Below are 144,179 nucleotides of genomic sequence, written 5' to 3'. Positions count from 1 at the left end.
AATTTTTTGTCCAATTCCGTTGATTACGCAGCTTCCGGTTGCTGTAAGAAAACGAAATTTATTGCATCGCAGAAATATGATTTCATCTATTGGGCGAGAAGCACTTGGTTGATTTGATCTTGGGTGAAACCCGACCGAAGTCTTCTCAGCAAGTCCATTCACCCTAATGAATATTAAAAGAGAAGTTACGAAAAATGTTTACATATGTACGCAGCAGCGGAGAATTTGCTGTATAATGCGTGCTGTTAAAATGGCGCAGATTAAGAGATTGTCGCTAATTAAATTTGTCTGCTCAATTAATTAGTTGCTTAATATTCGTATAATTTTTACCATACTTGTTGGGGTGCTGAGTTGATTATTTCGTAGGGTATACGGATTCAAGAATAAGAACAACCTATGTACACTGACTATATGTATACAGAACCGAGCAAATGTCCTCGCAGCACGTTCACGAGCGTGGCCTTCATTAATTAGGTTAATTACAGCCTACGGGGTGTCACGAGTAACACAAGCGCTAAACACAACTCGAGCTTCGTCTTGAAGCCCCCTTGACTATGCTAGTGGCGCTGATGAAACTGGAAGAGAGATGAACGTGACGAGTCCTCCGACTGCATCTTTTTCTCGATCTCCAATTAATTCTAAACGCCTCGATGTTACGTCGCAGCGTTGATGGTTCAGGAAACGACCATCCCACGATTCTACTTTGGATATTTTATGTTTCACGTATAGAAATGGTAATCGATGGTGTGAGAAATTATATACGTGAACAACGGATTTTTGAAACATCATTCAGACGATGAATCTTACGAATCTTACATAATTCTGTATTTTGATAGCTCAATAATGTGACGAAGTAGTTGATTTTACAGCGACAGTTTTAGTCCTACGAATCAGAAATTTCATGCCATGGCCCTTCTTCTTTCTGTCAGTTTACAAGATGTCAGATTCTCCGAAATTCGCAGCTTGCACTTTATATCATGGATCTGAAATAATAATGTATCCGTTCACACTTGAGTCTATGAAAAAATGTTTCATCGAATCTTTAATTAAAACCAATGAAAATCATCATTTCAGGCAGGATACATAAAGTTTCAGTAGAATCCTTGACGTTTTAGTTTTTATGAAATCTTTTCACCATGGAGCTCATTGTAAGATCAATCCCAGTGTACCATTAATTCAAATATCAGAAACAAACTATCAGGCGAGACCACCGATCCGATTTCTAGTCAACCGATATTTGGTTCAAACGATACCGCCATCGAAATTACTAAAATAAGATTCACTGCCATGGATACAATTTTCACAAAAAATTTGCTAGACAATTCCGTCTAAGAACCTGCAGAGATAGATAAATTTATCTTTCCAATCGTTTCATTCTGATCAGATAATCAATCGATTCTCCGCTAACATTAGATCCATTGCTATTAAAAATGTGTAAAATTGAAAATTCTAAAAACAATTTCTGAAATTCACGCTAATCTTGAATCAAATAAACAGCAACCCAAAAGATAAAATCGTGGGTTAATTTATCTCGATATTATTGATTGAATTGTAAATTATGCATGACCGGCGACTAAATCATTACATCCCGCAATGACTGACTCCGATAACGCTCGTTTAGATAGGGTCTTGTAGCAGCCTGGCGAGCGAATAGCCAATCATGCAAAGACAAAACATAGTACCAGACCGCCATTGATTATTGCCCTATCGCTTTATTATTTGCATTAGGCATTACCGCGCCTCTATATCACTCCAAGTTTATCGCCCATAATTATCTCCGATGATGCATGGAACGGAGCAAGGAATCTTATCTGTAATCGCCATAACTCGAAACGGCTTGTATACCTATATAATAGTAATCTTGAGAATAATTTCAGTCCTTGATCATCCGTTATGTGCGCTTATATTACGTACTGGCAAGCCGAGTGGACCCGAGAACATTTCCATTGAAATTTCATTGATTTATTGAAGTACGCTGTCGCCGATTATTGTTCGATGCTATAAAGGTCTAATATATGTATGTATATAGAATACATGCTTCGGGGCGAGAGAAAAATTGATGTCAATTTAATCACGTTATTGTGTCACCTGCTGCGCGTCTCGATGTGTGAGATTTATTTCCCTGGTGGCAAGCCCGTAACAGTGTTATCCTGCATGATGCGCGCATTGTGGAAAAAACGGAGGTAGAGAAATGAATTGGTATTGACTTATTAAACATTTCGAAAAGAATCGCTCGAGAATAACGTATTGAACACATCACAGTCAGGAAGGAACAACTTGATGTAATATTCATGTAACGATTATACCTACCTAAACGGAAAAGGTATTATTGGAGCAGAACGAAATGAAATGGAATTCGTACAACGATACTGGATGAGATGGTTAGTGTTGATTAAGTTTTGACCCAGATAAGGACGAATGGTCTGATGGTAAAGTTCGAAATTTTCATTCAGAGAGTGAATATGAGTGATTAAAATACGAATGGAATGTGATATATATCTGGTAGTTGATCGAAGCTGACATACAACGAAAGAGCAGATACGGAAAAGTTCAATTTCGAAGTAAACTAGAGTGCCTCTGACTTGGGAATAAACTTCTTAAATTTGGCACCTGAGACCACAAACGACTTTTCCAACTTGTTTCTTTGATGGTTTGGAAAGTAAATATGACTGAGAGGATTTCTGACGATGTTATCGTTGATCTGAGGTAAAGTAAGAAGTTAATTTTCTACCGATACTGTCTCCATACACCACGCAATAGTGATCGAAATTCGACACAATAGACTTCTTTGCAATCGGATGAATAACATCGCCTGAGACGAATTGAATCCGAGAATCAGATACTGACATCAAGGACCTCTCAAAAATTTCTGACAAAGCTCCTGATAGGTTCCATAATAATAAAAGTTGTCCAGTGTAACGGATTGTGTTTAACTATTTTGTTTACGGGAAAACCAAGTCGTCACGATAATTTAACGTTCGTTTTAAAGAAAAAGTTCCTAAACTAGATTTACCTGAAATGAACGTTGAATTTTACTCTTTTCGTTAAGCTCGTATAGAGGAGATATGAGCTTTTTTATTAAGAGGGTGCCACTCACGTTTCAAGGTAAGATGAGCTCAAGCTTTGATGATGTTTCCGTCTGTGGGCAGCTCTGCGTGCTTGACGGTGAATAGATGCAAACTGAACTACTTGAGAAAGTCTTTTCTGATAGAATGTTGTTAATATAATGAACGATAATTCAGGGCTTTTCAATTAATTTCACTCGTATTTGAAATTAAACACAAAGATAAGAGTTACATTCAAAATTAATGAATTAGACAGCGGTAACAAAAGTTAATTCAGAATATATGGTCACAAATAAAAGCCAAACGTAGTTATTTTAAAATGCATTAATTAACAAAAGACAGAAATTATCTCATTCGTGCACTTTGAGATTCTAATTGATATATGCCTCACTAAGAGGTCAAGATTTATAACTTCTCTTGTAAGAAGATTTCAAATAAGTATTGAAAGTGTTTCGTAGAGATGATTAACTGTCACACAAGTAGATTATCTAGAACTGCTCTGGTAGATGGAACTTTCGAAGTGATTCACAGTCAGTCGAATGATCTTTTTGAAGTGACTGATTCTAGTTGAGCAAAACGTTCTTTTTGGAGTTACTTTTGTGATTTAAAAAATCTGATGAACTTCCTGATTGACTCTTCCCAATTTCAAGGTAGTTGAACCAACGAGGAAATTGCATAAGTGTAAAAGAAATATTTCGGGCCTTCTCATGCACCTTTTTTATTCTATGCCCCGTGGGCCTAAGGGTAGTGGTGTAGTAACGCCTACCCAAGATTACAAAGAATTATGCGTATAAAACTTTGGTGTAAATATATAAGAACGGGTTCCAACGATACACAAAACGACACTTTTGAACTTTCTAGACGTATAAAATGTAACAATAAATGACACATCAATCCGTTTATCTAGTATTTAAGAGCAACATGAATTCGGGATGTGACATTAGACAGAGGGTGCAGAGGAAAATGCTTCCTGAGTTTCCCAAGAAAAGGTACAACAGAATGTAGAGAGTTGTGACGAGGTTTGAAAAAAGAGAGAAAGAGCGAGAAAAAAGGAAGGGGGGCGGGGGGAAACGGGGCCAGGAGTTTTACAAAATACACAAAAGAAAGGTTTACGAGGGCTAAGGGTGCAGCAAAGTTTTCCTGGCATTCTTCCTACGAAACGTGCCGGGCGTTTATTTTCGGATTTAGCCAAATTTGTAATAAAAGGCAACGGCAGTTTGCACTGGCGGGCGAGGGTAACTTTGACCAACTTCTCCACAACACATTTATAAGCTTTTAGTACTGGCATCCATTCAAAATGATATTTCCCCCTCAAAATTGTGTGACAGGCCACTCTTGGTGTTCCAGCTTACTTATTTAGTTAGAAAAACTTTGTCCTGATATTTATCAACTTTTCTTTTCTTGCACATAAAAGATCGCGCAACCGAGTTTCAGGCTGCTACGTACAAGACTTAAATACTGCTTAATCCACCGCAGGGTGGCCAACACGACTCACACGAGATTTCTAGATCGTGGTAACTTTTTGAGTGAAGCTCGAAGACCTCGCGGATCTGCTTCACGCAAAGCATCGGCTTCTCATCACGCATGAAATTGATCGTAACCCTGTATGTGGCTGTGTGAGTGCTAATCAATGACATCAAAGCTTTGAACCGAGGTTGAGTTCTATTCGACCACAATCAGCCGTAGGGATGGAATGATTTTAGGATGCCTATATTTGAGTGGAACAAGGATTGTTGGTATTCAAACTCCTGAGGTTATATGCTTGAGCTTACACCGGGGTTCAGTTTTTTTATTCAAATCATTTTTGGGCCGAATTGAAAGGCAATGTAATATTAATTGGTCATCAATTTTCAGTGCGCTCACCCTATATACTGTGTTCAAAAATTCATCGTATACCTACCGGGGTAGTTACGTGTCGATATCAGCGTCATGAAAAGGTGAGATAATTGGATGCCTTTGATAAATTTGCGGGGAAATTCGTGCTTTTTGTTCTTTTTCCCGTCTTCATTAGCGAATATCAACTCATACTCGTATTCAAAGCATATTATTATATGGCGTATATCAATTTGAGTCACCTTATGATTTGAAAGAATTCTTGATTGCGAGACCGTACAAGCTGGTATGGATCACCAGGAATAATATGCTCAATGCACAAATTGTCGAATATTTTTCGAAATTTAGGTATTCCAGCTTCGATATCGCGAGCATTTTTATCGGGCAGTTAGGAAACGATAAGGGAAAGATAAGATCGCAAGAGTATCGAAGTTTAGCGATACAAGCCTAAGTTGAAAGCTAAGTGAGACAAATGCAATAGCGCCATTATCTCTACTCTCGCCAAAATTTCTAAAACTTCAAACGTCAGGGCTGCTGATCCATGACAGGAATGATTTCATATCCTGGTATAACACCGCAGTTACTCTATTATCTCGAGACGCAGAGTGCAAAAGTTTTCGAAAATTTCTTAGTCCAGTGATTATTTTTTCGCAGAACTGTGAACACGTGGAGTGTCATGGATGGTGAAACGTAAAACCGTTAGATTGACAGAACGAGTATATATCGTGAATACGAATTATTATCTTAAACAAATATCGATTTTTTTCAAAGAACTCAAAATTCTAAGAGTTTCAAAAAATTTGTGCTGGTCTCCTTAAAAGCTCAGATAATCTACAGCTCGACAGCAACATGGGCGTAATCTTCACACTCGAAATACTCGAAAGCTCACAAACGTGCCGAGGCTCCGAGCTGAACCTAGAGATACGAGAAAGACGACTTTCCGCTCTGAAAGATGAGAGCTGAAACTTATCTTCCCAGTGCTTCTCGGCAACAAAGTAGAATAGACTCCTAATGAGAGGATGGGCGCGATCGTGCGAGATCCTTGAATCCGAGCAGTGCCTCATTCCTGCTAAAATGTATCCGTATGTAATAAAACTCCGGCGAGCAAAAGTCTTTGAGTTTGTATTGGCAGGAATGAAGGAGACCTGGATGATGAAATCGATCGCAGTTCCTCTGTTCCGAACAAAATTCGCCATGCCCTTTAACGAACCGTTATACATCTTCCAGTCGAAGCAACACCTTTCCAGTACCTCGTTAATGATCATTATGGTTGTTGATGGTGATATCGTTCACGACTCGCAATCTTCACTCAGCTAGCGGAAGTGTTTAGCATTTCGGTTTTCACGTAAGAGAAACCGATGACGTCAGCAGCCACCCCCTTTGAGCTGGCCACTCACACACTCGCTTCGATCTTAACAGCTTCCTTATGAAGCCCCGATGACTTCTCTATTTCTGAGAAAATTCATTAATCACTGGAATGCCGGCACATTATGCGAAACAGTTGGAGCTAATTGCCAAGCTCATCGATTAGCTTGAGCTTCTAATGGGACAGCTATGGCAAATGGAATGGGAATGGAAATGGAACGATCACTGCACGGTGTACCAGAATATACATATAGATATTATGAAGCATAAAGCAAAGCAACAGAAAATAGTCATCAAGATACTGCAATCTGCATTGTCGCGCGTCGTTTGTGTTAATTATTAGCAGACGATTCGCGGATCCCCATTGCGATCGAAGCAAGTGCCCTGGCGCTAACAAATTGCCGCGATAATCTGGAACGGTGTGAATTTATGACCGAGGGTTTTACTCGCAAGTTTAACTACAGGCCACAAGAATAGCCTGTATTTGCGAGAATCAGGTTGGTTTCATTCCGTTATTTCGTTTTTCACATGCGTATCAAGGTGAAATTTATACCCGTGCAACTTGATTACATCCATCTTGCCTATCTCCGAGACTCCAACAGCCAACAAGTCACCCAATCACCGTGGCGGATCCCTTTTGACAAGTTCTCGCGATGTCATACCTCATCTGCACTGAAACACGGTTTCAGCACCAAGCTTAGAAACGTTTCTATTTCTCCGCCTCGAGCGCAAGTTGATACTGCAAGCTTGATACGAAGCTCTCGATTCACAGTTAGCGTTTTCTCTTTCACCAGTTACAAATTTCAAAGCATTCGCGAGTCTCAGTTGATCTACTTTTGAACTAAATAGTACTTTTGATTCCTGTAACTGATAAATCCATTTTCAACGTGCAGAAGAAGGTCATTTTTTGATAGGGGTTCACATCAAGTCATCAATGGTTAAAGTTCCGAACGCATACAAGTTGTGTCTGTATAGGGCATTCCAAGTGAAATCGTAGAGTCATTTGCCTCATATCGTCAAATCCTTGCAAAACTTGTTTTTCGCATTGATTTCACTTCAAAAGAAGCCTTAGTCTTGTTAAGAATTTTGTCACTACCCTTTCAGGTGGCGCGACGATCGTTCCCATTTTCTAATTATGATAGATATTACTTATAGATAGATTTGTGTAAAAGATTGCAGAATTTAAAAAATGTTGTTTTTTTAGCTATCTCTTTTTTTACACGAAAACGATCGTCGCGCCACCTGAAGGAGCAGCGAGAAAATACTTTAAAAGAACCAGGCTTCTTTTGAAGTGAAATCCATGCGAAAAAAAATTTGTGCAAGGATCTGACGAAATGAGGGAAATGACTCCTCGACTTCATTTGGAATGCCCTATATAAAATATACATTAAGGTGTGTCAGTAAAATTTAATTTGCGATTTTTCTACGTGGCATCTTCTACAAAGATTGTTTGGGTTAAATGAAATATTCCGGAATAAATGAATATTGTATATTAAATGGAAAATCGTCTTTGTTTGATGTTTTACTTTTTAAAGTTTTGTTTTTTCTCGAATTCATGAAGAAAAGTGATAGAAACAAATTTTTTATTGCTTTCATCAATTACAATATAAATTTACGTAGTAAATAAGACCCGTGCTTGTAACATTAAGTCTCCAGTTGATGCTTGAGAAGTGTATCTAAAGATTTTTTCATTCATTTCATTCAATATCACAAAATAGTTATAATTTAATAGGGTCGTTTGATTTTGGAAAATAAGATTCCCGTTCGAACATTTCTTCTAAACTAACAAAGTTTTTAGGGAGTGTCATGGCGGAGAATCAAAAAATTATTTTTTTCTGAAATACCCTAATATATGTATAATATAGCGTGTGCAAATTTATTGATATTATCTATTATACGGTTCGAGACTTTAACCATTCGTGACTGATGTGAACCCATATCAGTGAGCTTTCATTACCCAGAAAAGTTTGAAGGAAGTAAAAAGTACCGCGTACGAAGTAAAGCGTTCAAATAAAAAAGCCCACGACGACACCCAGGCTGAAGTGGGTGGAGCAGAGAAAGAAGACGTTTAAAAAGCAATTCCAACGGCGTCGCTTTTCTAACTACACCAGCAGACAATTGTTTTTAACGGCAGCCGCACCTCTGGTGCCCATTTATACTTCATTCCTTTCACCGGCAAAAAGAAGTCTCAGAAAAGTATCCGCCTGCGATTTCCCACATTTCGTTTTTTGCCTGGCCAATTAACCGTATATTGGAAACCGTTCATCAAGCTTCAGGAAAAGGATTACGGTGACAATCTAATAATTTTTAAGTTAAATAAAGGCAAACCAAAGAAATTGAACTATATCCAAATTATATAGCATATCTATTTTGAGACGTCATGGGACAAAAGGAAAAAACTTAAATTCTCGAAAATGATTCCGGAATAGCTTGGCTCATTGATATTGAGACGCATATCGTCATAATTCGTTTATCTACTCTCGATATATTGTTGAATAATAAATAGTGCACCGAAAAACCCGTGTGAAACTGGTCTTTGATGATTTTATGAACCCAGTATCGTATAGATCTAGTAGAAACTGAACTTTCATTTTGTGAATGATAACATAATAAGTTAAAAGTTAAAAGTTAAAAGCACCGGTATTTGCAGATTCATCAACCTTCTGAAGTGTAGACTAGAGATGAAAGCTGGGATTTGTAAAATCACCGATTGCTACCAGCACAGCGACGTGGTACCCACTGTGTACACACTGTTGAGTATATAGAACTTTCTCGAACGCCCCAAGCTATCCGCCACTCTCTGTGTGTTCTCCCTACTATCCTTCGGGCTGTCACCTCGCCTAGGAAGGTCCATTAAAAGCAGGTCGAACCAGTAAGGAGCACCGTTTGCACACGGTGGTGAAGCCGGGTCGACAGTACGCAAGCACTTCCATGCAGATATTCGAGGTAATATAGAGGCAAGCGTGGTCACAGTTATTGGGGTGTGTAGCAAGACCATGCGTGAAGGGAAGGGAATAATTGAGGCGTGGGAGGATAGCATGGAGAAGAGTAGGGTGAAATTTTAATCATTGCAATCAGGAAGACCTCGGAGATCGTAAACATATTCCCAGGTGTGGCAAGGGTCGAATTGACCGGGTAGACTAACGCGGGAATGACAGTCGCATCGTATCTTCGTGTTTTCACTCTAAATAGGAAGTAATCTCACGACGGTACGGTCTAATAGATCGCTTTGCCAAGATAAGTCAGCTCTGCGGGCTTTGTCGGTTGAGTATAGTTCGTCGGTTGGTGATTAAGGGTGGGGGGCGGGGGCTTCAGCGTGAAAAAAAAGTACTTTTTTTGTGAATTTTTTTTTAAAGTAGGTATGGATTGAGCAAATTTATTGAAACCTTTTGTACATCATTAAGCATACTTTGAACAATTTTCTGTAATTTTTTGATGCAGAAATATTGCAAAACAAGCCGGTGACAGAGCTTTTTTTCATTACTTTTTTAGCTCAATAAACTTTAAACGCGTTCTTCTCAAAACTACTTTTTCAAAGTCCATGTTCACTGCCATTTACAAACTACTTGACCGATTCATTCCAAAGTTGGTACACATTTTCTACACATAAAATACCTCCCTCCAACGTTTAATTAAAAATTTTTTTTTTACATCAAGGCGGTTTCTCACCCACAAAATGGCGGAATTTTTCGTGGAAAATAGCAGTTTACACTTTAGATGGCCAGCAAAATTTTTTAAGTGAAACAAAAAATAATCGTAGAACGTTGAGGGGAGGATTTGATAACACTTTGACTAAATTTTAATGGTTTTTGATTTCAAATAATTTCCGACCGAGATATAGTGAACACCGCGAATGGTTTTTTTTCTAAGACGTTCTGCGGCAAGCTCTGTCACCGGCTTGTTTTGCAATATTTCTGCATGAAAAAATTACAGAGTATTGTTAAAAGTACGCTCAATAATGTACAAAAGGTTTTAATAAATTTGCTCAATCCATACTTTCAAAAAAAATTACAAAAAAAGTGTTTTTTTTTACGCTGAAACCCTTACCCCCCCCCCCCCCCCCCCCCTTAACGTCGAGTATAAGAAACCCAAGAACAATGTTTGCGTAGCATGAATCGCGATGTAGCAAGGCGTCGTTTTTATAATCAGAAATGCAATTATCTTTTCAGACTTAGCAAAACCCCTCGTTTGGTAATCTGGCGATACACGCTTACGCGTTTCACAATTAAAATACCTTGATGAACCTTTTTCTTCACTCTTTTCTTTTGTTCTTGTACTGCGTAGACGAAAAAGAAAGATTAATCGACTGTTCATGCGAGGGGTAGAAAGGTCGAAGTGCAGATTATCTCGGGAAGAGAATCAATTTCTTTTTAATGGGAACTGTCGGATCGTAGCCTTGGCCGAGGGGCTGAGGATGTTAGTGGTGCCAGCTCTACGGACTGTTTCGGACCGTCAGAAACGATTGGCATGCAAAAGCCTATCGGGGAGGGTTCAATCTGTAAATACAAATCACTGTTAAGCCGCGAATCTTTCGTCTTTCTACGAAACAAGCTTGCGAGGGAAACGTTCAATAAGATTAACCCGTGTTTAGGGGGGAGTAAACAAATGATGAGAAAAGGTCAAAGACAAGGATTTTTTAATACTATTATCTATGCATGTCTCCAGCGCAGGACCCTCGGAGACTGCGGAAAGAACCCAAGAAAAGTGAATTCATCTCTCGATGTGGATGCAGTCAGTCAACTGTCGATGGCTGCTATATATACTCTGCACGTTTGCACCAAGAGCTGCGGAGAAACCACAAAAGCACGACGCTCGAGGTATTCGTTAAAACTATGCAGATCCTGCAGTGTATACTATAGACACTGCATACCGATGCCTGTGGAATCTATTCACTCCGTTCAAACTATAGTCAATCAAGTCAATTATGCAACTCTGAGAGAGAGAGAGAGAGATAATAATAATAATAGTCTTTATTTATTACAATTATGTTTGTAAACTTGGAGAGTCAGGAATGAAGAGTAAGTAGGTTAGCAGCTGCAAATAGAAACAGCCGCATTCACACGAGGGACAAGGGAAACTGCCGAAAACCATGTCAGGATGTAGTCTCACCGGATTCCAAATCACCGACCAGCAACCCAGCACCTGAACCACGTGATCCGTTTTACATTTACAGGGACTTGAATTCAAGTTCTTTCACTCCGTAGAATCGAGTGCTAGCACCTCTGCCACTACGGTCTGTTAGAGAGAGAAAGAGAGAGGGAGAGAGATCAATCGAGGGTGTTTCGAAAACTTATTAATTGGTTTGCGGTGACAGCTCATATACGCCAGACGCGGAAATCCGTTCTCCTCTCTCACTTTTCTTTAATCTGTATCGTCACGGTGCAAGCTGGTCATATAAAGGTCCAAACTGGCTTGGGTCGTATTCTGGGTACCCCGCAGACGATATACTTGAGCTCCCTTTGCGCGGTAATCCCGAACCATTATACGCCTAACGATAAGGTGGACAAGTTTCAGATTGTAGAGAGAACGACGGGAAGCGGTCCTTAGGATGGCCCGATACGGAGAATGATAGCACAACGGAGTAAGGTAGACGAAAGAGCAGATTTTCAGCGGAGGAGTAGAACGCGTGTTTCGGGTAGACGCTATTGGGACAGAGTTCCTAAGACTCGTTGTTCCTCGATGGAATATAAGCTTAGCCAATGCTTTTCTCAGCGTATTGCGATGGACGTTGATAAGCAATTCTTATGTTCCGCGTTACTTGGCATGAGTGTTTCTATGGAACAACTTGATAAGTCTATTTCTTTGAGTTCAGTCGGTGAACACGTACCTACTTGAGCCGAGGAAAGGATCCTCTACTCCAATTTTCCATTGCCATTAAGAAGTTTCGTGATCGAAGTTTTAGTTTACTCTCTCACATAACCAGACACACACAGACACAGAGATGTACGTGTATGGGGTACGTTGAACAAACACCCGAACTAATATGCATGGAGTTTCAGCTCGTCGAATTCATGAAAAACAACTTTCTTTTATCCCAGTTCAAGTCATCCCTGCTACTTCAGAGTGTTTTATCATACCTTGAAAATAATTACATTGCACCCGACCAGCTCACCATTAGAGAATTGAGTCAGCGAACTGAATCGCTTGGTCGGTCCCATCCCTTTTCATTCCGTTCTGTCCGCCTGCTGGCAATTCATTTACAATCCACGAAAGGCTGACTGGGGTATCCATCGGTATACATGTATTAGTGTATGTATAACCCTCTGCACTTCGTGGTAGTGACTCTCCAGTGAATACAAACGAAAAGCTGAGTATGCTGAAACAGTTTCAATAGCAGATCATATCTTTCAACTGTGGCTTCAACTCGCCGTAACCTTTTCCTGAAAGTTCTGCTTTCAGCTTGAGGAACTCCGGAATTCTTGAAACCAGCTACTTGCCTTGAATGACTGCAGTCAGGGGTGATTTTAATCGCCACATTAACCGACCGCCCAACTCGATTCATCCGCGTGATTAACTGAACTGTTTTTTTTTTTCTTTCTTTTGATTGCTTGATTCACACCGACCCCAGTTTTACCGGAAGTCAGATTTAAACTTTGGCACAAATGATTCTTGTGTTTCTTTGTTGAAACCTCACAGAAAATTAACTCTCGGCATATGAAACAGTGCAAAAATAATTGCGGAAATTATCATCATCCACGTTTACTAATCATTCTAATTATCGCAAGTCGATGCAGAAGCTTATAGCGAAGGACCGAGACGTGAGATATTTTATTTCTATGAAACATAAACACAAGGTTTTATCCAATCAACTTGGAATAAAGTGGAAGTCCCCAAAAAGCCCGAGGGACCTCTGGATAAGAGTTATCAACTCGAGAATGGAAAACACTCGTGACTCAAGGGAGAAGCTTCCGCTGTACCGCCATCAAAGATAAGCGTCTAGAATCTAGTCCACAGCTCCGATGAACACTTCGTCGTATTGGGAAACGATATTTGGTTTCCCGCGGTTTATGTCCGTAGACATTTCTCCGTATCTCTCTGGATTTTGGCCAAATAGTGAATGTTGGAAAAGTTAGTTGAAGGTTTCTGGCATACGGATAAATTCACTAAAGTAATCTTTTTAGAAGACGACGTTTCGGTGAACGTTGGATGTCCCAAGTTTCACTTTGCTAGAAAGCTTCAGCATTGAAATATGTTTGAAATTGATTTTACAAGGTAATTAGCTTAGGATTCGTTTTCATTAGATTATTAATCAAGTATGGCCTGCTGTAAAGATCACTATGGATTAGTTGACGAAAAGCTTGGTTAATTGTACAGTTTGTACAGAACGACTCACGTCAAGTATCGAGAACGGAAAGCCAATCAACGGGAAGATACTAGACTTCGATGTGTCTACTGATGCAATTGCTCTGAACATTGATTGAAAAACAAGACGAATTGTAATAATGGTGATCAATATCATACAGAGCCAATATTTTTAAGGAGAAAAAGTGTTCAACAAATTACCATTTCGAGATCATTGCGCTCATGGAGAAGTATATTTACAAATTTCATCAAGTCTTCCTTAAGGTAAAGCGGTAAAGCACTCACAATAACGAACGATCCATCGCACAAGCTACATCAGCTTTTACCGAAAATCGAACATGTCACAACACTTATACCAACTCATATCAAATATTGGGGGAAGAGATACGGGGTCAACGACACATCGCTTCAGCTATTGATAAAATACTTGAATTATGTTTATGCGTTAGATCGAAAATCAGGGTAAGATGTCCGTTGTTTCAAAGACGAAGACAATTTTCACGATAAAAAATAATAAATAATCAAAAGAGCGCGTGAATGCTTTAGTTCTATTAACCATTCTGTGACTCAAAATACGTACTACCAAGCGTGTTAATCAATAAAATCAACTTTTGGCAATTGTTTTTCCGAGACTCGACGCTTTCACACATTCCAGATATGTTTCTCGAACCAATTTCACTCCTCTTCATTCATGGCTGCACTTCGTTAATGACGTGCAGTGCAAGAATCAGCTTCCATCCCACATTCTGCTTTCGGAATATTAAGCGACGACGGTAGGTATTCAACGCACGGGTATCACCGGAAGTTATTACGTAGCGCGTATAAATGCAGCACCCTCTCATCATCCCCCGTGCGCACCCGAATACGTGAATCTACATATGTTTGGAACTAGCAATAAGGACTCTGTATCCTCTTACGAGATATCGTGGTTAACGTTATCGTAACTGAAGCATAAATGTCTTTTCCAAAGATATCTTATCACCAAATACAAATACTTGGGTGAATATCAAATGAAATTTATACGCCGAAAACTTTCAACCTCAGCGTTTAAGGGTAGCCAAGTCATTTGAAATCTATGCGGAAAATATGGAGTTACTGAGTTGTTACTCAGCGTAAGATTAAGACGTACTTTTTCATGCATCATTCTGTCAAGAATTGTCAGCACGCTAGGGATCCATTGTCGGCAAAGTTTGAATCGTCAAACGAATGGCACGTTAAAAGAAATGAATAAGTAACATGTGGAAATATACTCATATTTCCATTTTGCTATCCTCGCTACAATTTTTTGCGAGGTAAATATATTCGCCAGGCTTCTCCTTTCTGGCATGGGAATCCTCTCTGAAAGAAACTGACATATAATATAAAACTTGGTGTCTCAAAATTACCAAGTTGAAGACAAGTTTTTCTTCAGTGTAGTAACAACGAGAAGATTCATCCTAACGTGCCTCCCTTCTCTGAGCTCTTCCGATACTTATTTCCAATCTGTCCTTCGACGATGCAAATATCTGCGCTCAATTTTTTACCACAATGTCTGGCGTGCCAGTTCAGTTTTTGCAAGATTTATAGTTCCTGCGTTCCGCAGATTGGGTTGTCGTCGACAGTTATACTGGCCAACGGTTCTTCTGCAGTCGATTCCTCGTCGACGCTTCGTTACATTTTCATTCAAAATTGAAAACGTACTAGATCAACTGGCACTTCATCAGACTTCAAATCATTCTTCTTACAGTCGATTTTCACCTTTGAAGTTGCGAAGGTCGATATTGTTTTCGAAGTACGACGGGCAGACGATAACAACGTAGATTGCAACTGCATACATTTTTTTTCTACGTTGCTGAAGTAGATTATCAACGATTGTTTAGTTCATTGCATATTCGTGATGAAAGAGAAAGAAAGCGCTGACTAGTTTCGTTACTGTTCTACTGCCGTGAAAGTAGCTTAAACCTTAGTCTATTGCCAGAAGCATTCCTCGACTTCCAAGGAAAAGAGGAACAAATTTTATCCCTAAGAAGGTCGTTCAATTCGAGTCAAAACTTGTCAAGCACAGTTGTTCAATTTGCGAATGACGATGGCGTCAACTGCCGATCATTGGACTTAATGAAAAAGTCGAATGCTTCAATTGCCCGATGGTTTCGCTCAGTTTGAAACTCGAGGGTTGAATAAAATCGATATGCCGCACCCGAGTTCGCTTGACTCGGCTGGATAGCTGGCTGGCTTTAGCTCCCTCACTGACTTGTCCAGATTTCTCCTACTTCCGGACAGTGTAGATATGTACCTACATACATACCATACCGCCACTAGATCCAGAATACTGTATATACGTGTATATATATATATATAAATCTAGAAAGAGAGAGATGGTGGAGGATTACGGAAGCCGTGTTTTCCTTTTTTCCTTTTTTGCGAGAGTAACGTGACGGGAATAAATGATGGACATCCCTTTCGAATCCATTCTGTATGGTCAGCGCAGAGTGAAATACAATATTTCGCTTCACTTTACATATAGCTATACACTTGTACATACGTATACATCGACTCTAGGCAGGTCTACTGCACTGCTCAAAGCTAATGCATATCATTCGCTCCATCTGGTTCTTTCAGAATTCTCTCTCTTCTTATTCAGCTGTGCAATGGTAAAGTTGGTCATTTCACCTGGAACACATCTGGGCAAGACTTAGCTGAAACTAGAATCCTTAGTTCATCTTCAACCACGTTTTCTGGTGACGAATCTCTTTATTGACTATGTGAAAGACGGCGAATCGTTGAAGCAGATGCCTACGTGCTGAATGTTCAAATTTACAGTGTCAAACTTTCGCTACCAAAACAATTACTTGGTGATAACTATGTAATCAATATTACCACTGTCCTTTCAATGGCTGCTAAGCCAACTATTCATACTTCTATGGGTTATCCTAATGGGTTTACCTATTTAGGGTACAATTTTCGACGGTCACAGGTGTAGCCGATGCTAACCACGTGATCATTGGTGAGTACCAATTTGATTCGCAATAGGAATGGTGCCATGCGCAGATTTCCAAAGTCACTAATTATCATTGGCAAACAAAGAATGAATATGGATAATCAATCAGTTGGTGAAACTATTACCATTGACGAGGATTCGTGTATACTTTTACGCATTTCACGTTCACTACTTAGCTTTTTTTTCGTGTTGCGTACACGCGTATCAGAAACCGTAATTTGTATAAAAACTGCCCGAGCTTTGTAGCACACTAATCCTCACGTACGGAAAACGATGTCACGCACTTCGGGATCGTATGAAGCACCAGAATTCAGTAGCGATTTCTTGTCTTTCTGCCAGTCGCAGGGGTCTTCGCTTGTCAGGTGGTTCGACGAACGACCCAACGTAACCACGGCCCATGAAGACCGCAAACACACGAGTATTTCAAAGGCACTCACTTGTTTGCCCGCGGGGCCACACATGAAACTAATTGTAAGTTCAGACCTTCGTTCTCCCAATAAAGTTCCTTTGGCATCCCGTTTCCCCGACAGAACATTAGTACGTCTGGGTTATCCGCATTGTAAGGATGCTGCCCAAATCGGAAACGCTAATAAATTTAATTCGATTGGAAGTTACTTGCAGTATTTCCTACTACCAACCCCATTTCACTTCACCGTCAGCTAATAAAATACTCCCCGAATAAACCGAGCGCCGAAATGATGGAGCTCAGGTACAATGCCACTGTAAAGCATGTTTTCAGCTCGTTTCGGATAAGGTTCGTGGTTCGTACACATAATTTGATGAACACCTGTATTTGATGCATTCAGCTGAAAGGTCAGCCGGAAGTGACCTAGACGTACACGTATGAGTGGCAAAAAAAAACCTTTTCTAGAAAGTGCTGCTGTCACATGAGGATAACGTCCTTATGTGACCAGGTGCTGGTAGTGTTCCTTTCAAGCGGATGGATTGGTAGGTTTGAATCACATTTTGCATCGTTAGATCACAGTGCTTGAAAAGTTTGAGTATGAAATGTCAACTACGGCTGATTTAGCATTTTTTAAAAGCCAAGACAAAAATTGAGTCGACAAGAAATGCAAGATCTCATGTTATCTCAGCGAAACATGACTTTAGGATAATATCTGAAACTCCTTGCTATTATACTTACGCAAATACATACATAAAGGACATTCTCATTTTGAACAATAAATTAGAGGCAGTTACGTGGGTGAAACTGGCGTAGCGTGGGTAGAGGATGAGGCTTAGGAAGTTGCAATGATGACAGAGATAAGTCGATCGATCGGCGAGAGGCTAGGACCAAGCTTGGAAGAGGTTATAGCTGTATTGATAAGTATAGCCAAGCACTCCCTCCAGAAGGAGGATTGGTCTTTTTCTTTCCTTTTCCCATACTTTTCCTTGTATCGCTTCCTTCGCTGTTTTATTCTGAAATTTATCTCCGCTCCAAAATTCTTCTGATAATTCTCCGGCTTATTCTTCCGCCTTAATATACGGAATAGGATATCTTCACTTCTTTGAACGGCACAGCGGGGTATTAAAAAATAAATATTAAAGCAAAAATTAAAAAGTCTAATCATCGTTCCCAGGATCAGATTACGCAGCTCCTCGCGCTCTCTGAGTCTCTTCGCTGGGCTCGTTAATTGGCGAAACGTTAAACGTGGCCTCTCAACGGAACTTTTAGATTTATTAGTGGTACAAACCGAGCTCGCGATATTCTGCCTGAGTAAGAAATCGCAACAAACTTTCGAGGCTGAATGCAGTTTAATTCTTCAAGTATGCATTCATTCATCCTATTTCAGATAAGAAACTTGTCAATTTTTTGGTAACCGTTCGCGAATAAAACCTGTATAACAAGTACCAAATGTTGATGTTACAAGATGGTGCGTTCCAAACAAATTTTGATGTCCAATGCAACGAATTGCTAGCAAAGCGTTGTTAGCATTTTCAATAAATTGCATCGAACCAATGTTATTTCACGATCAATTTGTTTTTTCCATGTCAAATTTATCGAGCCTCATATTTCTATTGCATGATTTTCAATGACTCACGTTACCCGAAGGTTCGTACGAAAAACGGGAATGATTATCAAAAAGTCTGAACCTTAATTCATAACGTTCCTACTTTTCCTCGTCCTAATCTATAAAATCAATTTCTTAGTAGAAAATGTAGTACAGAATTCGTTCATCTATTTTTCACTTTTTTTGAGAAGGCGAAAACCTTCTTCACAGGGATTCTAGTTTCACCAAACTTTGACTTTAATAGGCACAACGACGCGTCTACAAGTACACGACATAATTCTTTCGACCAGTCAACAGTCTGACTGACTCTAAAACATAAAAAAAAAACAAAAAAAAAAACATGAATCCAACAAGGAACACGAAGTCAGTCGCCAGTGCAAGTGGGTTGTAGGGACGATGCGTTTGAAAAGCAGGGCGGGTGGTGATTGCTGACGGACTAGAGCCAGGGTGAACGCGAGGATAGAGCCAAGGCTAGATACGTAAATGGGTGCTTGTCTATTCGAGGATTTAAAACGGTTGAGTAAGCGTTAAAGTCTACTAGGGCTCCATGCCTAAGCATAGCCGTCGGGGTTCTCCTTAGACTGAAGCTCTAAGTAGATACTTAACCGGTTGACTATCTAAGGTAAAATGGAGTCCATATCTTATTCAAGCTATTTCTGGCCCCATTGACGGGAGCTGGGTGGTGTCTGCGCTGCATTGCCAAGCGGGGAAAATTCAATTGCTGCACCCTCGCTATAAATTATATCAGCGAAGCTAAGTCAGGCTGTCTCCACAGAATACTAAGAGAGAGTATGTCTTCAATTTTCTTCCACACTGCTGCTGGATATCACGCTTTCCTTGGCTAACCGGTGAACAGGCTAATTCCGGTTTTAACTTCAGCACTGATTTCGTTATGTGCCTGGCAAAGTGGCAAAAGCCTTGATAATTGAGTATCGCCGTTCCCAGCTGGAAGTCTTCGGAGGCACCTCCCTTACCTAAGCAACTTCAAAGATTCTATTCTCTAGCCTCTGAGCCAAAGAAGCTACTTCAGCCTTCCGAACCAACAGCCGCCCCTCATTCTCGCTGGGCTATTTCACCCTGGCATCTCAGCATCCCTTTAACTCAACACAGATAAGGTTCATCCCTTCGTATCCTGTATATACCTTTCCGAAAATCGTCTATCAATAAGTATAGATAAGATGATGGGCATAAACTTTGGGGAAGCAATTTTCCTCATTGATGATGGCACTGTAGCCCATTCAATGTATAAAAAAAAATCTGTTATTCTATTGGATCGCCGGAGAGTACAATATTAGACATAACCTCATAGTTTGATCAAGTTGCGTTATAACCATCTGAAAACATTACTAGAAGTGAATCCCAGTGGCCATAAAGCTATTTAAGAAATATACGTACATCATTTTATAGTCGAATACAGTATTGTTTGATCAAGTACGAAGGATGATCGACAAATTTAATCTTCTCATGTAGACTTCAACTCAATGCCTGGACCCTTATTGAGGTCGACTTCAAACAGTTCACTGGTCGCCACGATCTCTGCTCTTCGAAGCATTTGACAGCGTCATTTTATGGACAGATTCACTTTGAGCTATAATTTGAACGTTGTACCTGTGGCTTACCGACCTATTGAAGCTTTGTTGGAAATTTCACTGTTCATTCACTCTCGATGAATTTTGACGATATAGTATTCGGCGTATAATCTCGAAAATTAGACAAACAATATCCTTATATTTTTTTAAACTCATTGAGTGACTCGAGAACTACGTGTATACATACATTATGCGTGTGGTAGACACTGATGAATATGGAGATAGATAATTACGTCACTAGAAGATATTTTTCTCTTCCAAAGCTTTCATAACTCTGCACTAACTATTCGCTTTGATGTGAATACAGAAATTTAACAGTCGAGTTAGTAGGCTTCTCGCAGTACTACACGACTTAGAAATTTAACCGTGTGTGCATCTATATATAGGTATACTAGCTACATAATCTCTTGTGCTCGACAAATGTTTGCGCAGTGTGGCGCTTCGAACGTTATGATAAGAATATTCTCCTCATACATGATTACTATATGACGTTCAAGTTCACGTAGGTATTCAATTTGAGATGTCACTCTGAATTCTTCGTGACAGATAAATATTTGGCTTTCATTGCTATCAAAAATCGTATCATATAACAGCAATGGAAATATTTCAATTCGAATCAATACTTTACCAGATTGTGTCGAGCTACCACAAGTACTCTGGCGAACCGTCATTGTGAGAAACTTTGTAGACACCACAACGGCTTTCCAATACAAACTTTGAATTCTTACTCGTCCTGTCCTAAAATTGACTCGGGGATATCTTTCGTTACATTGCACTGTGCGCTTTCGCCATATTGCATAATAAAAAAATGTAGAGGAACGTGAAGCACGACGGAACTCTAAGCTATTAATTATTTTTTGTGACTTTTGAGCACCGGGTATAAGTTGTTTTCTATCTATCTCGAACAAATTCATCATTATATTGCCATAATTTGGAAAAAATCAAAATTTCCTGGGCACGACGGACTCCCTTCAAAAAATGATTAAAAAAATATTTAAAAAAATATGTGACAATGGACAACCGAATGCTTGTGTCCACAACTGACGATAAGACGTCGAGCTCTTGAACTTCCGTAATGCGTGGTTTCACCACTATCAGCATTATTTTAATGTAGTGGTCGTCAGACACCTCAGCTAATGGGTTGGTTCACAAGACTAAGTATTCGACTATTTAAACTTCATTACAGTGTGTTATAAAATCTCTTGGCAACTTTCGTTCAATTTTCAGTGTGTCATATACGGTACAAGCGTGCTTCGAGAATTAAATCGATTTTGTTAAAACCTTAATCCCGTAGAATAATCCTCATGAGATCACGTCGCCTTTGTACTTTCCAAAGAAGCATCAAGTCGAGATATCGCAGCGTCAGATTGTCTCCGTTTTCTTTTACAGCAGGTGGCTGCTGTAAAAGATTCTTGATAAGATAAAAGCGAGAACATGCCAGGCGAAACGGACGATGTAGTACAATAAGTGGATTACGTAAGGTTTCCTTCCAGAGTTTCCACTACAGTTTTCTATTTTCTCACTCAACGTAATTTTCTCGACACAACGTAACGTTGCTAATCAAGTGTCCACGATTTTGTTTACCCATCGATAAGCTTCTGTCCCGTCTTCTGGATCAGATCGACATCAACCGTAGAGATTACGGTTCTCATGCACGTTGCGACGTAATCGAAAGCATTGTTTTCACTCTCAGCAATTACTGATGATATTGCAACGCGTCATCTCATCCCCGGAAACCATTCTATTTTCGGTGATCTTCCAAAGGGAATTACGTTACGAAACGTGACGAAGGGGTGAGGGGGATGAGGGGGGGAATTAACGATAAAACTTGGAGATAACAGCTCCTCGGGGCTGTGTAACGTCGATAGGCCTTCGCGGCTGCGTCGAACGAGTCTTCTTTATATTCAAGGTATTCAAACACTTCGAACTCCCGGCGTCGATTGACCAGCGCATTTACTTCACTCAATACGATTCCATCCCCAAACGTACCGCCGTAACTTATCAAATCAAAGCTTCAGGCGTGAGGATTCCGATCACTCGTAATCGAGGCCATAACTTCTCGTCCGCGATCGTTTACATACCTGAACCAAATCCAAATACCTCGATACAAGGGGATCCGAGAAATCCCAGCCATTACTTCACCGAGTAGGATTACATTCTAGAGGCGGTAAAAATCCGTCAGGAGTTATTATGTCCACTGTTATTTTGTCGCGTCATGATTTTCCTGAAAATTTCCTTCACCCGGGAAATCCTTAAGGAATTCCCAAGTTGATTCAGACCAGTCGAACAGACGTAATAACTGTGGCATACATTTCTCTTCACTCTATTCGTTTGATGAACACTTATCTTGCTTGACGCAACTTTTGAATATAAAAATTCTTTTATCTTGCTTCAAGACTTATTGCATAACGCCCCGTTGAAGCAGACGACAAATTTGCTGTTTCAAGAGAGTTATGCTCGTGGAGCTGAAACTGAAGTGAGGCCAATGGTCTTGAGGGAAAGCTTCCGATTCCGAAAAATAACTTTAGATATTTGCTGAGAAGTCCCTTTGGACTCCCCCGCGGTGTTCTTCCCTTTCTCGATCCTTGCCACTTCGTATTGGCGCTATATATCGTCCTGCCGACTATGTCAGCAGACACCTTGGCCGAGATGCAGATGTAATAAAAGAAACGAGGGTCTCGAATAACTCACAACAGACATCGGCAAGGAATCGATTCGATTCGGTCCTCCTCTACACACTATTTCCTCCGGACAGATTTTAACCTCTATCGCTTTTCAGGCAGTACACGTATCTGCACATTGACAAACCCAAGCTATTCGTCTACTCCATATTTTCTCTGCGGTTACCAAAACTCAAAAGATATACTATTTCTACTACAGTTAGTCGTTTTATTCAATATTCCATGTCGTGTTCGTATTATTTGTGAAAAAATTGAAGGCATCTCATATATCGATGTTATAAATCACCTGCGACTAGCGAACAAAAAAACCTGCTCATGTATTTCTCGCAAAAGATCAACTTCCGGTGAACTGCTACATCTGAAAGAAGCATCTCTAGTATAGATGATTTCATTGGAAAACCGTCAGACTAGACGGTTTGATTTTTGCATTGTGTCAGATATCAGCCGCTATACTTCGATGGAACTATCCTCGGCTCTCTTCCATGCTTTCAAACGAGGTACTCAAAATTCCTTTGTAAAAATTCACGGCCTGCGATCAAATAAAATGTGCCTTCCAGTCTGCCACCTCCTTCAATCGTCGTGTACCTAGCAGTACATTTCAACGTTACTGTTCGCAGGATAGTTACTTGGCCACACAACCGCCATCAGTGCCGTTACACAAGAGAGACGATTCAAGCGTCGTCTTACTTGTTTGTGAACAAGTTCGCATTGTAATTCAGCAAACAACCAGCAGCCAAGGGATGAGTACCCCATTATGCCAAAAGTGTATTGCACTTTGCCACATGGTTGTATCTCATTATCAGGAAAACCCGTCAGATGTGTGCTTTCTCAATGCAACGGGTCGTTATGCAATGAATTGCCTACGAAGCGGGATAATCATTGGAAAGATTACGACGTAGATGTAACTGAATCCCAACTTTCATAACAAGAGAAGACTCTTCGTAATTCGATAAGAAAACGCGAGCAAGGCCAGGGCAGCTGGTGATTGAAATGATTCCTTCTCAGTCCCTAGAGGTTACCGCACAATAATAATCGCGTGAAATAGCCTGTATCGGATCCGTGGAAAATGATCTATCCTCGGAATGGTATTGAATTCTTTGATTGAATAACAAAGAGAATATCATGACACCTGGCGCTTGGCTAACGGAACAAAATTATTTCTTCAAAAGAGAGGAATGTACATCGATGTTCTACACTGGCTGTGTCCATTGGATAATTTTAAACTTTTCAAAACTCGTTCGGAAAACGGCAATTGTCTAACGCAAATTACATTCATTTGCATCCATTCAATTTAAAAAAAAAAACAAAGATTGCTAGATTAGAAGATCATTTATCAATCTTTGGAAAATACTTAGACGTAATGAGTTTCTGTCTCATTGAAGGTTGTGCTCCCAGGACGAGTCGTCCAATATGTAGTTGCTTCGACAAGGCTCGAAGTTTCAATGTAGAAACATGGATTCTCAATAACCTTTTAATATTATGCAGAAATGTTGTAATATTCGCAATGAGTAATTGAAATTCTTGCATTTTTCTTCTTTCATGGTTTCGTTCATATCAATATTTCGTACCTTGCTTAACCCTCTTAAGCATACATTTTCCTCGCATGAGATTCACTTGAAATTTTGCATATATAGGTTTTTGGGGTCACTAATTACGAATCTGAACTAAAAACTCGAAAATTCAAAATGGCAGATCGAATATAACGGACAATAAAAAATAACGATATGAAAATTTTTTAAGAATTGATAAATGTAGTGAATTGCTTGCTCAACCAGCGACTAAATTTAAACCACACAATGAGATGCTCGTGATAATTACGTTCTGACCATTAACCCTGATTCTCCAAATTTTCTCTGGTATTGAAATTCATGTCGAATTAACATTCATGTTTTCCCCCATCTTCAATCAATAAATTCCATGTTGCAGGTAGCATCGCGAAAGAAATTAAGTGAAAAAAGAAACACTGTAACGGAATCAGAACCTGTCTTCGAAACTGAGGAGGCCACGCTATCTATCACTTTGGTGAGTAAAAGTCTCGCTTCAGCATCGTCATGATCCTTTTATGATAATGCACTAGGACATCATTCATATTTGTACCAGTTTCACAATTTACAATTAATTAAACCATGTTTCCAGATTTAAATGTATTATTCAATCGATTCAACGACCTTGTGTGAACTTTTGTTCATCAAATCAAATAATCGGCTGGTCTTTCCCATGCAGACTGCATGAACTGACCAAACCATCAACCCTTTTCCACCTCCTGAGGAATTGCTTTCATAAACACCGGCCGCCACAAACAATAAAAATATTATATAGTTATTTGGTAAAAACTCCGTTGTACCTTTATTCGTCGGTAAATCCACACTAAAAGGTTTGGCTTCCTTCCGGAGTCACACATACTTTCTTTTTTTTTTCAACTTCTTAGATAACTTATAAGAACAGGATGTAACAAATAAGACTCGAAATTTTGTTCAAATATCCTTCATTAGAATGATATTCAATTGTTGGAAAAGTGGACAATTGCTGAAAACTGTTATTTTCATGACACGATTAATTGCGCTCTTCGCCTCAAAAAACCGTTTGTAGAAGTTGACGAAAATCACAAATTTGATGTTGAATTATCGAAATCGAATCATCAAATTCGATAAATCGAATTATCAAATTGCACAAAGCAAAACTTCTCTCTGGATATTTCATCAACAGGTTATAAACCATATTATATGACTTTTTTTCTCACTTTTTCAACAAAGTTTTGATCGATCTTTGAAATGTGGAATATCTAATGACGGTGAACGATGTGCTTAAAAGAAAGAAACGCATTCCTGAAATATATCCTCAAGTTTGTGAAGTAATCGACCCAACCCAAACCCATAAATCATTTCATCTGGGTCCTTGAAAAAAAAATTTCTTTCCAACAATCGCAAGAGTATTCTGATAGTAGATTGCAATTGTTGCGCAGACGTCGAAAAGGCATCTACATTTTATCTTGCCATACTCAGGCAATGAAGTGAAAGTTATTGTTAGAACATTGCTATACTCCGATGATAAAATATCTCCGAGTTTCTCGAAGTCTCGTGTCGTGTCATTGGAAAACTAATCTCTGGAGCTCTTTTTCACTGCTTCCATACTTCTGATCGTCTTCATGAAGCAAATCGCTTTTCACTTCACAGAAACTGACTTTCCCTACTAATATGTCCACATTTTGGAGATATTAAATCTGTACAGGAATGATAGACGTTTCATCGTGTGACGAAATTTCTCGCCATTTAATGATAAATAACAAATAAAATTGACAGCTTGCAATTTCTCTTAAAATTTAACCACAGATTCCTTGGATTGATATAAATTGCAATAATTCCATTCGTTTTCATAGATTGGTTATTAAAATATGACACTGTCGATTGACCAGAACTATTGCATGTAGAATGAATAAATTAGTAAAATTGTAAGAATAAAATGTCGTGAGATACTATGACTAAGTTTCTAGCCATTCAGACAATAAAATAACAAATAAAATCAACAGTTTTGAACTTATCTTAAGATTCGATCACACAGGTTCCTTGCATAAATATAACTCTTAATAATTCCATTCGTTTTCGTAGATATAGTTTATGTTTCATGATCCATCGCCGATTGACCATCCACTGTGGTTATTAAAATATGACACTGCCAATTGACTAAAACGATTACATGTAGAATGAATAAATTAGTAAAATTGTAAAAATAAAATTCCGACATCATACTACTTCGAGGAATACATGTTTCACATCGGGCGTCTTCTCGTAGAGTGTCTTGAATCTCACAATCGAATGACAAGTCAGTCTCTTCTCATTAACCATCCTCGGGTAGTAGATGAGAACTGGATTACCGGAAAATTAGCGTTCAGGTCCGAACAAAGGAAACACGGAGAGAAAATCGCGAGGTATTAGCGCTAGAAGGGACAGTAAGAAACGCCCGGCTTTTCTCCCGGTTCCGCGGTCAAGGGCGGACATTTCATTAGACTTTACCACCCGAGCTCTCGTCCCTTGTGCCAAAGTTGGGGTGTGAAAGCGGGTTTAGGACAGATCGCAAAAGGGTGCCTATATTAAGACGTTAATCTGCTGGACCCCGACCTGGTGGAGATGCATTACGTGGTGGGTTAGAGAGGTAGAAAACCACAATTTAAATATTTACACAGGGTTCGATCAAACTTTGTCACATGCATACATCAAGTTCCATTGTGTGTAATTGTATCACGTTGATGAGGCCTTGAAATAACACCTTTACGCATTTCCACACGTACTGCGACGATTCAACAATATCCGAAAGCAGAGCTGAACAACTCGCTAATAAAACTGACAACAATGCCACATCTCTTCAGATGATCGACCGAGCAGGTGTTGCAGCTTGACGAGCTGGTTCAAATGGTCCATAACAAGTTGAGTGTAAGCAGAGCAGCGGCTTCCTGCATTCGAGTGTTACCTAGCTGCAGCTGCGAAGTGCATTATTCCAAGACTGTGTTTCACCGTCAGAAATTAGATGTGTATCAAAGTACCGCAAGGAAAAGGTGGAGCGAAGTTGAGCCTGGGGAGATGTAGCCAAAAGAACTTACTTGTAACAGCCAATTTATCTGCGTCATCAAGTTTTAGAAACTTTTCTACCTCCGCCACGTTTCCTTTTCCGTTGCACCTAAATAATCGCGCATTCTCCTTGAATAATGACGGAATAAAACTATTCTTCACCAGTCGTTTGTTTCGGGTTTTATTCGGGAAGAACGCCATAATTCAGGGCCTTTTCTACTGTCTGCTATTCGTTCATCCTCATAACGTTCATAGGATTCGATCAACGGAACGTTTCTTCGTCCAGTCACAGTCGTACCGAAAGCGAAGAGATCGACGTCATTATACTATGTTTGGAAGCAAATCTGTGAAGATTACTTCAAATACAAGTTAAAGTACTAAGCAAAGAAAAAAATTATCGTCGAGGTAAATTCCACTTTCATTAATTCTGCCATTGTCACGCGAATTTTACAGTGGAATCAAAAGAAAATTGTTTTTTTTTTTTCTTTGTTCACTTCATTGTTCACAAAATTCAATACTGCACATTTCATTCTTATCTTTTGGCGTTCGGTGTTGCATATGATCAACCGCTCTTACGGTAATCAGCCATTTAAAAATCCATCCCTAGTTCCAACAAAGGTTTGTGCAAACTGATAGTGTCAAGGGCTTCAATCCTACAGAAATTTAGACATAGTTCGAACGAAATTACAAGTTTGTAAAGAAAGAGGAAAGTTTGACGTGTACCTATTAGGATAGTTCTCATTTTTTGTTCGGCATAATTTTCATCGTGACGTTCCCCAAACCTGTACTAAATCGTTCGAAAGTAATGTCCTTTAATTTTTAATCTCTTACGTCAATCAGAACACTTCTGCGATTTTTCAAATTCCCCCGATCACGGATGATTCTCAGATAAAAAAATAAATTCACGACGAGATCATTTTTTTTCAGCTTCACATTCAAACCCATGCTAAGTAAATACAGAAATATATGGGAGGTAAATTGAAGTTCAGGTTCAAGTGATGAGGGAAATACGTGAATATCAATCCACCTTCACTCAGGTAGAACAAGCAATATTTTTGTGATCCGTATCTGTGTAAGTTTACTTAACACAAAAAATCTGGAGATGGGCTGACCATGTTCTTGTCGAAATATTGTACCAAATCAGAACCAGATATATCCTGCTGAAATATCTTAGATTCTTATCTATCGGATCTTCTCATTCAAGAATTTACCATAGCATCGTATTTTGCAAAAAGAATGCATCAAAAACGATGACATAGAAATTCTTAGTGGCAGATTGTTTATAATATTTAAGAAAACAATGATTATCCCATAATAAGGGATATTTTGTTCCATTGAATCAACCCTGAGTAGAGCAAGCTCTATTCAATCTGAGTGGTATGCGGGTTTGCATTGATGTACGATATCAATATTTCAGACACATTATTTTTCAACGTTTTGAGACGCGATTCAGATCATCTCGACTGAAATTTTCCCGAACCCAGATTATGGACGACCCAACATGACGAATGTACCTATAGTAAAATAAATAAGGCTGAACCTCACAGGTGTGACAAGGAACAAAAGTTGGCGATTGCGATGAGTGTGAACTTTGCCCCTGAGCGAAGTGAGTGCGATAATCTCACGATTTTTGGCCTGCGTCATACACGATAGTTTTTATAAAAAGTAGATAAAAAGTGATAGAGCACTGCATGCCAGTTGTGCGGAATAAAAAAACGTCACTTGTCATGCGCATGTTGAAAAACTTGGCTTGCAGGCAAAGAACCAGAACAAAAAAGGAGATTTATAATCAAATCTTTTACAGAATTAATCTTCTTCGTAGAAAATGTTCGGGGGTCTCCCCTGAATGTATATTCAAGTTGACCCATCTTGGGAAGCACATTCTATCAAATATTTTGTGAACCTTGCATCGTACGACAAGAACAGTAGAACTGATAGTTCAAGTAGATAAACTTCTCTAAAAATTTTATTGGAAGATATTTTTTCTGTGTAGTGCATAGGATTTTATTTGCAGCGTGCCAAATTTCATTGTTTTTATAAAAAATTCCATTGAAAATTTGTTTATCAAATTTATTGGAAATTTTATATTCTACACATTTTGTCATCGACATTTTTACTGTTGCATCAACCGTTAACTATATGCTTGTAAATAATCATTTTGGGAAAAGTTTGCCGCGCTATATATATAAAAATCTATGCATTATACAGAAAAATGTTTGCAACAGAAGTTGCAGAAAATTTTATTATATACGAAAATGATTCCTACAGTTTTTGTCCTACGATGAACGCTTCATTAGATATTTGGTAAAACGTTTTCCAAGATGGCATCTGAAACTCAACCCCCGCGTTGCGCCAACTGAAATTTAGATTCAGATGAGACCCCTAACTATTTTCTAACAAGAAAATCAATTCTGTAGAAGAATGCAGAAGAAAAGTACCTGCCCATTGGATTATTATTGTTTTGCTTCAATCGTTACAAATAAACTTGCATTATGACATCGATTTGAAACATAACAAAGAGGGTGGACAGGACTAAAATAGTATATTCATACCAATTATATTTAGGACATCAACAATATTTCCAGCTCCATGGTAGTAGATAGTTTTGTCAGCAACCATCATGCTTGATAACACTGGAGAGTTCTGTTATAAAAATCCATCGAGCACTTGCAGACGTGAGATAATTCTCTGTTGTAGGGTGCCACCTATAACAAGCTTCTTATGATCTTCATTCATTTCAACGACTAGTCCAACGTCAAATCGCCATCCATTGAACGGCCAACCCAGATAAGTTCTCTGCCGCTCTTCTCTCGCATATATATTCTTTCCATGATGGAACGGTCATTCCGTAATTCGTTTGTCCAGCATTACCTGTGCCACAAGATACTGATGAGAAAATCGCATTTAGGAAGCACATTAGGAAACTGCACGTTCAAGAACAAGAGAGTTCTGAAACGTCATCGAACTAGAGCAGTTCTTCAAAACCCTCTAATCGAAGCAGTTCAATACCATTGTTAGAACAGAGTGGTTCACAAAATCTCTTAGAAACGAGTCAAGAAAAATAACTTTTTTTTCTGAATTTATGGAACAAAATCAGGTGAAATCGAAGTACATAAAAGTTTTAACAAACCACCACAAGTCCTAGATTCAATTCCTAACTTTATCTGTCCCAGTTAAAATGATCGTTCGCTCGACTAATCAATCTAGACTCTTTTACCGGAAGCATTCTCACAAAATGTAGAAATACACGGTATGCGCTGTCTTTGATCGAAGGATTGGTTCGGGTGAATCGCTTGTTAAATGAAACCTAGTCTGTAGAGAAAAGAAAGATATAGTGATTTTCAAAGGTGAGTAGACAATGTATCAATAATTTATGGAAGGTAGGCACAGCGTTCCTGTATGGTGAACAAGTGAGTCGTTTTAAGAAATTGCATGAACTAGGTGCAGTTAAGATGAAAGTGCACGAACTAGGTGCCTTGAGAATGCTGGGTGAACTAGGCGCAGTCAAAAACAAGGAGGGGACTCAACCTCAACCAGTTATCGAACCCTAGGGTCTTACTAAAGTCTCTTGGATTGCTTACCTCATGCGAACTCGGCGCTGGTCGTACGAGAAGTGTCGCTCGCTCCATGGTAGCGCTTTGATAAGAAGCGATTTGGCATATCACCGACCGTTCAGCAGTCCCTCGGTGACGTCAAAGTTCTAGGCATAGCGAATGCCTGAGTCTTTTATCACTCGTAAGTGATCATTCATTCATTGCATGCGAGAGTGAGTTCGATAGTCTTGTACTTATAATGACACTTTAATAGCTGAAAAATGCAAGATTATAACTGCTAGGTTTCTCAACACGCTGCGATGCCGGGATCGCCCTTTCTTCTAGGTTAGGTTGCCTCGCCAAGGAGGATCTCCGGGTGCCAAAAGCCCAACTTGTTACAGGTCCCCAACGATTTTAGCACGCCCTGTAGACGACTTCGGACGACACGCTGCTGGTGCGGTGTCACAGTAACCAGGACCCCCAAGAGACATCACTGTGGTGTCTACACAATTACAGGCACACAGTGATAACTATCACAGAACAATGACGATACCTGGCTACACAGCCGAATACCAGAATCGGCAAATTAGAATAGAATCAGAAAATTATCTAACATTGAAGTTGCATACACAACCGTCCTCTGTGAAATCTTTTTTCCATCTGTCCTGAGTCGAGTGTTTTCTGAGGTCCTGACCGTGGGCCACCCTCCCCAACACCCAGTGCAGTGGATAACCATATGTCCTCTTGAGGACATGCAAGGAGGCAACCCAGGCCTCCCTCGAAGGTCCCAACTCAGGTCGCCCTCTCTAAATTATTGCTCGTAGACCAGCACAGGGCGAGTATATCCTTCAGGACTGGGTTCTGTTATTTCGAAGCTATTTCACAATTGTCCTTAGATGCTAAGACAAGAGAGTATTTTACCCGACCCGTCGTGGTTAGTTGCAGGCCCCTGCGACCTGGTTCGCCTCTACCAATCAAACCATGTGGGTTCCCACGTTACCATCCCAAGCTCATAAAAATGCATTTATGAGAGTCAAAAATGAGGGAAAAAATATGTGAAATGAAATAAATAAACGCAATAAGCTAGTTAAGTGGCATGAGACACCCTTGCGCTGTACTTTAAATCATGGGAACGCTGTAGGCGTGAACAGATTGTTTAAAGAGAACTTTGGAGCTTGCGTCTTGGATCTTGAATCAACAGTCCTCGTACAACTCCACCGCCTGGTTCTTTGCGCAGGTAATTAACCAGTTCTATCAGTCCACTTACGTAATCTCTTTTGCTTGCAAGAAGTACTCGATTTCCGTTACCCATAACTCCCTCCCCCTACCTTCCCATGCCCCTTCGAAGCAGCCTGCAGACTATCTACCCAAGTAAATTGATTGTCGTTGATTTTTACAATGGTAGTCAGTGGATACAGATATTGTTTTCTCCGTTGAAGGAGTGATAGTCCTTTGGATGTAGATTTCTGAAGAATGACATCAAAGTTTTCACTCACATCAATTCGAAGAGTATCAATATACCCATTGAATGGATCTCTGGCAAGTATAAAACCTGTGTCTTTCATGGCTACTTGGACTAGAAATGCTAGAAAAACATCTGATGTGTTGGACAATTTTTTTAGTGCAGAGATCGCAACACCTTCAAGAATTGCATCAATGGAAATTCTATCGAGTGGAGCGAAGATATTTTTGTTGGCTCGTTATAATAAGGGCAAGTTATTTGAAACCCTTTGGATCGAAGAAGATATGAAAATTTCAGATCACAAATTGTTTTATGATCAGATCAGAATGATTCTCAAGTATTAGGAGATTTGTATTTTTTTTTTTACATTTAACGTCGATCTACGACCAACCAACATTGAAAGTAAAAAAAAAAAATTTAACGATCACCCTAATGTATACATAGTAAACCAATTAGTTAACTGTTGATCGAATAATTTTTCTGATCATTATACAATTACATACATCAATTTGAATAATAATCAGTTTTCATTTTTTGGACTTTTTCTTTTTATAAATAATTTGAGTATAATGCAAAATATACTGAAAATCGACATAGTTAATTATGATATCTCAATTCACTACAATTACAGGTTGTTAAGTAGAAATAGACTCTTGACCTCATTATGATGGATAGGATTGATATCTTGGGTATGAAAATCGCGATTGAACGTAACGATTTTGTTAAAGTTTCGGCTCTGATGGCAGCCCTCCTCCAAACGAAAATTGTTGATTAATCTGTCCCGATAAAGACACATATGAGTATACAGAATTTACTAAAACTGCAAACAAAAAAGAAAAAAAACATTCATCGATAGCATGTATGGCTTAACTTAATTTTACCTCGATTAGAAAATCGCACGTGAGTAAGGTATTAAATTTATCGAAATAATAAAAATATACATTCTATGGAAGACAATGAACGCCACTTTAAAGAACAAGAGTTGTTTTAAGCTTCCAACTGCTCATTTTGCAAGAGAATTGAGTCCATCCAAGGTTCAGGTGAAAATTTCTTTGAGTGAGACAACGTGGTCTTAAAAGGCAACCAGAGGCAAGTGAGAACACGGAATTCACACCAGGTGGAAAGCGCGAATATACCATAGAGTGAGAATTGATGTTACAATTACATTCCACGTGTCTTCAGTGATAAGCATTTAAACTATTGTAGAGGTTATCCCACAGGATATGACAAAGGAATTTGACCTATATGTATAGCAAACCTGACTAGAAGTGAATCGAAGAGTTGCCTGACAAGATTTTAAATTTTGTAACGCTGTAATGTAATTTATGTAAAATGAGCAAAAATAATTAAATCTACATATATTCATCAGTATTGCAGCATCTGTCATTTCAAATTCTATTTCACGTTTCTAATCAAGCTCACGTTCATGGCATTGAAATACGTATAACGCGAGAAATTTCTTATGGACGATAAGCAACCAATTACAAAACTCATAGTAATTCCGTAAACACATAATGAGTCGTAAAAAGTGATACCCGTATCGATGCCGTTATAGATTGTTTCGTAGAAAGAAAATCTCGACATGTAAAGTTGTAGCAACACTAGATCGTAAATAAGTACCTAATAAAGATTATAAAATTTAAGTGTTTTTATCCCAACCAAAAATCATACCCGCTCAACCAAGTAGATACTTATATTTGTTTTTGTAGTTTTTCAAAATCACTAATCTCAAATGGCGGAGGTGAGGGATGCGAATGTCAAATGTTTACCGCCCCTTGGAAAAATCGTAGATTCGGGGCTGTCACAAGTATTTGGTCTAACAAAAGTATTTTGTTGAATTAGGTAAGAATTGTGTTCGTCACAATTGACTTTTTGGCTGACATTTAGTCTAGTCAAACGAATATCAACTTGAAATTTTGAAAAATGTCATGAAAAAACTGTCAAGCGAAACATTGAAATTTCGAGAATTATCATATCTATCATTCTTCTCATTATAATCACAATGGCGAGATAAACAGAATGTCCAATATTTTTTTCGGCGTTGTCTCGATCTCGACATTTGTGGAGGAGAATCGTCGACGTAAAACGATTAGCCCGGCTTTGACTTTTGGCTTATCGACAACAGCCACCGTCTCGCCGACTTTCTGCTAGCTCTTACAATCAGATAAATTGTATGTCTGTCGACATAATGTCGGTCCCAATTAACCAAATGGTGCAGAAATATGATCGCACGAACAATAACGGATTTTCGTCGGAATAGAAACACTTAATTTATTATAAAATCGGGGTTAGGTACAAGTTGTAGGGTGCTAGTGCTGAAGACTTTTACAATTTAATTACAGAGATCAGAGAGAATTCAAATCAAAGAGATACGATTTAAATATATGCAACTTAATCTAAAAAAAAAAAAAAAAACGTTCTATTTATACCATTATGCCTAAAGAAAACCGATTTACGTTTACAATTCCACTTTAAACACCTTTGAACTAATAATTCATGTACTGTATGAGCAAATGATTTCTTCAATAAATAAGAGAAGCACACATTTTTTATAACCCTGATATAATATATAACATTTATAATATATCGCGGGCCAAATACCAAATGGGTGTATAATTTTTTTTTTTGCAAATCGCTTTGTAAACATATTCCAAGCCTAAAAATGAAACAAAATTGATTACTTTTCCAAAAAAAGACAATTGTACAATAAAAAAAAGTTAAACAAAATATTCTTTCCATGCTCCAAAGCGAAACTTGAATTTTTTTCATACGCCGTTTTTGCTTCAGAAAAATTTTCCTAGTGCCAAAAAGGCGTATGTCTTGAGATACGCCCTTTTGCCGTTAGTATATAAAAAAAAAAAACTTCACAGATCTGTACGTTTTGAGTGATTCTAAGTTCAGTGGTAAGAAAAATAAAATTTCTATACGCGCCCTTTTGGCATTTTCATGTGATAATTAACCTGTACATTACAATCTAAATTCACCTCTTTCCATTCTTCTTAATCCACATCTTTTCACTGAATTCTCCATATCTTTGACAATAAATCAATTATATTCATAAACATTCAACTCCTCACACAATAGTTACAAAGAATATTTTTTTAAATTATAAAAAATAGATCCTGACGATGATTATTGAAAATGAATCATAAAGGAGTTAAATCAAAATATTGTTGTGAAGAAATCATTACAACAAAATTTTTTCACAAAAAACATCACTGACGCGTTATTAGTTTTGTTCAGGAAACCAATCTACTTTGAACTATATAAATTGTTTGAAAGACGTTGTACGGATCCTCTACTGGCGTTGATATCAACTTAATATCAAGTCTGAAATCCTGAAATATTTCGATTTTGATCAATTCATAACACATTTGCTTAAAGAAGAGAAAAAAAAAAAAAAAAAAAAAAACATGCGAAAGTAAAAATTTGCAACGAATAAAAAAATCGCAAAAATTGACTCGTTCAATTCCCGGGGCAGAGACTGCGATCTCACGGATTGGCTCAATTTCCTTTGCTGTCTGGAAAGTTTCGTAGGCTCCGTGTAAACTTGGACCATATTCCACCTGAATTCCCTGCCGCGCTATACTTACTTAAGAGTCTTTGAGAGGCTTCGCATATAAACTGTTTACCAATTACCCGGGAAGCGAGCAAACGTTTAAGTATGCAGTACCTGCTGTGTCTTGGCTGAACGATACAGAAGTATTTTTCATTGAAATCAGCATAACGTTATTGCACCGAGGCCATAAACGCAACTGTTATTTTTACTGCCGTTGAAACCAATGCGCCTGGCGAAGTGGCAATTCGTTACGAAATGAGGCTTACACAATTTCCCGCTGCAGCGAAAGAGATTAAAGTCAAACACTTCGGGGTAATGAACCGATTAAACAAACCTGTACACCATCGTAACGTCTCTACGATTGAAACGGAAATTATCGAAGAAACGCTCGCCGGAGATGCTTTAGAGCGAAAATAAAAGCGATCAACTTCCACTCGCGACGCTGGAATAAACTCGACCAGATGTGTAACGAGCTCTTTAAGCTCGTATAACTCGCGTACCACCGAGTGGAAAACGCGTCTCCATTCAGACCGCGCTTTCGGACCAACCCGGTCGTTCCTGGCAGTAATTTAACGGCAGGAACACACGTTGCATACTTGATTACACCTAATTAGCACCCGTTAGTTAACATTGGGAAGCCCGATGCGCCGGCGCTGGGATCCACCAGCATCCGATCAAGAATTCTAGCTTCTTTTCCAGAAGGGATGCGCTTCGTGGTTTCAGTGATCGCGGTTTAAGGTATAGAGAAGGAATTCGAGCTTGGGTGTGGCGCAAAATCCCGTTGGGTAATTAAATTCTTTACCCGTGTCGATCCGCGATTGCTTCGAAATAATTGAGACCCACGGAGTTGTACACATACAGAGAAACGAAAGGGGTTGCGAAAAGAGTCGGTGAGTCCTGAAGAGGGTTTCGAGTTGCGAAGGTGGCTGAATAGGCATACGTTGACGGAGAAAAGTGAAAATATTCTATCAGCGTTTACTTACGTTACTCTTCGACTTTGAAGATTAAACAAATTGTCTGATTTGTGGTATTGTGAACTTTGTTGGCGAGGAAATGTTCGCGCTGACGAAATAGCGTTTTCATTTACTCTGAGAAGTTAAAGATTTACTGGTTTGATTGGCATCGTCGAGAAATCGTTAAGAATAAGACAAATTAAAAATGATGGTTACAACTTTACAGAACCAATGAATCGATGAAAATATATCGAAATGGAAAAACTACTCTATCGGTGGGCAGAGTAGACTATATATTAAATAGTAGGTGGGTATATATAGGGTGAGCTTCGAAAGTAACAGTGAGACAGTGATATGTGAGACCAGCAGGTGGAAGAAGCCATCCGAGTTGATGAAGAGATACTCTGCGATCGAAAAAGTGCCTACACGATCGGTCTTGATCACATTATACAGGGTGGTCCATATAACTCTGTCACCCTAAATAACTTAGTGTCATACGGAAAAGTTGTTGCATTTGAAAGGGGAAAATGAGTTTTGGAAGTGAATGTCATCTGAAAATCATATCTTATGAAGTTTCGGTAGTCGTGATGGTTTTTTTGAATGGGACTACCTATTTTCTTGCTCACCACAAGGAAGGTGACATCGAAAAGCGTCCAACCATGTGCAACAACGTAACCTTCGACTAAAAAATTCGTGATTGAATAATGAAGGTGGGAATTCAAGGAGAATGAATTATATCGACACATTCAATACTTGTTTCACGTGATTCATTTTATCGAGTGCTCAAAATCTTGTCTGTCTACCTGAGAAGACACTTGTCAATACGCATAGGATATGAGGTACTCTATCCACGGATATGAAGGAACGTATCATCAATGCGAGGAAATAATAAACAGAGCTAGGGAATCCATCGTTATGCGTATTGACAAGTGCATTCAGGTTGATGGACAACATTTTCCATATTTCATACGACACGATCAATAATAAGTATGATAATCAAGTTATTCGACGTGGCAGAGTTAAATGGACCACCCTGTATATTCATCGTAGAGTCGTACGAAAATTCTTCATTTTCTAATTTATTAATATTTTATTTTTTGTTTACCAAAATTAAACATCAATATCAAATACAATTAAATTCGATCTACTGTTCGTCACGCCCTGTAGCAATATTTATCATATATCCACATAGATTGTCGCAACCTGTGGCCATTGTTCATCAACGAACTACGTCAACAATAACAGGTCGTAGGTCGATTGTTACCATTTATTTTTATTTCGAAAATTCTATTGAACTTAGCTCGACCCATTTATTCGATTGAGAGTCCTTTTGAAAAAATAGAATTTGAATTTCATAGAGCCAAAAGTAATTAATAAAATTAACGGTACCATGCCAATTGGCGCATTTTAGACAAATCCTTGTGATGTAATGATTTTTGCCAGCTCATGGAAATCTTTATTGAAAAGCTGATAATAATCCTAACATACACATATATACACAACATAGCCTGTGAAGTTTTGCAACATTCTTTTCATAAATAATTTATCCAATTTGTCACATGTGCTTATCTGTCATCATCGTGAAATGAATAATTCATCAATTGACAAATACATCGTTACGATAGATATCACCAGTGAACATGGTTTACGTTTTATGTTTCATGGGAATTTTAAACTGTATCTCTCTATCCAAAAAAAAGATATCATATTCAAAAGTCAATATTTAGACATTGTAACAATTAAGACGCAACTAGAATCGCAGGGATAATTAAGACGCATGAAGTTAGCGTTTTTGATACATTGTATTTCGTCGTCCAGGACCAGCGCTTCGTAGTATTTGAAGCCATTATAGTAACACCTTAAATAAGGACATCCCTTATATTTACTCTATTCAATCGGGTGACAAGGTTAGTGTGGGAAAACCCAGAAAGTAAATCTCTTACTTCCTAAACAATAAACAAATGAGAATGCACAAAAACGTGAAGCGCGCAGGGGTGGAACCCCTAGTATAAAAAATATTGGAACAGTGTACAGTATAAAAAGATATTGAATTTCGAAATTAAAAAGTAACCCTGTTATGTCACGTGATTTGCGTACAGAATTTTGGGGCGTGGAACCAAATTACCGACCATCATACACAATTTTTTGGTGCTTGAAAATGCATGAATTGAAAAATCGATTTTTTACGATTCCTGAACAGTTACGCAAAATTTCGTGACGAAACCAATTGGAAATTTTTCACCATCAACAGATGACATTAAGCTCAATGTTTTTACGGTTAGGGCTAACATCCATTTTTTCTTCCTTCCTTTTTATTTTCTAAGGTCGAACCTAAAGCGTAATTTTTACCCCTTGAAAGGCTGAATTGACGTGTAAACCAAACATCTACCTAAAATCTTTTTATTTACCACAACATATTGCAGAGTGAAAAAATTCGGTCCGATACACCTCAGGTGTCCATTTTCTTTGCAAGTTTGTTAGCCAAGTATTGTATCAAAGAAGAAAATAAAAAGCGAGATTGAGACACAATCATATATTCATGCAAACGAGTGCAATTTCCGCACTCGCGCGGTCTAAACCATCAATAATGACTGATTAGACGAACGTGCGAGCTTGGCAAGCATTGTAAGCCATAAGTCAACCGCTAATTCAACTTGAGCGTGGATCAGAGGCTGAATTACTTCATCTTGCAGAACGCGCGCGCGCTCCTTTGAAAACTTAAGCGGCATAACTCAAACTCAAGGTAAAGTATATCAGCTGGTGATATTCCGGTGATAAATTAAATCAGTGAAGATAATCCGGATGGCGTTTCTAGTATGCCGAGCTCTGATGTGGGCACACCGTCACACCGTCATGCATGTATATTTATATACACCCACGAAGTCCTGGGAATCTCACGAGCTCGGGGAATACTTCGAGGGGTTGAATCCTTACGGAACTACGTAGGTAATACGGACCCTAAGCCAGATACAAGAGAATGGGGAAAAGGGGTTGCGGTGGATGTCGAGGGGCCGTCGTTTGATCCAACCTAAGAGAATCATCTCGCGACTTTTTTCTCTGGGCTGGCTCAGGGGGTTTGAATTATGGAAAAAAGACTTCCCGAAAGTGAAGTCACGTGGGATGAGCGCGCCCGATACTGTGGCGAAATTTTAATTTCACCCGCATGCGATATTGGAAGTGAAGGAACTCGCCTAAGTTTTTGCATTTTCTTGAAAAGTTTTCTCGACCGGGTAAAATAAAGAGAAAATAATCTGTACACTTTTCTACACGCCAAATAAGCTGCTTGGAATTATTTATTAATACTTTTTTTTTTTTTTCTTCTTCTTCTTCTTCTAGTTACCTTCGGGCTCAGAGTTTACCGTTTGTGAGTTGAATAATTAATATACCTTTGAAAAGTCTGTTGGCGCACAGGTTGGCACGGATTGTTCGACCCCAGCGCATACGTACGATTTTTAAATTTCCTTAATGATTTTCATCCCCAAACCATCGCCGTAAACTAATTCAATTATTAAACGTACTAATCACTGTCAGCTTGATTAAACATTTTCCCAACACAATCAAATCCCTGTAAAGGAAACAATTTAATTATTCACAGATTAACAATCTTCCAGAAGATTTTTGAAAGCAATAATCCAATCGAATCAGGATTTGACACGGAAAAAATTTTAGGTAGAGATTTTCCTTCGTAAATCATCGGGGGGGGGGGGGGGGGGAGTCGCTGGCAGCCTGCATTTCTGTTTTCGGGATTCGCGCCCCATTACTTCAGCCGCCATCTTGAATTTAGGGTCTTAATCGAAAAATATCGACCCTAGGGGAAAATTGATAAGGACCAAAATTGTGGGAAATTTAATTCCAAATAACTTTGGTTATTATTATTTTCTACAATCTTGGTCCTCGTCAATTTTTCTCTAGAATCGATATTTATCGATTGAAATCTCGTATTCAAGATGGCGGCTGAAGCATTGGGGTGCCAATCCCGAAAACCGAAATGTAGACTTTTCCGTGTCAGCCCCTTTTTTGGTCCAATTCGACTGGGCTAAAGGTTATTTGATATTATATAATTTCAACGGAATATCTTTTTTTAAGGACTCTGGCTCACATGATCATTATAGAAAGTATATAAAATTCTTTGAAAGCATATTATATTGACTGACCTGAATTATTCACCTCCAAGTGCTTCCATTGCACTTCTTACAATCTTACGACATATCTCTTAATGTTCTAGCATCAAATATTGTAGAATTGTTCATGCTTTCTTCTAAATCGATTCAATATTTAGTCAATTTCTTTCCACTTTTAGTGTTTTTCGATTCCTGACGCTAGCCAATTGAACTATTGTTGAAATATCCGAAAAGAAAATGCCGAAAAGAATTTAGTTTTTTGTTCCGAAGGTAATTATTAGGCATTAGTAGAAATGAAAATTGAAACTCACGACGAGGTTTCGACAAACCGTGAGATATTTATTTGCGAAACGGTTATCTCGAGCAAACCTGTAATATTGATTCCTGTTTGATCTCCATGTTGCGCGTTGGCATTGGCTGCAGGGATCAGAGTAACCGGAAGTCGGAAAGATCTCGCGTTTCTTACTTAGTTAGGAAATAGGGAAGGAAAAATATTGTCGAGGCGCAGTTTCGAGCTGTAGAAAAAGAACAAGAAGACCTTCGCTTCGCGTTGAGCAAGAGCAGCGAGAGTAAGTAGGTATAAGTACGAGGTCTTCGCGCTCATTCGTCTCACCAGCTTCTTTCTTTGCCGTGTGTGTGTGTGGATGGCGGGTCTTCGCAAGGTACGGTGAATGAACAAACAAGAAAGGCTGCACGCGGAAGCGGAAACAAGGAAACTCGGCTGCAAGAAGCGGGAAACGCGAGCTCATCCTTTAATACTGCAACTTTAAATTAGATTGGAAATAGGAAAGGGAACGGAAGTTAGAAGAAAACGGACACACCGAAGATGGAGAAACGGAAATACTAGAAGATAACCGTACATTGCATCACATAGTCATTCATCATGGCGCTGACGTGTTTTTAGACGAGTTCTTTTTACCTCTGCGGAGATCTGCAAGAAATTTAATGAACAAGCTGCGCTGGCTGCGCATGACGCCAAAAAAAGAAGAATTTTACTTAGATGAGTATAGAAATATGCTTTGGACATTCTAGATGACAGCTCTCTACTTTGTAGATCTGGCATCGATGACTCTACGTAAGTATTAAAGAATTACGTTTCATTTTGGATTTTTCAGTGTGCAAAACATTGAAGTGTTTTTCTGAAACTTGTCATTTTTCGAATCGGTGAACACTGTAACTCGAAATCTGATGTACCGATTCTTTTGAAATTCTGTACACTATTTCTACGCATAAATCATCAGGTAATATCGTCTGTTTTTTTTTTTTTTTTTTTTTTTCTTTTTCTTTTTATTACAGTTTATTTTACAACAATAAATTTGTAGGTATTTAAATTCTTTATCAAAACATTAAACGATGTTAATGACGTAAAAATTTGGCTGATCATGTAACAATTTCAAAGTCGAAAACGTGAGTAAAGAAAGTTTTTTAACTTTCGAAATATATGCAATATTTATTTCTCTCGATTCAAGATCTATCGATTAAAAAAAAAAAAATCAGTTGATTCAACTGATTTTTGTTAATAGAAAAAAAGTCTTTTGTTAAATTAAGTAAGTATATCGTATTCGCCGCATTTAATTTAATCAAACGAATATTATTTAACTGAAATAATCCTTTCCCTCCGTGTGGACGATGTAACGATGCAATAATAGTATCCGTGTCGAAGTTTCTCACCACGTGAAGCACTTGCGAAGTACGAACTGCTAGTTGAAACTGTTTCACATGCTCGCATATACATGTACATACATACATTGTACATACATAATAAGTACTCGACTAGAGCTACGGGGTGGTATGTTTTCAATTTAATTACACGGTACCGTGGAGGAAAATGAAAGGGTGAGGGGCGAGGAAAGCGCGGGGGGGGGGGGGGTGAAAAAGAAAAGACGCTCCTTCGTTACGCGACAAAAAAAAAGAGAAAATAATAAAGGCGGCATGAGAGAGTAGCAACAAACCGACGTCAGCATCTGCATTCTAAAAACTTAGGAAACAAGCTTAACAATGCGGAGCTGCAAGCGGAGAAGTTTTATTTAAATTATGTTTATTTTCTCGCTAGTCTGCGTTATAGAACATCTGCAGGACTTCTGAATTCCCAAGTAGAGCGATAAAGAGTATCGCGCGATGCTTGAAAAGAACGTGGAATTTTCATTCCGGATGTCGAGGTATCTACGTCTACGATCTGAGAAATTGATTATCATAATTTCGTGAAAGGTGTTTATTAGACGATGAAACAATATTACCCTCGTATTCTGGAACGTTCCTCAGGGATTCGGGTAACCCAACTTCCCGTCTTTTACGGCCGAGAGAGTCTGGCTTCGGATGCACTAAGCGGCGTGACTATGAAAACGTTTTACTTTGTAAATCATAAACTGTAAATTGCGAATCACGTTGAGTCGAGGTGTTTGACTATGCATGGTGACAAGGCGAAGTTCACCTTTTGGTTGAAGCGTTTCCCCCCCTCTTGGAAACTTGGTTTACACATTTAAAATTAAAATTCAATTAAAATGTTGCCGAGAGGCGACGCTCGCTATCGTTTGAATTTTTTAAACGAATACTTTTTGTTTAAAAGAACTTTCTTGTACCGAGGAGTCTTTACGCTTGATTCTCTGATGATATTTACTTTAGAAATACAAGTTTGCCGAATGAATCTGTTACAAAGTTTTATCCTCCTTCTTATACCTCAACGCCCGGATAGCCATGGAATTCAGGACGACAATCAGGACAACAAAGTTTCAGACTCCCTGAAGAAGGTGACGGTTTTCATCCAGAAACCGGATATATGCGTAGGCGATTTTCGAGGCTTTTAGATCGGTTGATTGAGCCGATACTTGATGTTATCAAAATGAAAAAAAAAACGCCAAGATTTTAAAAAGCTCGCGAAAACTCTTGAAAAGCGTACCCCAGAAAGCAGTTAGATAGAAATAGGTTTTCGGAATGAAAGACCATTCGTAATATAATACGAGCATCTGCTACCACTTTATTATCTCGCGAAATATCATCGTGAAATATGCTCTCTACTTTCCCAGTAAAGTTAAAATAAATGAAATATCAAACGTCTGTGGTACGTTTCTGCACAATTTTCTGCACGAAAGGTGCTGTATAATTAATTTTTGACCATAGCAGACGAGAAATGCACATGGAACTTTCTTTTACAAATCGAGCACCTTTCCGATCGATACATTTTTGATCTGGCTGAATTTTTTTTTTTTCACGGGTTCTGTATCCGAAAAAAGGAAATACGTGTTTGAGGATTTATTTTTTTTTTTCTTAAACGTATTTTGGAAAACAAAGGAAATCGAAAATTTGAAAATCTGATGATTTTCGGCACGTAGACTTATTGTCAAAAATGCATACCTCCGGTTTTCATTTTGAAGCTGAAAGAATGAACTTTAACAAAAAAATCTATTTTTTTCCTGTAAAAAATCCTGTAAAAAAACCTGTGTCGATCAATTTTTGTCTAAATCTGTCCGGTTTGTAAAAGAAAGTTCCATTATATGTAGAATAATGAACAGTGAAAGTTGGGCAGCAACACCAGCTGAATAAACAAAAAAAAAAGCTATTTTGCAGCCATATTAAGACAATTGAAAAATCAAGTATAATTTTTCGCACACATGTATATGCAATAATAAGTGAAAGTGAATTAAACCGAGTTTAAAACGAGAAGACTAACCAATTTCTAGGTAAATTCGTGGCGGTTTCCGAGCATAATTATGAATTTTTTTTGTATTTGGGGTATCGCCATTTCGTAACCCAAAATCGATAAATACTAAAAAATTTTACAAGTCTGAGAAAAAAATGTGTTTTTTTAACCGACGTTTTTTGCGATGACAAATAAAAATAGGTATTGAAATGCAAGGAATGTGGAAATTCGGGTTTCGGAAGCGGAAGATTTCGAAAACCTGAATTGAAAGATTCACTTTAGACCAAATTGCAGGTGAAATTTCTCGCGAACTTGGGTATAGTGAAAACACGGTGAAAAAAGGAGGCAGAAGAAGCTTCCGGGATATCCAAGGCTGGAGACCCTGCAATAAAAGAGGAATTTTCGTGACGCATATACCCAATGGCGACCGGTGGAAATAGATAATGGGGGAGATAACGTGGCGGGTCACGATTCAGGAGATTTCGTCTTATGATATTAGAAGTAACGGATCCAGCCGTACCATCCTTATTACCAACTAGGTATTCCCTGTCTCCTATATTACTGGAAGCGCAGGACGACCCGTCTTACCAGCTCGACCAGGAATGGAGTGAGGCTGGTTCCGCTGAATTTGGACCTTATTCCTTCCTTCCTCGCCATAACTTTGCCCGGTCATATTTCCCGGCTGGTGGAACCGTCTTCCCCAAAGCTGGTTGAGAAGAAGAAGAAGAAGAAGAAGAAGAAAAGGAGTTAAACAGTCGAAAGGAAAAGAGCACGCTGGATTTTTATAACAATTTTACAGACAGCATATTCGATATGAATCGCGGGAGAAATTCAATTACTTGCACAAGCTGCGAGGCTGAGATTTACGCAAACCGATTTTTCCGGTTAAATAATCGTCCCGCGTAACTTGATCCCCTAATTCCGAAACCGCAAGCTGCCGATCTGAACCGCAAAGCTCGATAGAGTGAACCGTTCAAATGCCAGACGTACCGAGCCCCAAAGATTAATGATGCATTATCCCCATAACTGATAGATCGCAGAGCGAAAGCGTTCAACGACGAAAGGACGACAGATTTTGTTGACAAATCAGGAAACATAAATTATCAAATGATCGATATTGACGTCGCGTCAACGATTTCGTGGACGAATGAGTTCGTACGAAGTTTCTTGAAAAAACAACAAGAAACGAACAAACAAAAAAAAAGATTCAGACATATTCAAATTCAGGCAGTGAATTTACGACTCTCATTACGATAACTCATCACATTTTTGTGACTATAGTTAATTCGATATTATTTAGTGGTTGATTTTTTTATTGTTTCTTTTTATGACAACACTTGTATGAATTTATTCTGTAAAATTAAATTGTTGAATCAGTTTTGCAGCCCAGTATCAATGATCATCCAACAATGTCCTTCACTGTTTGCAAGAATCCTTGAAGCGTGTAATATGATAAGTGGTTAAAGCGTTAATTCAATTATACAGTAAAAAAAATGGACCCAAATTGAAATAATTTACTTTGCAACAGACAAAAAGTTTGAATCATTAAATCACCTGCCAATAATAAAATCAGTTCTGTAGATGCTTTTTCGTGCAGTGTTCACGACTCGATATCCTGCGAAAGTAATTATGCACATACTATCATTCAGTGATATGATCAGAACTCGATAGTTGTAAGTTTTTACTTCGTCTATTAAATCTCGTTAAAATCTCAGTACGAAGGCTTTTCCATTTTTATATTACAGACTTATTTTTTTATTTTACGTCCGTGATTTTTCCTCTTAAAAAAAGATTCCCACTGGTTTTCAAGAGGCGAAATGCTTCGTTGGATAAGGAGAACACAGTACCGACACGATGCAGGTGCTTAGAGAAACCTGTTCACGACGTACCGCAACGTGTTGATGGTTTCAGTTGCGAAAGTGTAGCAGGAATAATGCAGAATGCGGAGGTATGAGAGGCTGAAAGCCTGGCGAACATCACAACCCCGTGCAGAAGGGGAAACTTCGGGTGGACACCCGCTAACCGTGATCGCTAGTTCAAGTCCAAAACTTCGTTGGGAAGTTTGCCTGTCAATTCGCTAAAGTTACCCAGCCGTGTCAATGGAAGCTGAAATTGTATCTATGATGTTGCGAGTTGTGAGTGAAGGTGGCTTGTGATGTTTCCACGAAATTGTCGCCGTCCCATCGCTTTCCATCAGAGAATGAAAGAACATAAATATCTCGAGAGATTAGGATTTGTTTCATTCTTTGTCAGAATCAATTGATTGAAAGCACTTTCATTGACAGTAACGTCCGCCATTTCATTCGGTGAGATGTTTCGCGATCCCTTTAGTATATCAGAAACGATATTGAAAAGATTCGTATGTTTGGAATGAAAAATTAAATTTCAAATTCAAACAATCGTCACTTTGTTGAAGAGAAAGTTTAGATCGTGGCAAAGGGTAAACAATCTAAAAACGTTCTCTCCAATTTTTAAATTCGTGTGTTTCGGATAAAAAATTAAATTTTTACGGCATGGGCATTGAAAAGTCCACTTTTGGGGGCAGTTTTCGTTTCGTAAAGTGACGCTTTATACGGCAGCGAACAAAGTTGCGGAATAAAGTCTTTATTCCGCGGTTTTGATGCGCAGTTTGAAGTGCGCATCCCAAACTGCCGAATAAAGTAGCTTCGTCGAACAGATCGCGACATAACCTCACTCTTCGTTTTGCTTTTCAATGCCCATACCGTAAAAAATATTGTATGTCGCATGCCCGTAAACCGTTTTTTGGCTCGGATAATTTCAGTACTCGCTTCCGGCTTGCTTTCGGCTCGCCTTCAGCTCGTCCTGAAATCTTTATCCTTGCCAAAAAAACATGCGGTTTACAAGCATGCCACATAAATAGCTATTCAATTTCAAACCATCGTCACTTTGTTGAACAGAAAGTTTAGATCGTGGCAAAGGGTAAACGACCCAAAAATGTTCTCTCCAATTTTCAATAAAATCGATTTCGTTAATTTTTGAGATTTCCTGGATACCGCAAAACGTGTCGTCGTACAAAATAGTCAACTTTAGTGTAAATAAAATTATTTTCTATCGATTGTTTCCGATCAAAAAAGTACGTTAACACAGCTTGATCTACAAATTTCGCAATAACACAAATTCCAATCGAATCAAACGTTCAATATAATCGATGTTTAAATTCTCAAAATCCACCCCTTTTCAGCCAACTACTCGCATATTATACCCCTTCAATAACGGCATCCCGTAAATTGCTGGAAGCTTATTAGTTCGAGCAAACCAGTTTCGCCCGGCGAGAAACCTCGCCTATTCTAAGCGACGACCTCAGTAGTGTGGAAAGGCCCTGATTTTGCGACTCGGTTATAAAGCCTGGAAGCCCGAGTTAGCTGATTGTGAGACCTCGTCGAGTGAGTATAATCGCGAGACGCCTCAAGACCATTGGAGAAAAACATCTTACTCAGCCTGTGAGTGGGGAAAGTTATTATTCTGAATTATCTGAGCATTCATTTTCTTTGCAGAGAGGGAACGAATTACCCTCAGAATTTTTTTTCTCGGCCTTATTATCCGCGTTATTATCATCATTGTGATTGTCCATTTCAAGTATCCTACGTCACGTTCAATTTTTAGTTGCTAGGTTGTTTACCGTTATACATTTCAACGCCATCGGTCAACCATACGTATGACTTTGAATTCATTTGACACTTTTACTGAAGGATTCGTTATCAAATCACAGAATATTTTTTAGAAGATGATAATCGAACAGAGTAATGTGTAAACAATTATTCAAATTGATTCGATGAACAACAAATATGGCAGCGAAAAAATTTTTACTGGCTCCCACTTGCACAAACCGAGGTTGATAAAGAAGGGTTGATAGAATATTAATCTTTCACAGTTTTCTAAAACAGGAGTTGATCATCATAGAATAAATATCATTTTCAATACTTTAACTCACAAGTAAAGTACCAAACGTGAACCTTACCGATTTGCTTCATTCCATATGTTGCATAGTACATAAAAACATTGGATATGTATTTTTTTACTCTGCTAATTCGGCAGGTTAAGGAACGGAACCACCACTACACTTAACCCCCTCCACCCTGCGAAAAATAAAGGGTAGAAACACTGCGTAACTTATCGTTTCTTCATTGTAAATAATATTCAAATAATTTGATGAAACATTTTACGTCATTTCCAAAAAATCATATGATGTTGATTTTTTGAGGTGAACTTTAGGGGTATTTTTCTAATGTGTTATAACAAATGAGGAAGAAAAGAAGAATGAATTTTTTTGGCTTTACTTTCTTTGACAGTAATGCAGATATTCGTCTTCACTGCCAGACTGCATAGCCACATCATCATTCAGTACAACATGTCCGCCCAAAAAGCATTTCTGGTGTAAAAACATTTTTGGAGTGAGGACCCTTGTAGAAAAATACCTTGAGGAATAAATCAAATTTTATGATTATCGTGTCATGTATGTATCATGCCTTGAAAGAGGCCTGCCAAGTACCAAGTGGAAGCAAAGGGTCAAGTTTCAATCGTCCTGTTATTTTGAATTACCAGAATAACAGTGTACTTGGTGGTAGTTTGTGATTTTAATCGTTTTTGATAAACGATTAAAATGTTTAATGTACTTTGCGAAAAGTTTTTGCACCAGAGGTCCTTTTTCGGGGGGATATCATTACGTTTTGTACAAAATTTATTTGTTACTCTTTCTTTGGTCTTGACTTCGAAATGCAGAGAATTGTCTTGGACCAAAATCATGGTTATTTTAAGACTGTTTCATCGCAGCATCCCGTTGTTTCGAAGGAGGTGTAAATTGTCAAACCAAGTTTACCCGATTACATAAGCACAAACTCAGGCTTCGCAAGACTACTAACTCTGCGTTTAACCTCATCGAGAGCTCCGTTGTTCATCAAACCTAATTAAATTAATCTAATAATCATGATTTCCTTGTATACTTTTACGTAGTCCTGATTTTACGACTATGAAACACATGAACATCACTTTCTTTCATTAAATTATACGAATTAAATCAGTGTCCAAAAAATGACATTTTAGCACTGTGATCAGTTATATTCTTTCGATTGTGTCAAAACAATTCTCTTCTTGAAATTTATTTTGTGCTGAGATTCATATTGCTGATTGCGCGTGTTCGAAGCTTTATATGTCTTGTGTCCCGAAGGATCAATTATAATTGGCAAAATATACTTTGTTAGTTCGACTTCATCCACCTGACTATGTTCGATACACCGAGCACTCAGTGCTGCATAAATCGCTTCATTTACTTGAAGTTTCGATCGATCGAGTTCATTTCCAGAGTTTCCAGCTACTCAAGTTTCCGTAATTATTCATACATTTATTATGGAATCTGGACATCAACACTGAATTGAGTTTTTTATTAAAGTTCATCGATCGAAATACCAGATGAATATCCTACATTGTTAGAGAATTATTTATCTGTACACAAAAGTAGGTACACAAAAAAGAACGGTGATTCCAGTTTGACTGTTATCTATTGTGCAACATACAGGTTATTCGTGATGTGAATCAAAAATAGATTATTTCAAATGTTTTTTGTAGATGTATATAAAGTTTATAGTAAAAATGGCGCATCCGAGTATTGTGCAACGTGACGGAAACAATCGTGCACATTGCGTAACACTTGATCACTGTTGTTTAATTTTTGTACTTCGCACTGGTATTCAAGTTATCCAGTGTTTGAAAGAATAAGCATATTCTCCAGTACACGAATCCCGTAACACTATATTGCTACAACTGAGGAGGCACTTAAGAAACTCACTCATCTTTTTCTTCTCCAGTCCAGCATGAGAGAGAAATTTTTTTGAAAAAAGAAGCCGAAATGCAGCCAATCAGTTTCGAAAACCCAGCACCAGAGTTAGAAGTATTAGAATTGGTATAAATCCGCTCTCCGTGCATCGATCGTATTGATACAGAGCTTAATTGAAAGCTCTAAAAATCTATAAACGTATGCAACTCGAAAAATGTTGAATTTCATCGTGAGAGGGGAAAAATATGTGACAAAACACAATAAGCCAAAGGCTCCTGTTCGCGGTAAGAGATTGTACGTCGGTTCTGCACGCGTTCACGTTTTTTTAAATGAAAATGACCTTGATATTACCCTCGGAGATACTGTCCAAAAAAAAAAGAAAAAAAAAAACAATACAGATAAATAAATCATAGATTATGTTTCTGATTTTCAAGGGAAAATGTTTGGCCAGTTAGCAAACAAAATGGGCAGAAGTTCTTTCATAAAGCGGAGTGTTTACGCAACGCGTCGACATTAAACAGGATATTTCGATTTACACTCGGAGCTTTAACTCCTGGCCTGGACCTTAATCGGGATTTATGTAGCAGGGTTGGCTGGACACTCGTAACGGCGGGAGGGAGGGAGAGAAGAGAGAGAGAGAGAGAGAGAGAGAGAGAGAGAGAGAGAGAGAGAGAGAGAGAGTTGGCGATGAGGGTGGGGGTCGGGGTCGGGGCTCAACAAATTCGCGTCGCGGAGTCTGATGTCGGCATTACGTTCCCCCGAAACTCTGTGAGAATTGGTGCTGTGTTTGCCTCAAACGGCCTGCTGCAGAGACAGTCACTGCCATTCTGATTCGCAATCTAGTCGCGGCGCCACGTCACGCCCACATCGCGTCCCGGGTATCGTTCAAATAATAGCTGAAACTCCAAGAGCAAGATTATACAACCCCCTGAGATTCGAAAACGTTTTTCACGAGCCATTTCGAACTTTATCACGCACCATAAAAAGGCGCTATCAAATAACGGCCTGTCCATCGATGTATGGAAATCAATTTACAACAGGCGTCAGAAATATATATATATATATATATATATATATATATATAGAAACTATCGGCCGATGTAAGGATTCGAATTTTCACTGCTGAAGATTAATCCTTACGCTGTATACTGGGGTAAGGATGACCCCACGACGTCGTGGAACATGACAAGCATTCAAATATGTATGGTCATTGACTTGCGAAGGATATCGTAGTTGTGTCACCTTTTTTCATTCCATTTCATGTTTGATTTAATATTTGTTTATTCATCGAATAAAGTCTGTTATTTGAGTACGATCGGTATATCATCGAAGATTTTTTAGTCACGCAGTCGACTAGAATCAAGTTTATTGTTTGAACAAACGATGTCATCGTGGGAAATACTACGAAAACGTGGCAGTTGAGAAGCTGGAATTATCAACGAATTCAGATCTGCTTGCATCAAGAGGATTGCACCACCTGTTTCACCTAAAATTCGGATCGTTGAAGGCTGTTGCCGAAGCTTACACATTGAAAGGAGTATTTTTCTCATCTAAGTATCGACAACTAATTGTAAAATATTATTTAATTTAGAATCTTTGTTAATATCACAGTTATCAAGACTTTGAAGAAAAAAGAAGAGAAACAAGTCAATACTAAAATTATAGTCTTAAAAACTGGCGGATTTTAATTTGTTGGTGTGAACGTTGTATTCATTTAAAAAAATACCTTTTTCTACATCGCGCAGTATCCACATTTTTTTTTCTTGAATATATGTGTGTCTCTCAGACAATTTTCAGCTCAAAATATTGAAAATTCAGTGATCTCATTTTTCGAGTATAGCATGGTCAAGTTTCTGGTATTCTATTGTTTTATCAATTTTTATTCCATATTCAAAATTTCATTTTGCTAAAGATAAACAATTTGCCTTAAAACATATCAGTTAAAAAGCAGCCGAGAATTTTTTCGAGTTATTTGAATCTATATCTTCGTTTCTGCGCAATGATTTTTGATGTGGGGTCTCCAGCGACCCCGGGATACAGTATCAGCCAAGAAAGCTCCTCTCTGCTGCGCAAGGGACTCCTGTTTTCCATATTGCAATCAAAAGTCTTAAAAAAAGCGATTCACTGACATCGCCGTGTCGCCCAGAAAAACCTTCGTTCTGTCTTCTCGTCTTCTCTACACTGTTAAAATTTAAATATTTAATAATTCTATTCATGCATTTACAAGACACGAAACCTTAGGACCTCGTAATTCCTGCAGGCGATGTTTGATCCAAAAAATTCTTCGTCAGTCTCTGGATGAGTCGTTTTTTACCGATTTCAATGGACCATTCCATAATTCAGGCTAACCATTATGTCGAATCTCGAACGGAAACAAATAATTCTCTGAATCAGAAAATTTTCGTGCTAGTGTAGAGAGCAAGAATTTTCACTTAATTAGCAAAGATTCTTTGCAAACACAGTCGAGTGACTGGCTTTTCGCATAAGCAAACTTGGAAAACTCCAGTCGTTCCAACAAATTGTCTTGCTATTTCTGCATTTGCGTAAAAAAATTTTCGGCATAAAATTTGCGTTTAGTATTGAAACGATTACTAATTCCATTCGAGAAATGTCGAAAATTTTAAACAGAGTTCGACCAAATTTCTCAACCACTTGAATGCTTCACTTTTTCCAACCGTGACCAAGTTCGCTAAAATGTTAAATCCGAACTTTGAATATTTGAAATTTTGATCCACTTTCATGCCGTGAAACTCGTTGTTACGAACTACTGCAAGCCCCTGCACAGTGAATAATTGGCAACAGTTGCCAAATTCCTTTTCCCGACGCAGCAATGCGCCACAAACCGGAGTCGAGCTAACATCAGCATTTTCAACTCTATTCATATCAATGATGCTTTGCAGGATGAATTCGCGAATAATCGTTACAGCTAATTTGCAAATCATTTCAATCCTCTGCACCTGAATGCAGTAAATTTGGTAGCAAGAAAACACACCAGCAGAGAAACACGTTACACGTTTATACGTTGTTTCGAGTCACGTGGTTCTCAAAACACAATAAGGGTCAGATATGACTGGGCTTAATTTGCAATAACTTCATATCTTACCAACAGGTGAACTGTTTCGCATTTCTCTCTCCTCTCCTATTGGAGAAAACAAAAGAAGTGCGTAATATAATACTTACCACTTTCCATCGACCAAGAGCAAAGCAGGGTGAAACCCTCGGTGCCACATTCTCCTTTATTTCTTGGTTTGTTGTTTCTCTTAATTTACTTTTATCTCTTTTTTTCGTTTCCTGCTTTCATTGCTTTGTTTCTTCTCATCTCGCACTATTCCCGCCCTCTTGTTAACCGGCTCCACTGACCCAGCGGGGTTAAGAGAAAAGCTCAGACCGCAGGATTCAATTATTGACCCCCGGATCGCAGGCCCACGATGGTCTTAAATTGATTACAAGAGTTCACTTCCCTTGTCAGGAGTAATTATCGTTACACAACTCGGACAGCTTCATGGCAGTGAGTCTATATACCTATCTATATACCTATATACAATGCATCTTATCATCCGTTATCACTTGGACTTTTCCAATTATGATAATAAGAATAAGGATAATATAATATTCAACCTTTGTCAGGACTTTCATTGGAAAGTCATGTTATATATGTATATGCTATCTGAAATTACACTGCGGTTATCGGGTGCTTCCGGTCAATGGTTTCCTAGTCCGGACCTCTGCAATGTCGATTAAGCGCTGTTGTGAATTGAAATTTCTTGCCACCACACAAAAGTCTCTCGCTTCTTACTCCCTGCTTTTTGCCAGATTTCACCCTGAAGGTGTAACCAAGTTCCTGAACCCTCATGCAGACTGCCCTGCTGCAAGATCTTGCTGAGTTGTTGCTGCTTTCGCTGTCTCCAATCAAGTGCTCAATTCAATTATACCGTATTTATACCGACCTAAAGCGAATTGAACTTTCCCAGTGAATTTCCATTTCTTGATCCTGCGTTTTTGTGGGGGAAATTAAGGTTTTGAATTCCGAACAAGTATAGTCACTCGCTTCCTAATTCTTAATTACACAGCGATTAAGATATTGTAATAACGCCTTTGTAAATGGTCCGAAAAACAAGATTACCGATTAAAATTTGAAAACGTTGAGTCTGAATAACGGAAGGAAAATTTGTAATCATCGGCCTATTAATTAAGGGAGATCGAGTAGTTAGACAAGGCAATGGAAGAGAGATCAAATGATAATTCAATTCTCAATTTAATCAATCGGTAATTACACAACAGTGGTAGGGAGTCTTTGAGCTTGAAACCATTACTGGCTACGTCTTTTGTTTCGGCTTAGAATGTGCGTGATATTGCTCTTGTAGATTTGAAACTAACTGAAATATGAGCTTTGATGTACCTCAGGAATTTGTGCCGGTAATTCGAATTTATCCTGCCGCGGTTATAACTGTTATTAGCATATCTTGCTATAACATTCATCTCATACCTGCTGGACTCTCGACCGTGAGTTAATCTCTTGGAAATTGCATATTTCTATGAACCACCGCAAAGTAAATATTTAGTTCCGCAATTTGAGTTGATTATTATCGGTTTCGGAGAAAATCCGAAAAACCCGAATTTTCGTAAAGCGTATTTTGAGAATTGAGTATGAACGATTTTGTCGAAGAGGAAAATATAACCGTTGGAAAAACCATTCTTCTCCGGCCCATTTGGCAGGAGTCGGCTGAAAGCCTATTATCTTTTTATTTATTATGTTTTACGTAACTTTTAGGGGAAGTGGTCGAAGGGCGGGGAAAAATCGAAGGGTGATGTATGCTTTGGCAAATACATCCTATATCTGTATTATACATCGATGGACAGCCAATAATTATCAGAATTTGTACCGAAAGTTCGAATTCAGGGTAACGAAGCGTGTCATGCTGTCGGGATCGATTTTCAGAAACTAAAATAGCTTCTTTGTTCGTCAATCGCACTTCATTGATATTGTAAAATTACAAAAAGTCAGATAAATATTCGAAATTGTTGCTTAAACTGATATACTGCAGGAAAAATAAATTGCAATAAGTCACGTGTCGATGTGTAAATTCCGGCATGCGAAAATGTGTGAAATATAAACTCTTGTAATTGGAAACTGTTTCACCGAGCGCATATTTCCAATCTCCTCTAATACACACTCCCTCGGGTCTTATTCTCGATATTTCACTTTCACGTCAGCTTATTATAACTAGGAAATAAATATTGATGATGCAGGTGCGGTAAAGAGATATACCTGAGACGATGCAATTTAATTTAAAACTTCGTTATTTCCTGTGAGCTTATTCCGTATCGCATTATTGCACAGATTGATTTTCAAATTAGAATTTTTGTCATTCCGTTAACGTGGAAACAAATGGTCCAAGGTATGTTAGATGCCCGAAATTCTTATCTTTCTGACCATGGAAACCGTTTTAGCACGTCTCTCGGAATTGATTTCACGAATCATTGAAACAAAAACAATTTTTATGAAATAACGTATTTTTTCAAAGTACCTAAATATCAAAGTGAAAACGTATTTCTTTTATAGATCAACTTTTTTCTCATGCAAGGCGTAATAGGTAGAGATCTGAAACCTGCAGATTTTTTGCATCTAGATATGTACAATGTACATATATAGCTATAACTACAAGAAATCAAAATCGCAAAAGGATCGTAATTTTAGTCTGTATTTTTAACTGTAATTTCTTCCTATATACCGATAATCCAATTTCAATTCTTCAAAAGCTTAGCATAATAAATCAATCGTGCGAGGATATCGCCGATAATGAAGGGCGCGTGTTCACCGATTGCGCCTTCATACCATCTTATCAGTAACTGATATTACGCCTTTCTCAGCGCTAGGGCGATACTATTTACGATGATCTAGACATCGGAAGTTCTTTCGCGAAGCTCCGCACTAAATGGCCAATAACTTTGATCCTTGCAGTTTTGGCGAAAGGTTAGAAAGCCGAAGAATAGATAGGCTACACGCGCTACGCGCATGCGCGGAGGCGGGAAATTTGAAATGTGCGCAGGTAGAATGCGCACTGGGTATATTTAGGGAAAAATTTATGAAAAAATTTTGATGATCTAGAACCCGTCCATACAACTATAAACCACGAAACGAAACTATATGGATAAAAGTTGACGGGGAAATAAAATTATTGCAAATGATTCGCATAGTGATAATCAAACGATGATCAAGGTGCCGAAAAACGGCAACCATGCTCACAGATATTAAACTCTGACGATTCTTCTCTAACACTAAAGTACCGGCCGTTAGTCTCGACCCCGCTGCTACGAAATACAGCGCATTATATGTATAGCCATTATCCTGCCATAGCATTGTTCTTGATTTCAGTTACGGGCCGGTATCAAAATACATCCCTCAAACACAATCTGAAGAGCTTTTTGAAAGAAAAATTCTTCACATCTATCAGAGCGTAGCTGGTGTTGTTTTTTTATATTTATTTATTTTTTTTTTCCTGGAGGCGAGATTTGTCGGCGTTATGATGATGAAAAAAGGAAAAATAGAAGGAAAGTCGAAAAATGAGAATGAAATTCAATGCCTTATTCGCAAATTTTTTTTGTTCCTCTTGTACAACGTATAATTCGTTCTAGATTCTACGTTGGATTACTTTACCTAAAACACAATCGTAAAACTCGGGGTTTTCTTCCATGCCTCTGCGATAGTAGAAAAAAATAACGAGAATGAAGACTCACACCCGTACATATTCTGCCGTAGGGAAGTCGAATCGCGACGTCGTAGCGAGCTTTCAAGCGAACACTTCACCGTTTGCATCTCGACTGATTTTTTGAGATGGAAATATTACAGTCTTGTATATATTCATTGATCGCCGTACTGTGTATTGAGCCAAGCACATGGCGTAGCAGACGATAAATGAAGCCCCTTTATGTTCTTTTATTGTGTGTTCTGCTTTTTGAAAAAAAAAATTATGCATAATATTCTTACTTACTGCAATATTGAGTTTTATGTGAAGGATGACATGATTGCATTTGCGTAAATGAAATTTGAAACAAAAAGCAAATCATAAAATGTCAAGTGAAACTATTGTGATTGCTTTCAAAACATCTTTTATAGACATAATTTTTTCTACATGCATGGAGTGTTTCTTATCTTGATAATGCTGTGCTGAAAATCACACATTTTTGGAATCAACTTGAAATTTGTATAGTGCGTGTCATTGCAACGGTCAATATGTCAAACGGTCAATTCTATATAGAATTTTGCGAATTTCTCTACAATCATTCGTAGTATCGACAGATTTTTGATTTAAAAAGTGGAAAATTTTTGTTGCTTCATTGAATTATATAATACTTTGAAATACGGCTCAGTTATACATACATATACTGAAGAACTCAATGTGTTGAATTATTCTAAGAGTTCAAAAGATATTTTATCACAATGAACAAGTAATAATTCATTATTGTAACCACGGAAACAAAATTTCCAAACACAAAAAAAGATCAACTGTGTTCTTTAAATAGTGACAAAAGATATTTTGGTTGAATCCTGTGAGAAATTGAATTAAAAAAATTAGGGTGACCTGAGGCTCGACGGACCTCAAAAAAAATTTGAACAAAAAATGCTTTGTTTTTTTTTAATATTGAGATATTATTGCAGGTTCGTTAAATATGTGTTGAATTGAAGTATGCAATATTCTGTTAGGGCACAAATTTGTTTTTTTAAAGGTTCTTTAAAAAGATATTTTAGATATAGGCCATTTGCTCCGGAGTATAAATTTTTCTTGACATTCATATTGATAGGCAATCAAAGATTTATTGAATACAGATAAAGTAAAAGGATGAAGAATGATTTAGAAAAAAAAAATTAATTTTTGGAGGATGTCCATCGTGTCCGAATTTTTTTTCAAATTATAGCAAAATAATGATCAATTTGTTTGAGACAGTTCAAAACAACTTGTACCCGGTGCTCAAAAGCCATAAAAATACTTAGTGGCTTAAGGGATTCGTCCTGCCCGATGTTTCTCTACATCCTTTCCACGAAGGCATTATTATTCGAGTAAATTACACGTGAATATTGATTTCCATTTACGGCATGAATGAAAAAATATTTGTTTCAACGATAAAAATATTTATCCAGAGATTTGGTGAGTTTTTTTCATCACTATAATCAAATGCGTCTTTCATATTCTACAAATCATAATTTCAGATGCGTCGCAAACAAATCCGGATGAATCACATTTAACCAGAAACATATAACCGTTAATATTTTTCAGAGTCACATCTTTTTAGAAATGGTAGTACAGCGTAACTTTGGTTGCCTATCTGCTGGCGCTGAGTGGCGAAATTCACAAAAACTCTTGGTTCAAGATGCTTCCGATCTAACTGTGATCCCCAGACAAGCCGTAACCGCGTGTTATGACCGTAAAGTCGGCGGTTTCGACTCCATCAGCATCGAAACGAGGGCGCGAGGCTTCGGGTGGTCAACTTTAGAATCGAAATTGGAAATTCGGATCTCTTGTCACATTCGTGGGTCCAGTTGGAGCGACGGTTGACACCACCACCAGGTGTGGACCTGAGCCTTGAGGGACACTTTAGCGATTCTACTTGACGCGTTTGACGGTCCGCAGAAGCGTGTTGCGTAGGATGAATGAGGGTAAGGCGCTTTCATGACCTCCGTTATGCTGGTTCGGGACTTTCACGTCAATATCGAAGGACACGTTCGCTTGCACTCTCGCCTTTTCCTTGCGGTAAAGGGGAAGAAAAATTGACTAGTACAAAAATGTCACGTTTCACTCTTGTTCCGTTCCAGCCAACTCGATATGTGGGCATGAAAATTGCTTTGAAAAGAAGATTTATGGAAATTGCCACCGCTGGGCTCCTGAAATCGTCGACATTTTTATCTACCGCTCGTTTTCGTCTTACCATGCATCGCAAAAATCCCGTGTCACGATGTTCGGTTACGCTAATCTCCGAAACCGCTCAACCGATTTTAATGAAATCTTGTAAATGTGTACTCCTTGGTCCAACTTGAGAGACAGAACAGTTTTTATCCCGATTAGTGACCCTCAATATTTTTTATTGTAAATTTAAGGAGCTTTCATAGGACAAAGGGTTGTAATTCATTTATAAGTTGCATAAGTTTTCACTAGATGGCGGTGTGAGTTAATCTATTGAGTTCCATAAGTTTTTAATAGATGGCGGTGTAAGTCAATCTATTGACATCTGTATTAAGCATCTAGCACCTCCCTTAAACATCCCTTGTTATCTAGGTGGTGTAAGTATTGAATAGATGGAGCTGTGTTTCAATTTCAAACGTTTCCATGATGCTACAATTTATTCCGCGTCACACGTGTGCCACAGATATACGAGATAAACGACGTGTGTGTTTACTTTTTTGTGTATCATTATTTCGAGCTGAGCCACAGCATCGCGCAGCAGGGATTGCTAGTGGATATATAAATTCGGTTTGATCAATTATTCAATCGTAATGATTCGGCTTAGCGTGCCACCGTTGACTAATTCAACGCGAAACGCATGAAAAAATTAATCAAAAAATTTCAAGAACATAGTAAAGAAAAACTTTACGAATACTACGTGCTTTTTTGACGCGATTCAAACTCTGCAAGGACGTATGAGTTAAACGCTCGTGCCAATCGATTAAATTGCTTTTGAAAAATTTTCCAACTACGTACCGAACGAATACCTACTTGTAAATCTGGCGTGGTAGGTGCGACGTCTAATGGTATTGGAATATAGGTTTTTTGCACCTGCGAAAAACTTTACTTCAACGGCTAACAAGTTTTGAATGTTTTAATAAAAATGCATGACGTTGATCCGATCAATCGCAGGTGAAATGAGTTTAACTTAAAATTCAAGCGAAAAAAAAAATCCTCAACTTTTTCCAGTCCACGTACATATACCTAATTCCGGGTAAATTCACCCCGAATGTGTCGGAATTTTGTCGCCCTCGATAGATCACAGTCCAATATCGTATTCAGCAAGAAACCGCTCGGCGTACTTCTACATGAAAAAACTCGGAAATAATTCATCTTCATGCAGTAGTGAAACGTGACTGCGTCAGTAACTTCATCTTCGTCCACATCCTCGCAACTGGCCACCACGATCTGTATTATTAATTATTGTCACTGGTTGGGAGTGATCTCAGCCGACGTTTTCTTGGAGTTAAAAATAGAGTCATCCTCCAGAGAGCCAAGTCCTGGTGTTCTGGCCCGTCTTAATAAAATATCAGGACTACACTTTGGCCGTAAAAATATACACGTACTCTTCAGGAAGCTTTTTCTACTCTCCAAGATTTTTCTTCCATTTCGGTTGACTGACGTGTTGCATCGAGCTAAACGACGCGATCAAGGTTCGAATACTGGCATCACACCTCAATTAATCAACGGATTCAATGCTTCTTTCAAGTGTCAATCCAGACTTTGTTCCGGGGTAGCAGTCTGACAATGACTGGTTCGTCATGTCTGTTGGGAAAGACCGGTTTGGAAACTGAAACTTCTGTGGACCTGCGGAGAGTTTTGCAAAGATCAACAAATGAGGAAACATCACTGGAGTCTCGAAGAATCTCATCACCGGTGAATTGAGAAGGAATCAGAATCTGGAAAGTTTGAAAAACAGACAAAAAACCGTTGATAAGATTTCTAGAAATGTTATTTCCGCCAGCGATAGAAACAAGATTGAAACAACATTTCTACTATTCATTTGAAATGAATTTGAACAATTTAACATGACACAAGCTATAAGATATATACTATTTAGGAAAGGTTTTAGCTAAGATCCTGAATCCTGGACTTTCTTATACGATTCGAATGTCGTTGGGGCTCCAGAGATGATCGGAAAATTTTTTACAAACAATTATCTCGAAAGTACCTAGATACTAATAGATTCGTGTCAGTACAGCACATCAGATATATGTTCAACAATAATTACATCTATGTCCTATGACTACAATATAACGTAAGAATATTTTCACACTTTTCGATTACTTTGCGATAACTTTGTTATCGACAAGCGAAACGAGCCCAACAACATTAGAATTGGACAAAAAACACCCGAGTTCAAAACACTTTGAACGTACACTGAGAAAGGTTCGATTATGATGAAACTGTTAAGCACTCATGATTCGAGACGTCTTACGATTACTGAAATTACAAGGTGCAGCAAGGAACGCGATGAAATGAACGTGCCAAGTCCAGGTAAAGAAATTGCCGAGGATTCGGAATCGGAGAAGCGTCGTTGAAAACACTCGCAGCGCAATAAAGGATCGGATCTAGATGATCACTGAGCTGTATACGCGGGTCTAATGAGTGCTTGAAGAATAATCGTTAGTTATCTCGGTTCAAATCTCAAACGAGTAGACAATTATCCGCAGTATACGAGGGGACTCGACGGATGATTGATTCGACGGTCGATCGATTCGCAGTTTCGAATTATACGCGAGGAACGGGCAAACCTCGAGAGATCATGATTTTCACGTTATTCAGAGAAAAAATTGTGGCGGTAGAAACTCGGCTCGGATTTTCGAGTGACCTCAATTAACAGTCGGACTTTGAATACGCACGGAACGAAGCTCGCCGACAATTGAAAAAATTGAAAGTACAACCTGACCATAGAGAATATAATATCGAAATTACAATGTAATGACGTAATACTATTTGCTAAGAAGCTTTGCATATAAACGCACTAAATTCCTACAACCCGGCTGAGGAAACTTTGAGGAAACTTCCGCTCTCCGAAGCGTGCTTTCCTAGTTCACCGGTCCGTCTAATAGTCTTACTCACACATCTATAGCCAGTAGAGCCATCCTCTAGCTCTACGGCCAGACTTTGTAGGTTTTGCACAATACTGGCTATATACGAAAGCTCTGTTTCCTCTCTTGATCTGAAATAGCGTTGAATTACTTCAAGGAACAACGCCGATTAGAAACAATTGTTTACTGCTGTTGTGCAACGCTGCTGTTTCCTAGAGTTATTTTCTTTATCGGCGTGAAAGTTCGTGATCAACACCTGCTGCAGTGAGAAAATGCCATGACATTTATTCTCACGGTAATCAGTATTTCTCAGGAGGAAAGGTCATGCGATAATGCGAACCAGATTTCAGGAAAAAAAATTTTGGCACATTCACGGGCCAAAATAAATTTACTTGTGTTTAGGCGTTTTATTGCTTGGACATTTGCTAGCGAGGAAAAAATGTTCAAAAAACAAACTTTCCGACACTTCATATTTTGTAAATATTCTACATCAAAGGTAACCTAGTTATTTAACGAAACGACTCTGCAAGTTGCAAAAATTGATCTATAGGCTGAAAAATTTTCATTTCATAGCGACGTAACGTGAAATAAAAATTGAATATTATTGTTATTTAGTAGTTGAAATGCTTCTCCGAAAAATGAAACGTTTCCAAATGGATTTGAAAATAAGTTTGGAAAATTCATTTTTTCTTATTTGCAAATGCCCATTTGGTAAAGCACAAAGAATTTTTTTGTTCAAGTCGGCGGATCTCCTTGTCGGCAGGACTCGCGTTGTCGCTCCAGTTCTCTTGAAATGATCACCTTTAATATCGACTGAGTTCCCTTCTAGTCGATAATACTATTAACCTTTATCTAACAATTAATCAGAGTTGTAATTAAAATTGTCAACTCAGCTCGCGACAGCTCGGGCGCAAACTTTTGGTCCCGCATAAAGGCTGCGGTGCGTGAAACGCGTTCAACGATTGTGCGATAATCATCGTTGGACGAAATCGCAGATTAACGGCCTGACGCATTTATAGAGACTCTGATTAATCGCTATTCACCGGAAAATTTTCCCTACCCATCACACACGCCATGTAACTTTGCTGCTTTGCTGATGTTGGCAATTTGTTATTGAACTACGCTGTACATTTTGCTGTCAAAGTATGTGTCATTGGTTACGCGTACCTATAATGTACGCCACGCGGTGACAATCGAGTTCAGCAAAATCACTCAGCTGTCAACAACCGAGTGTAACGAAAACTCAACTTTCGACAGCCATGTCCAATATATTAAACATAATTTTCCGGGGACACAGGTTAGTAGAAAATTTTCAAATCATCTCATCAAGCGTGACGAACGTTTTGTGTCTCATTTTCAGGCGTTTTCCTGTTTTCACACTACAGATTTTAAGTATTATTCGCAGGAGAAGAGTATTAATATACAAATTGAATTTTGAATTAGAAATTCAGATTCGTGATTAACGATTTAAACAACCTCAAACACCAGATATATTATATTAAAAAAAAAGGATTTTTTTTTAATTTCAATCACCATAATGGATGTACCTTTTTAAGTTTTGGAAATCTGATCTTGGATTTGTTATCAGTAATCTAAAAAAAAAAACCGCCTACTAATTTCTACCACAATCCGAATAGTTTTAGGTTTTTTTCCACCATATTGTATTCGCCATTTTTGATTCCGCAAATCTGACTTCAGATTTCAACTTTTCATCAGAATACCCCAAATTTAAATTTTATAAATCTGATTGCAGATTCTCGATCAGCGAGTCATAAAACGTACTATTCCAATTTTCATTCAAATCCATTCACCCATTCTCAAGATATCATAAATATTATTTTCATTTTTTGGGATTTCGTCATTCAAATGATTCAAAAAGTTTTAAACCCATTGCGGTCGTATTAAATTGAACATGAGTGTCGTTTGGTCGCTGCGAGTAGACACAAACGACCGGAAAGGGTTAACCCATCAAAACCAAAATATAATGAGTTCTAAATTTCAATAAGACACGTCCATCGAGACCCAATTCATTGAAACCGGCTGCTCGTTTTCGCAATATCGTCGTACCAAGAAATTGATTACACACATCAATACATTCATACACGAAATCGTCCAACCGAAAACGGTGATTCCTTGTATCTCGAAGCGTCAAGATCTAGTGATAACCGAACTTTTCATTATCGGGGTGATCAAACTAACTTCCTTTTCACCTAAAAACATAGAAACGCGAAGTTAAAAAGCTCAGCTGGTTCAAACTTTTTCTACGTGAATTACACTCAAGGATCAGGGTTGAAAAACCTTTCTCTCTCGGACGTTCATGAACCGTTCCAGAATGGTTGTAACTGTAGTTATAGTTGCTTGTTAATTGTTGTTGCGGATGGCGAGGGGCCGCGACGAAGCACATATCCAACGGGGAGTATCACCCTCGGGCTGATAACCTCGGCCAAGGTAACAGAGCCCAGGTATTTTACCCCGAATGAAACTCCTGAGTGACATTCCAGAACGCGAACAAGATCCCAGAGGTATACCTCGCGGTTGTGCGCAGAGTGGAAGGCATTAGCAAATGAAGATGGGCGTGGCAGGGTGGAGGAAATAGAAGGGGGGAGGAGGTCGTATACATACAGCGCCTCATCAACGCGTAATTACATCGCAGCTTTTATTTATATCCCAAATCTTGTCGTTCCAGAAATCCTGCTTAAAACATTGTTCTGCGCCATTACCGCAGGTGAAGAGCATAGGTGTTACCCTACATCGTGTGTTTCAGCATTGTTGCAGGGTTTAAATCATGTTGTTTGGGAATAATTCGTCAGTTTATTATGTCTGGATGGTAGTAAGCGTCAAACTTGACCCGACAAATTGGATGCTATATCGAATTAAGATACTTTGCATATACCTACGCTCGTGTTTGGGAATACCATTAGATCAACCACCGAACGCATTTGTGGCCTTGTGATAAGACTGCAATGCTTACAACTGGGAATAGATGAATTATTTTTTGGATAAGTGCAATTTAGTGCGTTTAGGGCTTAAGCATTTGTAAATTGATAATATCGCTGTTGGAAAAGTAATAGATTCGTGAGAAATTGACGGTAAGTTTCTAATTTCGAATCCTCTATAATCAAGTTACTGCTTTTGGTTAAGGGTAAGTTCGCCGTTTGTGATTTTGTAATTCACTAATATTTTTATTTCTTATCTACCAAAGACGTTTTATTTTTCTTCAACATCATTGGTGCTAGTAATATTATTGTACATTTTTTAAATGGCTTCTTATTTTTCCTATCTCCTGATTCAGCTACTATCGATCCATCGATCTTTCGCATATGTACGAAGGATACTGTTCACTCATGATTTTCCCAAGCACTAACCCAGACCTGATACCCAAATTTTGGTACATACTACTGAGATTGGGTTCTTCCTTGTCGTTTATAATTCAAATGTAATTAATGAAAAAAAGTCATTGGATGCTGTTCAACACTGTTCACCAACGAGTAAAGTACGCAGGATGTACGTAATACCCACTTCATGTACCGTCTTCGCAAGCCGACGATGTGGATGCGGTAAGGTCCGCAAGTAGAACGGATGACAGCGTCGAAGTTGGCTGTCAAAGGCTCCTCTGGAGGACATTTGCATGTTTATTTATGCGCCAATACGCGGACCCAATCGGAAATCCGGGACATTGATCCTCTGACATCACAACCATACGCTGTGAGCTTTGGTCCTGGATTTGTCACGTCGCTTCGCAACAGCTGTAGTCGTTTAGGAAGTGTCGGAGCACAACTCTCACGCCTTTCGAGAGCCAAAATTGCTCGAATTATACTTCCAGCATTAGGTACTCTAGTTATGACTAGTCATGACTTCATTCAGCTCCTTGACATTGTCCATTATCGTTTAAATCTCAGGCGGTCGGTTCGACGGTGGGAGTTATAAGGAGTTTTCTCAAGTAACCATAAACGAATGGACTCAATTTTGAGCACCAGAAATTTTCCATTAGCCAAACAACATTTCCCTCTCGGTGGAGACGTTTTTCACAAATTACTTTACAGCACCGTCGGTATATACGGGCAAAAAGTTTTCCGAGGGTCGACTGCTAACTGAAGAAAGAGTATTAGCTGTGCCCTCCGAGACGCGGAACGATGACACGGCTTTGTCTGCTTGAAATATTTTTTAACGCTGACTGGATTTAAACATGCTATCTACTCCGTCGGTAAAAATGAATTAGATGACGAGTTTTCCTATCGTCTGGGTGATTTTTGATAGTTTGGAATTACCGGCCAGGCGGGTTTTATTTCGTTAATGATTCAGTGATTCCATCCGAAGTCAGTGGTTCCTGCATCGATTAAAGCACGTTTCATCCTCAGGGTAATTGATACTGAATTAAACTTAGATGTGCCTAGAAGGGAACATATTCCAGAATTTTGTTAGCTGGTATAAAGTTTCAGGTTTCCCTGATTACCTCGTTAGACAAGTTCTAATTACTACGGGATTCGTAATTATAGTAATTCCGAACAGTGATTGCGTACCTCTTAAGCGCCACAAAGCTCTGACAAAGCGACTGGCTGATTAGTTGTAAAGTTATCTGAGAACGATACTTCATCCGATTTCGCGAATTAGAGTAAGTGGCAGACACGGAGAAGAGATGGAAAAAATTTTAGATGGAGAAAAAGACAAGGAGACGATAAACTAGGGGAGACCAGCCTCTCAAATCAACGCGAAGGAAGAAAAAAAATCCAAGACAGACAGAAAGAGGAAGGTTGCTATAACGTGCTGCAGGAAGCGTCGTCTTGCCTTTTGACTTTGGAAGTATTCGCTAATTAGGCACGTCTGAACTCCTATGTACGTACAGTTCCTCTCTCTCGGTATTTCAAGGAGGTGTACTATATACGAGTAGACGGCTTGAAAAGTGGATGAATTTGAAAAATTTATACCTCGACAATCAATCATTCAATTCGATTGGAGTTTTTCTTTCTCCAAGAGTACGTAAATTTTTTCTTTTTTTTTTCTTTTTGTTGTCGGAATTGAGCAACAGGAATCCATTTCCGTCAACCATTTCACTCTATGACATATATACATATAGTATTTTATTAGATAGTTGGTCATCTTTTTGTGACGATTCATCTCTTTTTAATTATAACATTTTTCATGTTAATTGATAAATAACAAAAAGTTTGAAGTAGTTACGCGGCTGTGAGTATCCACGGATCGTCGAAGTGGAGTGGAAAAGTAAAGAAATGTGAGAAAAGGAAGGAAGTAAGAGAAAGATCGTCGTCTGTGGTTGGCGTTGGTCGAGGGGGAACAGATTTAGGGGATACTCAACAAATTTCACCTTTTCTCCGGGCTAAACAAACTGTCTAATGCCACAAGTCAACGAACGTTCCCATTTCGCCGGAAAGGGTCGCGTAATTTATTGAAAAGTGAAACTCCGAGATACAATCCCGCAGAGGAAATCCCCACGGTCATCCTGACGCTTCTTCTTTAATCTCCTTCTCTCGAAGTGGACTCGAAAAATCTACCAGGCTAAACACATTTCACCAAAAGCAAAAATTGAAATTTTATGCATTTGAGATAAGTGAATATTTCGGGGATTCGAATCCTTGAATTATTTGAATATTCCTTGGCTAACGTTTACTTGTTTTTGGAAAAGGCAAATTGAATCAAAAAACCGTTGCATTGATCGTACTGTATTTATCAAAATGAATCAAATAAATTATTGATCACATGAAAAAGCAGTCTTTGAAATAAAATATCTTTATAAAAAACATACAAAAATTGAAATATTGAATATTCCCGAATTCGAAACCCAAAGTTTGATGTCGATACTTCGTTTTAAATCAGTGAAGATTGATTAAAAGGCTAATAGATTCCATTCGGCTTCAGTCAATAAATTCAAATTCAATATTTCCGCAAAATTTTCTTTTCCAATTTTCATGAAGAATCATTAAATTATGCGAAATATTTCTCCCCGACGGAATTCAGCATTGTTTTATACTATTTGTAACCAAAGTATGGTTAACAAATCCTTGTCATTTACATTTTCCATGCGATTTAATCCAGCCACCTACAACTTATTGAGCTGCCATTCTGAAAAATATTCATACACGTTTTTCCTCTGCGTATAAAACCATAACTCGGAAGTTTAGAGCACCTGGGGAATTTACTACGGAGTCATTCTTTTTTCCCCTTAATATATTTCATCGTGTTTTCGAGACTGATATGTTACTCTGAAATTGAACGAGATTCCAATCAAGTCTCGAAAAAAAAAGTGTGAAACGTTCCTTTCGCTAATATTTTTCGTTATCAAGTCGATTGCTATCCTCATAGAATCCATACTTTGAATTCGTTGATCAATAACCATTTTTCCGTAATAATTTGGTGTAAAATATAAAAAATAACCTATATAGATCACCGACAATCAGTAAAGTATCAAACTGAAACCAAAAACGCTATATTTTTCACCGATAGCTCCACTGAGAACAAAATTATATTCTAATTTAAAATTGAGTGATTTCAGACTCATTGCATTGTCTTTCCTCAACACAGACTTCTATTTTTTTTAAATCATGAATGCAAAAAGCATCGCAACATGATAACTAACCAAAAAAAAAAAACGTCCAAGAACACAGATACGAGGTGTCAAAAGTGTCGCGAAAAAATTGGTAACTGCGTAAACCGTGCGCGTCGATGAACCGAGTACAAAGTCAATGAATCGTAGTTTGAAATACAGCGGAAGACGATTACCCGCTAAATGGTTTGAATGTCAAAAGATAGGGAGTCAGAACGAGCGACTTACGTTTCGTAGCGCATTGCAGCAGCTCGTTCGAGCCTAAAAAATTCGGATCAACGTACGGGGTGTGTATGGGGTGGGACGAGGGGAGAGAAATTCTCTTTCCCTCAGCCTTATCGTCGTCCTTAGCGCCGAGGAATACGACAAGCGTATGTAACATCATACACGTGTGTACTACATGAATGGGTAAACGGGTGGAGTAAATAGACGGACACACAGAAGAAACACTCGGGCACACATTTAAGCGCAGCAAAGCAGGTGAGAATTATTTTGCCGTAGGCTTTGAGCTCCACTCGTTCGGCAAACGCCGTCAAGCACATAGAGAGAGAGAGAGAGAGAGAGAGAGAGAGAGAGAGAGAAGGCTGCGAAAGTTAGTTGAACAGCTGTGGCGAATGTATCGCTATTATTTGTTTCGGTAGTTTCATCCGCCCAAGCATCCAGCCAGCCAGCCAGCACACAGATGCGAAATCCTCGCACAGCGAAGGAAATACTTGCCCGCCACAGTTTAGCCGAAAATTAACTCGAATCTCAACTGCTTGGGCAATTCGATTTGTTACCGGTAACGTAACATAACTATTAGAAGCGATGGCTGGGTTGAGGTGAGGGAGGGAGGGTGCGCACCCCGATTTCACCCCTCAACCCCATCTCTCTCTCTCTCTTTCTCTCTCTCTCTATCACGCTTTTGTTCAACAGCTCTACACGAATTTTACCCGATATGCGAGGAGTTTCCTATTTAATTGTTCGTCTGAACGACTGCAGTGCCCGTTTTAGTTCTGTAGGAGTTTGTTCTAGAGTCAGATTTCTTCCATCGTAGTACAAGTACGATATAAACGATTTTACTGACAAATATGAATTTATTTTTTATTAGAAGGTAAATTTTCGATGGAGTTATGATTGGCTGCGAAGTTTATCAGGATAATTATGATGAGGAAGGATAAAGATAGCAAATGGACCTACAAGTGATGCAAGAACGTAGAAACATGTTTGAGAGAATTAGTTAACGTGGTTAATACATATTTACTGTTTTTTCTATTTTTTTTTTTTTTTTGCACAAAATCGTTTTGAAAATGTGTGTGGAAATAAAAAAAAAAATTGTGGGAAATTCGCAAGTCAATTCTTATAACAATTAATTGATATAAGAGAATTTGCTTGATTAAATGAAAAAAGACGTGGGAAAACAGAGAAACAAATCCAGCAGCCAAGCGTCTCGCGGAATTCATCTCACTTGTCGAGTGAAAACAGCTTTTAACAATTATCCTACTATGACAGTTTCACGAGGGTAGTTAAGCCTGCAGGACGAAAGTATAATTTGAAAAACAGTTGGTATAAGAACGTAAGCCAAGTCCTGTTATACACCGAGGATTACACATAATTTCGGAAAATGTCCAGCTTCGGCCAAAGCTGAAGGGAAAGGAGGGCAAAAAGAGACGGAAGGTTTAATTACGGTTATTATTATCATCCACATCCACATTCAGAGTCGAATTCATTCATTTTACCTCGTTTCACGTCTCGCTAATACAGTCTCCGTACCACCGAAGAATGCCCAACCCGCACCCTCGAGTCACAGTTTCAGGTTCATTTCAGAGACCGAGGAGCGGACCGATAGAAGCAAAAAGAAAAGAGGAGAAACAGAGAGGAGTGGATCGGGGAGTGAAGGGAGGGAAAGGAGCCAAAGAGGAAAGAGGACTGCAGGGATGTTTGTTGCGGTCTAGGTTGCCCCAGTTTCTCAATACGAGTCGCGAACAACTTCTGGTCAGCGTGGGGAAAAAAGTTGGCAGAATAAGGGGAAGAAGAAAGCGAGCGGAAAAAGAGTGAGAGGAGAAAGAAAAGTCCCCGTCCTGCTGCCCTTCGCTCGTTTAATCGATTTCCCTCGCACATCCCCTTCCGCGAAAAGTCTTACGCCCCTTCGAACGAAACTGGTGACACCACCCTGCGCATGACGTCTTCGAAATTCTAATTCAAACATCATTCGGATTGTATGTATACAGATTTGGAATCCGCCTCAACCCACCGATTCGAGTGGCTGATCCACTCGGTGAGACTGCGAGGTTGACGAGTAAGACGAGATCTCGTCTCATACGCTATGCATTTATGGGCGACAGGTGGCGGCCCTTCTTTCGAAGAGTTGTTCGATCTGCCTTCGAATAAAAACGGAACGATTCCTACGCGCAACTTGGGTCGAATAATGTGTGTGTTTTGACGTCGCGTCGTGGCGTTTGGGGGAGGAATATCACGCGTTGAGGGGATGTATGTTCGGTTATTTTGCAGAAATTTTATACATTTGGTTGGATTGAACCCTTAGCATTGCTGCACAGTTGAACAAATGCTTGTCTAGGATTCTCAGGAATTTTTTTTTAACTTGGGTTGATTTGCTTGGAAAAGGAAGAGAACTTGCGGGTGGTTTATAGAAATTATTTATTCCACCTCGCTATCAGCCAACGCCATGTTTGATATCATTTTTAATTTTCGTATACTCCAGAATAGTTGTAACACGGACTCAAAGCCAAGAATGTTGGACAAACTGATTCGCAAAAGTTACTGAAATTTTTCTCTGAGGGTAAATTTTGGGTCTCATTGTCACGATTAGCCAACTTCCGATCACTCTTCGACCGATTATTGACCACACCCAGAAAAAATGATGTAATTAAATATAAGCCTATTAGAAAATTGACTTGTTTGAAAAAGAAATTTTTTTTTTTTCGTTGGGGATGTTCCACGAAATAAATCTGTGTGTACACTGAAAACATATCAAATCATTGATTCATCTCGACCTGGTTCACTAAACTATTTCTCAAAACCCTGAGGCAACCTCGGCTGCAAACTGTGGCCGACATTTAAATTCAAAAAACGAAATCAGCGAGGACACTCCGTTGTTTGTCCATCATACGCGGGTGGCAAACAGCCACTCAAACCTTCGTCAGGGTCTTAAAGTGGAAGTGAGTGGAGCGCGAATTAGAATACGAGATTACGAGGGGTGAATTTTTCAGCAAGAACAACAAACAGAGGCAAAATGAAGGTTCACGATCGTCGCAAGCCGGGAAGTAAATTCAGTTGAAATGCGTGGAAAGCTGAAACTCCACTTACATGTTTCGTCCTGAATATACTAGCCTGCAACTGTCCCGTTGGGAACAAAAATTGCAGTTTTCTTTCCTCCTGCGCTGTTTATTCTCCCTGTAGTACTCTTCATCCACCTGTGAGCTGCGTCAAACACAACACAACACAAAACAAGAAAGAAGAAAAAAAACACCAATTCGTAGTCACCCGAGATAACGACGTGTATAGAGTTTTCATGCGGTGATATTATTCTAGCGCACCCCACCGGGAAAAAATTATGTTTGCATACCTTGCGTCATCGCAATTCCTGGATGCTGAAAGCACGCGGTGAGCCTCACAAATTTCACTCGCTGCTTGTCGTGTTTATCACTGAATTTGAACCTTTGAACAGATGAATCGAGTTATAATTAACCGCTGACGTCAATATCAACGGTCGTTCGATAGTCGATATTTGAAAAAGTTCGTTTTAGTGGTCGTTCGTATTAATGTTAAAAAAAAACACGTTTTTCATATTAAAAAGTTACATTTTATCCATATATATTGTATACGCTTCTCGGAAGGTGAAAAATGACTAAAAATGGCGAAAGAAATTCGTTACTTTCGCAATCTGCTTTTCAAATTCATTCCAATTATTGTCAAGTGCGTCATGTATTTACAGGAAAATATTTATTGGGTTTCATATCTATCGACACAATTTAAAACATGTATTTACCTGCTCGTTCGACTCAGGCGTTTACGCTCGTCTGAATAAAAACCTATTTCATGTAAATCGGGCTGAAATATTTACCGGATGTTCGGTGTGGAATAATTTTCCGGTTCACACTAATCCAAGAAAATGTTTCTCCAGAGGGGCGTAAAATTATTACAACGGCGATATTTTGATTTTCACAAACGCGAAAAGCTGGAACTTTGCTCAATATTGAGGGCGATGTAGAGTTACGAAATTTGCAGCGAAACCGGAAAACTTTCTCTCTGAGATATTGCGAAAAATAAGAAGTTTCATTGGCAATAGATTTTTACGGTGAAGCCTGCGGCTCTCGTTCTCGTCAGAAATGGAATTGAAGCTAAATATTTCTCTCTCCACTGGCGGCGATTTTCAGTAACGTGATCCACGTTTGAGGATCATAACTCTCAATGAAGGTAACGAACCAGGAATACATAATTTGGTACAAACAACCCATAACATAACCTTTAAGTTATGTAAGCAGGAAAAACTGAGATAGCGGTACGAAAAGCTTGATCGCAGTTTCGAAAATTCATAAAACATTACATTCTCATGGCCACCACAATTATTACCTTATCACAAAGTATCCGAGAGGATACACAAACGAAAATTCAAAACTCCATTCAAGTTGTCCAAAGATGAAACGCTTGCTTCAAAAATCACGAAAATTTTATATGGTATTAAAACTTTAGCGAGGAAATTTGCCAGCTGGGATAGCCATTAAAAATTGCTGTGACATGAGTAGTGAAAGAAATATATAGAAAAACAAATAAACGTAGGAACTAGATACAACTGCGTTGCCAACATGGATTTAAAAAAAAGTTCATCAAACTACCGCATTGCATTGACACATATCAAACAGCGAGATGGTTATTGCTGGCCCTTCAAAAGCGTAATTTTGGCCAGCGAAAGGTTGACTGAATCCGGGAATATTGGCTCCGAAATAGTGGCTATGGACTTTGGTGAGTGATCCAGAAGATAAGCAATTGCTTTCGAAGTTACCGCTGAGTAGACGATCGGTTGACCAACCCTCCAAATCAACCCTTCAAATATCTCGTTTGACGACCGACTCGAGTCAGAGTGACTATGCAATTAACACCCCGGAAATGGAAACCGATTTTCTGTCACGTTGTGGAAATTAGTAACATCGGTCTCTTTGATCGAGCGAAAGAGAGACTCGCAATTACGATTTTTGTTTGTAAGCATAGTTACGCAGGCATAGCTGCGGTAGATCGTATCGATTTAACGTTACACACGAAACGTTGCTTTTGAGGGTGAAAAATTAAAAATAATGGAAAGTAAACCTGCTTAAAGATAATTACATTTTTCTCTCCTCCTTTTTTTTACAGATTTGAACTACCACCGAGCGCCGGAAGCAGGAAGACGCTGAGTGCTGACCGCCTTTCTTAGGCACCGTTGAAGAGGCCTGGAAAGTGGGTAAAAAACCTCTGGCCCAAGGCGGGAACCAATTTTAGGGTTTTGGGAGATATAAGCAAATTACTGACTCGCCTCAGCCCATACTAATCACCCCTGTATTCCACCCTGCGTTCGAGGCGATGTGAAATTGGCTGTAAAGGAAAATTGGGCTCTCAACACCCTCGGCGGATGGAGATAAACGGGTATAAAGCATAAAATTTCACGAGTGCATCCGGGAAGGTATCGACGACATGTCCTTGCGAGGAGCGATTGGAGAATAGCGAGGAATGATCGCGGATAAATTAAAAGATCGATACGTTGATCGGGGGTGAAATTTGATGGGAATTGCGGTAAACATGCGGTGACGGTCTGCAATCTCGCCGGAGGAGAGAGCAGCTTTCCGTGAACAATTACGCTTGAAAGATGGCGGAATTTATTGCAACGGTGTCGCGGAGTCAGAGAAAAGCGAGTAGAGATTAGAGTTCCTTTGCGATAAATGCTAGACGTTAAAGAGAAGCGGAATATCTCTGTCAGTCAGCGGGTGGCGGACCATTTGGGACAGATGTGAGAGCGGAGGTTGAAAAAAATGGAAAAAGATACAAGCCGCCATTACCGGGCGTACGAGGGGTTCAAGGCTGCCAATAACGGAAATACTTCGTCGTTAAAGAGGGAAGCCGAACTTCCGCAATCTCAACAGAGGCCGATAAAGTGTCTCTGCTTTGGCGGAGTGCCGGACAAGGCGAGCCATCATTCCTTTTTGAAGGGATTTGTCATTAATCTTGGAATATGCGCGCTTCTTGTCGCCTACACGCTGCTCGGTAGCTTCATTTTCCTCGCCATTGAGGGTGGCAGCGAAAGTCTGCACCAACGAACCTTGGCCACGACCATCGCCAACAACAATCAACCCATGAGACGAAACACCACCGCATGGTTTAAGCAGGTCAGTCACGTTTCCTTGGTTATCTCACTTTTTCATGAATAGTCGAAATCGCTCACTTCGTTAAGTTTTGAGCACCTTGCGTAACGTGAAATTCTATGTTGTAGTCGGGCGAATGTTTTTTCTGGTGAATTTTGGTTACACAGTTTTTAGTAACTTAGAAAAAACTTTGAATGTGGTCGAAATTTTTAGGCACTTGTGGTAAAATATGCAGAATGAGTGATTTTTCTCGTATTTAATTGGTCCCCCTAAAAAACGTTAGATTCTATCAGATTTTGTGACCAGAGCTTGAAAGTCAGTTTAAAAAGTTAATTTCTTTCGACAATACCATTAATCAATTCGTTTCTTCTTTCATACAAATGCGGAAAACTATTTAAAATATTGAATGAACGAATATTCTTTACAAAAAGGCTCAGGTTTTATTTTTTCCGTGAAAATCGGAGATTTTAGTTTCGTTTTAGGCATGAATTAAGTTCTCTCAGACTTCCCATTCATTCCTGACGATGAGATACGAATGTTAGATACGAAATAGTGAAGACTCTCACCTAAATTTGAATACGAAATAATTCTAACGAAGTGCACTATTTTTCTTCAACAGACTCTTCACCCATTCTATAATCATTCGATAAAATATTATCCTGCCGTCAAGGCAAGTTGAAAAACGATTTTTGTTCTGCTGATCATTTTTCATTGTCATGTATTATTATGAAGCTGCACGCACATGAGCACGTGCTATTTTCGTCAAAATTAGCTCGAAATTGAGCAATCAACTTACGCTGAATCTGATATGAACTCCAACACGTTCCAGCGGACCTATAAATCATTGAGTGTATCTTGATTACGCTTAGCTTAAGTGACAAGGATTTCAGTTGAATTAAATGGTCCGATATCGAATTTTTTGACAGCACATTAAATCCGTAAAGCCGTCGGCACGACACTTGATATTGCGAATCCGTGTGAATTTAAGAAATAAAAATTCTCTATCGAAAGACGCAGGACGCGTGTTCAACATTGAAAATCGTCAACATACAAAAAGTAACTTTTTCCATCCCTCACTCTGCACAAGATCCTGACAAAACTTCCCAGAAAGAGCCTAAATCAATTCATGAAGAACCCGAGATTACGTCTAGACCATTTCCTTATTGGACCTCATTTTCGTATGATCAGTCCTATCTTGTTCTGCCTATTGTGGTTGAGTAGGACGATTGTCCAGGAGAGTCTTTCAATCGTAATGGCAAAGCTTGAGAAGAGACTTTAGTGTCTATTGTTGGCGAGTTCAAGGAGAAAAGGGTTTGCCAAATCCGTTGGATCGGTGCTAAATCTCCTTTACGACGATCCAGTGGATAAATATAGAACGACAAATTGAGTACTGGGGTTCGAAAACAACCCAACCTAGCGAAGGTGTCGAAGCCGAAACCGGGGTCCAATGTTTCGTAAATGAGTCATAAGAATCTGGTTCTTATACCCCATAAAGTGCAAGTTTGAAATTGTTGACATAACATCGCAAAACTATTTTTATGCTAATACAACATCTACCAAAGGATTAAGCGTGTAATTTTATCGTGACCTTGAGTGAAAAGGTTGAGTCTTTCCAGATTCTCTTTAAGGTGCTTATAAAGAAGCGTCGTAACACCTCGAAAACGCGGGAATGCAAAACTCCTATACCACTCAAGCGATCAGAGTGAAACTTGGGCAGTTAATGCCTTATTTTGGCAAAAAGTGGAGCGTCTTTTCACTTCTTCAAAATTTGGAAAAAAAATTTACAGATTGGTTGCCACCCACAGAAATTGGCCAAATTTTTACAGTTGCATTGAATGGATCGAACTATCCGGTATGATGCCACTCGGCGGTGATGAAACGCACATTTTGAGCCCAGTCCCATGGGATTTGATGGTGAAATGACGAAATGGTAGCTGATCTGGTTTTCGATTACGAAGTACACCGAAATCTCATTTTGACGACATTTGTTACCGACCTTTCATGCATGCCGGTAATTTTTTACCGACATTACACGCATACATTACCGGCATGCGCGTAATATCGGTAACAAATGTCGCCAAAATGAGATTTCGGTGTTCTTCGTAATCGAAAATCAGATCAGCTGCCATTTCGTCATTTCACCATCAAATCTCATGGGACTGGGCTCAAAATGTGTGTTTCATCACCGCCGAGTGGCATCATACCGGATAGTTCGATCCATTCAATGCAACTGTGAAAATTTGGCCAATTTCTGTGAGTGGTAACCAATCGGTAAATTTTTTTCCCAAATTTTGAAAAAGTAAAAAGACGTTCCACTTTTTGCCAAAATAAGGCATCAACTGCCCAAGTGACACTCTGATCGCTTTTGCAGTATAGGAGTTTTGCATCCCCGCGTTTTCGAGGTGTACGACGCTTCTTTATAAGCACCTTAAGGTACATCAACAGTTTCTGAACCTCGCGCGTGTTTTCAGGTCAGTCACGAGGCTCGTTCGAGAACGGTGGAAAACATGTGGGACATTACGGAGAACCTAAACATCCTGTATCGTGAAAACTGGACGCGGCTAGCAGCACAAGAGATCGCGAGGTTCCAGGATCAGCTTGTGAAAAGGATAATGGAAGACATGATGGCCTCCCAAAGCGCCGGTTCTTTAGCTCCAGCGCACAAACATGATGGCGTCACAGAGCAAAGGGTGCCTGACTACGAGTGGAATTTCGCAAAAGCATTCTTGTATTCTCTTACGGTGCTCACTACGATCGGTGAGTTAAGAATTTTTACCACACCAACAACCGGCTGCGTTACTTACATACTCTAGAAAAAAATCCGCCATCAACATCGTGCTGACATGACCGTCAGTGTGTGTAGTCTCTTTACATCATGGTTCCAGTTTCTGGAATCTGGGCAGCTTTCGTGCGAACGAACAGTTTATTCCGTTACTTAAGAACTCTTCTAGGTCACGTGAGATGGAGTGCAGTGGTACTTTCTGAGCACCTATCGTAAGATCTGATGGTTTCAAAAAATTCTTGGTGGTATTTACTGTTTCACACATCCAAAATCACGGATCACATCATTAATTCGTGGACGATATACGTATGAGTTAGCACATAGGTTCATTTTTCAGCAAACCAGTTGATTGTCGTGAGGTTAAAGGCACAGCGTAAGTCCAATTTGACTTTGTAAAAGACTCTTGTCTTCAAAAAACGTTGCATTTTCCTTAGAATGTACAGTGAATCTATGAAATGAAAAATTAATACAGTAAACATCGTCGATTGACTAGACTTTGAGAAGAAATGAAAAACAAAATCACCTCATTCGACCGGGTTTGCTAAAAAATGTTCTTACTTGCTGCCTATGAATTGATCATATAAAACACAGTTTTCTATGCTCAAACAGCAAATTCAATAACGAACTTTTCACAACCTCCAGAATTCATGGTACTTGGAAAGAAGAAAAGTGATATTTGAATCAGTTTCCGCGACAGAATTATGGTACTAATTAATTAAACAACGGACAATCCGTGTGAATTTATGATCAATTAATTGATGGCAGACGACATAGTATAGGAGTACATAGAAACAGGGGTTAAACCAACGGTACATGGGATTCAATCGTATAGGGCAGCCAGTTGTTTGCAGCCTTGTTAGGTTCGTCGGCCGGAGGCAGCGCGAGAGGGAATCTCGATTCGGTGAAATTGCCTCAGTTCTGCTTCCGGCATTAATTATCATCCCGCACACGCCGATTTCTCGCAACATTACTTCAGCCTGCGGAGCTTGTCAAGTTGACAAAAGTCTTACGCTTATGGAACGCGGAAAGTTTCTCCCCGAGGGAAGACGGATGCGAAACGTTAAGGGCGCTAGAGGGATGAGAAAATTCCAGCGTGGATTATCATGAGATATATCTTTGAAAAATTCACGAAAGTATGGTCAGTTATTTTTCACAGGGGATGCCGGGCGCACAAATGCGGAAGTATTGCCGGCCCGATACTCCCAACTTGTTAATGGCCACTTTCTTCTCCTCCCATTAGGTGAACCGACTCGTGTTGTGGCAGCGCAACAGCGGTCACGGCCATCAAAACTTTCCGTTATACTTCCCAGCCGTCATGTTTCTGCCCTCAAATACATCCAGGGTGAAAAATTATACGGTTTTTTTTTTAAACCGATGTCAAAGTGCTCGGAATTCCGAGTCCAATGTCTGCCTGGCTAAACAAATTGGCTTTGCCTTATCGCGGTAGAGTTTATTCGATTGACATCTTCCCTAATACCTCGGAGAATATCGATGTAACCCCGCATGGATCTTGAAATACGTTTCCGTTCTTATTCTGATTGTGAACGTTTACTTCATCGATCTGAGAATATTAACATTAGATTGAAAATGATTTAGCTTTTAATCGCATTTCTGCTCCTCAATCGCTCGGTTCAATTTTTGTTAGTTATCAAAAAATCGTCGATACGAAAAAAAATTCGAAATGGCGAAATATGTTAGAAAAAAGCGGTTAGACGTAAGGAAAAGGCAATTTAAACACACGAGTAAAAAATACCGGACTGAATTGTCTTTAAAATAAATAACAGTGAATTATTATAAAGTGAAAACTATTTCAATACATGAATAATTATCTGTAATCTATTTTTTTATGCACCGAATCTGATAAATTAATGTTCACTCAAGTTCTGTATTATAAAGTGTAATTTTTGTCTCTAATCAGTAAAGTGAGGGCCTGAAGTTCGGTAACTAGATTTCAATTTTTGAACAATGGAACGAATTTCAGATTGATCATCGTGTGTAGTCCAGGACTGGTTAGTATTGCTCTCCTCCTAACTCGTGATCTTTTCATTTTCCACCCGTGTACAGTGACAATAATTTACCAATGATCCGTGGGGTCATTATTCGCTAATGTCAGGCCTTATTTGCGCTTGGAATTAATTCACGACATATTGATTTTGCATGTTTCACATCCCGGTGTTACACGAACTTGATCATACAACCAAATCGAAACATCGCGTAGTGAATGTAGAGAAATGGTAAAATACGAGAAGTCGTTCACTCCGAAAAAAGTAACAACGCTCGATTGCAATATTTCAAATGGAATTGCAAGAAATCTTAATTTTTTAATATATTTGTTTATTTGCGAAGTATTTATTATTTAGAATAAGAGTGAAAGATACAATATTCAGGAAATGGTATATAATTTATTTGAGCAATGAGCTCTCAGAAGCGGAGTAACCAAAGAAAAGTGCCATAGTAAATCAGATTTCTAATTTATATTAACAAATATAGTAACAACAGGTTAATGCGCATAATTGAGAAGCCAATCTTTGCGGTAATTACGTTGAAATGCGATATACGGATACTGCGGAATGCGAAGAATGCGAAAATGTATAAAATGCTTAACAAATCATCGGAATAACAATTGATAGCACCAAAGGTGCGAAACAATGAGCTATATAATAAGATGACTCGAATACGAATCGACAAGTTTAAAGTTGTTTAACGACGAACATATAATACAGTAAAACGATTGAGAATAAAACTGGTGATCACCGCAGAGATACATTAATACAAGTACATAAATTGATAATTGTAGAATAACGACTACACAAAATATAAAACAATGAACAAATAGAGAAAACTAGGCGGTAAAACAAATGTTTCGATATAAATGCAACTCAGTAAAATTCGGCTCACAGCCTCAAAAACGATTCGTTTGAACAAATTTAATCAAAATTGTAACTCACACAGAACCAGAATGTTTCGATGTAGTTATTATAACAGGATGATAAGTTTAAAATTTACTGAGCTGCGTCTGCCGGTCTTACGCAGAGCACGTTCCGTCTATATCTGCCGTATGATGACGACGCTACGCACCTACAGATTAAACATCGAAGAGGGGGAAATTCGTGACGACACATGTCGTGAAATTGTGAGAGTAGTTTAAGGGGCATCAAAATCCGTTGAAATTTTGTAATTATAAAACTCTAAATCAACCCAAAGAATAACTATGAAATAATTATTCCACTTATACATTGAGAAATTCGTTTTTCAACAGACGTTTCATTGTATGTTTCAGATTTCTATAATTTTCAATGATTTCTCATTGATTATTAATACAGAATTTTATTCCAATTTTTTTGGAATAAGATTCTTTGCTTGTGAGCATTGAATTACTAAACTTTTTTCTTTAAATAATTATTAAATTTATATAAAAATGAGGTGGTTTTGTTTTCCAGTGACAATCGAGATTGGGTGAGTCCATGTATGCAGAATTCGGTGAAAATGAAGTGCTTCTCGTATCCAGTCAGTATAGATATAGTTTCATTTCGTCAAGGAAAAGACATTTAACTTTTTCCTCGATTTTTTTTCCTACCTAATCTTTTCATTACGGTTGATTACGAAAAGTATTAACGTTCTTTTTAACGAGTCGTCTGCGTAGAAAAATATCACAGTACAAAACCTGCTTTGGACATTTCAGCCTGTTTGTAGTCAACTACGTAAAGTCTCTTATACTTTTATTACATCAGCTCTGTTTGAATGAATCTGAAAAAACTTGAAAAGCTTTTTTAATTAATCTCCGGGCTATGAACCGCAGCCTGGTTTCACTCGAATCAAGTGCAGGTTTCTTTATATATATATATATATTTTGTTTTACTGCAGTGTATTCGATCCTGTAAGGATATGGAAGCCAGAAAATAATCTGCTTACAAAAAATTTCACTTACTGGTTTCACCGAGCTCGCTAGTAATTTTATGTTAGGCAATTACCTGTTAAGCACATTTCTTCGCAAGAAAGTTGCAGCGTGTAACAGCGTGGAGAAAATAAAATACGAAACAGGTCAGACATATAAAATGGTGATTACATTCATGCCCATCGCTTATGGTAGTATAACTTTTTTCTCATTAAATAATCTGACCAAACGGAATTTTATGGATATATGTGATTTTTACAAAAGTTTCATATAATAGTTGATTTTGTTTTTTCTTCCATGAATTACATTGAATTACACTTTTCAGAATTTCGATAACTATTTGCTACTGCGAATTTTCTTCTTAAAGCATGATTTCTGAAATTACATCGAGACAATACGTATTTTGATTTTACTATTTTATGCATGTGCTAACAAACCCAGTCTTAGATCGTATAATGAAGTTAAAATTTTGATAAAATTCTCCTGTATAATAGCACGCCTATAATATCACTTTCAAGCCTTATCGCGAAATGGCTGAAAATTTCCGTTTGTTTTGAGTACACACGATATACTTGGGAATAATTACATTAAAGGTAAAGCTTCAACACTTTTTGAAGAGATCAACGCAAGTGGAAGTTAAAGCCAAACTCTCGGTATAACACGACTATATTTTATGCGCATGTAAATAAGCCACGAAAATCAACCGCTAAAAATTTTTTTTATATCAAATTTGTGCACGAATTCGTTTCTTTGTGACAAGAGATTAAAATACAAATACCTGGATTACCCGAAAGTATTACACAAATTATAAAAATGTCCCAAAATCCTTAGACAAGCTTCGTACTTACCGTCGAATAAAACTTGGCTTGCGACTATCACCGATCTTATCATAAATCGTTTCAGGCTGTCTTCGTTCGAAAGTTGGCCTCGTCTCCTCGCTTTTACCACCAGGTTTGATAGAAGCGCGTTATCGCTACAAGCATTGTGCTCTTCCCTCCTTTGTGTGCTTCTGGTATTGTAATAAAAGTTTCAAATTTCTGCAATACTTCATCCCAGAGTCGAACAACTTTCTGGCATGACCTGATGTTCACGCGTACCTGCGGCTACATGTACTATACACGTATGTTACACTCGTAGAAAACGAACATTCGAATTTATTTACATATATTATCTCTCTCCCCAGTCAGAGGACGAGTGAATATTTGGCTATTTGCCTTTTCACTGCGATGTGTGTACCGTGCACACACGTGAAGTGACCGGTAAAGTAAAGTTGGACAAACACCAAAAATGAAAGAACACTTTTCCTGGTTGTTTTTCACAATTCATTTTTTTTTTTTTTTTTTTTATTATCATTTTTTTAACCCTTAGGGTAACTCATTACCTCACGCTGAAAAACCTAGTTGTACGAGATGTATGAATGTTTTGAGACTTTTAACCGATTGTTTCATGTTTTTTGAAAAGTTCTTTAACATTTCTAATGATTTTTATCGGTCAATTTATAGATGACGTTCTTAAAACTGTTCATATATGTATTGCAAAATTACTGGAGGTGAAAAATGAAAAAAATTACAACTCATAAAATTTTCTGTTTTTGTGTTTTATTAGCTTTTAAATACATATTTTAGACCTTTAATTTCACTTTTTCTGAGCCTGGGGTTACTAGGTACCCCGTGTGGCCGCTAAGGGTTAATTTTTCCCGTTACACAGGATATTGGACGGATCAACGTTTTCAAAGAACAAACTTAACCACGAATTGTGATACCTGGAATTGAGGGATGTAATAATCGACATTACCGGATGCGCAGTTCGAGCCAATGTTTTTTGTAATTTGTTTTGTAAACCGTTTATCGCTTGATGTTCCCTAAGTCAAGAGTGCAGAGTTAATTTGAAAGTCGATATTTATGCGCTGCATTAAACTTTCCTGATATTATATACACTTGTTATTCCTATGAAGAAAATCCAATGAACAAGGAAAAGGGGAGGAGAAAAAAGTTACCGTGCAGAACGCCAGGCGGAGAAAGTCTAGCCCAGCTGAATACACTTAATGGCGTTATAATTTATCAACTTTTAATCCGACGGAAAAATCTCCGACTTCCAAAGCAGCACAAACTTCCTTCGAAGTTAGGTCAGATCCTCAGAGTAATAGTCATGATACTACAAATAACGGATCGTTTCTTGTCCTTACAAACATAAATATATATATATATATTAGGGTGCTTCGTTTGAGAAGACCATTTTTTTTCTTTTTTTTTTTTCACTCTTGACCTAAAATTTTATCGAACATGTCAAAATAAAAATTTCCTGAAATTTACAACCCTCAAAATTACTATTAAGTAATTTCCTTTAGCGTGAAAAGATTTAGCATCTAAAATACACGTAAATTAAAATCCTTTTTTTCCAAAATTCTGTATGTTTGCGGCATTTTGTACTATCACATGGAATCAAATCGCAATCTACTCAGAATTGAACGATCTACAAAAGTGCCCGTTGCGACACAAGTGTAACTTAGATTGGTATTTAAATCTTTCAATTCTTTTACAAATTTGTGATTTACATTTTTTTGGTGAGTTTACTTATTTACGAAATAACAGCGAAAAAACGAAAATTTTGGGTAAAAATCAACTTTATTGGTCTGTACCAAGGCACCAGTGTAAGTGAATTTACTAAACATACTGCTGAACTTACGTGATAAAGGTACAAAAAAATTTGATCACGGTCTATTTTTAATTAAAAATCTATCATAACAAAAAGAATTAATAGGCATCTCTATTAATTTCACTTTACGATTTCGATTATCTCATGACTAGATTGAGAAATGTCGCATAAATTCCGTAGTCAGATTTCGAATTTTCCAAACCTGAGTTCTAAATTCATCCCTATGAACTTTAGTTTTACTTGATAGTACGTCATACCTATACTGTATTTAAAAAGTTTCTCAACAGTTTTTAGAAGTTCTTGAAATTTCTTGTCAATCTAATCAAGCTGCGCGTGTAGAAATTGTGTCTAAAATACTTAACAATATCAGATTTCAGCAAAGCCCAAAAAAGAAGAAAGAATTTTGTAAATTATATTATTAACATCAATTATACATCCGTTCTGATCTACTTTTTTTTTCGTCCATTAAATTTTCAGTCCATAACTGTAAAAATAATACAAAAATTTATTGAAATTAAGGCACAAATACAAAGTAATAAATTGACGATAATGTTACAGTAAATTCAAAAGATCAGTTTTCGAAGAATACTTGAAAAAAGTAAAGTAAATTTATCTTGCGTGAGAGGACGAGACTTGAATTGCAATTTTAGTAAAACTCCGACAAAATTTTCCAACAGTGCAAGTTGTACCATTACATCAGTTTCGAAGTGAACCGTTACAGCTGCAATTTCGTTACAGCGGACCCTGCACTTAACACTAATTGCGCAAATTTCTGCCTGACATTTCCACTAATGAGTAAAAGCCCCGTTCGAAATAAGCTTGTCAGTGAGGGACGCTAGAATATCGGTGAAAAATGGAAGAAAACAGTTTATTTTCCGCCGACGATATGTTATAATGTGAAGATTTATCCATTTGATTATTTAATCAAAGAAAATACCGGTAACGAATAGCCTCATTTAGTATCAAAGTGTTGCTTAACATAAATCAGGTTGACATGAATCAAGATTATTGGCACATAGAATTTAAAGATTTCTCACAGCTGGCTGAATTGACGTAATACATTCATTCGTCGCACACACATTCATCTAAAATGTATCGATCGACCCCGAATATGATAATTTTTAAATGATTAAAGCTTGACTTTACATGGAAATTCTGTGCCACGTGTGATGCTAAGTTGAACAGAATTTTTCTATAAAAAAGATACGTATGATAAGCGAATAGTGAAAAATAGATTTTATACGCATACATCTGAATATAAATATACCGAACTTGACGCAATTTTTGGAGAGGTTGAACAGATCGTCACGTAATCCACCTTTGATCCCTTACAAGATGATACCAGTTGTGAAAATAGTGTTTCCGGGTCGTGATAATTATATGTTGTTAAAATAATATTGCTACAGGGTTTGAAGGGTACCGATTTATCGTGGCTGAATTTTGTTTATAGGGGTATTCGACCCTCAGGACCTCAAATTTTAAGTCATTTTTGAGCTGCATGGTCGAGTTTCGAGAAAACAGCCAAATTTTACGTTTTTTACATTTTCTTCAAAAACTGCTGTCCTTAGATGAAAAATTACTTGACCATCGTGTGGAGCCGAAAATTTTACATCGAGTTACGTCCTCACGTGTTGGAATCGGAGTCGGATTAACAAATTAATAAAATAGAAATTCTACTTATCGATGGCATCTGGGAAAGTTTGGTGAAATATTTTTTTCTCTTCATTTGTTAATCTAACTCCGTTTCCGACACGTGAGGACATATTTCGATGTAGAATTTTCCGCCCTACACGATGATCAAGTCATTTTTCATCTATTGACAGCAGTTTTTGAGAAAAATCAATAAAATGTAAAATATGGCTGTTTTTTCGAAACCCAGACTATGCAGCTCAAAACTGTCTTCAGATCCGAGTTCCCGGAGTTGGAAAACCCCGATAAACCAAAATGCAGCCACGAACCGAATATTTTGAGTTCAAACTTACTTTGACTGGGCTACAACGTCTAGTTTGACGCGGTAATATTTGAATCTTTCAAAATAGTTGCCATATTTTTGGTTCAAACTGTTCCGATCTTGCACCCACGCCAAAAATCGTGCAATCTCGAAAGCAGGATGCAGCGTGGTGTGGCAATCCATTAGGAAGGCGGGTCTTCGCGGTCGTCTTATTGTTAGTTTAGGCGACTCTTGTATCCACCTGATTAAAATCTACCCCCAACAGCGTAAGACGAGCGGCAGGAAGCACAAAATGTGAACTTTTCGCTGTCCTTGGCTTCAGTGAAAGAAATTTTCATCCGAAGATCACACGGCTCGTTTCGTTAGTGGAATGAGAATGGAAGGCAAGGCTGCAACTATTTGTAAACAACGGTCTTCCGATATTTTAGCGTCGAAACCAGCGTTTCACGTATCGTACATATATTTGGTTTCCACGTTTCATGCTCCGAGTGATTCCAACATGGTACATCGTCTGGAAGTAACAACAAGGAAAGATTAACGACGACGTCTCGATTCGATACGGAGTTCGGGCTCGAGAACTGAGAATCTCTGAAACGTTTTTTTCAAATAATCCAAGCTTGCATGGACTGCAAAGCTTTCAAGCGGATCGATTGCGAGTCTTAGGTGGAATTTCGATACTTTTTATTGATTTTATTACGAGACAAAGTCGTAAATTGAGTACAATTTACTAAATTATTGTATTCGTGAGCTAAGAAACCTTTTTAAAAATTCGAAAATTGGACTTTAAACAGAAGCTTATTACTGGGTAATCAATACTTCGTTTCAAACTATTGCGAAGTGGTTAAAAATCAAGCAGATTGGTTCGATTTTGCTACACAATGGCTCATTCTACTCGGAAGACTACCATTTTCTGCAACGTCACTCATCGTAACAAACTATATTATTTTTTTTTTTCCCCGATAACAATGGTACTCCAGTAAATTTGCATAAAATTAGCAATCCTGGAGTAAAATCGAACGAAACTATTGGAAATGTTGTAGAAATCTAAAATTTAACCATTTTGAAGCGATCTTTAAGGTGCCGCTGACCTGTCTTGAAAATATCAAATCGTGACGTCATAAATATGTGCAGCGCCTCTGAACGTTGAACGGTGAACTAAGGCCGCTGATTTCATTGGCTTGTTCTGTTAGATCCAACCAATGATGTCAGTTACAGATCGAAACATACTTCTTGTGGACCATAAACGGGCTGCTGTCACATGAAAAACGCGTATACGAATCGAGCCATGTTTACAAAAAAATAACTGATAGTATAAGTTTTCCCGGATAACGTGTGTGCTTTTGTACGTGTGAATCTCCCTGGCGAGGGTGAAAGAAATTGTGGAACGGTGCAATCAGTGAATATTCAACATGCGGTAGCTCCGATCGGCCATGTTTGTTGTCGCGTGATTTTATTCACTTCATCATTGTTTATTATAAACATTATCAGCGATTTGCCTGAGCAGTGACTGAGATTCACACGTACACTATTATTCAAGCTACGATTTAAAATATTTCCAAATAAGATTCATACTCTCGTTATCGCAGGATTCGTATAGGCTTTTTCACCCAATTTCCCCGCTTCTGACGTCACGAAATATATATATGACATGCCAGGTCAGCGGGGCCTTAATAAAGCACCTACAACTATATGCAATCTTTTATTTATAATTTTAATGTTTCCTACTTACGTATTGTTAAAAAATCTTCATAGCACGAAAAAATGCTACTAGTTATTCAATTTTTTGCTATCAAGAAATTATATTTCAAGTATTTCCAATTCTGAAAAAATCATGTAACGCAGTTTTCATCGAGGCGAAGTGATTATAATTCAGGATTTTGAAAATAATTGTTACGTGAATGGTGGAGCCAGCAAAACTAGATAAATTATATTGTATTATATTGTACGCCGTTCGGTCACCGCAGCACTAAGCGGAAACTGACTGCGGCTTACGCTTTCCAATTTTCCCTCTGTTTGATCTCCCGTTTTGGAATTCACGATATTTCCTCATGTCGCCAGGGTTGCTGGAAGTCTAAAGACCGCTGATTCCTACCCTTCTCCCTGTTTCCTTTCCCTTCATTTCCGAGTCCTCGGCATACACACGCATGCACCTCGCCAAATTTCCTCCGTACGATCGTAGAATCAATCGAATTCCCTTGGTGCCAGGATGTAATCTTAGTAAGCTCGGGAAATTTCTAACCCAATTCGATTAGCACCTGTCCGTGAATTCAATACGAAGGTGAGGCAAGTGGAAAACATATATCACTCTCGCTTCGACTTCAGTCAGGAGGAAAAAAAAGAAAAAAAAAACTCGGAAACATAAAGAGAAGAACATTGGGACGACCCTCAATGAGTATATAGGTATAGACACAGCTGCGTGGTATATATAACACAAGGAGACGGAGAGCCAACAGAATTTTTCGAGGAAATCGGAGCGGTGAAGGGTCTCTCAGCTGTTTTTCTTTTTCTCCGGATTCGAATCACGACTGTCTTGTTGGGAATTGCGGCACGTCACCAACCATCTCTGCTGCCACCCTGATCCTCATCGTCACCCCAACATCTCCTGGGCTGCCTGCACGGCATCCACTCCCTCCATCCACCGTTAAATTGCTATTTTTATTTCCTATTTCTTCTACTCGCAGTCACTTGATCCTTCGAAATTTCAATTCATTTTCCGCACTACTTAAAGGCACGTATTTTGGATATATTCTGCATTAGGCTTCAGAAATGCGGTTTGTATTTCATATGCACCACAACAGAGTGAAATTTTCAAAGCTGATGCAACTGGAACTTGGGTTCGTACGAATAATTCCTCATTAAGAGGTTTTTTCCAGTCATCTAATTGGGACAATTTTTTCTGCTTTCTTTGGCTTGAGTTGAGTTCTAGGATGAATCAGCCAAATCGTTTGAATCGAAAGTTAGGAAGAGAAAAACAAACTGTTCAAAAATCTCCAACAATGTTATTTACACCAACGACATAGTGAAGATGAGGTCAACACTATTCCATGTACTATGTGATGAAATGAATTTGAGCAAATTCAACGATCCGTACTTTATAATGGGATGCTGTTTCATTCGGAATCACTACCATCGGTGCAAATAACGTCTTTCTTTAGAGATCCTTTAATGGATCTTTCCTCTTTTCCATATTTCATACATAAAACCATAGTGAGTATAACCAAGTGACAAGGTTCAAAAAGGGGATGAAAACCGTGGAAAAGGTTACAGTTGAATGAAAGAAGTTGGCGTGAATCCGAAAGGGGTTATCAGGCCGCAAATAACGTGGTTTGAGAATTCCGAGACAACACGGCTTGTATAACTGGGGGAACGAACGAGGGATCGGTCCGTTGGCGCGTCGATTAACGCTTATTCAAGCTTCCTCTGTTCCGCGAGAAGGGGAGCTAGACTGGAGAGATATTGGCCGGACGTACTTGGAACGTTTACGAAAATGGATGGAAACACGCGAAAGCGCGCAGCTGAGCCGGGGTGAAATGAAGGGAGCAAAAGAACATCGGGAGCTTTAAAGGGGGTCCAAACCTTCGGAGCACAGTGCCGGTTTCGCGTTGGTATATCTTCATTCACGGGGGCTATAGACACCCTCGCTGTTTGGGTATGAACGATAATTTTCACCCCAATCCCTTACCTGGCTTCCGTGCGGCGCGGTTTCATTCGGCAATCTCGCTCAGTTAAGCGTCGATAAAGTCCCGGGTCCGAGAAGAAAAGCCTCCTATATCAATCTTTATATCGTCGGCGTAGGTTAATAAACACCAGAGGGATCCATCATCCGCCTTGCCCCTCGTGACGCGGAAGATAATATATCGGTGACTCGCGAATCCGCGAGTTATTTATGCGCGAGGAGCTTTTCGACATTTGGCTTGTGTGCATATTCATGAGACAATGGATGAATCGAAGGGCCGTGTCGATGTTATTTTCACATAACCATCAACCATCGCGAGCTGGGGTTATTCGCAAGCTGTCATCCATGGATCTATGGATTTTTCAATGCTGGCTTGTTCCTGCAACAATCAGACGTGACTTGGAGCCTGACTTTTTCTCTGAGACCAGATTGTGGTTCCTCTCGAGTGTGGAAGGAAAGTCTTTAAATCTGGAAAGTTGCAACATTTAAAATTTAGATGATACGGTCGTGCAGTTTGATTGATTTTAATTTTTACATAAAATCTAATGAAACGTAGAAACACGAGTCTCTTTCAGTTAGACCAAGAGTCTGCCAAGTTTTTTTTTGTGGAAGTTGGATCGTCTTATTGCGCAGCATTTTTATTTAGAGTAGAACTTGACAGTCATGGACGCAGCTTGTTTGATCGTTCTCAAGATGGAATACGTTGATGACACTTTTTCAAAATATCAAATAAAAACACCATTCTAAGGAGAACTTGGTGTACAACTTGCTGTGTTCGTCATATTGGGGTTTTCTTGAAAGTTTCAAAGTAGATTCTCAGCGAAGGATTTCAATGCCGTACCGTCCTTTCGACTAAGGTCAGACACACAAGCTGCGGTTGTCTTATCTGTCGTAAATGCCAGAAGCTGGTCTCAGCAAAACAAATGAAAAGAAGAAGAAGACGAAGAAGAACAAGGCAAGTTCTTGATACCATCTTTGCAAATAATATATACTCATACGAAGTAACCAAGGAGTACCTGCTTTGTGCAAGCGAAGATTACAGCGTCTATTCGCGCGTAGATGAAATAATCATTTCCATTGTTCTACAATACGGAAGGTCACTGGCTGACTACATCTTTCCAACCTCTGGATTGTGCCTCATATTTACTGTTTCTCCATTCCGTTTTCCCTTAACTTTTTTCTTCTTTTTTTCTTTTTATTTTTTTTGAGCCGATTACGAAGTCGGGTCTGGCTGCAAAAAGCTTATCTTTGAGCCAGGTAGTCGTTAGACGGATCTCCTCGCTTCGTATTCCAAGTATAATTTCTAAGCGGCTATCGGTATCGGGTGGTTATAAAATTCTTCTCCACCGCCAACTGTATCGTCACTGTATAGAACCTCAACACTGTCGAGGATGTACCACGAAGGTGGTGGCAGATCCAGAGTTTTGGCAAGCGGTTCATAACTCCAACGAAAAAGAACGTGCCAGTGAAAAGGAGAGAGCGAAGAAGAGGCATAGCCGAGATATCTCGATCCTTGCGAAGGTCTGCCGAAGGATCATGTCGTGTACCAGTCGCAATCATTTTTGTGTTGCTGATCGCTGGTCTCAGATATATTGGATTACATCGCGGCACTGGGTTACGATCGTTTCACTCTCGGGAAGGGACGGAGAAATCTAAGGAGATACAAAAATTTTCATGCCACCCTAACGCGAGGCGTACACACTTATTCACACATGCGTATAAATTACGTTCAAGCAACTACACAGATATTCCAGGGGTTGAACGGTCGTTTAATCTGAAAGAACCCCCGGGAATATGTAGGACTGACGACCGTGGTGAAAAAATGCTTAGCATCATCTGCCGGGACTGTCACAGATCCGGGTGAGAGATATTTCACATTTCAACCGAGAGACGGTTTTTAGAACTTAAGGTGCTTATAAAGACCCGTTGTACAACTCGAAAACGCGGGGATGCAAAACTCCTATACCGCTCAAGCGAGCAGAGTGAAACTTGGGCAGTTGATGACTTATTTTGGCAAAAAGTGGAGCGTCTTTTTACTTTTTCGAAATTTCGAAAAAACTTTTACAGATTAGTTACCACCCACAGAAATTGGTTAAATTTTCACAGTTGCACTGAATGGATCGACCTATCCGGTATAATGCCACTCGGCTGTGATGAAACACACATTTTGAGCCCAGTCCCATGAGATTTGATGGTGAAATGATGAAATGGCAGCTGATCTGGTTTTCGATTACGAAGTACACCGAAATCTTATTTTGGCGACATTTGTTACCGACCTTTCATGCATGCCGGTAATTTTTTACCGACATTACACCCATACATTACCGGCATGCGCGTAATATCGGTAACAAATGTCGCCAAAATGAGATTTCGGTGTACTTCGTAATCGAAAACCAGATCAGCTGCCATTTCATCATTTCACCATCAAATCTCATGGGACTGAGCGCAAAATGTGTGTTTCATCACCACCGAGTGGCATCATACCGGATAGTTCGATCCATTCAGTGTAACTATGAAAATTTTGCCAATTTCTGTAGGTGGTAACCAATCTGTAAAATTTTTTTAGCGGAATTGACTAGTCATCCGATATGTTTTGGCTGTTTAGTTTGTCACGAGTAACATGCGCACAGCTGGCTCGGGCTTTCGAAACATGAGTTTAGTTGAAAGGTTGGAGGGCCGCAGATCGGTGTGCACCAACCCTTAACGTGATCTTCATAAATGCACTCAATACCTCGGGCAGCAGGTGGAGAGCAAATCTCATGAGTGCTCGAAGCCTGTCTTTTCAGGAGAAATTTAATCGTAAATTACAGATTGGCACTACTCCGTCGGACGGATGGGTACCCTCGTCGTTTTTATCCTTGATGACGATTCAAATGCGTGCTAAAAGGGTGGAACTCTGCTCGGAAGATAGCGGAGGAAACAATTGGCCCTTCGTGACGCGAGTTCCGTTCTCCCATCCGCTCTTGAAATGGTTCCGCTGTCTCGGTTTACCCGCAGAACTATGCGGTTGTACACCCACATGCTCCTTGCTCACGTATATTACATATGTATATATCCATGACCATATATGTAGATGGAGTTACAGTGTAATTCAGGACTCTGTGTGCAGACTACCGGACTCCATAACGCATGTACGGCTCAAAGTCATAATTCATACTCATGCTTACGTTGGTTCTAGTCCAGCTAAGCCTTTGACTTTGCGCTCGCCACTTTAATCTCGACACCATTCAACCTAGCGCATCATCGGATAGAGCTCTTTTCTAGCAGGGTACGATTTGAAAATTATGCTGGTGATTGCTTGGAAAACAGTAAAGAAGGGACATTTTTTTTTTTAAGAACATTCGATGTCTTAGACTTTGGTGCCTTAATTCCGAATATTGAGGGTGTTGATATGCAGAATCTGAAAAAGGTTCAGAAGAATGGAAAACGGTGACATTGAAATTTATAACTTTTAATCGTCAAGTTCAGATCAGATTTCGATCAGGCTGCAATTTGAGTTACGTTTTAGTGCATGCTAGAGTTTGGAAGCCCTCTGAATTTACGAGAGACGTGTTCATCAATTCTATCACAATTATGAATTGAATCTTACTGGTCCTTTAATTTTAAGTCCTGTAGATGCAGAGGCCAAAGAAATTTTTTTTGCCTGAATAAAGAGCTATTTCGTAGAATATTCTGAAATATTTAGAGCAAGTTGAAAATAGGATCACGATTATCTCTTCAAGTCCATTGTAGTAAAAATTTGAACCAGTCGAACGTATATTTCACTGTCAAATGGATCCGGAAATAAATCTGCACTCGAGAGGTTAAATCGATATGAGAAGTATAGAATATACGCGGGAAATTCGAGATTCAATTATGATCCCACTTTTGAATTCACTCTAGAAATTCCACGATATACTTTTTCATACCAAAAAGAAATCAGACGTCTCATTTTTTGGGCCTTTGCATGTACTTTTTTAGTTTCCGAGGATTTACCTTAAGACGAGTTTCTTATTCGAGAAGACCGAACTCTTTACACAAAAAAATTTTGACAGAAACTCCAAAAAATTTATGGAAAAATGATAAATGATTAAAAAATACGGTAAAATTCGTCAATGTGTTATACATTCCAGTGTACACTGTACCATATCTAAATTGTAGTTAGATTATAACTTCACCCTTAAAATTTTAGCCGAAAATCGGTGGATTATCGATCACATTCACAGTTTGCTTCTGTATTTCTAACTTTCACCCAGTGACTATCACCAAACGACGTTTGTTTGTTTGCATACGTTCATAAATGTCAGAAGTGTGCATCCCGGAAGGAACACGAATGCCACCGGAAGCACTTCGCTGCTCTGGGGCTCACATGCATCTTCTACAGCTTCTCATATCTCATCTGTATTGCCGGAGGTAAGAGGCAGGTTCTACCATATACTGGGTCTCGCTTCTGCGACGTCGGATTTTGATCACGAGGATAACTGCAGTGCACACCGCGAATCGCTTTCGTTTTACATCAATTTTCTATCGGACAGGTAATTACAGTTTGTGATATCCACGCGAGGCCATTGTTGAGACGTGCCTCGCATTATTATTGCCGAATATACTTCTCAACTTGCGTTTTCCGTCTCTCTAGCCGCACTTGTATTTCCGCAGCCGTAAATACTGGCCGTTGCATCTGATATCGAGAAATTTATAAAACGTTTCGGACTTCACCCTTTGTGGCTATTCCACGTACACCCATCGGCCAGTGATTCATACTAGGGTTGATTTTGTTTTTGACTTTTTTTCAATTTCGACTTGCCCGCCTCCCAGATTGCATTCAAATGGGTAAATCAAAATCTTTTTTAAGACACAGATCTCTGTCTAAAATCCTAAACCCTCGCTCAAGGGTCATGAAGCTTGTCATTTTAAATGCACGCGTTTTTACTGCAGTTTCGATATATTTATTCCAACGCAGGAAACATTGTTTGCGAAAAAATGTGTTGCTGTAAAAAATTAGTAAGCGTTGATTTTAATATTAAGAGCAATTAGTGGACCTCATAATGCAAATATTTCATAAACATGTAGGAGCATCGACTATGGTGCATTCTATGTCAATTTTATTTCGTTAGAATATGAATATATTTTTAACTCGAGTAAATTTCGTATTCAAGATTCGTTACAAAAATATAATCGAAGATTTATTCTGAAGCGGTGATACAAAACGAAAATACTCCTTGGTTCCAACTTTCTAATTCTTTTTATAGGATATTCCGTGGCAATTTTAGACTGTTTGATCCTGACCATATTCAGTTCTCTGATTTTTCTTTAACATCCTGACGGATTCAGATGGTATAAGATAATAACCTGCAGTATCGTTGTGAATCTATGACCCGATAAAAGTGAATACTCTGATTGACACACATATAGAATAATGTACAAATATCGAGCCTGAGTAAATTAAATTACATGGGAGCTTCAGGGGACCCGAAATCCGCGCTTTTTAATCGATCGGTAGCAACACAGAAGCGTCGCACAATCCGTGCAAAATAATGGAAATGCTCCGAACGATTCAAAAATTCAACAACAGATGTTACCGCCGCGATGAAATGAGATTCATCCGGATGTTCAATTAAACTTGAAAATTTAACGACAATTCTTCCATTTTTATTCTTCGTTTTTATTTCTTCTTTACTATACTTGTTGTCACGCAGCCGGGCAATGGAAGGCATCTAATGTGCAGAAAAGCTCCATTTTTGCGAGAGAAAATATTGCGAAACTGAATTCTGCAGGGTAGTGTGGCTAGAATTCTGAAAAGATTACCAGACGCTTTGAAAACTGTGTTGGTCGAATATATGTACCAGTCAACACGAATTTTGATTCTGGGCTCTAGATGCAAATTTTTCATTTCTTCCACGTAGCTAATAAAAGAAAAAATAGTTTTATTAGATGAAGTTTGATTTTGCACAAGCTAGAACAATATTTCGGATTTTAAGAAAAATGACATGTTTTCTCAAACATTCATTGTGAATAACAATTGAACAAAATTCAATTTCGCTTTTAAATTTTTTAATAAAAGTCACTTAAACGCGAAAGTAAATTAATTTGTTTTAGTTAGTAAAATTTGAGACCTAGAATCCAGACTCAAAATTCGTGATTACTTATCAACTTAAAAAAGAGAAAAGCAAACTTTATAAGTAATAAATGAAGATTTTGGTAATTATTCGACGATATAGAATTTGCTTATTTAAATATAAGCTGAAACAAAATTTCTTTATTGACCTGCGATATACGTGGAACCGCGGTATCGCTCCCAATAACCTTCCAAGTTTATGGAGCCCCAAGGCTTACAAGATTATGTTAAGTTATTCCGAAGAAAAACCAAGGCTTCCCCTTGTCAAAACTACGTTCATCAGCGTCGTTCGATCGGCTTTCAAAATGTCATCAACATGTGGCTGGAAAGAAATGGGACTGCGATATTTGCGTCCCCGAGATATTCAAACTTCGAGACTTGCCGAAAGTCCCAGTATTTCGCGCGATAAAAGAAGGCGGGTAAATAAATTATACACTCGAGTGACGCACGTCGAATCTGAAGTCTAGATCCTGCAGGAATTCAGCGAAGCCTGATAATGAAAAAGGTACGCAAATTTCGACGTTGAGACGACTGCCAGCCAGCTGTGCTTTCATTTGCCATAAACAAAAACGAAGCACTAATTCTAGGCTGTAGCTGAGTGAAGTGGAATAATAATAGCAAAGTAATTGAGCCTACTGATGCAAATCGGGGACCAGGACGATCAGGATGAAATATGCCGAAAATATTTTCAAAATATGCTAACAGAAAGCTCGGCACGATCTTAGCATGACAATGCCTCGGTGTTCAGGGTAAACGGCATGAATATTCAAAGGCGGAAACGCAGTCTACGTACCTTATACACCGTCTACAAATGGCCAGTTTTCATCATGGCTACCAAGTGCAAGCAACTCTGTTAATCGCTGACTCGAATCCATAATGTTTGCATCCTGACGGCTTGAAACAATCCAGGTGAACCAACTTAGAGTTAAACGTAGCTACACGACTTCTGCAAATGTTCCAGTAAATATGCAGATGAAACGAGATGCAAAATGTGTTACAAGCAATGGAATATCGCAGTCGAAGTCTGAATTAAGACAGAAAAAATTCGCAACCCAGCTTTCGTTGGGATAGATTTTTGAGAAGAATAACCGTCAACTCAGTGCTGAGCAAACCCATAAGGATTCGGTTCACTGACCATTCATTACAGGGGGAAAGATACGTTTGATTTTTGTAAGAGTTTGGACAGAATGAAATTTCAATTTTCTCGGTGAGCTGCACATCCTCAAACAGTTTAGACTGGAAAAACTAGAACTCCATTTTCTAAATCACTTTCGATCTTCGAATGCAAGCTGGACGTTAAAGAAGAAATATTAATTAACTAGGTTATTTCAGATTTGGTGAAGACTTTGCTGTTATTTATTAAAAAAAAATTTTCTTTTGCTGTCAGAAGGCTTGAACAACAACAAAAAAAACCAACAAAAACTCTTGCCTCGCACCATATGTGACACTTTTCCCATCTAAATAACGTATGCGAAAAGAATATACATTCCAATTTCTTCACACAATTTTCCAAAATGACTGTGTAGCTTAACTGTTGGGCAGGGAATAACGCATTTATTTTCTTAGACTGTAGAAGATCGGATTCAGTCTACCATTTCGCACAGAAGGTAGAAAATCTTGTGACTTAAGCAAAAATCTACTATTATTTTTAGGTATAATTCAATTGACTAAACTATTGTATCCCCACAAGACCTTACTTACCATTGATTCGAAAAAATCTGCAAATAAATTTAAGTAGGTTAGTATTTTTTCGCCTATTATTCAAATGAGAAAAAGTTGAATATGAAATGAGTCTCTTCTCATAGATTCGATTTAAAGATTCTATACTTTGGGAAATTCCATTTTCACAGCAAAAAGTAGAGTTTAAGACTTTCCGAAAAACAAATTGAAAATTAAAAAGTAAAAAAACTGAGTGTTAAACTTACTTATTAGAGTGTTTCAAAGAAATCTACCAATTTTTTTTTTTCGAAGACCATTTAAATGGAAATGGAAAATTGAGGATCGCCACGTCCAAATAATAATATTAAAGACTCATATTTTAACAGGACCTTCCTTTATGGATACTCTGACGATTTTTCAATGCTCTTAAAAAAAAAATTACAACACTAATACCCGCCAACGTTATTCAGTCTTACACTATATAAGCTTCACGAACTGACCACCTCGACGTTGGCGACTAAATAAATTACGACGATGTGTTCCCGTTGCTTCAGAGATATGCCGGTGCACTTACGATTAGTTCACGGACGTTGCGAAAGGCGGAAGGAAAAATTAGAACGTTCAGAAGAGGAGCTTTTTTACGCGAGGAGCTTTTTGTCAACCTTGCGGATTGGGACGGCCGGCAGCGACGCTCTGAATTATATCTGGCAATTTTCGGACAATATGCCGTTTTTATCAGATTCAGGGCTTCTTCTACGACTGGTTGTGGTCAACCTCTCGACGCCCGCGAGGCCCACCGGGGACAAAGATAGATATCGCTCGCGTTCATTACATTTATGACACTTTAGCTCGACAATGGACAAACCGACCTGTCTGCTCATCCTTCTACACGCACAAAACATGCCCGACATCGCGGATCGCCATTCGGCCACTCCTGTTGTTGGTTCATACAGCGTTGACCCAAAATTCGATTTTTTTAATTTCTTATTTTACCAAAAAAAGGGAATTATCATAGCGATTAGATACGTTTGAGATCGAGATTGCAAAAGTCATCGATAAGACTGGTCAACAAAGAGAAAAACGTTTTGTGCCGTGCTTGGCAAATACTTTGTCTTCGCCCATTTTCTTAGTCAAATCTGTTTTTTTCTTTTTTTTTTTTTCCTAAATAAATGTGCGTGAAATTTTTCAGACATTTAATCGGTTTTTTGTAGTTTTTTTTTTTTATTATTCTGACAACTTTTTGACAAGTTTTGGTTTTCTGTTGTGTACATGTACCTATGTATGATGGATGATCTAGTTTTAACGTCCAATAAAAATCGCGAAATAACACGCAATAAACCGTGAATAATAATGTCAAATATTGCATATAGTTTGTCGTAAGTCCAGATATTCCGATGTAATGAAATAAATTCAAAAATATTCTTCTATTAATACTTATGCATGTAAGATAAAAAATTGCATAATTTAACTAACTGTATTAACGAGTCTAATTTTTTGTGATAAAACATTTTTCACGCATTTTTCACTGATGCATCGCGTCCGAACCGTCGAACCGTCATTTGTGTCAGAATGGAGTGATGGTACTTGACGTACAATTATATGTTATAACGTAATTAACAATTTATGAATATCGATGATGGTGATCAGGTAAAGCTTGACAAGTGCTTTATGCCAGTTCTGAATTTATAATACAAGCGCTCATGAATCTGATAATCAAACCATCAAGCGGGAAAAACGGACTTAACTATTTACTGAAGTGATTTGATGCAAATATATATGTATATACATTAGGGTGGGTAAAAAAACCGACTATTTGTTTTTTTTTTTGAGTCTCGTGTGACAAAATGTTAGTTTTTCATGTTTTAAGAGCTCACTTCAAAGGAGAGTTCAAAAAAAAAATTTTAAAAGGTCGCTCCACATTTTTTAAAACGTCAGAAATCATCAAAAATCGAATTTTTATTTTTAAAAAATTTCTTTTCTCGTTACGGTATAATTTTATAGACAAAAAAAAAATAAGTTTCCGAAAGTTTCAGTTCAAAATTTGAATTTTGAAAGGTCGCTCATAATTTTTTGTCAATTTTTTGGTGCACTTCTTTAGATCTTTTCGAGCGACCTTTTAATATTCATATTAAAATTTCATGAATTTTTTTTCTTTAATTTAGTAAGAAAGAATCGACAACAATACACCGACATGAATTAAAAATCAAACAAAATACTGAAAATATAATTTTTTTAATTCAATTTTATGACGATGTTTGACATTTTTTTAAATTTGGAGCGACCTCTCAAAATTTTTTTTGAGCTGTCCTTCGCAGTGGGCTCTTGAAACATCAAAAACTAACATTTTGTCACACGAGACTCAAAAAAAAAAAAATAGTCGGTTTTTTTGCGCCACCCTAACATATATACATAAAAAATTCACAATATCATACGGCTCAATTTAGACAAATTGCACACCCTTTATCCCTATGAAGCATAGTGGTAACCCACGTTACCACCTCGATTTTCTTGAATTTTTCTGATATTGTGAATTTTTTTTCATGCAGCAGGACCAATGAACACTAAAATCTCGCAGTTACAGATTTTTTAAGAAATTATTACTCTTAGAATAAAATATATCCTGAGAATATGGCCGAAACACGTGTATTTCAAATGGGGAAATTCACCCCCCGGGGGGGAAGGGGTTAGAGGCTAGATAAAAATCTGAAAAAAAGAGGATATTTTTTTTTAATCATTTGTAGCCGATTTTGGGGGGCGTCTGATTAAAAATGCGTCCGACCCCTAAATAAGGACCACCCTAATATATATATATATATATATATATATATATATATATATATATATATATATATATATATATAAAGCTATGTAATAATCGTTATCCCGGATTATCTAAATTATACGACCTCGAAATGAGGAAGAGGATAAAATTGAGAACTCGGTAAAATCTCAAACTGTTCATCATCAGCTTATAACATACACGCCTCAATTTCCTGCAATTACGCGTTTAAATCAATTCTGACATGACATGATGACTATCAAATACAGTCGAGTATCAAGCAAAGCTTTCCTAACTCATGCACTCAATTATGAAAAATGCATCTCGATTCTCTCCGCGTCATTTTAACCTTCTTAACGAGAATAACATTTTTTATAATTGTTATTTTTCAATAAACATTTAACACAATATTCTTCAGACGTTACTTTATCACGTACCAATTACACGTGGATAAACTTGCATTAACTATGTATTCTCTGAAAAAATTATCAAAAAATCGTTTTTCTTTTTACCTTCAAGACTCCCCCCCCCCTCCCCCCTTCTCCCTCCCACCCGCAAGCAGGCACGGATCGATCCGATACATCCGGTATTTTGAATATCTGAATCCGAATCCGAATCCGAACGGCACGTGTTGATTGTCGATGCTGTCCTGAAAGCTGCTCTCAACGCGTTTTTTCCCTCTTTTTTCACCTCTCACGATCAGTTTCGCCGCACTGTCGCTGCTTTGTGCTCGAGTATTGAGAAATTTTCCAATATTCCGTGGATTCAAATTATAACTTGCAAGTAAACTCGACGTGGACCCCTCCAAGTTCACTCTCGACTTCTTGGAGTGATAATAATATTCCGAAACACTCGTTAACAACGTTTATTAATTGGTGGAAGAACCTTGAAGGGCCGGTGAAAAACAAACTTTTGGATTCTGTTATCCGGGTTGAGAATTTTTTATGCACCTTGGAAAAACGTTCCTGGTGTATACATACAACAATTTTCCGAGAGAAAATCTTGGAAACTTTTCCACTCGTCGCGAGGCTAATGAGACACAGCGATCGCGTGGACGGCATTCGTCGTCTCAAATTTTTCGCCATTTACCTTTTTGTGATTCACGGCTTCTGATCCCTCGCTAAAAAGGGAAATATTTAAAGAATCTCGTCAGTTGATACAGTCTTTTGTGAATCTCTGAACTCCCCGATGGCGCGATAACGATCCGAAAAATGTTATCACGTATTTTAAATTTTTACCGAAAAAAAAAGAAACAGGAAATAAGTTCGTTTACGTCAACAACGTTGCGTTAAAGTTTTTGACTTGTTGTTTGCTTATAATTTATAATTTTCAAACTCAGCTTCCTATTCCGAGCTAGAATTCGACTAACAACTGCAAAGTGAAGCAACCTGACTTTATAAAGTTGATTTTTTTTTTTTTATTACCGCTGGAATATGAACAGACGACGCGACGTGATAGTTATATTTGCTTTTGCGAAAACTTAAGATCCATCGCTTGAAAATTCGGTACAGATTCAACGTCTATAAGCGTACAAACTTTGACTGCCGGATGCGCTTCTGCTTTGGTAAAGCAAATTTCCTTTTTAGCTCATTTGGTATTGCACAATAAAAAAAAAAAAAAAATAAAATATCAAGTAAGCATACTTCCGGTAAATTAGAGCTCTGCACACTTTAGCTTCTACCATAATTCCCTTCATAGTCGCAATTAATATCAATGCAAGTATCCTCCTAAATCCAGAGAAAATCTGACCTAATAAATTATTACAATTATCCGCAATAAGAGCTTGGATAAAAATATTTGTTTTCCACCGGATATTTTTATTACCAAGCTTTCCACTCTTTGTTACCGAATTTCCCAACGCTGAGATGCTCGTTTATGTCACAAAAGGAAACGTTTGTTCAAAATATCTTTTAAAAGTTCTTTTCTTAGTCTCTACCTTCTTTTTATGACGACGGAAACTTCCTGCTGCTTCAGAAACGTCAAAGACGTAGTCACGGGATCCAGGAAAATAGGTAAACATCCGAATGACAGACACTCTCTCAATAATTGATTCTTTTTGTCTAGTCTTTTGATTGTTCGAATCAAAGTTTGAAAATTAATGGCATTGCAGTTCTTGAAGTTCAAACTACGTACTTGAATGACGAAAAAGTCTAATACATTTATTTATTTATTATTTTTGGAGCATTTGGACGTTCATTTCAATCGAAGACAAACGTAATTTCTCTCCATGCTTTGATAATAATTTCATTCGATCGTGAGTGTAAAAGTTTATGCCGAATATGAAAATCTGTTAAAAATGTAGACGTACTGCGTTGCGAACCGCCTCTGAGGAGCTTATTACGAAGCAATTTAGAAGCAATTGTGACTGGTAAACTACCCGGATATCGTTTAGCCCATCTCCGTGTCCTTCGTAACTACGATGACCCAACGTAGCAATTTCATAACAGGTAATCCGTTCCTAAAACGATCCGTTTACTTTTATATATTTTTAATATAAATGTAGATTGGCTCTTCAAGATTCGTAACAAAAGTTGAGTGCCCGTCTCTTGCTGATCGGTATTGTATATAAGCTATTCCCGACATGCATGATGCATATACAGCTGCGCTCATCTGATCGAAAACAATTTCATCAATTTACAAGATGCAAAATGTCCACGTATAGAACGAATATTTAAGACACGGCTGGATTCGTTGCCGTGTTTTTCGACTTGGTAAAATAAGACCAAAAGGATCAACGACTCGTGCACATTTTATCCGAGTCGAATCCTCGGGTTAACGGAGCGCGAGCAATTAGTTATAGTACTCCTATAGTCTTAAGTGATAATCAATATCAGCCTCGAGGGATTTCTGAAGGATAATGAAATGCCGCGAAATGCCGGAGGCATCAGGTACCATTTCAGACGAAGATCAGCCGCCATGTTGCGACTGTAATGCCAAAATGCACAGTAAAATAATCTCAGATTTCCTGTAAATCCACATTTCACTGGGCAGTAGGTATTAGTTTCATAACAATTTCGCTTTCGTGTCGAAGTCTGTTACGAATTTACGACGATTGTGGCAAATTTCCATGAGTCAAAACCGATTTCAGTCTAAGATCGAGTGACTCGATATGAGTAAATAAATGGGAAAAGAGGAGACAGTCGTCAAAATGGCAATAACAGAAGTAATCGTTGTGATAAAGAAAGGAACCGCGTTCTGACACGCAGCCCTTTGTCTTTCAGACTTGTGTAAAATGAGATTCCATTGTTCAGGTTGCTCTGCCGAGTGAAACCCCGTCTCCCATCAACGTTTCAAAAAGACCTCTGCGTTCGGGTTTTTTTTTTTTTTTTTTCTTATTTCGATATTCATATTTCTTCTCTCCCACTTTCCGCACTTCCGGCAACTATTTAGGACCTCAAGAGCACCTCACTTCGCAAAAAAATTGCTGCAAGTTAATCTCAGACCTGCAGAATCGAGTTTTACTCCACGTAACAATGGTTTACAAATAAACGTATCGTAAGCAACCTTGAAGAACATTCTGAGCATTGAATTGATACAGAGTTCTAATGGTTTATGAATGTTTCGGCCGTTTACCAAGTCTCAACAAGTCCTTCGAAATAATATTTTGATCATTTTCTTCAAAGTTCTATGGTTCTGTGTTTCATTAAGTCGACGTGACGAGGAAATATTCCAAGGATCAAATTAGGAAGTCCTCGTAGATCTTCTTCCGGAACTTCAGATGCTTGGAAGACTCATTGATAAACATCTGTTTGTTTATTATTATTTTTAGTCTCGTGGAATAATTTTATTTTTGCCTTTCAGTGATTGACTTATTGAAGTAATTGTTTCACTAATTTTTACATATTGCATAAGTCTGAACGAATTTTGAGTTCAGTGGTAATTTCACCTTCCAATTAAATTCAATTAATTGTATTTTCTGTTGTTTATTTTACAGTACTTGAAACGTTGTACGTCAATAAAATAAATGATTAAAAAATAACCAAAAATTGTCCAATATAACACCTGTGCTCCAGATAATTATTAATAATAATGGATATGAAGTGAATTAACTTATCATTGATACAATTTCTGAGGGTTCCAATCACAGATAGTTAGAAAAATAGGGGCGCTTAGTGGGTACTGACTACTAACGTTCTTCGGGCAAATATCATCAGGAATTTGTTTCAAAAGCGAAGACAAATCCCCGGAACAAAGGTGCAGCATTACCGTTGAAAGGGAAACACGGAGCTTGAATCAGTCCCGGGTTACCCCAAAAAGCGACCCTTAAAACCACAACTTTCAGTTGAGCTTTCGAGTCCCTGTTGATCAGCAGTTAAAATATACTCCAAAAAGCCGAAGGCTCTTCGCGCCCTCTTATTTGGCAACTGACAGAGAGAAGCGAGGAAATTCGTTCGAAAGCTTCATAAGCAAACCGTGACCTACTAAATCTGCTATTTACAATCGGGAATTCAGTCTCTTGAAATACGGATTTTGAAGGAAAACGGAAGTTTTAAATTCGGTCGTAATTTCGTATCGATTTGAATTTAAGAGTAATTTAAACTGCGTTTTTGACACTGAGGGTGCAGCTAATTTTTTCCGACAACGGAAATGAGCAGAGAGGCGAAAAATCTAAATCAGAAATTAGAGCCAATGTCAATATCTTCGACGGTTTCTTTCTTCTACAAACAAATCAATTTTCTTAACTTGAGCTCTTATAAAAAAAGAGCCTAAATTGCTTATCTATCAACCTGCATGCTGGGCTACCGCACCATCCATCCACAACCTGTTATTCTGCCATCGAGGCGAAGTTTCAAAGCTTCCTGGTAAAAAGCAAAAAAACGCGGATAAACGATCCTTGTGTACCCAACGGTGATTAGGTAGAGGCAGCTGTTATAATTGACGTTTTCTATTCCCGATGATAGAACGATAAAGTTTAGTAATTTCATAGGATATTATTTATTGTGCGTTACTCCAAACTTTTGCAACATCGCTATTTTTGTCGAAAATTATAAAATCAATGAATATTCAACTGTTAAAGTTATGCAAATATATGCAATAGATTTTCAAACACTCGACCAAAATTTCTGAACATTATTATTCACTGAGTCCAGATCATCTCTGAGATACAATTGAGTAACATTTACTGGAACGATAAAAAACGGGTCAAATGGAGACCGGAAATAACTAAACTTGACGAAAGCAGGAATAAATACAATGAAATTTATTCAAAAATGCAAAAAAACGTTCAACATCCTGTGCAGGTGGTCAAAAGTTTATTAAAACAATGTCTTTGTCAGTTATTAACAGAATTTAAAAATTTCACGATTCAGACATTTCGTAGAGTTTTGGTTTTTGTAGCATGTCATGCGAATTTTGAAATCTTTTAGCTATTGCAAAATAACTAATTGAAATACGAACGAACTGCCTTTCTTTTTTACGAATAATAAAAACAGACGGGATTGAAAGCACGTTGGAAAAATTCGGTTGAAAAATGCGTGGGTCAAATAAGGGATATTCCCACGGGGTCTGAATATAATTCTGAACCATTAGAGAAAATTGAAAATAGCTCCGTCCTTCCACGTTTCTCGGCCTTGCTCGAAGCGGATACACACTCCTTCGAAATAGCTGTTGCGATCACGGTAATATAACTTTATAAGTCTTCTTACGATCAGATTCCTGAACCCCTTAAAGTATTTTCATTAGCTTTTTCTTTTGAGTCACGTTTGCGCCTTGCCGTCAGAATATCCCATTACAGATCCTGACGCCTGTTTCTCCACAGATTAAAATCGATCCTCCTTCTCGTCTTTGCAATTTCCGAATGAGTATTCGAACGATCGAAATAGCGTTCACGTCTGGAAAGTGGTAAACCAAGCTGCAGAATCATTTTTCAATTTGTCTCCGTTAGATGGGAATTTCTTTCAACCGTTTTGTCTGGTCAAAAACTCTATTGAAAAAAAATGGCCTCAGTCACGTTCGGATTATTTTCAGATATTCAAATTCCAAAGTAAAAAATCGAGAGTTTTCACTATTTGTTATCAACGGAGTTGAAAATAAACCAACTAGTGAGAGAATATAACACTTCAACAGAGAAACCCCGAAGCAAAGTTATAATAATCGAAAATTACAACGAAATATTCAAAGAAACAAAGTAATTAATTCTATCAACTGAAAAACTTCACACTTCTCGTGTAAATTTTATTGATTTAACCATAGTTTTTGACACATATTTCCATTTTTTACTCTGAATATTTCAAAATCTCAACAACATTGAAATTTTTATTTTTGCCTCTAAGCGATCAATTTTGCGGTACGAAAATGTACCTAAAGAAAAAAAATCCTTCAATCACGAAGATACAATTTGACGTTGTGCAGTACATTTGTAACTGATGTGAATAAAAAATGAATGCAATTTCAACGAGAAAGTTTGACACTATAATTGCTCACAATTTTGCGTAGGAAAATGGTTTCTTCTGGATCATTCAGAATCATAGGAACCCTGAATTTCCGCAGTCTGCAGACGCTGTTTATTCGAAGATCCGGAAGCTGTATCGACACGCATCATTGCCGAGCCATAAAACTCTGGATAGACTCGATGATATATGAAATGGTATCAGAAACACACAGCGCATTGCTGAGTCGAATATCATTATATTCGAAGAAAAGTATATTGCTTGGGGCTTGTGATTCGATACATTTTACCTCCCGTAGAAAACGTGTGCTCTGAAGATAATATTTGAATGTATACTTTGAAGTAGGGCTCGTGAATTTCAATTTTTTTTAATTACATTCACCAGCACCGAAGCGATCCATAGATCCCTGTGGAATACATCACATACTTCAGCGTAATAATCGCTTCATTAATTAATGATCTTTTATACAAGAAGTTTCATGTGAATTTTCGTTGCAAAGTTGATGGTTTGGCAAGCAAAAACGTTTCACAACGAATTTTTACATAAAAACATTCGATGTGCAAATCGTTAATATTATTGACTTAAATCGCCTAAAAATTTTTTATTCGGTTTTTGTCGTAGAAATAATAGTTTGACGAGTAAAAATATACGAATAGATGAATTCTTACATCGAATCGTTTTCGAGTCAATCGGTTTATAACTTTTGAACCGTATGAGCCACAGATTTGGCTACTCGGACACTTTCGTACGGCATTTAATTCTCTAAAACATGCTCCTAGGATCAAATCAGTATCCCTAAATGTAGCTGAGTGAGAAAAATTTGAAAAACAAAAATATTACATGCTCCCTACATAATTCAAATGCAATAACTTTGACTTCCGTGAGCGATCTTTTAAAATTGGATCCAATAGATGTCCTTCCGAAAGAATTATTTTTTTTCTGTTGATTGACAAAAAATATTGTATAACTGGATAAAACAAGATGACTTATGCCCACTGAAATCACGTGATTCTTCATCGTTTTTGGAAGAATAATATCTACGACATCCGAGTAAAGTCAGATGTCTGCATTGAAGTACGACTAACCGAACCTTGTCGTCTCTGGTCATTATTGTTATCGCCCGTTTTTTCTGTTTATCGTTTTTCTCTTTTATTTTGTCACTATTCTCCACGATGATGACGATTTTCTCATTTCTTACAATCTCCGAAACCACGGCTGACAGAAAAGAAGCCGCAGCTTTATCGCCTCGTAAATTCCAGACTCTTAAAATGGCTAAAGGATACTAGCCTGTCACCTCGAATTGAAATAGGAGCACTTCAGGCTTTCGACTTCAACAATGGCGTAGTGCGACGGGTGACATGATCCTGCAGGATATTTGCATGCGCATTTAATGCATGTGCGTAATTTATCCGGAAATATGCGTGTAATATACGCAGCTGAAAGTCACTTTTAATCAGCTCACGTAACGTGCATTTGAATTTTGATGCAGAAATGTGTAACGCGAAATATCTGCGGCAGTTTCATTTGTGGAATGACGCTTATCTCAACTCGTTAACGATCATTAGAGAGGATATTTGTTTTTAATACCTTTTACTATTTTTCGTTGATAGTGCCAGCTCTAACAGCCATTTAAAAAGCGCAAATGCGGAACTTCCGCCGTCATTATCACATATTTTCACACAATACGGTATACTAACCGCAGTGTTCGTTGATTCGGATGGGACACTCAACTTGATTTAATCCTTTAAAGCCACGTTCCTATATTGATTTTCTTGAATTTTACTAATTTGTTTATTTGTTTATGTATTCAGATCCGGTTTTTTTAGTTACTTTAGTAATGAACGAACATAAAAATACAGTCTAATTAGCATAATTGTTTAAAATAAAAGATTTATGTATAAAAAAACTAAAACTAAATGAAGTTTTTTTTAGGAAAATTTCATTTAATAAACGGAAATAACTTCAAACTTGATAAAAGTGGATTTTTGGAGTCATTGATTACAAATCCGAACTCAGATTTTCAAAATTCAAAATGGCAGGTTCAAGATGGCGGACATGGAAATTCAAATCTTCGGGAACATCCATAAAAATTTTTACTGAGGAGTTTTCGGGGTAACTGAAGAAAAGAATATCAGAAGAACCCCATGCGTGTCATTTTCAACAAAATTCCGCAATTTTCTGAATTTTTTCCGCCATCTTGAATCCACCATCTTGAATTTCGCAAATCTGACAACGGATTCGTAATCAGTGACCCCAAAAACCTCTGTGTGAGAATTTTCACGATCATGCGATCATTTAAAAAATGTATACTTCAAAGGATTAACTCATACTATAAGCACAAAAGTAACGAAAATTTGAAAATATATGGAAATGAGTCACGTTTTCTTCGCCAATTCAACCCTGCAATCCTTCGCCACGTGCCTCATTATCTAGATAATGAAGCTATTCTATCTATTCTGTGCGGTACGCGAGAATTTAAATAAAAGAAAATTTAGAATAAATAAAATAAAACGAAAGAAGTAACGCTGTGATCGTTTTAACGAATTCGTTATTTTTTTTTGGTTTTATGAAACAAATTGTACTGAGAACTACGATCAGGTAACTATTTTCAACGCTCGCAATTAACTGGCTGCATGTTTTTGAAGCTAAGCTCGAGCGGATCTGTCCTGGCCATCCAATCAGCGCACTCGATAATCCACATTAGTGGAAAATGTCGTCGTCGGGATTATTAAGAGGGACACAACGAAATAACCAAATAACAACGAACGTGATCATCGCCGCTGTTTCACGTTTTATACTCATATTTTATTGTTATATGTACACGTAAGCGTTGAATTTCATAACCCCAAGCGTTGTGAGTTACAACTTTAATCGGCAACGGGTGAAAAAAAATATATCGTTTAACCTCCCCTCTTTACAAAACCAGTGCATGAAAAGTGCCATAAATATACCCGACTGTGAAAGCCAATAAGAGCTGTTGATGATGTTTTTCAATTGCTGACTACTGCAGTCTACAGAAATGGTAATATCCAAAATTATATATTATTGTGTCCATTTTTTTCTTGCTGAAAATGTGTCTGACTTGATCATTTTTGTCCACAACAGAGATAATATTTGGCTATTATAGGATAATCTCAAGATTCAAAATGCATTTAAGGCAATCAAGGCAGAGATTTCAAGATTATTATTTTTCCTGGTATGAATCTTGAAGAATGTAATAAAAATTTATCCCTTTTACCATAAGCATATATTTGATATTATATACCTACTGTATAGTTTTATGAATTTAAACGCTTTTTTTATTTATCCCGATTGCAAGTCTGATTCAAATTATCAAAACAACGACATCGAATAAACTTTTTTAAATTGGTCAGGATAAGTTTCGGGAATTTTCACCTCTTTCAATTTTTATTTATCTTTACTTCAACTCTGACCATTCTATGACAAATTAACTTTAGTACCTTTATACTATGTAAAGTTTATCGAGTCTGAATTTTGTTGACCACCAATAAGATTAAAATCACGTTCATTACAAATCATTACAAATAAATTTTTCAAAGAAGTTAAAAGTTCAGTGCAATCGGATTTCCTGTTGTATTTTATTTTCGTGGACTCGCCACAATAATTCGATAACTTCAAACATTCCAATTAAATTGACGTAGATACCAATTTTTCGATTTTATTTACCGCAATTTTCTTTCCTTCTTTTTTTTCATCAACTTTGCGCGATGCCGTGGCGGTGAAATTACGGCGTAACTTTATTCCGAGGAAAATCCAGAGATGATAATATCGGTATCAATTTAACTTTGCATGAGCAAAACTGCGACGCTTTAATGCCTAATTATTCAACCAAACGAGCAACAACACTCTCGGCAAGCTTTTTACCGCGGCAGCCTGCAGGCAGTGGTCTAGACAAAATATAGTAGGTATCTGTGTAACCAGCAATAAAGCTGAACCCTTGAGCTGTTTCTCATATGCCTACCCAGACATACAGGGTGGTCCATTCGACTCCGCCACCTTGAATAACTTGGTTATTATTGATCGTACCAAATAGATTTATATGGAAAAGTTGTTGCATTTGAAAAAGGAAATTGAGGTTTGGAAGTGAACGTCATTTAAAGGTCATATGTTATGACAATTCGGTAGTCGTAATGTTTTTTTCAATGGGAATACCTATTTTCTTACTCTCAGTTACCTTCAGGTTGATGGACAACATTTTGAGCACTTACAATTTATTCTCCTTAAATTCCCACCTTTATTACTTAATCATAAATTTTGGAGCCGAAGGTCATGTTGTTGCACATTGTTGGACGCCTTTTGATATCACCTTCCTTGTGGTGAGCAAGAAAAAAGTTAATCCCATTGAAAAAAACATCACAACTACCGAAACGTGATAAGATATGAACTTTAGATGACATTTACTTTCAAAATTCATTTTCCCCCTTCGAATGCATCAACTTTTCGATATAAAACTTTTCGGTACAATTAATAACCACCAAGTTACTCGGGGTGGCAGAGTTAAATGGATCACCCTGTATACAACAGGGATAAGCACATGCTATACGGGTACAGAATTACATCAGTGTAGCTATATAACGTTGCAAGTCTAAGAGAAAGAAAAAAACGTATCTAAGTACAACCCATTTACCCGATCCTTGGGGTGAATTTCTAATTTTCATTTATCACATTAGAAGAAATTTATTGACGCGAGATTGAAGCCGGTGCCGGAAGAATGAATCGAAGAACTGAACGAAACGATGCGAAAAGTTTTCGAATATATTTAGTTCTTTATCTTGGGCGGATCTTTCATATCCGTTTTTTCTTCTAATTTTTTATTACATTTTCTTAGGATGATTTTGCACCTGTTGCACCGGACAATATTCGTTCACTGCGAAGAGTATTTTCAATTGACTATAGCTTCTTTATATACAATCATCAAAGTTCAAAACTCGAACTTTGTGAAGAAAAAACAATCTGAAAAGATTATAAAATGATTCATCGATATTGAAAATTTATCGCTTTGTGCGGCATTTTCGATAAAAAAAAAAGTCCAAAACTTCTTATCTAATAGGAAATTTCTTTCTTTTTTTTTCATTCATAAATTCTTGATATTTCATTCAACTTTCTGAGTTTCTTATGAAAATATGTAATTCCGTATGATATCCAACATAGATTAAAACTAATTCGAATAGCCTGCAGCTGTGAATATTCAATAACCAACATGAAAAATTTCGAAATCACGAAAGAAAAATATCAAACAAAGGATAACTCTTGACAGACTTCGCTGAAACTATTAAAATTCACGTCAAGAATTTTTCAAGATTTTAAATAAAACAAAAAAAAATCTTATAACTTGCAATAAATTATGTTCATCACAAATGTCACAAACATTGGAGGTTAAAATTGACAAATACTATGCAATATAAAAATTAACGCAAAAAGCTGCTATCGACAATGTGAAATATCAAGAATTTTTCTTAGGAAGACCTTTCTATTTATTGAAGTAAGAATTTCACACACATTATGGTAACCTTTAACTGTGTTTCAGCATTTTTTATTTGTAAAAATAATTGTTTTTAAAACTGCTATAGCTGATCTCCGGGAGCACCTCTAAAAAAAAGGCGTCTTGCGGCGAGCATGATATCTCTCGACTGGATCGTCTAAATAACAAAACCAAAAACAGTTCGTTAATATGATATATTATCTTGTAATTAATCGAAGAAACAAGAGAAATAATAATTTTTGCCAAAACGGCAGCTTCTCAAAAAAAAAAAAAAGCAATTGATTTTTGCCAAAAATGTATGCCTTAAATTGTTTATAAAATGTAAAATATTATGTTCATTGGTGAGAAAAAACCTTCGATCAATTACTCAAAAATATACTTCAAAAGCCTGTGTTAAAATTTGAGACTGATCGGTCCAGCCGTTTCCGAAAAATCTTGCTCACCGACTTCAAAAACACAATTTTGAGAAAAATCTGCTTAAAGTTTCAAAAGCACTTTACATATAGTGAAAAACAAAATCAAATTTCAACTTACATCGAGTCGTCAATATTTGCCGGGTTGACAAAAAATTTTCTATGTGTACTTAATATGTGAACATGACAAATATAAAATGAGAAAAAACGGATTTTTAAAAAATTTTAAGTGTAAGTAACCCCTTGAGCTCTCTCTCTCTCTCGCAGAACCAGGGCTAGTCGAAACTTTAGATCAGATCGATAGAACCAAAGCGAAATTTGCCAAAGCGATGACAGCTTTCAGGTATAAGGTAATATTAATATGTTCGCCAACGCGTGCAAACACATGGGGATCTGCAAGCTCGTGAACATTCCTCCCCCATAAAGCAGACACCTTTGTTCGAGCCCCCGTCCTGAGTAACGCGGCCGTCGTCGCACAACGCGTTCTATATACCCCGTCATCAATACTCATCGATGAAAAATCGAAAGCAGACAAAGGCGGCGTCGAGAGTACTTTCAGTCGGCCAGGGACGATCATGAGCTTGTACACGGATCGGCGAGAAAGAGGGAATTAAAACGCGTTAAGCTCTCTTGTCCACAATCCGAAGCCCACTCAAAAGCCCAACCTGTAATTGTCCTGATTGCTTTACCAGCTCCTGACAAGCAATTTCTTTCGACCGAAGCGAAGGGTCCTGCAATTAACGAATCTCTCTGCTTTTCGGAATTCCGCCCTTTCCTTGCGAAATTATGAATAATAATCAAAGTGCTTGTAAAGTCGCGTCAAAACTGCTATACCGCTTAGATGATCAGGATGGAACTTGCGCAATTGATGCCTTATTCTGGCAAAAAGTGGAGCGACATTTTACTTTTTGAAAATTTTGAAAAAAATTTACGGATCAGTTTTCACTCACCAAATTGGGAAAATTTTCACAGTTGAACTAAAAGGATCGAACTATCCCGTATGATGTTACTCGGCGCTAATGAAACACACACTTTGAGTCCAGTCCCATAAGATTTGATGGTAAAACGACGAAATGGCAGCTGATCTGGTCTTCCGATTACAAAAAACACCGACATCGACTCATTTTGTCGACATTTTTTACCGACCTTACACGCATGTCGGTAATTTTTTACCCGCATTACCGGCATGTATTACCGACATGCATGTAAGGTCGGTAAAAAATATTGCCAAAATGATATTTCGGTGTTTTTTGTAATCGTAAGATCAGATCAACTGTCGTTTCGTCATTTTACTATCAAATCTTACAGGACTAGGCTCAAAGTGTGTGTTTCATGAGCGTAGAGTGGCTAAAAATTTTCCCAATTTCTGTAAGTGATAACCGATCTGTAAAATTTTTTTTTTAATTTTCTAAAAGTAAAACATTGCTCCACTTTTTGCCAAAATAAGGCATCAATTGTCCAAGTCTCATCCTGATCGCTTGAGCGGTAAAAAAGTTTTGGCTCACCGCGTTTTCGAGGTATACAACGCGACTTCACCTTGTTTTCAAGATGTGTAAGGCAACCTGCTCGTCGTTGAATAACTACTTCGGAACATTTTTATTATTCTCCAATTCCACTGAGGTTTTTTGTTTTTTTTATTTCCCTTTTTAACATGGTCCGATGGTGAAAAATAGGGTCGGGAAAACGCCGCGTACGCTTTTTCCCCAGCTTGTGCTTGAAACACTTTTCTCATTGTTTTCCTCCGCTGTGGTGTATTACATTTTGAAATGGCACTTCTGCAAGTACGAACAAACGTCCCCGTGAGCTTTCTGGGCTAATTGCAACAAGGTATAGAAAGCCAAAGCTTTCTTTGTAGAAAGGTTGAACAACGAATGCCATCTCTTCAAACTTTATGAAATCGTGTTATGTTTCCTGTCGTCACCACAAATTGTAAGTTCAGCCATAGTTCTGATTTATCTTAAAAATGAAAAGATTTATGATTGAAAACTAAATTGCACTATTAATTAATGCTGAAACTAGAAGTTTTCCGTTTGTTCTGCAGAGGATGTACTTTTCTCATTATATGCGCATTGTGAGACAAAAAATATGCCGAGTTTTATGGCAAAGACATGAATAATAACAATCCAGACAGAATATTACGAATTTGATGGCTTTCCAATCAGAACCTGTAATTGATCCACAGCTGAACTGAAAGGAGGGCTTTCAAAAGAAACAAGATATCAATGTAAGTCCATTATAAAAATGTTCAAAAGACGCAAGGTTTATCGCTGGTAATTATATATTATCATTGTTATCATTATTGTTGTCATTATTATTATTATGAGCTATTATATTCACATGCTCAGGGTATGCATAGGATTTTCAACTAAAATCTAAGAAGTACCTCATACCATTTGATTTTTACCCATTTATATAGGGTGTCAAAAACTAGACTCATTTCAGTTTCTTCATGGAATTTTCCAAAATCCAATGTAGTGCGGTTTGACAATTGAATTGGCTCCATTTTAATGTAAATCATCATACAATAGTTTTCGTAGACCTTAGAAGGTGGTCTTCAATTAACCATTCCAAATTAAAGGTACGGAAAAAGTCTGATTTTAATAATGTATATAAATATTTTATGATTGCTCTATCTTCATTATGACGTTTGAAGGTGATTCAATTATCTACATCCTAATATCTTTTCAAAACCGTACTTGATCATAATTATTTTGGTACATTGCGCGAGAAGCCTGCAATGAGTACCTTTGCTTTTTATGAACAGTATAGTATTTGAATGGGGACATGTCACATGTTTTGAAGTTCTTCTTTCGATACTTGATCTAAAAATCCTTTACTTCAGAAAGATTTTCAATCCCCCATGAAAAGGCCACACTTTTTATCAGAAAGACGTGACTCGTCAACAGGTTAAATCAGTGCTTCTAATAGAGACGTTAAGGACAAGAGGGATGTTCTTATTCCCCGGAAAGATATTCACCTAATTGTAATCACCGAATGGTACCATTCGCAATAAGCGATGTCGAATATCGTCGTCAATATTTAATCTAACAACCCAAAAGGCAGCGGGGTCCGTGACGAGCCTTGTGTAATGAGGATTGTGAAATTAGGAAAGTGGAACGAAGGCGTGCAGGATGGGGGGGGGTGGGTTTTATTATTTCGCGAAGACAATTGGATGGCTGCGTCTGGCAGGGAGTGGAAGGAGGTGCTCTTGACGGTCGTGTTAATTATGTTGAGGGTAGAAAATTCCTCCCGTTCCGGCACTCGAAATCACACAACCCTCCCAAGGATTTTCAACCCTCCTTCGACGGGGCAAAGAGATTCACAATTCTACGTTTGGTCTGCAGGAATTAGCCACGTTTTTACGAAAATCATATATTATCTTCAAACAATTTTCGAAAATTTTCATTCGTTTCGATGTTTCCAGGCAATTGCAATCGGCAGATCATTACACGTTATTTCGAGTTGTCAAGATGTAATGTCGGAGTGAAATGAAACTGAAATCAAATCGTCAGATCTCTCCGAATGTATACAATTAGCCTGAACTTTCTCTCCCCTTTAACTTTTGGAGTTCCCTTAAAATCGTGAACAGTCTCCTAAAGCTCCCTGCAAGACCAAAGACGGCTGCTTCATCCCATGAAAAGGATCACGGACGTTCTTTCTCTTCTCTCGTTTTTCTATTTTTCTTTGATAATCGGCTTTCGCTGGACGTAAAAATCGGCGAGCAAGCTACCCACCCTTCTTTAATCCGTTCAAAACGACTCAATATGAAAACTAAGTATTTTCTATAGGTTTTACCGACACTCCGAACGGTTAGCTAAGAATGAAAAAGAATTTTTCTTTTTTTTTATATAATGGTGTATTACTAAAAGTAAATTCGAAATTATTGCAATACTGCGGATAGTTATCTAGATATAAACAACTGGCACACATTAACGATTCTAGAAACATTCCGAAATCAAAAGAAGTTTGCGATCGTTGCTTGTTTTTAAAAATTTTCACGAGGCTATTAGAGATACTTCAAGTTTTTGATAAAAGAAGGATTTTTTCCACAACGTCATTTTGAACGTGAAATATCAACTTAGTACAATCAATTTTACATAGATGAATAATTGTAACTGTATTCGTGCACCTGCCTACCATATTGACGTTTGAAATCTGCACCACGTTTATTCCCTTGCATTTTCTTGGACCACAAAATGTCCGACAGCTAATAGACAGTAAAAATAGATACACAATATCACGTGTTCGTAATCTCTCTTCTGGGCGGTACGATTCATGCTTCGCATCAACGTTTTTGTTCAGAAACGGTCTATTTCTTCTCCTGAATTCCATTCGTGTGAAAATTTCCAGTTACGTGTATCATCAGTTTCCACAGCCCTTGCACACATGCGGCGTTATATCCTGAGGAAAATGGACGAAATAGTATACAAACATGATTACACGCGACTTTTTGCACGACTCCGTTCTCCCGTGACTCGAGTCTCATTTGCCGGAGGAGGGAGTTTAATTCGGAGTCGGTTCTATATCACTCTCTGGTTTCGAGGGGTGGAGCCAACCTGCACTCCTCCAAGGTGAGGGCATCGGGCAGAGACTTATTGCACCTGTAATTACTACTAATAGGTGCTTCTCTCGAGCGTCGAGGGCAAACAAGTTCAAGATGGGCGACCTGGCCCATCGTACGTATCCCTGGCACCGGTAAACATTCCACCCCATTTCTCCCTCTAGTTTATATTCTATATATATATATATGTATTAGGCGGATAATATATTTTACCCGGGGATTTTTAATTGTTCTCTTACCGGTTGGCGCCATTATTCTTACTCGCAAGTACTTTATTCCGGTGCTTCAACGCCTCTTCGACTTGTCGTGTACTACCGTGGTGTGCCTAGAACTTCTACGACACGCCGCTTTCTTTGAGGTTAAAGCCCTTAAGTGAGATGTGTACCAACTGTCTAAAGTCGAAATCCCTATTTGAGAAAAGTATTGATCTGGGGAATATTTCAGTTCTTCTCATTCTATAAACGAGTCTTCGGCATGTTTCGGAAATTCTAGTATCTCAGACGGATCGATGAAGAATTTGAAATTAGTGCGAGAAATTGCGGCAACCGTTTGTTCGGAATTTTTTTAGTTTTCTTTTAGCCTTCATTTACATCGTGACGTCACAAAATAGCATGGTGGACATGACGAAGTACCAGTGCGTACATTGAAAAAAAAATTCAGGACCTCAATTTTTTTGTTATCGGCTGGACCAAAATTGGAATTTGTTTAAGTAAAAATAGTCGTTATATGACTAGAAACTGTTTGAGGTCCGTTTGGTCACTTCCGTGCGTATAATAGTTGGAGACTGATCTCCACATTTTCTTCAGTGCAGTCAAATAAGTCGAATTTACAAGTTCAATGAGTCGGTTAGTTGAATCAATGACTGTGAAGAGTAACGATTTCCAAACCTAATCGAAAATTTTCCAAAGTGTAATGCTATTTGAAGAAATCTAATTCAGGACACGAAAGAACTTGAGAAATTTTCAGAAAAGCTCTAAATTTTATTTCATTTCTTCGTTACGCAAAAACCTTATACAGTTTCTGATTTACCTTAAAGAATATTGGATCTTATCAAGGAGTTCTTATTACTGGCGAAACTTCGTTGAATTTGCTTCACATACGTGTTGTTTTCTCTTTAGTTCTCAATAAATCTGCAAATTTCAAATTAACAGATTTTTCAAAATGCTTTCGAGGGATCTTCTTCGAGGATTAAGACTGAATGAAAAAATATCAATGACTCTACAACGTTTTCACGGATTCATGGCAGTATTATTAACGGTTAGACATGTTCGAATAGATATTGTTGCTTGTTGTTTATTTAGATATGCGTGTTTTGAGTCAAATTGTTTTTACCGGACCGACTTGAAAACAGAGTAAAGTTCTGGTTGTTGGCAACGATGAGATTCTGAATAGAAGTAGGAAATTTTTAACTTGTGGTGATTGGTTGCGTTAGTGAAATGGGCGATTTGTTTAAAATATCAAAATTGGTTAGGTTGAACTGTGGAAGTTCTGATTGGAGAAGTAAGAGTGTTAGGGTTTGGTGTGAGAATCGTTCAAATATTGTGATTCTTGAAAGAGGCAAGTATAGAGTAGCTTTTTTATGCGGGAATGAAACCTAACGAAACAATATTCCCAAGATTTTTAAGGTCCTTAGGAAAACTTATAGATTGTAATACAAGGTTTCAAATATTAGCTTGCACTTTTGGTCGCCGAATGCGTACGCGAGTTTTAAGCAAAAAAAAAAAAGGAAAAGGTTCATAAGCAAAAGAAAAATCAGAAGTTCGGAGGCTCCTAACCAAAAGCGAGGCATAATTATTCTGACTAAAAACAAGCTGAAAAAAAATTGATTCCAACACAATTTATGAATAATTCAACGCACGCACTGAAAGGTCGAGAATTTTTCAGGAAAAACTCGACGTTTTTCTTTAAACTCTACGAAGCTACCGGCGTACAGTTGATCAACAACCAAGTACACCCCATAACGTTTTAGCTATTTTGTTTTACGAGTAATTCACCACGTGACAACTTGCCTCGATCCCTTTTCCCCGATTCAGCGAGTGATCGTTTTACGCGGCTGCTTCGGAAGCTCGACCAGGATGTAAAATAGAAGTACCTTAGAAGGTGCTCAAAGTAAGCTACCGCGATCCGGATGTACTTTATGAGGGAAGATTTCGCTGACAACAAGGAAGCAGCAACAGCGCCGGGTGTCTCATACATCAGGTTTCACCTTCGCCTCACCTTATTCCTTATACCTTCGCTTTACCTCCAGAACCTATGGCCTTACACCACTCCGTGTCCTCCTCCTTATCCTTATGGTTTTTTCTTTCTTTCGTTTTTTTTTCCTTGTTCCTCTTCTTTTTTCTTTCTAAGACACTCGGACTAGCCAAGCTGCGTCTGCTCCATAAAACCCAGCGATTTTTTACCTCTGGCGCCTCCACCGAGGACAAAGAGTTAGTCGCACCATTTACTCTCAGCTCTGGACAAATTGTCACAGAAGCGAGAAAGGAATCTCTCGGGAATAACCTATGTAATATTATATCTACACGTGGCCCACGATCTGTGCGGTGCAAACAGAAAGACTTTCATTCTCTCTTTCACCGCGAATTATCCGCGTCATTTTTCGCTCGCACGCCAATACTGGATACAAGAACATATATCTACCTATGATGTAGATTCGCAAAATCCGCAGAAAAAGCGTTTTTTTTTAAGCCCACAACTTTTTATCTTCCTCCTATTTCCATCCCTCTATTTTTCATCCCCTTTTCAACTCGATACTAATTCACCATACACGCGAGCTTCGTCGTTTCGCATTTGCACCCGTGTTGTGAATCGCTACTCAGTCGGGTCTCTGTATTCTCTATGTGCTGAATAACAGAGAGCAAACGAAAAAAAAAAAAAGAAAAAACGTCGAAACGGACACACTTCAACTGTACATGCGAATGACGCCTCGCTGCATTGGGAAAGAAAATAAGAATGAAAATAAAAACAGCTTTTGCGAAACCGGAAACGAATCCGCAGGGCCCATCGGGTCACAGTGCACGCTCGGAAAATAGTCCCCTTCGAACCCGCAATCTGAACAACCGATCAGCCACATCCTACCTACGTATGGTGAACGTTGTCATTGAAAGGGGGGAATTAAGGAGTCGATACACGTGACGTGAATTTTGCACAACTTGGATAGTCCAATTTGACTTTTCAAGGCACTGTTTTCGTCAGAAAATACGCCATGTCCACACGCGTGTGGAAACATTCGAGAAAAATTTCAAAGTAACAAATATCGAAATCTTGGAAATCGAAATGGTGAAATGTCAGAAACTCGTTTAGTCGATTTAGTATCTCAGGTTTTTTGAGAACTAATACTAAACGAGTCTGAAGTATCAATTCAAAACAGATAACCCAAATGGTCAACCAGTTTAAATTTCCAAATTTTGACTTCAAATTCGACCCCATGATTTTCACGAGGTATCAGGCAGCCTGGTTTGACGGTATAAGGTACGTTATCACCATTTGGAACACTCCATAAGATGGAATGGAAATGGTTACCATCCAAAAATTTTCCACAAGTTTTTTCCAAGTACGCGTATTTTACCATTACTAAGAGAAATAGAGGATTTTGCTTAGGGATCCACTACTTTAATCAAACGGCGATGAAGCTTGATTAAATTCCTCAGAAACGACATGTTATGATCGATGACACGTTGATGATTGTGTCTCTATCACCGCTGCTTTTCCGATCACCTTTCACAAGACAACAAAAACCACGACATAAACTAAACAGCAAATATCACGATGCTTAAGTTCACGTTTTTTTCTGTTTTTACTAATCGCAAGAGAAATCCTGTCTTGTTTTTTAACCTAAAAGACAAATTAGTGAGTTCGCATGAGGCATGAGGAAAAACACTGGACAAGCTAACCACGCTAGTTAAGCTGAGAATTAGGATGTGAACCGAGTTACCGATATTGATTTTTGGCGACCAAATGTCCGTTTGATAAATCTTCGCTGATCGACGGACGTCGTTTGGAGCAATAATCACTTCTTCCACGTCTATAATTTCCATCCTCTCGTTGCTAATGAAACAAACTAGATGTCCACTTTCAGCTTGATCGCTAAACGTGAGTTGAAGTGCAACTAAGTTGACTTTGCAAACAGATCACGGTTCGTACCTCTCGATCAAAACAACACTGTATTCGCACGATCCCCTCGGCTTTCTTGCCCCGTTTGCTATAAATCACTTTGGATACACGGCGATGATACTCTGCTCGACAAATTTCACCCGTGTCGCGCCATCTTTTTACGCACCGACTTCATAGATTCGCAATGTGTTTTTCACGCGGGATCGAAACGAAAGATACCTAAGTTGCGTTATCTCTCACCTTCTTCCGCCATTTTTCACCGTTTTTATATTGGGTAGTATTCTATTCTTGTCTCAATTTATGCTTCAGTGAATCACAACTGTCCAAAATTTGTGTTAAATTCTCACTGGAACACGTTGAAACTCAATGAAAAAACGCCTGACATCAAAAGTTTAGATAATTTAAAAAATTTCCAATCTATCCGTACTTTTGCAGTTATCGTGATTATGATGTAAATTCAATGAATTATGAATGACAAAAATAATTTGTCTGCTTCAACTTTTGTCAAAACCACAATGAAAAAGGGTTCAAGTATATAAGAATGAGACAAAAATATTATTCTTAGCGTTAAGGTGCTTATGCGTTGTACACCTCGAAAACGCGGGGAAGCAAAACCTCATTTTGGTGACATTTGTCGGTAATTTTTTACCGACATTACACGCATACATTACCGGCATGCGCGTAATGTCGGTAACAAATGTCGCCAAAATGAGATTTCGGTGTTCTTCGTAATCGAACACCAGATCAGCTGCCATTTTATCATTTCACTATCAAATCTCATGGGACTGGGCTCAAAATATGTGTTTCATCACCGCCAAGTGGCATCATACCGGATAGGTCGATCCATTCAGTGCAACTGTGAAAATTTGGCCAATTTCTGTGAGAGGTAACCAAGCTGTAAAATTTTTTTCAAAATTTTGAAAAAGTAAAAATACGCTCCATTTTTTGCCGAAATAAGGCATTAATTGCCCAAGTTTCACTCTGATCGTTTGAGCGGTACAGGAGTTTTGCATCCCCGCGTTTTCGAGGTGTACAACGGGTCTTTATAAGCACCTTAATTGCGGTGAAACCAGAGACCCATGTATCCAAATTTCTAAATTTTGCTAGCTAAACTGCTGACTGCCAATATTATGATCGTCTCCTCTTTTGGTTACGACCTACGCTGCTCATTCCTCCACGGCAAACTCTCAGCCCTACACGAAGGGTTAATCTGATTCTTTTCCGCGGATTGTGGATAGTTGGATGTGGGAGTGGCGGGAGAGAACCTGGAGTTTGGTTATACCAAATCCTGAATCTCGGATACAAAGAGGAGGGTGGCTGTAAGTTTGGTTAGGCCTGCCAAGGATAAGCCTGCATTATAAGGGTTGACGAAGCATTAGCGACTTAGCTCAGAAGACGCAGGGTGCCTCACTTGGCTCTGTTTCCAGCCATCCGCCGTTAATTGAAATAACACACATTCTCATCGATTACCCTGTATTTCACACTTTTAGAGTTTTCGAATAAAGTAGAAAAACCCACTTTGCCTCCCTGGTGCGCAGTCTATTGTTCTTTTATGCCACCGAAGGTGAGGAGAAATGCTTGCCGCTTACTTGAAGAGGGTGAAAGTCGATGTTGTATGATATTTGGAATTGAATGGCTTCTGCCAATCAAACAGGAGTACGAAAAAATGGAAATTCCTGTCCAACATGATTTCACTGAAAGTGTACAAACGACGATAACATTCGAAAGTCCTCTGCACAAATTGAGAAGACAACGGAGGCTGAGGAAGGGTCGGAGCATCCGAGGAAGGGAGAGTCTATCATCACTATTGCATGCCTTGAAAACACGAAATAGCGAGGAAATACGAAAGGCATTTGAATTGATCTTTGTAGGTTTGCGAGGGTCGGCGGACCCTTTTGTACAGTATTCTGGGAAATATTTTTTTATCGAGTTGCGCGACTTTATGTTACCCTCGAATCTATTCCTTCCGTAACTTTTCATCATCCTTCGAAGTCCCCGAGGAATACCAGGAGTGCTAACGCAGATGGTTATACCTTCTGATCATCAGAAGGATCCACGCTCAGACAGATTTCCCCCCCTTCGCTGCATTGAGCCGAAAACGCGATTTTTTCTTGTCGAGTAGGCGAAGCTGCTCTGCAGGTTCAGATTAAGGAACAATTTGGAATGAGAATTAATTGATTAAGTTTTTAACCAGTTTCTGGACGTTCGATTGATGATGTACAACCATGCAGTAGCATCGAAAATTAGAAAATTTTAACGAAGATTCTTTGACCCCTCATCCCCCAAGAATAAATGTCAAATTTCTCCGCCTCCGATCGATCGCTCGTTTGTCCCCTGAACCCTCGATCGACACTTTATGCGACCGCCTAATTTAATAATTATTTCTGAACACAAATTGAAACCTCAGAATTGCGTCCATACGACGGTTTTTTACCACAATGAACCACGAACCCATTGCAGGTAAGGCGTACAATATATCCATTATCCACAGTCGACATGTAATCATCGTGGCTCAAAGGAACTGTTCTACGACTTTGTTTCTAGAGAAACTGACGTCTATGTATTATTATATAGGGGATTCCATGCAAACACAGCCAACGTCAGACCCCCACTACTCTTGATACTGTTCAAAAGTTTTTCGGCGATTGGAATTTTTCGAGAATTTAAAAAAAGATCCGTTTCAAAATCACTGTAAATATTTGAAAATAATTGAGCAGTTGAATAAAAGATTTGAAAAAATTTAGGGCCCTGTTTCACAGCTGGGTCAATTGCAGACAAAATTTCAAAAACAATATCAGGAATTTTAAGGTTCAGACTTTGGTCGGGTTCGTATGGATTTTCCATACATATTATTTCTACAGAATATACTTACACTTCAAAACTTCCGCAAAGAAATTCTGCAGCTGAATCTTACACAATTTACATGCCTGCAGGTTATGCTCGCATACTTTCTTGAACCACGCGCTGCTCGAACGTTCAAGTCTGCTCGTGTCGCCTCTGAGCGCATCGTTATGCTGCAACTTAATGACGTGTCACACACCTCGCGACTATTATACCTCACCGCATTTATTATTACACCAAATGCAATTTTGTAGTCAATCGATTGCTTCACCTTTTCCGTATTATTGCATCGATATTTCGTGGATGAAACGGCATTTCAACTCAGAACAATAATTGCAGAGAGGCTAATATAAACGCGCCCTTCATGCTTACTACCCAAAGACATACAACAGACGAGATCATCAAGGCTAAGCTCGAGGCTGCTTGCAGCGCTATTGAATCAGTAGGATAATTTCATGCATGCCGTGTGCCGTAATTGGATCATCTATATTTATTAAAAATATAATTCTACCGTTTTCATTAAGCGACTGCAGGTTATACAAACGGCCAGCATTATCAAAGCAATCTTTCAGCCCGGTACCTCCAGGTTTAATTATCTCCGAAGTGATCTCGCGAGCGAATCTCGCCTTTATAAGGTATACAACATTCTACGTTTGCCTGGCAATCATAAACGGCCACGATTCATGCCCTGCTACAGAGCAGTCACGATCAATAAATGATCGACGTGTGTGTGTAGGTGGAAGTTCAAGTCCTACGCACATGGCATGGAACTTCTCCGAAATTAGAAATTCCCAGTTTGACCTGAACCAGCTTCGAGGATGCCACAACGCTCCGCAAGCTCTTCAGCTTTGGAACGGTATCTGCACTGTAGGCAAAAGCGCAGCACTTTGCTGATTGCCATCGGCGCGTCTGTCGCAATTCTCGTTGCCGCAATTGTTTGCTCTGCATTTCCACTGTCGATTTCTGTTATTTTCAACCCTGCCTAACACCCTTTCACGATTACTGCAACCTCATATCGTTACGCTTACCTAATAGTGCAGCTACGCTGCGCTTCGTGTTTCCTTGAGGAACGTTCACGATGTTTTCCGGATAATTTTTTCTCGTTTTCCACGAGATTTCATCCCAACTGAAATGCACACGGACCGTGGTCACCCGCCGCGAATAATGTCAGTATTTCGCTATTTCTTTTCATTGCCTCTTTTCACGGCAACTGAACCGTACAACCGGGAATAACTGGCCAATGTTTACCTTCCGGCTTTGTAGTTTCAGCCGCTCTCCCATTCCACCGTACCAGAAATCAGCTCGCCGAACCTACCTACTGCTATTTTCATTTCCGCATTTATTTCAACCGCAGACGAAGCTGATTATACGCAAAAGTTTGCTCAACTTGTTTTTCCACTTTTTAAATACTGCAGGCACCAGTTTGCTTTCGTTATAAGGATAATTTACATTGCGCTTTAACTTTTCATATGCCGTTCTAAATTCACCCAGATGCGACAGTTAATAAATTAATAGTTTATACAAACACAGGCAAAGCCAATCCAGAAAACAGTTCACATGCAAACTGCGATCAAAATGACATGAAATTATTACACCAGAGTTAGAAGCAAATCGTTATGGAAAATATGCCAAATGTTTATGCATCCATTGATTAGTTGTGTTGAACATTGCTTTAAGAATTTAGAAAATAATTTGCAGTGTACACATAATATGTATTTAATCCCATCCGATTTGTGCGAAAGCATAACTTAAACTTTCACCGCCATCACTACAAGCTTCTAGTTAATCCTGCTTGCTCAATTTTCCTCGCTCTCTCTAGTTAGCGAATGGAGTTTCTAACCCGAGTAGTTGGCATTGTGCAAGTCTCCGAAGTTTGTGGAAAGTGTCTGCGACAAAGTGCACCCTGACTATCTACTGCAAAATATCCACGCTTACATGAGTGGGGCCCGACCTATATCATGAGTTTGGAAACTAATATGCAGAACCAACAATTACACGAAATATCACGTGAGGAGCTTGAAACCAGGAAGAAAGAGGGGAGGAGACATATCTCCGCGTTATAAAAATTGGCCACATTATGGCCGGAAGTTTGTCGTTCCAACAGCTCAGCTCGTTGCGCTAATTTCCTCTGTTGCATTTAAAATTTGATCGTACTACACGTGAAAAAATCAGACGCCATCTCAACGCTTTGTTATCAGAGACTGAGAATTTATTGTGTAATATTAAGTGTTACTATCTGTTAGTAATTGACCCCTTCGCAGTCCTGTGTAAAAAAAAGTCTTATGTATATCAATTTTTTAATTGCCTAAATTGCAAAGTTAGTGAGTGAAATACTTTGGTATTTTTTTCCTCAAAATACAGTTCACATTTCTCAGGCAGTAATATTATAATTGTACGAAGCGCCTCTTCTGAGACGATCAACTGATACCACCTACATTTCACGCCGTTATCGCAACAAGCGAAAAATCACAGATATCAATTTTTGTTGATCAATTATTAGAAAAAGAGGCAGTTGTTCACTGTAAACCAAAAAAAATCAATTTATTTCGAACTTTTTTCTCGGACCAAAACTAGATGGTTCCAAGAGGCTTTCGTAAATCTCAAAAAACTGAATATTCACATCTTAACTGATCATTTTAAATTAGAAGATCGGAAAACTGCAAAACGCTTAATAAGTCGAGACTGTTACATGACTACGCTCGTTCTAAAAGATGCATAGTGTTTGATCTCGTTCGATAAATCTCACAGAAAATACGTCAGATTTAAATTCAATCATTAATATTCCGAATTCACTTACTTACAATTCGGTCTTATCTCGGGACCTTACGTCTTCACAAAATTAATGAAGCCCGTCATTGCATACCTACGACAGCAAGGTTTCCAGTCGGTGCTGCACGTAGACGATTTTTTGTTATTTCGAGATTCGTACATCGAATGTTAGGACGAGATTTTTCGTGGTGGAAATTGAATATCTTACCTAACTGCAAAAAATCCTATCAGAAGCCTGAAATTCGACTTATAAAATTTCTCAGACGCGTCGCTTTCAGGTTGGGGGGGGGGGGGGGGGGAAGAGGAGGGTGGTCTGCAAGCAGAAAAAGATTAATGTTCACTGAACAGAAACAGAAAGTGAGTCTCGTATAAATTATCTCGAATTGTTAGCAGCGTTTTTTAGATTGAAATATTTTGCCGAATGATACAATCACTGTTAAATATTCTTGCGAATGATCACACCACAGCTATTTCTTACATAAATCGAGAAGGCGGCATCCAATATAAGCGTCTGAATAGTTTAGCAAGATATATTTGTAAATGGTGCGAGACTAGACACATATAGCTAGTTGCTTAGTACATAAGCTCAAAAATGAATTTTGAAGCTTGATAGAGAGTCGTGATGACTCGAACCAGAAACTGAGTTCGCGTTAGCGGATTTTGCGTTTAACGAGATCGTTGATAGTCTTGGACAACCCGACGTACCTAGATCTGTTTGCTAGTAGAGAAAGCACGAAGTGCGACAAACATATTTCATGGCACAGGGACCGGGATTCATTTACCGTAGACGCGTTTACAGTATCAAGAAACCTTATTTTTTCTACCCTTTGTCACCGTTCTCACTACTGTTGCAAACATTGCAAAGACAATAAAGAGCACACGGAATAGTAGTGATTCCGGAATGACCAACACAGCCTTGGTCTTTTGATCGATGCTCGTTTCGCAGACAATTATATCCAAGCCTGACCTCAATTTGTTAATTTCTCATAACAGACAAACACATCCCTTATCGCAGAAAATTTCCCTGCTCGCAGGCAGATTATCAGACGAGCATTTAAAATGAAAGGTACTCCAGAAAGCGGGACAGAAGCTATGATATCATCACTGGGAGAATCCCTACTGAAACAATATAAAGGGCGCTAAAATGCTGGTAGATATTTTGCCATAGAAATTCAATATCACCATACCTTGTGTCGATCTCAAATATTTTCGAATGTCTCACTAAAGAAGACGCAACCGGTGCCTCTCATGGTTGTCTAAGCTCTCTTAGATCAGCAATATCTCTTATTATCGGTCCGGAAGTTGGGCAAAACAATAGGATTAGAAGGTTTTTCAAAGGGGTCTTCACCCTGATACTTGGGACCCAAGAATTGTACTGGATTATATAAAAGCGAGACCATCAAACTAAGAACTCACTCTTAGATAGTTGACAATGAAACCTGTAACACTGTTATCTCTCATCGCCGGGAATTGTATACAAACAAATGCTCTGATAAACATAAAAAACATTCAGAATTCTAAAGACGTGATCGAAACACAAGAGGCGCGTCACACGATTATGATCGAACTTCACTTGGTAAGTTCGTTTAATCATTTAATTTTTGCTATTGGTACTACAAACTTCCGACAAGATGTGTCGCACCTTTGTTATCGGAAAGATTTGGGACTCATGTCTCGTCCCCTCTTCGTTCCTGCTTGAAAGAGTTTATAAACATGGCGATCAAATTCATGTTCAGATCTTGCAGTCTAACGGCGAACCGCAATTATGCTTTTACATCATCAGATTTCCGTTCTTGACCTTGCGATTGAAGTAAAAGAATTTTTCCGTTTACCGCTATACTCTTAACTTTCGAGGCTTAAGATTAAAGCAGGCAATAAGGAACATTAAAACTTTGCACCGCGCTAACTGAAGATATTAATGGTAATGGTTCAAGGCCATAACTTTTACCTCTGCAGTTGAAAACTTGAACAACTTGGATTTGGAGAATGGTTAGAATTGTGAGGATCTGTGTACTTTATTTTTATGCAGGTACAAAGCTCGAGAGTTTTTATTTTATTCTAATTTTCTGCTAACCTTGACTGAAGACAAATCCAATTCGTTTATTTCAATTTTAACTGTGTCTATGATCGCCTAAAGAAGTCTTTAAATTTCAGGATTTTTTTAATGACTCAAAGCTACTCTCATGTCACGTCAGCATAACGTGAACGGATAAGATCATCTTGCCAGAGATATCGGATAATTAACATTAGAAGAATTAATATTGATTTCACAAATAATACCAATTTCGCGGTGTTCGTAGCTACGTAACACCAGTAACGTTGACTTAAGCGAGATAAAATATTATTGTCAAGCGTCAACCAGTCAAAACCTGAATTTTCAATACAAACATCAAACACTTGCTACCTTACAAAATGGCGAAATATCAATGGTAATGAATGCACGCACAGCTTGAGTGTCGTTGTATTTGTAACCTCCAATAGATTATTGATTAATAATTTTTTTGATAAATTACAAAATGGAAATTAGGATCGTGAAAGAATTTTTATTCAAGTAAATCATACAGTATATATTACTCATCAACCGAAGTGAGCGACAGCCGAATACTTATATCAATTGAATCACAATTTTTATTATATTGCAGAAGGTACAATGAGAAACCGTTCGTACAAAACATTTTATTTTTCTTAACCACTACAGGACTCTGATAATCGTTCAAAGACATTGCAGAATATTCATTTCCGTAGATTTCTCAATTGTTTACTTATTCTGCACGGTGTAACTCATTCGTTCTGATCCAGGACCGGTCTCTTTTATGAACGGAATTAATCGTCCCACTTGCGTTTGAATATTAGGGTCCACGTTGGGCTCACGCGATAAGTGTGTGAACAGCCCTTTAAGAAATGATCCTTTCGTATTATATTGTTCGAAAGCAAAATCACCGTCACTTTGAAGAAGATATGGATTTTCAATCAAGTATTGAATTACATCATTATAAGCATACGGTATATCGTGAGGCAAAGCGTTGTAATCCAACAACGACTCGATCATTTCTCCAAGAGGGATTTCCTCGGTGATGATGATCACTTCCATCCAAACCCAACCGACAGGCAATGACCCGGAACCATCCATCATGATTTTATTTTCGTAGTATTTAAGTGCGTCCAAAGTATCGTCATCCAATCTTATCTTGTTGCCCCGAATCGCGGCATTAAATATTATCTTCAATAGCTCTCCGCGAGTGATTGAATACGGTACTGTACCAATTTCCAGGAGTTCGATTAAACTCGGTATCGCCAAAAACGCTTTGACAATCCACAACTTTTTAAGTTCATCCTGGTTACGACCCTGTGGAAGAGCGACAATTAGGCTGATTGTCTCCGGCTGCCAGTTGGTTCCTTGATCCGGTTGCATTTCGACTAGTTGATAAGTGTAATCAGTTGAAATCTTTGTAAACATTGCTACGGTTTTGATACTCAGCAAATATGCAGTCAGTTTTTGTAACAGCCAAGGATTTGACTTCACCCGATTCGATTCGATGAGTTTGTGCAAAACTGCCACTAACAGAGTGGCCTTGTTAGGACTTGAAAGAGGATTGAAATGGGGACCCAAAATTTCTTGAAGTGAACCATCATTTATCAGGTCCTGAATCGGATTTTCTTCACCTTCCCCAAGTTTCGGTATCAGTGTGCCATAGGGATCAACTGGATCTACGTGCTGCAGCAGATATTTAGGATGATAAATTGGCATCACTACATACCCACTTGGTTTTTTCTGCGGTGGTCTAGATTCCACATGATTCTCCTCGGGATTATCAGGATTAAAAGAAATATAAAGTACATCTGACGTTACGTTTTGATACTTTACGGCAATGTTTAACAATGCCGTAGTGCTGAGGTAATCAATAGCTTTCAGATATACCTTAATGGTTAAAAGTAATTTGGGATTTGCCATCACCCTCGAGTCAGTTAATGCGTGGTTCAGTAAATCATACATCAGCGATATCACAGTCGGATACTTTGCCTTGTCGACTTTTCCTAGAATTACCGTGACGTAATTGATTCCGAAGATAATCTGAAGAGGCTTGGATAGATTCGGTATTTCGGGTAGCTCATCGGGGTTGAAAAGTGTATTTGGATTGAAACTTTGTAGCAGAACGGTTATTGGAGGAAACTCTAGGACAATTTCCTTATCATTTATGTCACTGGGTCTGTCGGGCGATAGGTAAGGCGGTGCATCATCTCCCGGAAAGATCACGGAGAATGGCTTTTCGAAGTTGATGTTTGGCGGGAGAATTGGTGCCTCTTCAGGCAACTTTGAATTATCATGGGGTCTCTGTGTTGGACCAGAATCTGGTCTTGGACCAAAATCTGGCTTGGGACCAAAATCTGGCCTGGGACCAAAATCTGGCTGAGGGCCAAAACCTGGCCGTTGATTAGAATCTGGCCTTGGACCAAAACCTGGCTGTTGATTAGAATCCGGCCTTGGACCAGAATCTGGCCTTGGGCCAAAACCTGGCTGTTGATTAGAATCTGGCCTTGGACCAAAATCTGGCTTTGGGCCAAAACCTGGCTGTTGATTAGAATCCGGCCTTGGACCAGAATCTGGCCTTGGGCCAAAATCTGGTTGTTGATTAGAATCTGGCCTTGGACCAAAATCTGGATTTGGGTCAAAACCTGGCTGTTGATTAGAATCTGGCCCTGGACCAGAATCTGGCCTTGGGCCAAAACCTGGCTGTTGATTAGAATCTGGCCTTGGACCAGAATCTGGCCTTTGACCAAAATCTGGCTGTTGATTAGAATCCGGCCTGGGACCAAAATCTGGCTGAGGGCCAAAACCTGGCTGTTGATTAGAATCTGGCCCTGGACCAGAATCTGGCCTTGGGCCAAAACCTGGCTGTTGATTAGAATCTGGCCTTGGACCAGAATCTGGCCTTTGACCAAAATCTGGCTGTTGATTAGAATCCGGCCTGGGACCAAAATCTGGCTGAGGGCCAAAACCTGGCTGTTGATTAGAATCTGGCCCTGGACCAGAATCTGGTTGTTGATTAGAATCTGGCCTTGGACCAAAATCTGGCTTTGGACCAAAACCTGGCTGTTGATTAGAATCTGGCCTTGGACCAGAATCTGGCTTCGGGTCAAAACCTGGCTGTTGATTAGAATCTGGCCTTGGACCAAAATCTGGCTGTTGATTAGAATCCGGCCTTGGACCAGAATCTGGCCTTGGACCAAAATCTGGCTTTGGGCCAAGATCTGGCTGTTGATTAGAATCTGGTCTGGGACCAGGATCTGGTTTTGGACCAAAACCCGGATGCTCCGATTCGTTTGCCGGTCTAAACGGTGATTCGTCTACGGAATTGGGTGGGTTATTTATTCCAGGTTCCTCGAAGTCAGGTTCCTCCGCGTTTGGTTGAAGGTCGACAGCAGTGAGAATATTTTTAATTATAAACACTTCGAATGATAACAAACTGACGACATTTTTGCCTTTGTCGCTGTCAACTGTATCCCTAATCATAAGCAGTAACTTTTTAATCATCAATCTCAAGGTGGAAGGTATTCGAAGCTGCTGCACCGTACTAGGTCGAATGATCTCAACAAGAATAGACACCAGGCATTGTATCGGACGATGACACGTCTCTTTATCCACGTTGCGAGTGAGCTGAGACAGATCCTCCAAGAGTTCCAAATTTTCGTCCAGATAATCTTGGATGTTTTTACCAAGGGCAGAAATCTCGGGGCTGCCATTCGGCACGTATAGGAAATTGAGAAGTAGAATTAAGTCAACATTTTCTGGCACGGTTATCGACAGCGGATAAAGTTCTTTTTTCACAACCAAAATTGCCAGTAACTTCGTAATCAAGTCCGTGATATCCTCTCTCTGAACTCGTCCTTGTATTCTCACCAACACAGCGATTAGCAAATCGACAGGCTTGCGATAAATGTATTTACTCATTCCCTGTAAAATATTGGCAATGTCTACGTTCTTTGTATTTTCAATAAAGCGGTCTCTCAGTTCAATCAGTTCCGGAATGATCACATCATCTTGAATCATAGAAAACAGTTTTTTCAAATCATCGCCATTGTCGAAAAGTACTTGCATATCCACGGGGTATTCTTCCGGGTAGGTGGTTGTGGCTCTCTTCAAATGTAGTAACAAGTATCTGAGCGGTCGTTTGAGATCACTGGACGTTCCGCGGTGACGCAACAAGTACTTGATGCCTGAAAGTACAAGTCCAACTGGGCTGTCATATTCAACTTTGGGTGCAATGTCGTCCCAATATTGAATCGAATTCTGTTGCGTTGCGGTCCAAATGTATTCCATGTATTCTTCAAGGACTGGATCCAAATAACCCAGTGGCAGATTCAACAGAATTGCCCCAAATATCTTCTGCGACAATGTCACTGCGCGATTCTTCAGTTTGTAAAAAACATTCAAAAATATCGGACCGAGTGGCTGATTGCCATCTCCTGACATGATTTCACTCGATTTCTCTTCTGGCATGCCGTCCGCAGAATCGCAGGTTTCAGTAACGCTCGCTTCTATACCCGACAAAAATATGGAAGGCTCACTTATACCAGCAGTAAGGCGATCGATGTCAACTCGATTACCGTCAATTTCATCCACCCAATATTTGCAAGCACAGGAAACATACGGCGGTACGTTATGCGCCAAAGCCACCATGACTATTCTAAACTGAGTTTTCCTGTCACTGTTCTGTAATTGTTTGAGAATTTTCAAAACGTTGTACATGTAAGCCTGCTTCAGTGCCAAGGTTTTCATGACCAGATTTAACGATCCGTGCTGGTTAACTGTCAGTTGATTCCTTTTAGCTGCCAATATGTGACCAAAAACTCTGATTATGTTGATTCGAAATAAAACGCTGCCGTAAAATTTCACCTCAAGGTTGAGCATGAAGTGAGACGGAGGCTGATGCTGTTGATTATACATTTGAGGTGCTTGATATTCCGTATTATTTCCATCGTTAACTGACGCCTCGACGTAACTGTAAACGCTCATATCTCTGGTCTGCTCACTGCTTATGTTCATCGACTGCTGCACCTTGTAATTACCTGATCGACGGGCGGGATGTGGCATTGATCGCCGCACGTATTTTATATCCTTCAGTTCTTGTTGAAGTCTTCTCCGATTAGCAATCGCCTGGCTCCTCCTAGTCGAGTTTCTGGCATTATCAGTTCCGTTCACTGCGCGGAGTGTCAAACCTGGCAACTGGTGGGCTGATCTCAGGGGAACCTGAAATTTCAACTCATAATTCGTATCTTTCTTTTCTTCATTCTTTTCAGTCTTTCATACAGTCAGTGCCACATACCAGGATCAGTAAGAAACTTATTGACAATTGACTCAAAACTGCATCGCATGCTGAGAAAAAATTGCAACTACTTATTATCACCGAAGGTAATTCAAGCAGTGAATCATGAAGAAGAATCATGAAGCGAAATAAAAATTATTTCCAATCTCAGTTGAAGGATCTGACACAAGCTCGAATTACGGAACCACAAAACTTCACAAGTACCGGTTGTGTACTCATCTGTACATCATTTCGATTTCAACAACTCACTGTAACGACATAATTGATTCTCAAATTAATCGATGATACTCACGGTCACGTTTTTCGACCCGCCATCAGATGCAATCGAAGGTGATGCAAAAGAGATGTTGATAATTATGAGAGCAAGTGCCAGGACCGTGGCCAGTCCGAATCGCGGTGTTCGGTAGGTGAACATATCTGCCAAACGTTGATCAGGTTCACACAACAATTCGTCTGTGGCCGCCTCGAGTGACCAAGTCAAGTCTGCGAAGGCAGATTTGCCACCGCAGACTGAGGCGATAAGCGGACATCTCTTGGATTTTATAGAAGCCAGTAATCACCGGAGCCTGGGCATTAAATGGCTCGGGATCACATGTTGAGAATTGAATAGCGAGATATACGAGCAGGACGGATGGTAACTGCCTGAGCGTAGCCGTGTTACTGCCAGCCAATAATTAAGTTTTACTACTGAATAGTTCCACCCAATGCACATGTGCCTGATAATACCGTATATGATTCAGGAATCGCACCTTTGAATAAGCGTCACGCCGAGTTTAATGCTCTTTAAACTATCCGTGAAGTCGCTTGTTCAATAGCAATAGTCAGAACGCTCCATTAATACGGAGTTTAAGAACGCTTGTCAGGGAACCGTTAAAATTTTCTGATTAACACAATATTTTAACTATCATTACAGTGTCTCGTAACCAATATTTTCCTGCCTGTTTGAATTTATTGTATTCAATAAGTTCTTAGATATAGATGTCGTCGATATTGATCAAAAAATACCTTAGAGTTTGCAATCTTGATTTCAATTATTCACAATTCGGGTAAATTGTTGATTGACAAATTTTCGAGGATTTCGAAAAGTTTAATGGGAAAATACGTTCGATATCAAATTTTAACAAATTTATTGTATTTCTTTTATCACTAAAACTTTTTTTTTCTAAATAAGTAGCATAATTCGATAATTAATCATCAGATTGTAAATTGGGTGGCAAATTTTACTCTGAATGCTTCAATGCCAGCTGTGAAACTGTATCAAATTTTCATTAAGAAACGTTTACGGCAATGAAGTTTCAGGAAGACACCAATTTTTGACGTCATTTAGTATAATATCTATACAAGGTGAACCCAGTACAAAGTCCGAGAGTAGGAGGAGCTTGATTGTAGTTGTAGATACCATCATTGATTAATTGGAGGTGATTCAAAGTTAGCATTGACGTATTGCGTGAATGTTAGTTACATGGAGAATGACCCGCAATTGACTTTCTGATCAAATGAATTGAATCCCCATAAACCCGGGTTTCGTAATTTATCTATCCGCGTTCAGAGCAATTTGAATCCGACAAAAAACGTTGCACTTGTTATGCTACAGCTCCCATTCAATTACAATTCAATTTCGATTATGCTGATAAGTGTTTTACTATTCTACAATTAGCACATTATTTCTCTTCATTTCAGAGAACGAGAACATCATGAAAATCCAGCAAGCACAGCTTTCTGATTTAATTATCTAAGCTATTTATTTGCTCCTTTGCAACATGCTAAAGAAAAAAGCAATGTCAGAATGGAGTTCAATGGAGATTAGTTATAAGTCATCGAAAATAGCGAATTGAATTATATGAGATAGAGTGACATCTAGGAGCGCATTTGAAATACTGCAGTTGTGTAGAAGTTACATCACTCGTATAATGTGTCATAAAAGACTCTGACAATCTCGGTTCACTTAATTTCAACATCAAATTTCATTCAGTTTTCAGGACCACGAACTCCATAACAACCCCTTTTTGACTTCACAGTGAAAAATGATTTCCAACTTACTTTATCACTGAACTCACGTTTCCAATAATCATTACAAATCAGAAGCCCATCCCCCTCAGATCAGTTCAATGCTGTAATAATCTGTCCTTCAAATATTACCTAGAGTTAAATCGTACTGAATCGTTTTCCTGCACTGGTATCAATGGAGCGACAGAAGGTACTATGATGGTATCGAGCAGTAAATTGATAGATGAATGCAGCAGTCAAGGGATCGACACGCTACTCCACAACTCCCTAATTGATTGCCGAAGTTGAACATGACCGAGTACTTTTTTGTCATCAGGATACGGAAGCATCGCGCCTCGGTCGACTTGGGGCAAGGCGGCAACGATGGGTTACGCCACTCTGGGAATCCCGTTGACCCTCGTCTATCTATCAAGCGCTGGGGGACTTTTGTCCCGGTGTGCCCGTGGCGTGTTCACCAGGGCACTTTGCTGTTGCCTCTGCTCAAACTGCGGCTACTGCTGCTACGACGAAAGGAGAATGCAGGTACGATCATTCTAGTCTTTCATCGATCCTCTCGCTCCTCGACTTGTTCATCTCGTCAGCTGTGCCATTTTCAAGTACGTCTGATTAGATTCCTGCTATTAACACAAAGCGTTTGTTCGTCGATCAGGAGAAAGAGAGACGCATGAGAAAGAAACGCCAACAAGAGGAGCTCGCCCAGCAGCAGCAACAACTCCAACTTCAGGAGCCGTTCTACGTCAGGGCGAACGCGTCTGCCTTTTCCAGTGCCGTTGAGGTCAAGACCAGCCCGAAGGACGAAATTTCTAGCCTGGGCTCAGGAGACAGGCCGAATGTCACCATTCTCGCCCCGATTAGCATCTGCCTTGGAGCAATGCTGTGTTACATCATCGCTGGGGGCTTAGCTTTACATAAACTGGAAGGTTGGGCTTTTATAGGTAAGATCAATTACCGAATGATATAAAGTTGAGGTGGTCAGGTACAGAAATGAGGTCTAAGTAACCCTGTGAGAGGGAAAGTATTGAGTGTAACTTAGGAGCCATGCATCTTTGGAACCACATGATGGAACAACGTGAAATTAGGTTCTTAAGGGGTTTCCAGGTCGCTGAATAGTAAAGCAATATCGAGATTCAGGCATTCGAAATGATATACTTCATGTGGTTGACTGTTGGATGATGAGAAAATTGAAAATTTTGAACTCGATTTTTATGAAGAACTACGTTTCAAGTTTTTGGAATTACTGAATATGAATCTGTAGTCAAAATTAGGCTGTTAAAACTATCTAAATGAACACGCAAATGGACTCTAATATACTTACCTAGCCTCCAGATGGAGCTGGACTTTATAAACTCGAACGAACATTCTTTTGTTAATATTATCATTATTTTTTTAATATTATCATACATTTTATATCCTAATTTTGAGCTTAACTGGATAAAAAGCTAGATTTGGTTTGAAGAAAAAATTTCAGTCCAAAAGCATTCGTTGTAATGAAGGTGATAATTTTTTCGTGAACTGTTATTACAGTCACATTGCAGATGACTTAATTTTCTTCCATTGAAAGAAGATTCATCTAAAATAAGATCAAATTCCGTGTGTATAATTTGATTTTCCTTTTGGTCCAAAAGTAGGATGAAAAATGTGTAAGATTTTCACCCTGTATTCCAGAAAAGCCTGCTCGAGTCATTTGTAAGGCACAAGGATTGACTTTCGGATTAAGAAGAAAAAAGTGCTCGTTTCGTAGTCTCATATGTTCTCTGTCAAATCCTACAAAGCGGATTGACAAATGCCTATGAAAAATTTCCTGAAGTCGCGGGACGTACATGGCACACACTGTGCGTAGGTGCTGCGAATCATTTGCACGCTCACTCAGACGAGGGAGTTGGCAAAATTCTTACAGCCACATCCCGATGTTTGATAAATTATATTTTGTAGCCTCAAACTCCTCTACTTGAGCTGTATACTTATGGTATCAACTTAGACGGAACTTTTGAATCTAATTTGTCACAACGTTCTTACAGATGATTTTCAAGAAAACTAAGCTTTTCATGACAGATAAAGTTTCTAGATAACACTATCTATTGTAAACTTAATACTACCTGATATCAGTTGTACATTATCTGATAGTTTAACACTATCTGATATCAATCTTAGAGTACCTGGTAGTCTGTCTAATACTATCCGATGCAATCCCAACAATTTTTGCTATTATTGTTAGACTATCTGACGACAGTCTTACACCATCTGATGCCAACTTTCCGGATTGACTTAAATAATTACCCTACAGGGGTCCATAGCGGCCAATGTAAAGGTGCTTATAAAGACACGTTGTACAGCTCAAAAACGCGGGGATGCAAAACTCCTATACCGCTCAAGCGATCAGAGTGAATCTTGGGCAATTAATGCCTTATTTTGGCAAAAAGCGGAGCGTCTTTTTACGTTTTCAAAATTTGGAGAAAAATTTTACAGATAGGTTACCACCCACAGAAATTGGCGAAATTTTCGCAGTTGCACCGAATAGATCGAACTATCCGATATGATGCCACTCGGCGGTGATGAAATACACATTTTGAGCCCAGTCCGATGAGATTTGATGGTGAAATGACGAAATGGCAGCTGATCTGGTTTTCGATTACGAAGTATGTACACCGAAATCTTATTTTAGCGACATTTGTTACCGACATTACGCGCATGCCGGTAATGTATGCGTGTAATGTCGATAAGAAATTACCGACAAATGTCACCAAAATGAGATTTCGGTCTTCTTCGTAACCGAAAACCAGATCAGCTGCCATTTCGTCATTTCACTATCAAATCTCATGGGACTGGGCTCAAAATGTGTGTTTTATCACCGCCGAGTGGCATCATACCGGATAGTTCGATCCATTCAGTGCAACTGTGAAAATTTGGCCAATTTCAGTGGGTGCTAACTAATCTGTAAAATTTTTTTCCAAATTTTAAAAAAGTAAAAAGTCGCTTTACTTTTTGCCAAAATAAGGCATTAACTGCCCAAGTTTTACTCTGATCGCTTGAGCGGTATAGGAGTTTTTCATCCCCGCGTTTTTGAGGTGTACGACGCGTCTTTACAAGCACCTTTAGACCATACTTCTCACAGTCTACCTACCAGAAGGGGATCGAGTAAAAATTAAAAGAATCAATACCATAATCATGGGAAACAAATTTTCCAGTAATAATGACAGTGTAGACCAATAAAAACTTTGACAAATATAGTAAGCAAGGAATTGACGTATGAATCATTCCCTCTTTCCAGACGCTTGTTACTTCTGCTTCATGACCCTGAGCACAATCGGCTTCGGCGACATGGTACCAGGTTCCTATCCACGTTACAACCCAGCCGATTCCCGAAACGTGACAGTGTGGTTTTGCTCGTGTTACATAATGTCGGGAATGGCGCTGACGGCGATGTGCTTCAACATCCTCCACGACGAGATTGTGCATCGACTGAATCATCACATCGAGAAACAGGAACCTGTTAAAGCTTCTCAGAGCGTGGACGAACTGGCAACCGACCCGTTTTCCCTTACTTCGTGACAATTTCCGGCCAGTACAATCTGCCACAGAAACGTCACTGAAGAGACTCTCTGCGGCGACACACCGACGAGTATATTTGCCCACGAGAACGAGATGAACATTTTGAAGGACTCTTACAACCAGGTCGACGTTACAAGGGACTGTCAGCCTGGGCTGAAGAAAGAGGAACAATTAATTCCTATTTCGGCTGTTTACACCCTTCCGGAAGTCGACGAAGAGGCGGAAGAAAACACCGAAATGTGAAGGGTGGCGCTCAACGGATATTTTAACCCCCCAGCAAGGTTACCGAGCTTGGATTTAGACTGTCTATAATATTTCAAACTCATACCTAAAACGTACATAAAAATTGTAATAGATCCGTACAAGTCATCAAATTTAAAAAATGTTCCAACATTTCTCGCCGTTTTTTATTACTGTCATTATTATTATCACAGTACTACTGTTATTCAAATCTCTTCGCATCAGCACGCTGCGTTTGCTTCAGTGCATTTTATTTTACTGGATCATTGTTGAAGCTGATTATATGGAACGAAAGCCAATTAGGCACTTGGTATTTTGCGATCACGTAATTCGACTCACGAATTTTTCATTTGCAAAGTAATCTTATATATAAATTGCAGTCACTGTAATGTGTGCCAGCAGTTATGTCATATGAAACAAGTTAGTCCTCGTTTGATAACAAATTGTCTTAATAAAGCACATTACGAATCAATTATGCAGCCAAACCATTTAGTTTCTAATCATAAGATACTGTGATACAAACAATCAACGGTTGAATTTTTTGTTTTACATTTTTTTAAGCAAATACGGAAACATTGAGCAAAGTGCTACGTCTGATAACAGTGTCAAACCCTTGATGCAGATTGTGAAAAATAAAAACCGTCCAGTTATCTGCAATATGTGAAATGATGCAAACTGAAATTCTGCTGGCATGCGTTTGATAATTTACTAGAAATTTTTGTATCGTTTTTTAAAATATGTTTTTTTACTCCTCCAAGGAATTGTCTATTTTTCAGTAAAACCAAATAACGTACAGTTATTCTTGCCTGTAAAATAGTACTCAAACAATAGAAATTAATGTAAATCTTGTGCTCAAGAATAATATGAATAATGAGTTTAAAGGAATAAGATATGATTACACGGATAAAAAAAGAACGTTGCGTTTAGAAGGACTATCCACATTGTTTAATATTCGTACTTGAAATGACGTAATATATACATATTAAATTCATAAGCTGTAGGATAGGCAAATTTATATAATGAATTATACCATATGTATATATATATATGTATATATGTGTATATAGGCAGATCCATTACTTTTCGCCGATAAGTTGTAGGGGTGGGTCACCGATTTGGCTGCCGATTTTTTTATCGAAAGTCGGTCAGAAAAGAAGATGATTCTCAAAAGTTGACCTAGATACGTCCAAATCCAGCCACTGGAGAATTTTTTGAAATTTGAAAAAGTCGATTTTTTAGTCATTTTCAAAAATTTATATCACAGTTTCTATATAACTCGGAGAGTCCAACCAAATGGCATCCTTCTCTGTCAACCGTATATTTTCAAGAAAAAAAATAGTTAGTCAGTTCAAACTCATATCCGGCTTAGCTGGGATTTCTCAACTGGAATGCTATTTTAATAAAATTTTTCTTATTTTCCAACGGCTCTCAAATCTACATTTTTGGAAATCGAAGGAAGGTTGACGGCTTACATTTTTCGTTAAGGTATATTCTGATGATGTCTGCCCTCTTTTTCGATTAAGTATTAATTAATTGCCTGAAATTATCAATACTTATAATAAACCACAAAAATGTCATATTAGATCGAAAACTTGACATTTTGAAAAACTTACAGCTCGGAAACCAGTTCTATGAACTTGAAATTCTCAGGGTTGCTTAGGGATACAAAGAAGTATAATCCGTAAAAATTTCATAGGATTTCGAGTTGATAGAAAAAAGTTATAGCTATTTGAAAACAACGTTTTTTTCAAAATTGACCTACTTTATGTGGCGACATCTCGGTGAAATGGAAGCGATCAAGCAAAAATAGCGCATACATCATCAGAATATACCTTAACGAAAAATATAAGCCATCGACCTTCTTTCGATTTCCAAAAATGTAGATTTGAGAGAGTTGCCTTCGGAGAATAAGGAAAATTTTATTAAAATAGCATTCCAGTTGGGAAATCCCAGCTAAGCCGGATATGACTTTGAACTGACTAACTATTTTTTTCTTGAAAATATACGGTTGACAGAGAAGGATCTGATTGGAATCTCTGAGTCATATAGAAGCTGAAATATAAATTTTTGAAAATTACTGAAAAATAACGTTTTTTTAAATCTCAAAAAATTCTCCAGTGGCTGGATTTGAACGTATCGAGCTCAACTTTTCAAAATCACCTTCTTTTCCGACGTACTTTCGAGGAAAAAATCGGCAGCCAAATCGGTGACCCACCCCCGCAACTTTTCGGCGAAAAGTAATGAATCTGCCTATATATATATATTCCTATATATATACATATAGGAATAGCGAATAAATTTTGTTTCTTAACATATCATGTAAGGTATAAGACGCAGAAAAAGTGAAAATATTTTACAATCTCTTTCATTTTATCTTCACTTGAACTGCGATGAGCGTATGTGTGTGTATAAAAACTGCGTGAGAATAAAGAGAAAAATAAAATTCTCCCTTTTCCTGCGATTAGGAAAAAATTGACCTGCACAGGTAGACGATAGATAATATCATGATGAATTGTCTCATCTACGAGTAAATCAACCGATCGATTCAAGATTTTTTAGAGAAAAATGTGGGGTGTGGTTGGGAGTAAATTAATTTGTAAAATATTGTAAATAATACTATAAATATTCGAATACTCGTTGCACTAACGAAGCGTTCGCGATATTATTATTATAGACTGTGAATATGAAAGAAAAACTTCGCAAGTGTTTTATCGAAGAGGCAAAACCTGACCGCAAAAAAATAGAAGAGCCTAAGCTGGTTATTTTCACTACCTGAAATATTCTCACAGCTCTTATACAATTATACGTCGCCTTGGCTGTCGTAAATATCTGCATACTGAAATCGCCTGAAAATAAATAAATGCAATTGAAAATCTCCCCGCGATCGCCTTTCGAACGTCCAGACATCCTACAGATTTAACAGCTATCGCTGCGATTAGCCATACATCGTTCGTTGAGATCGACGTAGCTGCAATCTCTAATATTTGATTAGTAACGGACGTTAAAAGACCATAAGCGAATTATTTCGATTCAACGATAATACATTACTTCCCTCGCATTCCTCTCACCGGATATAAACGCATTTATGAACATACGCAAAGTTGTCCGAATATCTGTTGGCTTGACTTCGAAAAATTTATACCGACTTGAAGGTATCATTGAAAGGCGAACGATGGACGATAAAAAAAACGATTGTTTGTAATCAAAAACTATGACAAATTTTTTTGCGGGATAGTTTTGAGTTCGAAATGCGATTAATGGCACGCAAAATATGTAAAAATATTGATCACGTTCATTTTAACAAAACGAAATTGTAATATACTTTCACCTTTCTCTACCAAGGTGGGAAAAATGCGTGGCCAATTTTGTTTAATATTTCCTGTTCACGGTTCTCTGGTCTCTTGGTTTCCCGTTCCCCGAGTCGCGAATCCCAAGGGAAATATAACGAAGTCGCTGACTCAAGACTTTGCGGTCAGTTGGAAAGTTTATTCGACAATTTTACGTAAAAAAATTCCAATAAAACTCCTGAATCGCTAGGGGACTTATTTGTCTTGTTAGTTAAGGCCCAGAAAAGCTCGACAGCTCCGCGTGGCGATCCAGCGACATTTTTCACCCACCAAATTTACACCCACAGCCTCCGAAAATGTTCTCCATATGTTGTCGCGAATTTGCGTCGATTGTTTTCGGTCACTCTAAAAGGAGATGGACAATAGGATTTAAAATTTTATTGTGCACAACTGTTTTATTGAAAAATGCGATCACATTTATACCGAATAACAATCTGTATAATGTTACAGTTTTTACAACATCTACCGAGCTGACAATTGAATCGATCGCCTATGAGTACCACGTTTATTACACGCCAATCAAAGGTT

General features: G+C 38.4%; 2 protein-coding genes across 26 annotated transcripts; one reads left to right on the top strand and one right to left on the bottom strand.

Moving 5' to 3' along the window:
• The first annotated feature begins 74,515 nt into the window (after positions 1-74,515).
• On the top strand, positions 74,516-140,670 carry LOC124406943 (TWiK family of potassium channels protein 18-like). The gene is made up of 5 exons (XM_046882664.1): positions 74,516-75,127; positions 77,575-77,860; positions 136,832-137,037; positions 137,165-137,450; positions 139,784-140,670. Exons 1-5 carry the CDS (start codon positions 74,774-74,776, stop codon positions 140,062-140,064), a joined length of 1,413 nt encoding a protein of 470 aa, XP_046738620.1. The 5' UTR covers positions 74,516-74,773; the 3' UTR covers positions 140,065-140,670.
• Positions 129,819-133,674, bottom strand: LOC124406941. 25 transcript variants are annotated; one of them, XM_046882645.1, is made up of 4 exons: positions 132,385-133,674; positions 132,272-132,348; positions 132,020-132,217; positions 129,819-131,947 (listed from the first exon to the last, which is right to left on the bottom strand). In XM_046882645.1, the coding sequence occupies exons 1-4, from the start codon at positions 133,653-133,655 to the stop codon at positions 129,942-129,944; spliced, it is 3,552 nt and encodes a 1,183-aa protein (XP_046738601.1). In that variant the 5' UTR covers positions 133,656-133,674; the 3' UTR covers positions 129,819-129,941. The 25 variants fall into 25 exon arrangements, with proteins under 25 accessions (XP_046738601.1, XP_046738605.1, XP_046738594.1 ...); XM_046882649.1 differs by having other exon boundaries at positions 132,403-133,674; XM_046882638.1 differs by having other exon boundaries at positions 129,819-131,628; positions 131,665-131,947; positions 132,020-133,674.
• Positions 140,671-144,179: the final 3,509 nt, after the last annotated feature.

The sequence above is a fragment of the Diprion similis genome, chromosome 6, assembly GCF_021155765.1.
Source record: "Diprion similis isolate iyDipSimi1 chromosome 6, iyDipSimi1.1, whole genome shotgun sequence".
NCBI lineage: Eukaryota > Metazoa > Arthropoda > Insecta > Hymenoptera > Diprionidae > Diprion > Diprion similis.
This window is presented reverse-complemented; position numbering and strand designations above follow the sequence as displayed.

Excerpts from the sequence above, each read along its gene's own strand:
- LOC124406943 (XM_046882664.1), top strand. The coding sequence starts at position 74,774 with ATGGAAAAAGATACAAGCCGCCATTACCGGGCGTACGAGGGGTTCAAG. Across the intron at positions 75,128-77,574 it reads CCACCGCATGGTTTAAGCAG|GTCAGTCACGAGGCTCGTTC; the intron begins GTCAGTCACGTT and ends GCGTGTTTTCAG. Across the intron at positions 137,451-139,783 it reads GGAAGGTTGGGCTTTTATAG|ACGCTTGTTACTTCTGCTTC; the intron begins GTAAGATCAATT and ends CCCTCTTTCCAG.
- LOC124406941 (XM_046882636.1), bottom strand. The coding sequence starts at position 133,655 with ATGTCAGGAGATGGCAATCAGCCACTCGGTCCGATATTTTTGAATGTT. Across the intron at positions 131,948-132,019 it reads AGATTCTAATCAACAGCCAG|ATTCTGGTCCAAGGCCAGAT; the intron begins GTTTTGGCCCTC and ends GTCAAAGGCCAG.